At 38.2% G+C, this 129,798-nt stretch overlaps 5 protein-coding genes across 6 annotated transcripts in view; all 5 read left to right on the top strand.

The window, feature by feature from the left end:
• The first annotated feature begins 8,142 nt into the window (after positions 1-8,142).
• wdr47b (WD repeat domain 47b) lies at positions 8,143-31,471 on the top strand. Its single transcript, XM_079808275.1, has 14 exons — positions 8,143-8,379; positions 10,084-10,253; positions 10,725-10,808; positions 10,897-10,981; positions 12,435-13,228; positions 15,288-15,405; positions 20,013-20,182; positions 21,193-21,420; positions 21,501-21,668; positions 25,330-25,499; positions 27,117-27,287; positions 27,387-27,518; positions 28,534-28,752; positions 30,564-31,471. Exons 2-14 carry the CDS (start codon positions 10,096-10,098, stop codon positions 30,704-30,706), a joined length of 2,640 nt encoding a protein of 879 aa, XP_079664401.1. The 5' UTR covers positions 8,143-8,379; positions 10,084-10,095; the 3' UTR covers positions 30,707-31,471.
• Positions 31,472-38,405: 6,934 nt separating this feature from the next.
• LOC307120554 (chloride channel CLIC-like protein 1) lies at positions 38,406-54,246 on the top strand. The gene is made up of 9 exons (XM_079807654.1): positions 38,406-38,444; positions 38,652-38,824; positions 50,256-50,366; positions 50,453-50,677; positions 50,761-50,901; positions 51,027-51,126; positions 52,073-52,170; positions 53,277-53,423; positions 53,501-54,246. Exons 2-9 carry the CDS (start codon positions 38,660-38,662, stop codon positions 53,705-53,707), a joined length of 1,194 nt encoding a protein of 397 aa, XP_079663780.1. The 5' UTR covers positions 38,406-38,444; positions 38,652-38,659; the 3' UTR covers positions 53,708-54,246.
• A 3,744-nt stretch (positions 54,247-57,990) lies between these two features.
• On the top strand, positions 57,991-81,696 carry clcc1 (chloride channel CLIC-like 1). The gene is made up of 11 exons (XM_079808274.1): positions 57,991-58,119; positions 58,366-58,553; positions 63,327-63,443; positions 64,903-65,016; positions 65,107-65,331; positions 65,425-65,565; positions 69,050-69,149; positions 69,382-69,479; positions 71,373-71,519; positions 71,601-72,182; positions 79,325-81,696. Exons 1-11 carry the CDS (start codon positions 58,074-58,076, stop codon positions 79,400-79,402), a joined length of 1,836 nt encoding a protein of 611 aa, XP_079664400.1. The 5' UTR covers positions 57,991-58,073; the 3' UTR covers positions 79,403-81,696.
• Positions 81,697-83,846: 2,150 nt separating this feature from the next.
• On the top strand, positions 83,847-107,126 carry mcoln2 (mucolipin TRP cation channel 2). 2 transcript variants are annotated; one of them, XM_079808273.1, is made up of 14 exons: positions 83,847-84,021; positions 85,007-85,166; positions 86,707-86,880; positions 90,616-90,769; positions 90,854-90,932; positions 91,031-91,127; positions 93,615-93,714; positions 94,002-94,114; positions 94,263-94,412; positions 95,647-95,748; positions 95,910-96,032; positions 98,754-98,960; positions 100,373-100,515; positions 106,120-107,126. In XM_079808273.1, the coding sequence occupies exons 1-14, from the start codon at positions 83,972-83,974 to the stop codon at positions 106,154-106,156; spliced, it is 1,689 nt and encodes a 562-aa protein (XP_079664399.1). In that variant the 5' UTR covers positions 83,847-83,971; the 3' UTR covers positions 106,157-107,126. The 2 variants fall into 2 exon arrangements, with proteins under 2 accessions (XP_079664399.1, XP_079664398.1); XM_079808272.1 differs by having other exon boundaries at positions 106,131-106,372.
• Positions 107,127-115,081: 7,955 nt separating this feature from the next.
• Positions 115,082-129,798, top strand: part of lpar3 (lysophosphatidic acid receptor 3) — a 15,839-nt gene continuing 1,122 nt past the window's right edge. The window contains exons 1-2 of the mRNA XM_079808517.1: positions 115,082-115,194; positions 116,237-117,000. Of these exons, the coding sequence (XP_079664643.1) occupies positions 116,259-117,000 (742 nt within the window). The 5' untranslated portion in view covers positions 115,082-115,194; positions 116,237-116,258. The remainder of the gene's footprint in view (positions 115,195-116,236; positions 117,001-129,798) is intronic.

The raw sequence follows: 129,798 nt of genomic DNA, 5'->3' as shown, positions 1-129,798 counted from the left end.
AATCCTTAAGTTTGTTCAATTACTCCAAATAAATGTAAAATTGTTGTGAGCAAAGACTTATTTTCATGTTTCTATTGTCAGGTTACATTTCATGCGAAAGAGGTTCCTGTGGTACTGAAATGCATGTAATGTACCTGCGCTGCTGGGAAAGCACTGTGCAACCACATTGTGGCATTATTGTTTCAAAGTGCTCACTACAGTACCATGGGCTTCAAGACAGTGCCATTGCCACTGTCATGCACCAGCTCACTGCAGACCTGGCACCGGCCTAGGACACATGTAATACTTTAACATTCATTACATTTAATGATGACGTTGGACTAGAATTTTGTAATGACATTTGTCAATTAATAATTTATCATCAATATATTACAGGGAATTGCTCCTGAGGCAACAAATGACTTGGTAGTGTGTAAACCAGTACCAAAGACAAAGGATCATACCCGAACTGGAGTGAAATGTACACTGTACAGAGCATATGGTGGTAAGTCTGAATGAACACGTGTCCAAATATTTTAATGTATAATAGAACATTGATTAGTATCTTTTCCCTTTAAGCCTTCAGTTGATATCTTGTGCAAATTATGAACATTTCTTAATATGTAAGGGCTTGGGGCAGCTCAAAACATTTTTATGTGTATTTAGAGAGAGGTGATATGTGTTGGTGTCTGCTTAAATATGAAAGGTCAGGTGACAATGATATGTACATTTAACTTGACATATCTCATTTTTGTCAGGGCCTCTTCCAGATCCTCACATCATTGCCAGTGCTGAGAAACTTAAAGGCAAACGCCCACAACCGGGCATTTGCAAACTGCTGCACGGGCTCGAGGCCCTTAATTTTGTGGACTCTAAATTTGGCCCTGTGCCATTTGGGTCTTTGCTCTCTTACCAGTGCCCTCCCGAGATAAGTAGAGACATTATTAAACAAAATGGTGCCCCTGGATTTCCCCAGTTGCCTTTAGAAGGTTACAATTTTAAATTGAATTTCCAATTTGAGCCCAACTACAAGCAACAATGCCACTTAGAGAGCCTTAAGGTGTCAAGGGAGATGTCTGCTGCAATTGAGGAAGAAACACGACTGCAATCAGAATGCCAGCTGTGGACCCAGATACGCAAACCCCGACTTACAGCCAGCAGATTTGGTGAAATATGCCATGTACGTGGAGAGTCTACTGCAAAATCCTTAGCTGCTCGCATTCTGAGAGGAACTCCTCAGACAGCTGCTATGAAAAGAGGGCTGGACCTGGAGCCTGACATACTGAGGCAATATTCAGAGTTTTGTGATGTCTCTGTGACGCAGTGTGGGGTCATCATCCACCCTGATGCACCTCACCTTGCAGCCAGCCCTGATGCTAAAGTCTTCAACCCCAGAGAAACACCGCCATTTGGGTTGGCAGAGGTAAAGTGTTGTGATGTTGAAGATGTTGCTCAAGTTAAACACCTGATCACAGTTCGAGGCCAGGCCTGCCTCAAGAAAAAACACAAATATTATCATCAGGTTCAAGGCCAGCTGGCATTAAGCGGACTTCAGTGGTGTGATTTTATAACAGATACCCACACTGACTTCACAGTTGAAAGAGTATTTAGGGATGAGGAGATCATCAACTCAATGCGACAGAAGCTGGATTATTTTTATCACAACATCTACATGGATGCATTATTACGTTGAGGCAGAATTTTCAAATGTAAATAGTTAATAGTTGTAAATAGTGTTATATGTACATCTGTGATGCATGTAATTCCTGTTGTAAATACTTTTTCAATTTACAACTTCAGTAAATGTTGCATTGTATGTAATTATATATGGGCTTTATTGCCTGTCATTGTTCACTTTTTTGCTTATGTTCCATGGTTGCAAGGAACTGCTTCCAATCTTGTTTGTAGCTTTGAACTGCTAGTTTTATAATAATTAATCTGCTAATAATTAAGTTTTAAAAATAGTGTTGTTCTTTTAATGGTTAAGGTGTAAAATGCTTCACAACATTGTTTATTAATAACATCTACAAATCCCTATGATCATAGAAAATATAGTAAATGTAACAAATTAAAAAATAGATTACAAAGCACTTGTATTTACAGTATATCTACACAGTGTCAAACAGCTAAAAGAACTGAAGAATTAGTCTCACCCAAGAAAGGAAACACTTCAGACGGGTTTGTCCCCTTTGATATCAAGAGGTCCCTGATAGTTTGAGAGTAGGCAACAGATGGCCCACAGCTGATTGACTGAACCTGCCATAGAAAGAGGAACAAGCCCATCCCAAATGTGGTACTCCTTCACCCTGCGTATCGCCCTCTCAACTAAAATTCTCAGACGGGCAATAGCTTGTGTTTTCTGGGTGTCCTCTGTGCTGAGCTGATTTGATGTTTTCAGTGGAGGGATGATGAGGGTTGCCCCCACCTGTGACAGCATCTTCTCAATTTGGAACCCCTTGTCAGCCATTACTCCATCTTCTGGTTGAAGTAACTGCAAGATCTGTGATTGCCGAGTTGTTTCTATATCGGAGATGGAGCCTGTGTACAGTTTAGATACAAATGTGATAACCCCACATGGGGCAATGCCAATTAGACCTTTAAAGGTGGTGTGGTTTTTATAGTTGGAAAATGTTTCCGACTGTAGTGAGAGATGCTGCTGTTTCACAACGGATCTCGGTGCAGTCTATTATCACTCTCACCTGAGGGCAGTAGAGCTTGAACTTGTCAGGCATTGTGGCCTGCACTTGCTCTCTTGTCATCCACAATGGTAGCGAGCCAAGAACCTGGTAACGGTAGCTTGTCCATGTTAAAATGATGCGACTAACCGTAGACAAGCTGACCTCGAAGATGGATGACAAGGTTTTCTCCTGAAGCCCAGCTGCAACACGACAAAGAAACATGAACAATTCATCAATGAGCGGAAGTTTTCGCTGAGGGCTCGGTGTCTCTTGTGCTGTTCGCTGTGCCTTGGACCAGTACAAAAGCCTTGAAGCAGAAGGGTAAACTGACTCCCAAAACACAGTGAAGACCTCCTTTGAGCTGAACCTAGTGTAATAACGAAAGTCCTCATCTGTAACACAGAACTTGAAAATCAGAGGCTGCTGCTGCTTAACTGTCAGTTGCTGGATTTCACATTCTAGTGACAAAACCTGAAGCTCCAACTCTTGAATTTTCCTTGTGGCAGCATCCAGTTTACCTTTAAAGCAAGAAAAAGCATACACCTTAATGTTCATCATTGAGTCCTATACTAGTTTTCACTTCGTCTTCATTATTGGATGTTATTTGTTAGTGAGCTTGAAAGTAATTCTTGGCTCTTATGAAATCAAGAGACTACAATAACTAAGATTACAATGTAATTTCTGTAATGGTTTTCAATCATCCAAATCATTATCATATTGTGTGGTATTATTCAGAATAATTGAGCTTCCTGTAAAAGCATTTTACAGTAAGCACAGCTGCTCTGCGACGAACCCTATAGTTACAAAGTAATTTATTGCCACATAATCCTGTTAATCTGTTTTTGAATTACTAACCAGGAGAAGGATGGTAGGCATAGTCATGATCTTCTGCTACTCCACCCGCAGACAGTGCCTCCTCTGTGATGTCTCCTACAGGCATCTCCTGAGATTCATCTAGGACTGCAGCCCTAAAATGCTTCCTTGCTCTCTGGTAAACCGGCTGTCGAGCTTGTGAGGCTCTTCCTAGAGATGTGAAATAGATACACATAAATGTCAATATGGATATTTAGTAATCATTTCTCAGAACCCAAAAAGTATGTATAATACAACCACAAATGCAATTATAACAAATGGCAATTTAAATGCAATTTAAATGCCAACAGGATCATTTTATTATACTTTTTTATATGGACCAATTAGCTGTATAAAATAAATGTACACTATTTTTTTTCTTCGTTTATTTCATACAAGCATAATTGTATGCAAAATGTAAATAATGTAATTTAATAAATTATGATTTATTGTTATTTTAAAGTACTACCAGACTTAATAGTGTCCTACCTTTACCCCAGTCATTCCAGGGAAATCTAGACGGCGTTGCTCCTTTCTTAATCCTGGTTCATCCACTGGCTGATGTACTTATATCCTCTGGGGTAAAGTGCTGACTACACACGTAGGTGCTCCCACGGAGGATTTTAAAACTCGGTCCCTCGTCTCTTTTGATCGCCCTAACCCAACGGGCACGTATTTCAGCGTCCACTGGAAAATCGTGGAAACTTAAATAGGAAAATTTATGTTTGTTGTTTGAACAACAAGGAACACTACAATAGCATCTACAAGATGACTGTGCCATGCTTATTGGATGGGAAACTGTTGAAAAATGAAAACAGGAAGAAATAAATGATAAATCACATCAGCATATGGAAATGGTTTGACATTTAGCTTTGATAAAGATTGAACACTTGTGGCAACACAGGCTGACCGCGATTTATCTTGTTGCTAGCTAGTCTAACTTTCCCCTCCACGACAGTTACACGTTAAAGAATGATATAAGTTACTGGAAATTATCATTAACGTTATCAAAATATGCTAAATATAAGAACCAATAACGCTAAATACATAAACATTATTATTTTAAACTTTACCTTTTGTGTTGTTAGTTATCACCTTTTGTATTCTCCTGAAGTAACATTAACCAGCGCGCGCAAGTTAAAACGGAAGTACGTATACCCTGCTTTGCGGAAAAGCGGAAGTTTTCTGACGTCATTGTGAAAAGGGCCTATGTGCGCTCTATTCGCCGCCACAGCGGATTGAAGAACATGCTGATTAATAGACGGGACGAAGGCGAAGCCTCCCGCAAGTTTCATATGTTATAAAGGTTAATCACACATTTTTTAGGGGGGCTTTGCAGAAGTTTAGAGGGGTTGAAGCCCCCCTAAAAAGGGCCTAGTGATGCCCATGAATGTCTCTAATATGATAAAATAGCGTTGCGTTACCCCACATACGCATGGGCGGAAGAAGCTCCGCGAAATATCAAGCTATGGGTGTTTCTCAAACGGAAGGCTGCATCCTGCGAAGGCTGCATATCTCCGCTGCCACGTCATCAAACGTCGCCGAAGGCCATCTCAATTTGAAGGATCCTTTGAAGGCAGCCTTCATTTCGCGTCCTTCATTCAGCCTGTTTTGAAGGACGCATCGGATGTATCCTTCGCGGCCTTAAATCACCCACAATCCTTTGCACACATTCCAATTGAAGAAAATAAACTGACAGAAAATTAGTCGGTACTGAGCTTGTCTGAGTTTATTATGAAATGTAAGACAAAAATAATGTTTTCAGGCATGAAAGCATAGATGTTATCTTTGGATTTGCTGCAAATTAATCTTCACTAAACTGACAATAAGGTAAGCCACTGGGAGACCACATACGGCTGTCATTCACTGCATTGCATTAATAGAAAGCCAGTTATTATAAAGATTTGTAATACAAAGTATTTTTCCAAAATTAAGTTTTAATAGTATTTTCGTGCCGTGACCATGGGGGCGGGAACATGTGTGACGTAGCCATGCACACTTACTAGACTGTATCATTCTAGTGTTTAATTGCTGAGGAGGACACTAGCCTTCAAGCTGCTTCCAGTTCGTTTTTATTATGCCCTTCACTTGCTAACTTCCCTCTGTCTCGTTCACTCTCACTTACGTTGCGTGAGTGCCCACTACTGGCGGAGCCTTTGCAGAAGACTGAACTGGAACGTCCTGAGCCCTTGATCACTTGGAATCCACTATGGAGTTGATTTATTATTTATTTTTTTCCTTGACAAAATTGTTCAATGCAGTATTATTTATGTATATGTATAGGTGTGTTTGGGTTGTTTTAAAGGTTTTAAAAAAATAATTAAAATATCATAGAGTTGTTTGTGGTGGGGTAAATTAAACGCGATATGCGGTGACGTCACATTCATGTTGCATTGGGGTATAAGCTGCCTGAAGTGTACACATAAGTACACTCTAAAAAAAGGTTCAATATGGCACCAAAAATTGTTCTTGGCTCGTAATCATATAGGGAAACCTTTTTAAGTGCTATATAACACCAATTTTGGTGCTTCAGTGGTTTTTCAGTGGTTCTTCAGTGGTACTTCAGCGGTTCTTTCAAGGTTCTTCACAAGTTATTTGACTAAGGTGCTATATAGCACTGCTACCATATAAAGAACATGTTAAGATATGGTGCTATATAGCACCAAAAGTGGTTCCTCTATGATTACGACGAAGAACTATTTTTGGTGCCATATAGAACCTTTTTTTTTAGAGTGTACTCGCTCCCTCTGTCAAAATCGAGGGAGCGAGGGTCTGTCCATATAAACTTCCCTCGTCCACTTAACGAAGTGGAACGCGCTTCAAAATGGTGGCAGGGATTCAACCGAGGGGAAATGCTTAGGGAAGTTTGCAAGTGCGTGTCTAAAAGTGGAGTGGAACGCAGCATTGGAAGGACGCAGCCTTCCGTTTGAGAAACAACCTATGCCTTTGTTTTGATTTAGTGACATCTAGCGCCAAACATTACATATTGTGGCTTTAATTCATGAGATTATTGGCAAAAAGGTGTATTTTGTACATTTGCAACTATTTTTATCTTTTAATTAAGCACCACAATCACTCAATTGTGCCATCTGTTACATAGAACAAACTACACTCTAAAAAAAAGGTTCTATATGGCACCAAAAATGGTTCTTGGCTCGTAATCATAGGGGAACCTTTTGTAGGGCTAGGCTATATAGCACCAATTTTGGTGCTACAGTGGTTATTCAGTGGTTCTTCAGAGGTTCTTCACCGGTTCTTTGACTAAGGTGTTATATAGCACCTCTGAAGAACCACTGAAGCACCAAAATTGGTGCTATATAGCACTAAAAAAGGTTCCCCTATGATTACGAGCCAAGAACCATTTTTGGTGCCATATAGAACCTTTTTTTTTTTTAGAGTGTACTGAACAGACGTGGAAGTTTATTTTAAAATGCAAAGTATTGAAAATCAAAATAAAGCTCTGTAAACGCTTGCATGTAGTGTTGGGGGTAACGCATTACAACTTGAGTTACGTAATAATATTACCTTTTCAAGTAACTAGTAAAGTAACTCATTACTTTTGAAAAAAGTAACTCAAGTTACATTTTCACATTTATTTGACTGACAGCTCTCCTGCCCCCATGTTGAGAAAAATTGAGAGTAAGTGTAGAGGCGTTGTGTGTAAATGTGTTATGGTAGTTCTAGACTAAATGTGAGCATTTATTCATCTCACTTGCACAATAAAGATTCAGTACTCCTCAAAATGAATAAAATCAGTCAAATGCAAAATCAGAATACTATGCAAACCTCAAATATATAAATGTTAAATAAAACAAATATTTTTATGCATTTAATCTACCTTTATTGACCAATGTCTTGCTACTTACCTTCGATGATTCAGTTAAACCATGAGCAAATATTACTAGATTTTTTGTTTTTATTGGTAAAACTTTTTTGCACCTGCGTTTTACTCTTCCATTATCCAGAATGGCAGCACATCTTTACCTCAGCCTGAGGCTTATTTTTTTAATTTTGGTATGAAGAGGTCTTTACATTTGCACAAAAATATAAAATTTTTTTGCTATTAAAAAACAAAACAAAAAAACAAGCCCAGCCCAGGTGAGAAAAAGTAACGCAAAAGTAACGTAACGCATTACTTTTCTTAAAAAGTAACTAAGTAACTCCATTAGTTACCTTTTAAGGGAGTAACGCAATATTGTAATGCATTACTTTTCAAAGTAACTTTCCCCAACACTGCTTGCATGTTTGCAACACTATCCACCGGTTAATCAAATATTGTACACCCACTTGAACACCTCGGCCAAATATACAGGAAATAAGTCACTAATGGTCAAGTGCAAAGACCGCAAGTGTGGGTATTTGGACAGGCCATATTTTGGATCTGTGGTCTTGTGATGGCATAGTGCCATCAGGTGTTCATATAGGCTATAACACAAACAGGCGTGTCTGCTTTCTAGCAATAAATATTAAAAATTAAATGTTGGCTATTTATATTAAAAATAACATTAAACAATGCTATTTATTGGGTGTCACAATTTCATGTTAAATATTTATGTTTTTGTCCATTGTATTTGCATTTGAATATCCGCATCATGTCATAATTACGATTCCCAAACTCACAATTCACCTAAACGGACAAGTGAAGAGCAATGAAGCGTTCCGCGGGTGTGACCGGAGCAGCGCGTCTCTCCGCCGGTAACCGGCGCTGCTGCTGATGGAGAGTGAGACAGGCGGAAGGTGGGTGGGGACATCCGAGCCATTGTCGGGATAAACGCACCTCACGCTCGGGCGACGGCTTATCCGCGGTGGAAGGAACGTGCAGGAGAAGACTTGACTAAACAATTCGGGTTTGTACGAGGCTTGAAATTAGGTAAGATTTTGGGAATGCTGCACGGATGTTTTAGCGGTGTCTTGCAAGCACGCAGAGAGTTAAAGCTTCACTGCGTTGCATTGGGGGCCAGACAGGGCATGCATACTGTTTATATATGTAAATGTTAGCGAAAATGACAGATTCGAGGTTGCATTCAATTAAATGGGTCAGTGAATAAAAAGGTGAGATCAATACTGTCTCCATTGCACTAGTGCAAACACATCCACATGCAAGCTTCTCTTTGCTGACAGTACTGCATATGGCACAAGTTGTCGCAGTAGGCAACCTGCATGCAACTATTTGCATGTATAATAAATCCAGACTTTAATTTTCTCTGGTTCACATGGTTTATTTAACTGATGGATTTATGTATGTAGGCCTAATATATGCTTTATTTACGGAATAATTTAGCATAGGGAGACATACCAATACCATAGACTTCTATGTTTATTACCGTGTATAGCCTAGTTGATCATAATCACTGCAGACTAACTGTAAACTCTTTTTTATTTTTTATTTATTTAGTAATATAATGAGCCAATCTTAGCCTTTTTTATTCCATAAACCTACATTTATTTAGCTTAAATGCATTTTTTTTAGAAATAATGATGCTTCCTTAAACCTAACCCTCACTGTATTTTTTTGTAATATTAAAATAAATGTATTTATTAAATGTAATCATTTATTATTATTATTTTTAATATAATGAGATAATTATGTTTTCTATCCCTCAAACCCAAATATCACCTTTTTAATTTATTATATTATTTTATTATTTTATTGGTTTAATATTTTGATATTGAAACCTAATCCTGGCATTTATTTATTTGTTTATGTGGTCTGTATTTTCTGAGCTAATGATATATTCTTTCACTTAAACCTAACCACAGAATTGTATTTATTTATTTATAAATGTATTTATTTATAATAATTTTGTCTATATATTCTGAGCTAATGATATATTCTTTCACTTCCACCAAACCACCACAGAATCGTATTTATTTATTATTATTTTATTTATGTATTTTGTCTGTATATTCTGAGATAAATCAGAAGTTTATTTATGTATTAATTATATTATATATATTATATATATATATATATATATATATATATATATATATATATATATATATATATATATATATATATATATATATATATATATATATATATATATATATATATATATAAATAATTATTATTAATTTATTTTATTTATTTATTTATTTATTTTCTGAGCTAATGATATATTACTTCTAACCACCACATAATTGTATTTATTTCAAAATGTATTTATATTTTTTATTTATTTTTTATTTTGGCTGTATATTTTTAGCTAATGATATATTCTTTCCCTTAAACCTAACCACCACAGAAAGTTTTATTTTTTATTAATTTGTTTGTTAGAATTTTGGACATTTTTGTGGGGGCTGTTGTCTGGTCCCACGCTGTAGAGGATTTACTATCCTTGTAGGGATAGTTGGTCAAAGAAACACACACACACACACACACACACACACACACACACACACACACACACACACACACACACACACACACACACACACACACACACACACACACACACACACACACACACACACACACACACACACACACACACACACACACACACACACACACACACACACACACACACTGTCCTTACTCACAGATAACCTTCTCCCTCTGTCCCTTCAGGAATCTGACACCATGACTGCAGAGGAGATTATAAACATTAAAGAAGCAGAGATAATCAAGCTGATCCTGGACTTTCTGAACTCCAGAAAGCTGCACATCAGTATGCTGGCGCTGGAAAAGGAGAGCGGCATCATTAATGGACTCTATTCAGATGATATGCTCTTCCTGAGGTGGGTAGTAAGCTGGCACATCCAGAGTATTTGAAAACCTAAACAACAAATGAATGCTTAGTGATCTAATACACTACTGTTCAAAAGTATGGAATCAGTAAGGCATTTATAGGTATCTCTGAGACAAATTAATGATCAACAAATATATTCTTATAACAAATACTTAAAAAAAAAGTTATATTGTTATATAAATTATTTATTGTAAAAAAAAAAAAAAAAATTATTACAAAAAATCTAGTTTTTTGTTGTTAAATTTCTACCTACCCAGTCATTTTAGCAGCCATTCCCTCCAGTCTATTAAGAAAACACTGTGTCATCATTAAGAAATGGTTGTGCTGCTTAATGAAGTGTGGAATTAGCAAAACAGTGTCTTTTTCAGTTGCTGAAGTATTGCGTTGCATTTTTTTGCTGTGGTATCACTCCTTTAACGTCACTTCTTTAACTGGGTCACCTTTTTCTATATTTACTAAGGCAACTTGTTTTAGACGGGCAATGGGAGGAAGTTTTGCAGTTCATTCAGCCTTTGGAGGGCCTGGATAAATTTGACAGGAAGAGGTGAGCGACGCCGGTTTGGAATCTTTTGCCGACACCCCGAGCATGTGTTGCTTGTTTCAGTGTTTGGGATTTGTTTTTATTCTTTTAGGTTTCGATATATCATCCTAAAACAGAAATTTCTGGAAGCTCTGTGCGTAAACAATGCCATATCTGCGTCAGATGACCCTGAGAATGTGAGTCTTTATGTGTGTGGACAAAATGCCATACTGTTGTTCTAAAAAAAAGATCCACTTTGCTTGTCTTTTGTGTAAAATGGAAGATGTTTAATTCTATATTGTATTAATACTACTACTACTACTGCTACTACTACTAATAATAATATTTTTGTTGTTGCTAGAAATAGCCTTCAATACAAATAATGATTTTGTTGGAAACACTTTACAATAAGGTTCATTTGTTAACATTAGTTAACTGCATTAGTTAACATGAACTAATAATGAACTGCACTTATAAAGCATTTATTTATCTTTGTTAATGTTCATTTCAACATGTACTAGTGCATTATTCAAATCTTGCTAACATTAGTTAATGCACTGTGAACTAACATGAACAATTATTATTATTATTATTATATAAAAGTAAACGTATTCCATTTTGCATCAGTAATAATAATAATAATAATGTGTCCCATGTAAATAGCCTTTAATATTGATAAATAAACAATGCTCAACTTTTATTCAAAATTATACAGAAGTTTATTGTATATTATTATTATTATAGTCATTTTTTGTACCATGAATAATAATAATATACAATTAAACCCTGTTTTGCATAAAAGACAAGCATTATTTAATTAATTTATTAGTGAATTTAGTCATTTATTCATCATTATTATTAATAATTATCATTATTATTATTGGTACCATGATAATCACCTTTAAAATAAATAAATAGTGCTTGTCTTTTGTGCAAAATGGAATAATTTTATTTGTTTATTATTATTAGTGCTGTCAAACGATTAATCGCGATTAATCACATCCAAAATAAAGGTTTGTGTTTACATAATATATATGTGTGTGTGTGTGTAAAAATATAAACATAATAATTATTATATAAATACACACACATGCATGTATATATTTAAGAAAAATGTGTTATATTTATATGTAAAATATTTATTTTATATACAATATAAATAAATATTATGTAAACACAAACTTTTATTTTGGATACAATAAATCGTTTGATAGTCCTGTTAGTGTTATTATTATTGGTACTATAAAAATAGCCTTTAACATAAATAAATAATGCTTGTCTTTTATGCAAAATGTAAGAATTTTAATTGTTTATATTATTATTTTGGTGGTAGTATTAGTAGTACCATGAAATTAGTCTGTAATATTGATACATACATTTTATATATATATGTCTTTTATGCACAATGGATGGAGTTTAATTGGATTTACTATTATTTGTAAATTTAAGGTAGCATTTTATTCTTGTAGATTAATAGAAAAGCAAATTATGCTTGTCTTTTATGCAAAATAGAATAATTTTTCAGTGTTTATTATTATTATTTGTACCATGTACAATTAAATATAATTTTATTATAAAATAATATTGTGCCCAAAAGAAGGTTCTATTCAGGAAGCATCTCATGATGACCTCTCTCTTTCCCACCTCCAGTTGGAGATGACTATGCAGGATGCAGTAAAGTCCCTTCATTCCCTGGAAGAGTTCTGCCCGACCAAAGAAGACTACAGCAAACTCTGTCTGCTCCTCACTCTCCCGCGCCTCACAAACCATGCCGAATTCAAGGACTGGAACCCCAGTACGGCCCGCGTCCACTGCTTCGAGGAAGCCTGCTCCATGGTGGCCGAATTCATCCCTGCTGACCGCAAACTGAGCGAAGTCGGATTCAAAGCCAGCGGAGACCGTCTGTTCCAGCTCCTCATCAAAGGAATACTGTACGAATGTTGCGTTGAATTCTGCCAGAGCAAAGCGACTGGAGAGGAGATCAGCGAGGAGGAAGTTCTCCTAGCTGTCGACGTTCTGTGCGGGAACGGTTGCGAGGAACTGGACTTGAGTTTGCTTTCCTGGCTGCAAAACCTCTCTCCATCGGTCTTCGCTTGCGCGTTTGAGCAGAAGACCCTCAGCATCCACGTGGACCGGCTCATCAAACCGGCCCGGACGGGTCACGCGGACCTTCTCACACCTCTGCTCACTAAACTCTCGCCCTGCCCGGCATCGCCACTACGCCGACCCCAATCGGCGGATACTTACATGTCGCGCTCTCTCAATCCTGTCCTGGACGGTCTGTCGCACGGTTTGGTGGGAAGGGAAAAGAAAAGCACTGAAGGCGATGGAAAAGCAGCGGCCATGTCACAGTCTTTCGCCAACTTTGGGTATCCTTCAGGGGGAAATGGAAGCAAAAACGCACTGGAGACAACGTACAACATCTTCAGTGAATCGCCAGACAGGTGGGCTTGTGTTCTCACCGAAAGAGATAGTTCATGCAAAAATGGCACTTCTGGACTTAGATTCGCCCTCATGTCATTCCAAACCTGTATGACTTTCTGTAGAACACACAAGAAGATTTAATCGTCTTATTATATCTACACAATGAAAGTCAATGGGGTCCATTGTTGGACTACTTTGGACCCCATTGACTTTCATTGTATGGACAAAAACAAAAGTATAAATGATCAAAATCTAGATGTGTGGATACTATGTGTAGGCAGTGTGGATACTCTAGTCAGGCATTACTGTGAGTGGTGAAATTCAACATATGGTATTAGAGCTTAACACTAATCCGGTTAAACCCACGGAAATAGACCTGGGAAGCTTTACTAGTTAAGTCCAAAACAAACTTCTATGTCAGTCAATATACTTAAAGGTGCACTATGTAACATTTTTGCAGTAAAATATCCAAAAACCACTAGGCCAGTGTTATATATTTTGTTCAGTTGAGTACTTACAATATCACAAATGTTTCTAACTATTTGTAAATCGTGACAAAATTTCTATTTTAACCAAGGAACCGGGACATGTGAGGGAGTCGCCTGTCAATTGCGTCATATCTTCATTACCCTCGGTTTCCGGTTTTATTTTGCAGAAATGCTTTACTCTCACTGCAGTGTGCAACAAATGTCATAGCAGCCGCCGAGTAACGTCATAACATAATTTACAACACACTCAAATGTATCTACTATAATAAACAGAGCTGCGTTACTCATACTCATGACCGGAAAAGCGGATATGGCGGCGGCTACTGTGGCATAATAAAAGTCCCGTTGCTCGCGAGGCGTGTGTTGCGTTCATCTTATTAACAATCGCTCCAGCGGCCTTGCTCAGCTCCCACAACATTCGGACCTGCTCTGCTTCATACTACAGTAACGTTAATAATCGCATTCATGAACATGATTTCTGCCGAGTCCTATCCCGATTCTTTTCCACCGGCTGTGAGGTGAAGACCACGTGTCCCAAGATTCTTCGCTCAAACTTGGCGTCATCAAGCTACGCCTTTTGTTTTGAATATGTGACCTCTAGCGGACGGAAAAGTTACATAGTGCACCTTTTAAGAGAAATTTGTTGTAGGCCTATACTAGATAAGAAACCATAGTGTCACAGTGTTTAGCAAAATATATTAATATTGATTTTGTAATTAATCTACAGTACTGTTCAAACGTTTGGGGTCAGAAAGATTGAGAAAAGAGATAATTAATACTTTTATTCAGCAAGGAAGAATTAAATTGATCAAAAGTGATCAAAAGATTTCTATTTCAAATAAATGTTGTTCTATTGAACTATCTGAGAAAAAAACTATTACAGATTCCACAAAAATATTAAACAGCACAGCTGTTTTCAACATTGATAATAATCATAAATGTTTCTTGAGCAGCAAATCAGCATATTATAATGATTTCTGAAGGATCATGTGACACTGAAGGCTGGAGTAATTATGCTGAAAATTCAGCTTTTCCATCACAGAAATAAATTATATTTTAATATAAATTCAAATAGAAAACAGCTATTTTAAATAGTAATAATATCTAACAATATTACAGTTTTTGTTATATTTTTTTATCAAATAAATGTAGTCTTGGTGAACATAAGAGACTAAATAAATAAAACATATTACAGATCTCAAACATTTTATATTATATATTTATTTGTTCATGCTTATTTCCTCCATTTTTACATTTGGATTATTTGCCATCATCTAATGCTACTTTAAAGATCATCTTTTAAAATACTAATAACACACTATTATTAAATGAAATCTGTCAATGAAAATACATTTTTCATACTGTACATTATAATGGTGTGATGCCTAAATTAATTTGTAGTGTTTCAAATGGTTTTAGTTTTTAGTGTTTTATTTTCAATGTGTTTCGAGAGAACGGTGTATAATTTTAATATTGTGATTGGTCATAGCATAAAATTAATTATCAATTTTAATTTAATTATGAGCTTGAATTTAAAATGTGTGCATACATGGATATTAAGATGTTGACTGGCATTATCCTGTTCCTCCAGAGCACAAGCACAAGCACAAGCCGAGAGGATCAATGGCTCCAGAGAAACAAACTCACTGCGTTCTCCACTGACTCCTGGAAGGGATGGTGGAGCCATGGGTTCAGGTGAAATACCAGAGGTAATGTATTCATTTCCTTTTAAACCAGCAGCATAATTACATTATATGCCCAGATTCAGGGCCTAAAACTAACATTTTGCCACACCTACAATTGGCCAGTGACTTAAATGGTAACTCAACCCCTGGTCAGAGCCTAACTCCACCCACTGGTAATATTTGAAAAATGCTGGTAAAGTGGGCAGAGCCCAGCGGAGACAGAGAGGACGAACCGAGGGCGGGGGGGCTGAGCGGGGGGCGTGCACCTGAGACCCGCAGTGATGGATTGATCGACAGCTGTCAGACTCGCAAAGATGGAGAGTGACTGGAGTGACGCCAGTAGCTTTGCAACAGAGGGGCCATTTGAAGTAGAGGACTTTTCTCCCCCACCTTCACCTGAAGTGGAGGAGGGTGAATCGTCTGTGGACACATGGCCAGAGCCTTATCAATTCGAGGCGCTGGCTCAAACTGCGGTCTTTACTCCTGGTGTCGACGATGCTAGCGAAGAATGGGATCATTGACCTAATCTATGAACAGTCAAATCCTTATACTGAATTCCAGTAAAAATGGATCAGATACATGCGATGTATTTTTTTCAAATGAACTCAATCAATAGGCAGCGCAGGACCAATAAGTTCAAACCTAATTATGAACAAATTTCCTCAAATAAAAGTTAGACTATATACGCCAGCACGTTACGGTATTGTTATTCGTTACCACGGAAACCACTTGCGTGTCAGGCATTGAAAGCGCGTCTCCTGCATGAAAACTATCTGTACACATGACAGGCGACAAAAATATCGCAAGAAAAGCCTGACGTGTACTGACAACTGCATTATTTAACCGTATTTTCTTCATTAGAATGGTAATAGCAAGTGTCAAGTAAGTTTAATTCATAATGTTTCTACTTCATGTAACATGAGAGTTCATACTGGAGTGAAGCCGTTCTCATGGGATCAATGCGGGAAAAAAATTCTTAGGGAGTGGTGAGATTGTGCCAGGGGCGTGGGTAGTGAGCCGTTGGAAGAGCCAACATGCGTCACAATGGCAAAAAAGGTCCAATAGCCTGCAGTAGCCACCGTTCAACCTTAAGAGGGCAACACTCAGACGTTTTTACACCATATATTGTAGAATTAAAAGACTTTATACCCAAATGTCAAAACATTTACTCGATTCAATGAACAGCACTAACAAATAATCAAATTACAAGCAATAGCACAAAGAAATACAATAAAACAAAGACACAAATGAAATAAACAGTGCTTTTTTGGTAAGTTTATAGGTACAGAAATTTAATAAGGTAATCAAATGTAAAATAATCACAACATAGTCTTCACTACATAAATTAAACAAATCCTTATTAAAGGAACAAAAGTTGTTCAGACAAGAGCAGTGAATGATTTTCTCTTTATCCTTGGTTGTTTGATTAACATTAAAACAGACAGCAGCAGGGTTTATTAGGCTGCTGTCACTTGTCCAATATACTGAGCTATTGAGCTTATGCACTGATCCAATATACTGATACTGTAAACACGCGTTTTCTTTTTCAACTGTTTACATTCACTTTTAACATAACTGACAATTTTTTTTAGTGTTAGAATTTGTTGGTTTAAGCGCAAGACTTGAAAGAGAACTCAACTCGGTATTCGTATCTTCATTCGCGACTTCTTGCGCTTAAATATTCAAATATTCAAATATTCACTTTCGTGGCGATGTAGTACTTGCCCGTTAACTCTCCAGAGTTTTGTTCATGGTTGTGTTCATGTTCTCACAACATTGCATTGTTAGGATTCAGAAATTTGTTACTGCCCAACTGGCAATTCACGTTTCATATACTTGCTAACACTCGCATTTGGCGCTAGGCGAGTGTTAAAGGGGTCATGAACTGCGTTTAAAAAAAAATTTTTTTATGATGTTTCCTGGGTTGCACTTATAATGTTAGAATGCTTTTTACATCAAAAATTTTCATAATTTATAAATAAAAGGCATTTTTCCTACCCTGATTTTAGCCTTCTGCCTCCATTTTAAGGGGCATGTCCACTGTGAGACTTCAGTGTAAACACCGACTGCTGTGATTGGCTAATGTCTTTCCATTTTAAATTGTAACTTTCTTTGATCGCTTTCTTTATAGAATGTAATCACCGTTAAATAACAGATTATTTTCATCCTACTAAGAGAAACAACGTAAGTTGATGTTTAGTCACTGGTCTGATTTACTGACACCCAGACAAAGAACATCTGACTACATGAATCATCACATTTCAGATCAGGCATTAGAATGAACACTACTTACATGTTGCATTACAGTTGAACCCAGTCACTGCTAGGGATGGGCGATATGGATTTAAAAATGTATCCCGATATTTTCTAGTATTTATTGCGATATATATATTCAGAAATGGAAAAGTTGCAGATATAATTGTCTTCTGTAAAAGTGCAGGTAATGTTTAAATAGTGCAACTGTGCTAAAAACATCACACAATACAAACAATAATAATTTTGAAATCAATGACAAGTTTTACATGTAAACCGATTCTGTATTTATTCATACATGGTGCAAACAGTGGTAAAAATAGCAGAGACAGTAAAAGTAATTATCCCAAAAATTTCTTCAGATTACAAAAAAGTTTAAAATAATGATTTAATGATAGAACTTCAGTAATTTGAGTTAAGATAATAATACCACAAATTCTTCTACTAATACAAATAAACTGCACTAAGGAATAATGAGCTTCTGGGTTCATGAATATTAATCACGTTGTCAGCGCTCATTCAAACTGATTTGTTGAAATCAAAACACAGTAATAGGTGCACGCCAGCCAATGAGATTCCCGTTTGTGCATTCGTTTCTTCCTGTTCATGAAAGACTGAATAATTCCAAATAAACGCCATTATTTTACAGGAAAATACAACAAAGGATATTGTTTACATGTAGCACGTCAATTATGTGTGGTATAAGACTCTCTCCCTCTCTCTTTGAGTGTGTGTGAAACACTGAGCACTCTCAGTCGCGCGCCTCACACTAGTGTTTAATGTGCGTCAAATGCACTGCGCATTCATTGAGATGAACTCAAATAGTGTGCTTTACCGATCGATTGAGACAGAGCGAATCTCTTAAGCGCTCAGTCCGAGTGCTCAGCGAGTGAAAATACCTCTCCTGTTCAGCTATACAAATTGACAAATGCAGCCACTGCGGCCATCATAAAGTAATAACGGCCAGCGGCGGCACGGTGCGGATGGGTCGCGCCATCAACTAGGCTTTATCGTTATTATCGCGGGAAGACAAATTCTTATCGTGGGGATAATTTTTACCGGTATATCGCAAACGATAAAATATCGCCCATCCCTAGTCACTGCACAATATTTTGTAATCCTCAACGGCATGTTTATTGCTTTGTAGCTCGATGATTTAGCCCCGCCCACCGATTCGCGCATGTACATAACAGGCCTAGTTATGTACATGCAGGAATCGGTGGGCGGGGCTAAATTCTGGAACATATTCTGAAATCGATCGTTTGCTGGGCCTGGTGTCAATAAAAGCTTTTCTTTGACTAACAAGGAAGTTTTCAGCTCTGAAACTTACAGGATATTCTTATATTACCATGACCTTTTATATATCAAAGGCTCTAGGTAAAGTTGATTTCTCAATTCATCACCCCTTTAAAATTAGGCCCTGGTCAGTTCACCCAAAAAAGAAAATTCTGTCATTAATTAATTGCCCTCATGTCATTCCAAACCCATGAGACTTTCATTCATATATATACATATTTCATTCAGCACAAATTAAGATATTTTTATTGAAATCTGAGAGGTTTGAGTACATTCACCCAAAACTCTGACGAAATCGTAAAATAAGTCCATATGAATCAAGCAGTTTAATCCACGATCGCTTTATATGATGAACAGATTTAATTCAGGCTTTTATAAACGTATAAACATTGATCAGCGGATGTATACACAGAGCACTCAAATATGGCAATCAAACCATGAACCAATGAAGTTTTTTCTTGTGCATCAAGCAAGTAAAGCTTCTGTTTACCATATTTGATATGCATATTTGATATCCGCTTGGCACAATGGCATTTTTAACACCGAACCTAAAGGCATAGGGTATGTTCACACACTGATTGGTCGACTTTTATGACATAGCCTATATTTCGAGACGGAAACTACTAAACATCCAAAACAATGCTGTGTTCTGGGCTAAATGTGTAGTCTGCATATGATGGTATTTTGACCATCTGAGAACTCGTGAAGAGCTTATAAAATGTGTAAAGGAGTCAAAACAGCAGCAGGAATTGCTCCGTCACACACAAACGAAGATTTAACAAAACGCGGTGCCTGTTCTGATGCCTGTACCGAACTGTGATGGGCAACGTCGCAACTATGAGAAAAAACATGAATGCTTGAGCATTCTGTCCTATTTAGGGTCTCATGTTCCTGTTTTTGGTTCCCATCTTTTCAGGGGTCTCGGTTTGGTGCGCATCAGGGTTTGGATGGCAACGTTCACACTTATTCCACAGAGCAATTGCACCAGAGTTTGTTTTAATTGAAACGAACATGCCAAGTGTGAACACACCTTGGCAGAATTAGCATTTTTGGTGAACTAGCCCTGTGTATTGTCTGTGTAGGAGCAGCTGCAGGAGTTCCAGCGTCAGCGGCTGCGAGTGCAGCAGCATCTTGAGCAGAAGCAGCAGCAGAGGCAGCTGTACCATCAGATGCTGCTGGAAGGTGGAGTTCATCCTCCAGACCAGCCCACAGACACAGCACAGCACAATCTCACACAGAAGTTCCTCAACAGGTCAGATCCAGGTGCCTGTGTACCTCTAATGTGGCCCATAGGCATTGAGATGTGCTGGAACTGCAGTGTTGTTGATTGATTATGTGGCTTCTATTGGTCAAGAAGATGAATTTGCTACAGAATCTCATTTGTTTCACTTATTGTATTGATGTGCCATTACTTTCAGGCAGGGATAATATAAATAGCTTGGGCTTTATTATATTATATTATATTATATTATATTATATTATATTATATTATATTATATTATATTATATTATATTATATTATATTATATTATATTATATTATATTATATTAATTATATTATATTATATTATATTATATTATATTATATCATTAATTATATTATTAATTATATTATATTATATTATATTATATTATATTATATTATATTATATTATATTAATTATATTATATTATAATTAATTATATAAGCCTATATTATTATTATTATTATTATTATTATTATTATTATTAGTCATATTCCTAGTGATAGACTTCTAAATCTATATTGGAGAAATCAAATTATCTGTCTGTCTGTCTGTCTGTCATCTATCTAATCTGGTCATATTTGTCAATTTGGAGATATATATATATATATATATAATCTCCAAATATTACCAGATTACCATCTTTTTTTTATTGTTTATGAAATCATAAAATCATAATATTTATTTATATTATTATAAAATCATATATTTTTCTTTTCAGAATTCTTTGGTGATCATTTTTTTTTCTTTCAAAATGATGTATATTTTGCAATTTATTAAATTTATTTATGTTGTAAAAATGTATATATATATTTTTGATTAAATTATTAAATATTTTATTCAATTATATTTTATAAATAAATTAAATAAATAATTACACATTTTTTCACTTTATTAAAATTGTGAATCTCAGTTTTCACAGTTGCTTTTCTGTTATTAAATTATATAAATATCAACAATCGCCACCCTGCTCTCTTGATATCACCATCAGCTATTGTTGTCTTGATCATTTGTGTAGGTCCATTCAGAAACTGGAGGAACTGAATGTGGGTATGGAAGATCTGGGAGAAGACGTCCAGGCTTTGGCCCAGCAGTGTAACGGTACGGCAGCGAGCGGAGCTGGTAAACAGACCCCAGAGAGCGGCTCCGGCCTGAACAAGACGGTGGTGATCAGCAGCACCCCTCAGAAAGGAGGAGGCCGGGGGGTGCCGTCTCTGGATGAGTCCCCAGTGCTGGTCAACCAGAGGTTTCTCAAAGCTTTCAACTCTACCAAGCTGATATAACTCTGCTTTATGAGCTTGTTTTAATGCTGATGTATCATGACAGTGTGTTTCAGGATGAGAAACCCAAATCCCCATTCATTGCAGTAGAGACGCTGGAGGACACTCAGGCTGTGCGTGCGGTCGCCTTCCACCCGTCTGGGACTCTCTATGCAATCGGCTCCAACTCCAAAGCACTGCGTGTCTGCACTTACCCACAGTCCCTCAAAAACATGTATGTCCTCAGTATTTAACACTCTTTTAGGGCTGCATGATATTGGAAAAAACTGACATGCATCTGATAATACATTGCAATATGAAAAATTCAGAATTCTGCTTGGCAGAAACCAAACCATAAAGTGAACCGTTTTAAAGAGGCCATATTAAGTCTTGATTTTCCGCCCTGGTCTACTAGAACATGTTTTCATGCTTTAAGGTAAAAAAAAAACAACCTTTTTTCACATATTTGACATTGTTGCAGCACCTCTTGTCCCAGTCTGTCAGTATTGCTCTGTTTCGTTCCTGTCTCTATGAAGCCCCTCCTTCTGAAAAGCGTAATGTGCTCTGATTGGTCGGCTGGACCATTGTGCTGTGATAGGTTAACAGCTTTGAGTGTGTTTGGGAAATGTCATGCCCCTTACCATAAACTGAGGTTCAACACACTACTAACTAAGCCCTTTTCGATTGTACCGCAGTGCCCCCTCAAACGCGTTTTCTAATTTCTGTTGGAGGCGATTTAACCATTACCCCCCCCCACACACCCCACCTTCCATGTCACCCAAAAATGAAAACAATCCCATAATTTACTCACAATCAAGCCATCATAGGTGTACATGACTTTCTTCTTTCAGACAAATGCAATCAGAGTTATGTTAGAAAATATCTTGGCTCTTCCAAGCTTTATAATGGGAGATTTTGAAGCCCCAAAAAAGTGCATCCATCATAAAAGCAATCCATACGACACCAGGGGGTTAATAAAGGCCTTTTGAAGTGAAGTGATGTGTTTTTGTAAGAAAAATATCCATATTTATAACTTTATAAACTATAATTACTGACTTCCGGCAACAGCCGTGCGGCCGGAAGAGTGATATCTGACCCGATGCATGACACATTGACGAATGTGGAAGTGCAGAGGATAGTGCAAAAAACAAAACACGGTCACATATTAGTCGAAGGCCGCTTTTACACTTGATGATTTTACACTTGGTCTTGATGCACAATTCCGATTTAGTGACTATATCCGATTTTTTTTTTATGACCAGCTTGCATCATCTTCTAAAAGCGACCCGTATCCGATATTTGCATTTACACTATACACTGGCGAAACAGCCCAAGAAGTTCTGACCGGAAAAGGAAGTAAAACGGCACAATATGCGATGGATGCAGATGAGATGATTATTCAATGTTTGATTCAATCTTTAAAGGTCAGCAAAACATTGCTCTCATAAGGCGGAGAAAAAAGAGTTGAATCCTTGATCGCAATTCGTATACACCTGAGTTGACGGAATTCGCCTCCGTCCCTTTTTCAATGACGTACGACTCGCATTTACTGGGGAATATCCGATTTGACCGCTTACATGGCAGACGCAAATGCACGTATCCGAGTCATATCGGATTTATTACCACATATGAGTGATGCCTGAATCCGATCGGAGGATATCGGAATTCATGCGTTTTTTTCCTGCTTGCACGTTCACATGTCATATCCGATCTGTGCCACATGAGAGGGAAAAATCGGAATTGGGTCACTTGAACCATGCAGTGTAAATGGGGCCTAAAAGAGAATTTTTTTTAAGCGAAATTTCAGAGGATTTGGATGTAAGTGAAGAGCAGCTTGAGTTTGTTGCCCAGTCCTATTTGTTTGAACCGTGAGAGGCATCTACTCTCACCTAAGCTTACGCTACTCCAACATCCTACGTCATGAGTCGGGTCAGAGGTCAATCTTCCGCTGGAACTCGACAAAAACGCAACGCTTTGCTACAGAAGGCCTTTATAAACACCCTAGAGGGGTTTCTTTTATGATGGATAGATGTGCTTTTTGGACTTCTAAATCTAAGATACCATTCACTCCCATTATAAAGTTTGGAAGAGCCAGGATATTTTTAATATAACTTAATCTTTAAGATTGTGTTCGGCTGAAAGAAGAAAGTCATATCAGGGCTCCAGACTAACTTTTTTCACTAGGAGCACAGTGGCCCCCAACAGAAAATTTTAGGGGCACAACCAGAAATTTTAGGGGCGCACACATCGTAAATCAACATGCTAACCAAATCTACTAATTTCCACTGTATTACTAATAGGGATCGGTATCGTTAAGGTTTTAATGGTATTACTACTCTTAGCGATACTGCTTATCGATCCGGTACTTTAACAGTATTCTTACTGGTTCTTTTTATTATACTTTTTTTTTTTTATATATATATATAAAAAAAAAACATAATTAAGAACATAATTAACATGGCTTTATAATCTGAAAAGTAAAATATCTATAGCAAAAGAAACCGCAAAGTTTGAACAAAAATATAAAACATCTATTTGTAAATGGACCAGTGTGCTGGCATTCGGAAGGTCTGCTAACATTTATATTACAGTAAAGAACAAACCTACAAAGAAATCTAATAAAGTAATGAAATGTAAAATAACACTGCATAGTTTTCACTGTATAAATTGATAGATTAATGCTTATAAAAGCTAAAGTTATTAATTCAAGAGATGTGAATATTTTCTATTTGCCTTTTGTTCAATTCGAATTAATGGCTCAATCGTCAGCAGGTTTATTAGACGCTGCCCCTTTAAGATGGATCAAAAGTAGAACTAATAATATCATATTCTCCTATTTCTCCAAACTATTTACGCCCATTTAAGATATGAACTGTTAAAATAACTACTCTCCAATCCGGTCATTTTGACACCGGCTATTTGATGTTTATTTGATGGTTTAGACGCGCACACGAAGCCTAAAATATTAAGTGCAAGTCGGTCCATTTCGCAGCACACACACATAAGCCGCCTTGAAGGTGGAAACAGCGTCCCTTGCGCGGATTATTGTGCATTTAATAGCTCTTTATTATCAAACACATCCCGCAGTTTAGCAACAGTAGAGACTGCAGTTTACAACAATCATTGAATCTGACGTTTAGTTTAGGTTTAAGGAGAAATGACAGCGCAAGGCTGTGAAGGGAAGGATGTCGCGCTCGACTGAACACGGCTATAGGAATAGTTTTACCTCATACCATCTTTTTATAATTCTTGGTGGAAGCCAAAATCGAAAATAAAATTAGATTAATATCACAGCACATCCCTAAAGTTTAAGCAGACTAAACTTTTGTTTAGTTCTTGGCCATCGTCACTCATTAAAGCTGACTGTGGTGTTGTGTTCGCTGGAGCTCCACGTGAGAGCTCGCTCGCTTTCTCTCTTCTGGATTGCGAATGGCAAAAATGCATCACGGACAAATGGTTTAATATTCTCTCTCATATAGAAACGGCTGGCAAAGATAGAATTTGCCAGACATAACGTCTATCAATTATAATTAGTAAGTGTATTTTCTTAATTTCTCCAGTACCGACAGCAGGCAAATTTACTGGTCGCACATGTGCGATTGGATGTAAAATTCAGTCACACACTCTCAAATTTTAGTCGCAAAATGCGACCATTTAGTCGCACTCTGGAGCCCTGCATATACACCTAGGATGACTTGAGGGTGAGTAGATAATGGGATAATAATCATTTTTGGGTGAACTATCCCTTTAAATAACAGCCAGCACGATTTGACTATCGCACTTGGCCATATCATGATATCAATTTAAATTTCACTATATCATGCAGCCCTACATGCTTTCATCATCAATCCAGGCCTGAGGAATTGTAACGCCCTCTGTCTGTTCTTCCTGTGTAGCACTGAAGCTCCAGTAAAGCAGCCTGACATCTGCTTCAAGCGTATTAAACACCATAAAGGCTCTATTTACTGTGTGGCCTGGAGTCCCTGCGGGCAGCTTCTTGCCACGGGCTCCAATGACAAGTATGTCAAGGTTCTTCCGTTCAACGCAGAAACCTGCAACGCCACAGGTAATGTCAGATCAAATACATCTTTGGTAGTGTAAATACTACACAATGTTTTCCTACGAAATCGTAAAGTGCACTGAAAGTAATTGTAGTAATTGACTGTACATTATTCTTTATTTCACAACTACTTGTACTAAACTAAATGCACATGAAATATGCTGCAATAGTATTTTATTGTGTGAGAACAGATTATATTTCTGTAGCAATAATAAACTACCATTCAAAAGTTTGGGGTTGTTAAGATTTGATAATGTTTTCGAAAGATTTTTTTAATGTTTTAAAAGTCTCTTATGTTCACCAAGGCTGCATGTATTTGATAAAAAACAAGAAATAATATTTTTACAATTTAAAAGAATCATTACTCCAGTCTTCAGTGTCACATGATCCTTCAGAAATCATTCTAATATGATGATTTGCTGCTCAAGAAACATTTATGATTATCAAATAAGAAATATTACATTTTATCACACATTTTCAGGACATTTTTAGGATTCATTGATTAATAGAAAGCTCAAAAGAACAGCATTTATTTGAAATCCTCTGCAACATTATAAACGTCTTTACTGTCATTTTAATTAGTTTAATGCGTCCTAGCTGAGTAAATATTATATTTAAAAAATTTATATAAATACAATATAAAAAACCCAAACATTTTAATATATTAAATTAATATACAGTAAATAAAATCATAAATATTTATACATTTTATTTAGAAAGTTTGTGACTTTTTATCTTACATTGTGAATTTATTATTATTATTATTGAATATCTTATCTCATACTTGCCTTTTATATCCTTTTATTTATTACACTTAATGTACAACAGAGATTTATTGCACTTATTGACGACAACAACAAATGTACAATATATAAAAATGTATAATAATAATAATAATATAGAAAAAAATATATAATGTAATGAGGAATATATAGAAATGTATTAAAGGTGCAGCGTGTAAATTTTAGCGGCATCTAGTGGTGAGGTTGTGAATTGCAATCACTCACCGTTCACCCCTCCCTTTCGAAGCACATAGAGAAGCTACGGTGGCCGACACAGGACAAAGATGTGGTAGTCCGGGACAGCAGAGAGTGACTAGCGCTCTGTAGAGCAGTTTGTCCATTTAGGGCTACTGTAGAAAAAGTGCGCTGCAAAATGGTGACGTCACTGTAAGGGGTGGTTTTATGGGGTATATGTAGATAGAAATGGCTCATTCTAAGGTAATCAAAAAATAACGGTTCATTATGTAAGGTCTTTATACTCCACTTTCTCCACTTTTCAATTTCTGTCAATAGATCCTTATAAATATTACACACTGCACCTTTAAGTATATCACACACACACACACACACACACACACACACACACACACACACACACACACACACACACACACACACACACACACACACACACACACACATATATATATATATATATTTAAAATATGTATTCATATATAAATGTGTATTATTCACAGTATATTAATTTATTTTGTGAATTTATATATATATAATTTATATTAAACGGTTACCTTTTTTATATATATATATTTTTTATAAATGCTCTTGGAATGGAATGTGTAAATATTAACAGGTTAGTGTGTGTGCATGTGGACTGCAGGGCCGGATCTAGAGTTCAGCATGCATGACGGCACCATCAGAGACCTGGCGTTTATGGAGGGTCCTGAGAGCGGAGGTGCCATCCTCATCAGCGCTGGGGCTGGAGACTGTAACATATACACCACTGACTGCCAGAGAGGACAGGGCCTGCACGCACTCAGCGGCCACACAGGTGTTCTCACACACTTACACACTTACACACTAACCGTACTCTTTATTTACGTCCTCAGTATCCATAACAGGATGTTATATTGTGTTACACAATACGCAGGGCACATTCTATCTCTGTACACATGGGGCGGGTGGATGATTGCCTCCGGCTCCCAGGATAAGACGGTGAGGTTTTGGGACCTGCGTGTGCCCAGCTGTGTGAAGGTGGTTGGGACGGCTGTGCATGGAACAGGTGCGTTTCCTCTCAGCTCCTTTACAAGCCTTTATTTAAATAATATATACTAAAAAATAGCATTACTAAACAAAATATTTAAAATGGTGACAGCAACCAACACAAAAAAACATGTAATATTAAAATAACAATAATAATACTACCACTACTACTACTACTACTAACAATAATAATTATTATTATTATGAAAACAATATTAAAATTCAAAGCCAAATCAGTGGCAAATGACAACCAATGCAAATAATAATCATCATCATCATCATCATCATCCTCATCATAATAATAAAAAATATTATATGAGGATGATAATAATAATGCTAAACTACTGCTAAATTATTAGTATTTCTGTAATTATTAGTATCAGTAATATTCAACATAATACTACTACTACTACTACTACTACTACTACTACTACTACTAATAATAATAATAATAATAATAATAATAATAATAATAATAACTACAGCAACAAAACCAATAACAAGAACAGCAATAATAATAACATAATGCATTATATGAAAATAACCATAATAATTAATTTAATAATATTATTATTATTATTATTAATAATAATAGTATTAATAGGTATTATTATTATTATTATTAATAATAATAAATACAATATAAAAATTCTAAACTAATTCAGTGGCAATCAATGCAAAAAATATTAAACACAATATTATAATAATAATAATAATAATAGTAACAACAACATAAAACACAACATATGAAAATAAAAATAATAATGAACAATAATAATTTTAATTATTCATTATATTATAATCATTATTATTGAATGCAAGATTAAAATTCAAAACTAATTAATTGGCAACCAATGCAATAAAAAGTCTTCATAATAAAATATATGATAATGATGATGATAGTAATGCTAACTAAACTAACACAAAATTATTAGTATCAGTATCAGTATCTCAGTAATTAATAGTATTAGTATCAATATCAGTATTTCAGTGACAACCAACACAAATATCTGTATTGTTGTATCATGTGACAGGAAGTGCTGTGGCCTCAGTGGCAGTGGATCCCAGTGGGCGGCTCATGGCCACCGGATTGGAGGACTGTCGCTGCATGCTCTATGACATCAGAGGCGGTCGCAGCGTTCAGGCGTATCGCCCGCACACCAGCGACGTTCGTTCTGTGCGCTTTTCTCCTGGTGCACACTATCTGCTCACCGGCTCCTATGACAACAAAGTCATGATCACTGATCTTCAAGGTAGGTTGTGACACAAATTATGTAAATATCATCACATCATCATTTGTGATGCCACCTGTCACTTCTTGATCTAATCAATTTTCACCAAATTAATATTTTCACTCAAAATTACAGTGAATGTCACATTACAGTAATATGGCTTTCGGAGCGACCTTTCATATAAGTTTAATATTAGCATTAATATTTAGTATTAGCATTTCATAACAGTATAATTTTATTATTACTAGTATTTTTAACTAAATAAAAAAAAACGCCATTAAATTACTAATTTGAGTTATTTTCGCCGAATTAGCTTTGAATTTTAACACTGTTTAATCCTAATCATAATAATGTTTATTAATAATAATAATAATAATAATAATAAATTATATTCCATTGTATTTTTGCCACATTGCAGAAGGCATGTGATGTGAATGCCATTTCATGTTTCTCAATTAATTGATTTTGATTATTATTATTATTATTTACTATATTAAACTTCAAAACCAAGTCAATAAATACATAATGTCAGTTATTTTCACTGAATTAGCTTCTTGGGCTGTTATTTTTGTATTAATAATAATAATATTTATTATTATATTATAATAATATTTTAATCATACAAATGTTTTATTATTATATTTTTTATAGTTGTTTAATGAAATGGTTTTGAATTTTAATATTGTTATTTATTATTATTATTATTATTATTACAATTAATACAATTAAATTACATTGTTTTTTACATAAGTATATTGCATAAGTAATATGGCTTGTGAATGCCATTTCACTTGGTTTTTTTTCTTCCATGTATTCTTTTATTATTATTATTACTGGTATTATTATTAATTACTATATTTTTTACTATTATTTTTTTACTGAATTATCTTTGGATTTAGTAGTAATAATATTATTATAATTATTAATAATAATAAAAATATAGTAGAAAAATTTTTAGTTGAATTTTAATATTGTTACTATTATTTTTAATTGTGTTATTACTATTAATAAAATGAAATTCCACTGTTCCTTTGTCGTATAAGAGAAGAAACGCTTGGCTTGTGAATGTCATTTCTATCTATCTATCTATCTATCTATCTATCTATCTATCTATCTATCTATCTATCTATCTATCTATCTATCTATCTATCTATCTATCTATCTATCTATCTATCTATCTATCTATCTATCTATCTATCTATCTATCTATCTATCTATCTATCTATCTATCTATCTATCTATCTATCTATCTATCTAGTATCTATCTATCTAGTATCTATCTATCTATCTATCTATCTTCTATCTTCTATCTTCTATCTTCTATCTTCTATCTTCTATCTTCTATCTTCTATCTTCTATCTTCTATCTTCTATCTTCTATCTTCTATCTTCTATCTTCTATCTTCTATCTTCTATCTTCTATCTTCTATCTTCTATCTTCTATCTTCCTATCTATCTATCTATCTATCTATCCTAATGTCAAAATAAAAGTTTGTGTTTACATAATATATATGTGTGTACTGTGTATAATTTATATATATATATATATATATATATATATATATATATATATATATATATATATATATATATATATATATATATATATATATATATATATATATATATATATATATATATATATATATATATATATATATATATATATATATATATATATATATATATATATATATATATATATATATTACACACACACAATTAATATGGCAATTAATCATTTGACAGCACTAAAAATCCCACTGTACTTTGTCACTTTATGGAAGTGAAATTGCCATTTTATGGAATTGAATTTTCCCTGCTCTTCTCCAGGCGATCTCACCAAAACCCTGCCGGTTACTGTGGTCGCTGAACACGGTGATAAAGTGATCCAGTGCCGATGGCACACCAGAGACCTTTCCTTCCTGTCCTCTTCAGCTGATAAGACTGTCACATTGTGGGCATATCAGCCTTGATCCACAGCCGCCACAGAAACACTGATCGTCCTGCATTTAGAAGGACAGTTCTAAGTGTGTCAGTGCGTGTTTGTGTGTATCTCTTTGTAACTTCCTCCAAACTGACTGTTCGTTCTCAGTCCTAGTCATGTCTACATTTGGAAGTGCACATTTACTGGAAGAAACAGCTTTATTGTCAAATGTATTGCAATTCAGAAAAAAAAACGAACACAGCGTTTTTTCACTTACAAACACGAAAAATGCCACACGGAGCATTGCTTCTGTGGCCTATTTTGCTATTTCGAGTGAATGAAACGGTCCTGAAAATGTGAGCTGAATTGTGCCTTGATGATGTCTGTAGTTACACTTATTCAACTGAATGTCTTGTAAATATGAGCTTTTGTATAGGCTAATCAAGGCATAAAACCATTGTTTAGCACATTGCACTATGAACGTCATAACACAGTTTATGCAGCATGAATATTCATCTCTTCATTTAAATAAATGTAAATAAATCAACAGCCCGTAAATACTGAGGATAAATGTTTTGTGAAAATCATCCTCCTCAGTGTTGTTGAAACGGTTTCGTGCATTTTAGGAATGCTTTTATTTTGGATTGTCATTTTCCTAATGCATATATTTATATGCATCACTTTTGCACATCCATTCAGCACCTTTTTCTATTGAAGCAGAGGACAATTATAGGACTCGCTCAATCATTTGTTGTATAAAGTATGTATTGGTAATTTATTTGAACATGGAAATAAACACAATTTTCGACTATGAGATTTAGCCTAATGAATGATTCACTGATTCTTCTACAAATCTACTTGCTATTCATTTTTTTAAAAGGCAACATTTTCATTTTTAAATTATCTGAGATTGATTATGTTCTGTAGACAAATTAATTCAAATTCAATTCAAATTTATTTGTATAGCGCTTTTCACAATACACATTGTTTCAAAGCAGCTTCACAGAAAGTGCATTTCATAAATGTACATTGAAAAATGTTAGAAAGAGAATGTTAAAGAAAAATGTTAGGATAAGTTAATCAATCATGTATTATTTTAGGCCATAACAACGCTGGCGTTGAGTCGTCTCTTCACAGGCGTCGAGTCGTCTCATCACAGGTGTCAGGGCATCTGAAGTCTCCATCAGAGGCTGGATACAAACTGGAGCTGACGAACTAGTTACCTCGGGACTAGTGTCCCGAGATAACAACAGAAAAGCAGATGGGAAATAATTAGCATAGCTGCTGTTCAGAATATTAATGCTGTTGGTGCGATTTAACTGTAGTATAAAACTTATTTATAATGTGAATGCTTGGCTAAAGAGATGCGTCTTTAATCTAGTTTTAAACTGGGACAGCGAGTCTGAACCTCGAACAATATCCGGAAGACTATTCCAGAGTTTAGGAGCTAAATGTGAAAATGCCCTCCCTCCTTTAGTGGACTTAGATATCCTAGGAATGACCAGAAGCCTCGAGTTTAGTGATCTTAAAGAGCGCGATGGATTGTAGGGCGATAAAAGATCAGTTAAATACACTGGAGCTAAACCATTTAGGGCTTTATAGGTCAGTAGCAATACTTTGTAATTGATACGGAACTTAATAGGTAACCAGTGTAGAGATGATAAAATTGGTGTTATATGATCATATTTTCTTGACCTAGTAAGAACTCTAGCAGCTGCGTTTTGGACTAACTGTAGCTTGTTTATTGATGATGCAGGACAACCAGCTAATAAAGCATTACAGTAATCTAGTCTCGAGGTCATGACTGCATGAACTAACTTTTCTGCATCAGAAATAGATAGCATGTTACGTAGCTTGGCAATGTTTCTAAGGTGGAAAAATGCCGTTCTTGTAACATATGAAATATGATTTTTCGAAAGACAAGTTGCGGTCTAATAAAACACCCAGGTCTCTTACTGTAGTGGATAAAGCGACAGGACATCCTTCCAAGTTAAAGTTGTATTGTGAGAGGTTTTGTGGGCAGTTTTTTGGACCAATGAGTAATACCTCCGTTTTATCTGAATTTAATAGCAGAAAATTACATGTCATCCAGTGTTTAATATCATCAACACACGCTGTCAGTTTAGATAATTTAGCGTTTTCATCTGGTCGTGATGAAATATATAATTGAGTGTCATCAGCATAACAGTGGAAATTAATTCCATGTTTTCTTATAATATTACCAAGTGGCAGCATATATATAGAAAATAGCAGAGGGCCTAGCACGGATCCTTGCGGCACCCCATAGTCTACTGATGTTATCTTTGATTTTTCCCCATTTAGACAGACAAAATGGTAGCGGTCTGATAAATACGATCTAAACCAGTTTAATGCCTGTCCCTGAACACCAATGTTAAATTACAAATATAATGTTCTATTCTGTGCATTATTTCCTAAATAGAATATATGTATTGCTGTCAAATTGTTTAATCTTGATCACATCTAACATAAAAAAGTTTGTAAGTATCTATAATATACAGTATGTCTGTTTGTATGTATACACTATATTTTTGGGGGCCTGCCTTTACATGCACATGAAACTTTAATGACATCCCATTCTTAATCTGTTGGATTTAATATGGAGTTTGCCCACCCATTGCAGCTATAACAGCTTCAACTCTTCTGGGAAGGCTTTCCACAAGGTTTAGGAGTGTGTTTATGGGAATTTTTGACCATTTCAACTTTTTTTTTTCTTCTAGAAACGGGTTTGTGAGGTCAGGCACTGATGTTGGACGAGAAGACCTGGCTCACCGTCTCTGCTCTAATTCATCCCAAAGGTGTTCTATTGGGCAGAGGTGCAGGCCTGTCAAATTCCTCCACACCAAACTCGCTCATCCATGTCTTTAGGGACCTTGCTTTATGCACTGGTGCGCAGTCATGTTGGAACAGGAAACGGCCATCCCCAAACTGTTCCCACAAAGTTGGGAGCATGAAATTGTCCAAAATGTCTAGGTATGCTGAAGCATTAAGAGTTCCTTTCACTGGAACTAAGGGGCCAAGCCCAACCCCTGAAAAACATCCCCACACCATAATCCCCCCTCCACCAAACTTTACACTTGGCACAATGCAGTCAGGCAAGTAGGCCTACCGTTCTCCAGGCAACCGACAAACCCAGACTCGTCCATCAGATTGCCAGACAAAGAAGCGTGATTTGTCACTCCAGAGAAAACATCTCCACTGCTCTAGAATCCAGTGGTGGCGTGCTTTACATCACTGCATCCGACACTTTGCATTGCACTTGGTGATGTAAGGCTTGGATGCAGCTGCTTGGCCATGGAAACCCATTCCATGAAGCTATCTACACACTGTTCTTGAGCTAATCTGAAGGCCACAAGAAGTTTGGAGGTCTGTAGCTATTTACTCTGCAGAAAGTTGGTGACTGCGCACTTCAGCATACGCTGACCCCGCTCTGTGATTTTATGTGGCCTACCACTTTGTGGCTGAGTTTCTGTTGTTCCCAATTACTTCCACTTTGTTATAATACCACTAACAGTTGGCCATGGAATATTTAGTTGTGAGGAAATTTCACGAATGGACTCATTGCACAGGTGGCAACATATCACGGTACCAAGCTTGAATTCACTGAGCTCCTGAGAGCGACCCATTCTTTCACAAATGTTTGTAGAAGCAGTCTGCATGCCTAGGTGCTTGATTTTATATACACCTGTGGCCGGGGAAGTGATTGGAACACCTGAATTCAATGATTTGGAGGGGTGCCCCAATATATATATAATATAATATAATATAATATATATATATAAATATATATATATATATATATATATATATATATATATATATATATATATATATATATATATATATATATATATATATATATATACCGTAAAATAACAGTAATCTACTGGCAGCAGGGTTGCCAGCAATGTACTGTTAATTTAAAGCCATCTACCGTAAATTGACAGCTCTCTTTTTTACAGTATATTTCCGTAATACTACCATGGAAATTAATTAATTTCATTTGGAAAACGATTGCTTCAAACAGTTTTCAAAACGAGTTTAGAAACTAGTATTTATATGGTGTTAGCACTGCTTATTTCATTTAAGTCCGCTGAAAAGGTGTATTTCTTAATATGAAACTGCAAACACTTAATGTGTAATAGTGAAATAATCAAAACATGACTTTCTTTGCCGTTTGTAGGAATACACATATAAGCAAAAAGCTCATCACTGCATCAGCAACTACAAAGTTATTGCCTTTAAAGAATGCAACATGCAGCATAACATCAATGTTTCTCTGCTCATCCTTGACTGAAGCACAGGCTCTACTCTCCAGCACAATGGTAACCCTCAAAACTAATTAATTCAACTAACAGATCTCTCTTATATCATCTTGTGCAAAAACACATAAAAACACTTCAGTTTTAAGATTTACTCTCCTTATCAGTTATTGACTTCACATAACATTTTTTTTAACTTACACTAATATTTCAGTGAAATTAACTTCCTTGATTTTACAGTAATATAGCAGCATGATTGGTAGTAAATTGCTGTTTTTCTACAGTTTGTTGCCGTGAAAGAATTTACAGTGGAATACTGTTAAATTGTTTCTCTCTGTTTTTTTTAATCTTACACCTTGCTTTAACCCTTTTTACCCCACAACAAAATCTTCAGTTTTAAATGAACACGTGTCCACACTACTGAGTATTAGAGTAACACTGAAGCAGTGTTGAAGTTAAGTGATTCATTAAGTGATAATTGAGAATTAGTGATGAACACCTGCTGTTAACAAATCAGAATCACTGAAGGAAAGAGAAACACAAGAACTACAACTACCACAGCCTTCAGCCACAGATGAATTCAACTAAAAAAGACATTAAATCTCTCAAGATCTCAGCAGAGGAGGATTACACAACTCCACAAACCGCATTAGTAGCTTCCCTTATTATTAACCAGATTGACTTTATTTCTGTCACGTCTACAGAAGTTCTTATGAGAATTAACAGAGGTTTAATGTTGTTTTATTGTTTCGTTTGGTGTTACCATTATGGTTATCAGTGTTTGCTTTAGCTGAACTCTTGACTCTTGACTTCATGGGCGTCAGATCCTTTGTATGTGGTTGGGACAGGACCCACCCACTTTTTAAGACAAATGATATTGGACCCACTCACTTTTGCCATCTCTAATTCAGTTCATCTCTGTTCACCTACCCTTAACTGAGGAACACTTTATTATTAACGCTTTATTTCCACTTTTCAAACATTTCCTTATTTTTTATTGAAAATAATTGCCTTTCCGATCTGATATGTGATGGAAAAAGGGAGTAGAGTGAGTTCAGCAAAAGGTGGATTTGAATCTCGTGTAGATTTGCATCAAAATTTTCTACCATGTGCCACATATCCAAATCAACTGCAGGCGGTCGATCCTTTTCCTATTTAGCTCCGAAACTCTGGAACAGTCTTCCTAACATTGTTCGGGAAGCAGACACACTCTGTCAGTTTAAATCTAGACTAAAAACACATCTCTTTACTGTGGCATACACATAAAACACTTTTTCAATGGAATGATTGTTAGGCTGCATTAACTAGGTCAGCCGGAACCGGGAACACTTCCCATAACACCTGATGTACTCGTTACATCATCAGAAGAATGGCATCTACGGTAATGATAGTCTCTCTGTTTTATCCCGAGGTTTACTGCAGTCAGCCGGATCCGGGCCGTATCCAGATCAGATGGTGGACCTGCGCTCAGAGAAGACCAACACAGGACCCCGAAGTTTCTGCAGAGACCGTGATTAGACTCCCCCTGCAACTGCCTCATCGACACGGCATCTCAATAAACCCGTCTCCGGCGTGTTGACTCAGATTGTTCGAATATTACAATTAAATAATACTTAAATCGATATGTCATCCTCAATAAACCCGTCTCCTGCGTGTTGCCTCAGATCATTCGAATATTGCACTTTAATAATTATTTAATCAACATCATCCTCAATAAACCCGTCTCCAGCATGTTGCCTCCGGTCCCTCGAATATTCCGATCTATTATGACCTCTGACCTGTAAAGCTGCCAGAATAATAATAATAATAATAATACGCTGTTTGTGAATTGGCCAGAGGAGAACTGGCACCCCGACTGAGCCTGGTTTCTCCCAAGGTTTATTTTTCTACATTAGGTCACCTAATGGGGTTTTGGTTTCCTTGCCACTGTTGCCTCTGACTTGGCGTGCTCAGTTGGGGACACTAAATTTTTCAACTAAACATCGAAATAAATCTAATTAATAAACTAAATTAACCATATAAACTAAATTACTGATCTAATTATTGATCTAAAGCCCACACTGTCACTGTATGATAATTGAAATTAACTGATGACATCAGCGTTTTCTCCAGAATGGCTATACAGCTGAATAAAATTATGCTGCATTATTTTCCTGTTTAACACTGTAAAGCTGCTTTGAAACAATCTACATTGTTAATGCGCTATATAAATAAAGTTGACTTGACTTGACATACAGATCCTTTGTATGTGGTTGGGACAAGTTGTGACTATTAATAAAAAGCCAACATCATCTGATCACATTTTCTAATGTTCTTTTTTTCCCCTTAATGTGTTAAATTGATAAAAAGTGATAGGTGTTAGATATAACAGTGCAGTGGGGTGCACAGACCTCCTCAGGGGCAGGGGCAGAAGGACCAAAAAGGGCACAAAAAAATAACAAGAATCTAATGTATTTTTTTACATAATTTAAATTAATTTATTTATGACATAAATCACCTGTATTAAAAGCAGTACGCATCTGTCTGTTGTGTTTTTAAATATTTTAACAAAAAAAAAGGGGGGGGGGGTACATTTTGTTCCCCACTGGCTTTCAATATATAGTTAAAACCATTCTTTAAAATATTCCATATTTCCTTGGCATTCTATGAAAAGATATTGATTCAAATACAATGCATAACACATCTAACAAAAACAGGGAAATTATGATAATATTACTAAATATATATATATATATATATATATATATATATATATATATATATATATATATATATATATATATATATATATATATATATATATATATATATATATAATTATTTACTTTGCTAAACTAAACAGTGAGAATCAAGCAGGTAATTATGAGGAATTCATGTTCAGTTTTTGTTGATGTTGTAAGCCTGCATTATAAGTATGAAAGTATTAGCTATCATGAAATAGGTAACATTTTACAATACAATTTCATTAGTTAACTACATTTGTTAACATGAACTAATAATAAACTGACCTTCTACAGCATTTATTAATCTTATATTAATTGAGTTTATATTAATTTCAACATTTACTAATACATTATTAAAATCAAAAGTTGTATGTTAGTTAATGCACTGTGTCAAGTAACATGAACAAACAATGAACAGCTGTATTTTTATTATTTAACATTAACATTTAGATTAAAATATTAATATGCAATAACAAAGAAGACCCCCCCCCCCCCCCCCCTTGTGCACGCAACTGTATCAGTATGTGCAATATATATCAGTGCAAAAAAGTTCATGTCAAATACATATATTACACACACACACACACACAAACACACACACACACACACTTTTTTGCTCACCTGCCACTGTGGCTAGTAGTTTTCCAAAGTTACTGGCAAAATGAATACCAAAATTATATTTGCAGCCATCTCCTGGACGACTTCCGCTATTGAGAAGAACTCCAGAAATGCGAAAAGGGTTTCGGTTTCTATGTGGCAGTATCTGACAGCTCTTTTCTAACATGTAAGGAATGTTTGGTGCGATCGATTTTTCTACATTTTAATCTATTTTTTTAGCCATTAATTTGTATATTTTTAACGCGACCGAGAGATGCATAAATACATTTGAGTAGGCTAGTGTTAAAAAGGTGATCTAGATTAATAGTGTCCAAGAAAGCTGAATCTGAACTTTAGATACATCGTTCATGAGTTTTCTCGTTGTCTGTTCCAGTGAGGATTATGAAGGTGCTAAGCTGTTCTTTTGGATTTTGGAGTTTCTTTATTTCTTGTAGTCTGTTTGTTTGTGCAAATGCAAATATCCACAAGGACCAGAAAGATGATGCTGATCCATTTGACGTGATCAACTACGACCCAACGACAAAGCGCATGAGAAAACCCACTGAGGTAAATTTAAAATGTAAAACATGGGTAAGTTAGCATGCTTCGTGAGGCACTAAAGGTGAAGGACAGTGTGAAATGTGTTATCACATCTCGTCAGAAGGGAAATAATAATTTACTACCAAGAAATTTGCTATCAGAATTTGCTACCAGATAACCATCCTATTCATGTCGTTTGATAGGCTTCTTACTTGTGTTGAAAGCACATAAATAACCTGTACGAGCGGTTCAACAACTCTAACCCCTTACTGTACACGGCTACGGTGACACCCTCGCGCTCGGGTGGCACTGGAAAAAAAGGTCCATTGTTAGGTAAGGTGACCAGATTTCTGAAATGGAAACAGAGGAGATTTCCTATTTGAGTGGTCAAAATATCACTGAAATCTTATTTGTTATGGTCTATTAATTAAAAAAAATGGGAAAAAGTTTTTTCATATAATAGAATCATTATTAGGATTTAGTTTGATTATTAGGATTTTTGGTCTGGATTTAATAGCTAGGCCTAATTCACTGCACCGCAAAAAAAAAAAAAAAAACAACATCATAATGAAAACAGTTAATAGTAACAAATTGTAATTAGCAAGCAGTTAACAACGATATTATAACAAAATAATGACTTTACAAAAACTACAAGAATAAAATATTTTAACATTTTATAATTGTATTTAATATTTTCACAATATGTTTATACTGTATTCAGAAATTACAACTTTTTTTAACTTCAAATGTTTTGTTACATTTGTGCTCGAAAATGAGTCTTACCATCCTTAAGTGGGTTTGTTATTGTGCATTTTAGACTTATTTTTAGCAGAAAGTATGTGTATTCTGCAAAGGTATTTGTTGCAAGTGTAATTGTTTAGTTTTTTTATAGTTAAGGTGGAAAGTACTGCGTTGTGACTGCAGAACTTTTGGGGACATTTAAAATAGTGCAAAACAATCCTGCAACCTGTTGTGGGCCCTGTTATAAAGCACAGGGCTATTACTTTAATTTAACATGAATAGTTAGTAAGTTACTACCTTTAAAGTGATAACATTGTTTCTTTTGACGATAATGGCGCTCTGGTCTCGTCCAGTTTACGTTTTTTAATGAAGTAGTAGCGGAGCGTGACCAAGTTAAGAGGCTGCATCCAACAAACAAAGTGCACATTTCGAAGGCTGATTGTGTCACTGCGGCGCAACGAAGGCTGTCCCAATTTGAAGGTTTCTTCAAATGTGGCCTCCAGATGCGTTCTTCGTTTCCCGTGAAATGAAGAATACAACAGATTGTTGATCTCTCGAATGTGATCAGAATCTCACCGCTCAAAATGCCAGAGTTTTTGGGTTATTCAGTGCTGAGTTAATGCTGGCTCGCAAAACCTCTCATTAACAAACAAAGTCAAGACACAATGTAAGTAAGAGATTTATTGTTGACAACTTCATTTTTATAATGGAACTTTGTGAGATCGCGATGAACTGACAAAGCAACCGCTTTTTAGTGATCGTAGCAATCTTGGCACGCTTTCTAGGCTACAGTCTATAACATTCATTGAATGAAACTATTGTTGCTAAGATGACCGACGGCCAACTGTATGCTGCAAAGTTTCGGAAGTGACATCTAAATATAAATGCCACTCTGCATGAGACAGAAATATCCTCTTGAGAATAGAGGTTTTGCCTCTGTAGAGGACATTATATTTTCTCTGACAACATACTCAGTTTTAAGTCTGGATATTCTTATGAAATATAAGACATTCTTATGAAAATATCTTTTTACATTACATATTGTCCCAAAACACATTAATATGCAAATTAGATACAGTGTATAGATGCCTGGGAATGGCATTTATGGCCATATTTACACACATATTGAATAAATTGAAAAAATATCAAAATATTCTGTATCTTTCATAACATTGAGAATCATCTTCATACAAAGTTTGGATAAAAAAACTTGAAGCTTAAAAATTGGGAAAAATGGGAAAAAATCCCATTGTTTGTCTTTTCATTTATTTTCATTTAGTGTCCTCTACAGAGCAGAGGATATAGCATATAACATAGGAATAAAAAAAATAAAAAAAATCAATTTGTTTTTTATGCTCCAAACAGTATTTGTAACAATGTTTTTTGTAAAAAAAAAAAATCTTAATTCACAACAGACAAGGCCATGGCGGAGGATCGCGATTCGCAACAGAGCCTAAGCATCTGATGTCTTTCCTTAGAATACAGGCTCAACACCGCCGGTCCCTAAAGTATGTGTGATCGCAAATTTTAATGGATAATAAAACGCGAGCTCCCTGATGCGTGCAAATTAGTCTACATAGCCTGTCTTCCAATATCAAAAAATTCGCAAAAAACAAGGTGGCTTAATTACTGCGCCACCATGTGTGTCACATGGTGTCTTGGTGTTGGTTCATGTTCATTGTTCTTGGTTCATGTTTTAGTTTATCATGTTCTTGCTTTGTTTTAGTGTCTTGTTCACAGTCTTGTCATGCACTTCCTGGTTTTGTCATGTTTCAGTGTCATGTGAATCCCATGCCCTCATGTGATCTTGTGTCTTGTCCTGTCATTGGTTCATTGTCTCATCACTGTTCACAGGTGTCACTTGTCTTGTCATTAGTCTGTGTGTGTATTTAAGCCCTCATGTTTGCCATGTGTCTTTGTCTGTTATTAACGTTGTAACCCGTTGGTGGTGAGTCTGTTTATCTGTTCTAGTTTAGGTCATGCCAAGTCAAGTCAAGTTTAGTTAAGTTAGCCAAGCCAAGTTTTTTGTTTATGGTTTTTATGTTTTGATATATTGAATAAAACTGCACTTGGGTTCTGCAACTCGCCTCCAGTGGATCTATGTTACAGAATAACAGACCTACAAAATGGACCCAGCAGTTGTATCCTTGCTTCGTCTACGCCAGGGAAACCAAGCCATAGAGAACTATGTGGAGGAGTTTTGTGGACTTTGCTACCAGGTGAACTTTAATGATGTTGCCCTCAAGGGTATTTTCTTAAATGGACTTAATGACCTTTTAAGGTATTTGATGCCAGAGAGCAATTCTCCAGGAACTCTAGCTGGATATATTGACTATGCACTTCAGTTGAGTGGCTCATCTTTTACTGTGGGAACGGTGGATGAGGAGCTCCACGTTCCCACAGTACTCTCCACCCCAGTGAGCCCAGCCCACGTCCATGCTCCAGCCCACGTCCATGCTCCAGCCCACGTCCATGCTCCAGCCCACGTCCATGCTCCAGCCCACGTCCATGCTCCAGCCCACGTCCATGCTCCAGCCCACGTCCATGCTCCAGCCCACGTCCAGGCTCCAGCCCACGTCCAGGCTCCAGCCCACGTCCAGGCTCCAGCCCACGTCCAGGCTCCAGCCCACGTCCAGGCTCCAGCCCACGTCCAGGCTCCAGCCCACGTCCAGGCTCCAGCCCACGTCCCCGTCCAGGCTCCAGCCCACGTCCCCGTCCAGGCTCCAGCCCACGTCCCCGTCCAGGCTCCAGCCCACGTCCCCGTCCAGGCTCCAGCCCACGTCCCCGTCCAGGCTCCAGCCCACGTCCCCGTCCAGGCTCCAGCCCACGGCCCCGTCCAGGCTCCAGCCCACGGCCCCGTCCAGGCTCCAGCCCACGGCCCCGTCCAGGCTCCAGCCCACGGCCCCGTCCAGGCTCCAGCCCACGGCCCCGTCCAGGCTCCAGCCCACGGCCCCGTCCAGGCTCCAGCCCACGGCCCCGTCCAGGCTCCAGCCCACGGCCCCGTCCAGGCTCCAGCCCACGGCCCCGTCCAGGCTCCAGCCCACGGCCCCGTCCAGGCTCCAGCCCACGGCCCCGTCCAGGCTCCAGCCCACGGCCCCGTCCAGGCTCCAGCCCACGGCCCCGCTGTCCCACCCAAGAAAATTTTGGGGGGGGGCAGGGGGTACATGGAGGCCATGAAGGCCACGCCTCTGTGGGCCCCTGAACCGCCATTACTGCCATGGCCTGTAGAACTGCCGTTGCCGCCATGGCCGCCCACGCCACAGGGTCCAGGTCCGCCCACGCCACAGGGTCCAGGTCCGCCCACGCCACAGGGTCCAGGTCCGCCTACGCCACAGGGTCCAGGTCCGCCCACGCCACAGGGTCCAGGTCCGCCCACGCCACAGGGTCCAGGTCCGCCCACGCCACAGGGTCCAGGTCCGCCCACGCCACAGGGTCCAGGTCCGCCCACGCCACAGGGTCCAGGTCCGCCCACGCCACAGGGTCCAGGTCCGCCCACGCCACAGGGTCCAGGTCCGCCCACGCCACAGGGTCCAGGTCCGCCCACGCTCCCAGGCCCGGCCGTGTCATGTCTGGGTCCGATGCCCCTGCACGGGCCTGGCCCACCATCCCTCCCCCAAGACCGCCCCCCAAGACTTTTTGTTAAGACTCTTTGTTAGGTTATTGATGTGTTGGTGTTGTTTGGGCGTCAGGGGCCGCCCATAGAGGGGGGGATCTGTCACATGGTGTCTTGGTGTTGGTTCATGTTCATTGTTCTTGGTTCATGTTTTAGTTTATCATGTTCTTGCTTTGTTTTAGTGTCTTGTTCACAGTCTTGTCATGCACTTCCTGGTTTTGTCATGTTTCAGTGTCATGTGAATCCCATGCCCTCATGTGATCTTGTGTCTTGTCCTGTCATTGGTTCATTGTCTCATCACTGTTCACAGGTGTCACTTGTCTTGTCATTAGTCTGTGTGTGTATTTAAGCCCTCATGTTTGCCATGTGTCTTTGTCTGTTATTAACGTTGTAACCCGTTGGTGGTGAGTCTGTTTATCTGTTCTAGTTTAGGTCATGCCAAGTCAAGTCAAGTTTAGTTAAGTTAGCCAAGCCAAGTTTTTTGTTTATGGTTTTTATGTTTTGATATATTGAATAAAACTGCACTTGGGTTCTGCAACTCGCCTCCAGTGGATCTATGTTACAATGTGACTGTTCAACAAATTCATTACACTTTATTTCACACAACACATGACTGTAGCCTACTCGTTCTCAAAATGGTAAACCATTCGGATCACACATCATTAAATGTAACATAATTACGAACTGCTGGCCGCAAAATTAAAAAGTCATAAATTCCTTTATGACTAATGGAAATCAAATACGTAGGGTGACTTCAAGTTGAATGGGACACTTTTTCCCAGTCATCTCAATGGCAAAAAGTGTCCCAATCAGTGGCGGCTGGTCAATAGGGGCGCCGCCCCCATCAAAATTCCAGAAATATACATGTATACAAAAATGATATAAAAATGAAATAAAAATAAAATAGTTTACTCATGCGACGTGCTAGCTGTTAGTAAGAGCCTCAGCATTTAATAAAAACTGGCTTTGATCGGTTAACTAATAATGTTCTTCAATATGTTTCATGCGGTTTCATGGGCGAGGGACGCCGGACAAATGGATGTCTACCTGAGTCCAAAAATCTACGGGCAGCATGTGACCTGAAGCTGGTCTCTAATTGGTTTTTAAAGATCCTCCTCCGGATCGCTGCATCCCTGGCGAATCAGAATTGGATGTGTGTTATTTTATCCAATCTGATTGGTTCTCGTCACCTGTCATTCAACTTTCCTTTACTTTAAAGCGAAAGTGCGCAGGCGACACCGTCACTCCGACTCCGCCAAAACCTTGTTATGAAGATCACTTTCGTAGAGATGGCAGCAGTTAAACCAAATTATTTCACAAGGGGTTCGTTGGAAGATCCCGAACCGGACCAACGCGATTTACAAATCCAGCAGCAGGCCAGTGACAGGACGCAGCTGCACTCGGAGCTTCACGTGCTTTTTATGAGAAACGTAGGTGGCTGGCTGGATGTGTTGTTAGCAATGCCCTTTATTGCTTTCCCTGTCTCTTATTTCAAAGTGTCGGTACTGAAGTTTTGTGGACAACATCAGGGGTAAGAGACCTCAAATATCTATCTGAACAATGCAAACGTCATTACACTACTGAGATGACTGACTTGAATAAGAGTCATTGAGAAATTTGCTGGCCAGAAAGAAAGGAGAGCAAAATGTATGTACAAATAGTCAACATGCTAGTCTGTTGTTGATGTTTTGTTTTTTTTTCCTTTCCTTTCCTTATTCAATTATATGTGGGAAATGAATGTGTAAAAAGATAAAAGTGAAGACACTGTCTCCCCCCCCCAAAAAAAAAATTATAAATCACCCTAATGACTTGGTTCAATGATTCAGAGGAAAAATCCTTTTGTTTCTGGCCCTTGTGGTTCAAAGGTTATTAACATACAAATACATGCTAATCAGTGTCTAACTAGGGCCTTGTAAGACACTGATTAGCTGGTTCAGGTGTGTTTATTTGGGTTGGAGCTAAACTCTGCAGGACAGCGGACCTCCAGGACCGAGTTTGGAGACCCATGCTCTAACACATAAAACTAATATCTAACACAAACACACACACTCACACGTGTTGCAGAAAGGAAGAAAGTGAGGAAAGAATGAGTATAAAGAGAGAGAAATTATGAAATCCCAAGTTGCTAGCAATATATGCATTTATGACACATGATATGAATGAACCACTGATCATTAATTTAACCCTCCTATCGTTTCTTAGGTGGGGTTATTAAATTTGATCTCAATGCTAGCCTGGGAAAACCCAGACAACTTCCGGCAAATTTAGATTTGCTCTGCAAGTAGTCTGGCAAAGAGCCCATTCAAACCCATTTCTAATCCCTCGAAATCGAGGCACCATTCAGAAACGTTGGAGCGGGCTTTACACGATGACGACAGCGCAGCGACGGTGAATCAGATTCTGTACACTACAAAGATGGATGCAGCCGTGGAACATCACTTGTTCGAAATCAGCTATCGCGGCTGTTTTAAGCGATTTAAACTTTTCCTTTCCGTTAAAACCCGAGCAAAGAACAAAACTCAAAGCCTTCATATCTAAAAAATATGTTATCGCCGTCTTATCGACTGGATTCGGCAAAAGTCTGATATACCAGCTTGCTTGTCTTAGCGAGAGCCCTCTGGTAGTGTTAATGTTTCACAAAATATAGTTTTAAGTCCTTTTCAGGTGAGAATGTAGTTGTTTAAAGCTCAAATCTGTGGTTTATTTATAAAGAGAGCGCCTTTTTGAAAATTTTATCTGCCGTTTTCGGAGTTGTGAGCTAGTGGATCAGCGGCGCTCAATTGCTCAACCCCACCGAGAGGCGCCTTTCCTCGGCCAGTCCTTCTGCCGCCTGCCGCTGGCTCTGATGTGAAGATATCATTCTTGTGTATATCTAACGGCTAATCTTTGCTCTCATTAATCTATAATTTGTTCCCTGATAGATCGTTTTGTCTGAGGGCAAAGTGAAGTTTCATAACTTTATATTTGTAAGCTATTAAACTTTACCGTTGTAGTCTCCTAGCGATGACTTTCTTTGACTGAATTGCTTTATGTATTGTATAGCTTCTTATACCTTTTACTTATACATTTATAATGGATATTGATCACGCATTAAACCAACATTTAACAAAAAGAGACTGGGTTTTGTTTTATGTCATATCTCATTTTATTACAGTGATAATAATAGCCTATATTATGCACACATATTACATGTTTTTATTTTTTAATGTAAACGAAAAGAGGCTGGGTTTTTTTAATATTTTGTTTTGTTATATACATGCATTGAAGATAATATGCATTGCCTGCACTACATTTGTGTGGCTATAATATGTTTAATATTTAAAATATCATTATTTTGTTTTATTGTAGCCTAAAATATACAAATATATACTGAGCGATACCGTCAAGAACGCTGCTTGTCCATTAGCAGAGTACCGGACTAGTGTCGTCCCGTCCTCGGGAGTTCGTTCTCCGGAGTCAAACTTGGCAAATCACGGACGCAAGTCAGAAGTTCGCGTATGAAATATGTCATAAAACACCACTGCCTCATTTCATAAAAAAAACTTAAACATATTAGTCACACAAATGTGGTTCAGGCAACGCGTAGTTAGGCCTACATTGATTATCTTATATATTTATAATAAAACGAAGTATAAAACACCCTGCCTCTTTTCGTTTACATTTTAAAAAATAATTAAACATGAATATGTGGTTTAGCAAGGTGACCAGATTTCTGAAATGGAAACCGGGGACATTTCCTATTTGAGAACACAAGTACAGACAAGAACGCATATTGAGAGACGGACAGAGTCTCATGCTGTGTCCCAATTCGCATACTATCCGTACTAAATAGTATTCGAAAAAATAATTAGTATGTCCCAAATCGTAGTATGTTGAAAAGAGTATTCCAAAGATTCCCGGATGGTCTACTATTTCCGGTCAGAATTCGAAGTGCAGATCGATGCGCACTGTAACGGCTGATATTGCCCACAACCCATTGCGAGAACTACAAACGCAGATAAAAAGTGTTAAAAAACTACAAACATGACAAATACGCGAGTCTGACGGCTAAGTAGAGAGGATTAGATAAAGGGGCTTGAGTGAGCAATTATCAGTATTTAACCTGACGAAAAGATATTTATTCAATGTTAGCCACATTATATTTCACCTGCAGCAGCATTGTGAACTTTTGTAATGATACGTTTGGCCATTAACTTTGCAAACACATGAGAGGAGTCTTTGCATTAAAGACCCACGAATGGCAGACCAACGTGCTACTATATTTCTCTCCGATACGGTAGGAAATTAAATTGAATGTGGAGGATTTGAACTGTGACGATGATTGACAGGGTAGTTTACGGTGACGGGACTCACGTAACTAAGCAACAGAGTCCGTTAAAGATGACGAAGTAGTATGTCCCAAAGCTTGCATACTTTTCTGCTACACACTCAAAAGTATGTACTTTTTCTTCACAAAAAGAGTACATACTTTTAGGACGTAGTATAAGTAGGTGAATTGGGACGCAGCATCAGATGTTTCTCTGTCGCTCTGCATACGTCAGCTCCTTCATCGCTCTGATTGGTTTTAGGTCTATCCTATTGCGCCCAGAGGCATTTGAGCGACACCCGTTGGTGACGCCCCTTTGGAAATGATTTGTCTATGAAGCTTTGCCAGACCATAACTCAGTTACTACTGAGAATGGTCTGGTTGTAACCAGGCTATCTCAATGCACCAGTTCAGCTTAGAATCTGGAGGTTACTTGTGTTTGTGTCTTGTGTCGTCTTTTGAATGGGGGGAATTCCCTTTTCATTGGTCCTGGCTGCGGGAGTTTCCCCGGTTCTGTGATTCGCTGACGGTCTTGTAATGTCCTTGATCGACGTCTTGGGAAGCCAATCACGTGTTGTGTTGGCAGCTGGATGGAAAGTCTTGTGGGTGCTGTTTGAAGTTGAAGCGCGCTGTGCTGTAGGATCGTTGAACGAAGCTTTGCAGCGAAACTTAACTTAGAACCCAGATTCAACGGAAAGAAAATAATCTTAAGTCAAAGAAGGGAAAGTGAGAGGAGTATTCAGATGGCTTGAAAGGAAATCGTTAACCCATTTTCAGACCTTGGTCTGCCTCGATCGTCTTTGTCCGACCATCTATTCGTCACGTTGTTTCTTGCATCTTGACTCTCTTGAAGGGAGGCTCAGAACTAGGAGTGTCTGTTGAAAGGGTACCTTTCTCCTTTTCTGAATAGGAGGAGATTGCAATTTGGCGCTTCTCCATTCCAGTGTCGTGATTGGCTGCTGGCATCAGAGGGGGCACACAGTGTGGCCCACCCTTCTTTCCCCTGTGGAACTCAATTGCATATTGTGCACAGTTAGAAGTCTTTAAAGTGTCTTTAAAGTTTACCAATGCGTTTCTCACTTTCCAAACCACCATCAGAATACCCTTGGCAAATATTCTAAACAAATAGACACCAAACATGATAGAAAAAGATTGAAACATCATGCATTCATTCATTTGTTCATTAACAGCTGAATCTGTGTAAGATGTTGCATAACAAATAGCTGTCACTGAGAATACTTATTTCTCTCAATAAGTATGAAATGGATGCGTGTAGTTTACATCAGTCTTAAGGTATTCAAACATAGTTATGAATGGATTTGGATGGATCAATTTGGTCTTTCTTTGTTTTACCCACTAGTGCAGAGGTCCTGAGGACTTTTTATGGCAGTCAAAGACTATGGCAGTCTCTAGAGGGGTGCGGGCCGAAACTGCAAGTGGACCAATGAGAAGTCCTGTCCTTCCTGGGCTTGGTACCACAGGTGGTCTTCTTGGCCTCTTAAGAGGTGTCTGGCTGTTGTCTTAGCATCTTTATCTGATGGTGTTAGACAGTTTGTTTGTGTTAGTCCACCAAGATCCAATCAAAATGTAGCAAACCTTTGTCCACTGTTATGGGCAGAGAGGGGCCCGGCCATAAACTGGGCCCTGGAATGTTGAGTTGGGTTTTGTGTGGAATTATGTTTGAACGAATCATCTGGAAGATTCATTTGTGTCTGCGCCCACAATTCCTACAGTGCATATCAGAGCACAAACCAAGCCATAAAGTCCAAGGAATTGTCTGTAGACCTCCGAGACAGGATTGTATCAAGGCACAGATCTGGGGAAGGGTACGGAAAAATGTCTGCAGCATTGAAGGTCCTAATGAGCACAGTGGCCTCCATCAGGAGAGAGGAGAACCTTCCAGAAGAACAGCCATTTCTGCAGCACTCCACCAATCAGGCCTGTATGGTAGAGTGGCCAGACGGAAGCCACTCCTCAGTAATAGGCACATGACAAAAGGCACCTGAAGGACTCTCAGACCATGAGAAACAAAATCCTCTGGTCTGATGAAACAAAGATTTAACTCTTTGGCCTGAATGGCAAGCGTCATGTCTGGAGGAAACCAGGCACCGCTCATCACCTGGCCAATACCATCCCTACAGTGAAGTATGGTGGTGGCAGCATCATGCTGTGGGGATGTTTTTCAGCGGCAGGAACTGAGACACTATTCAGTTTCGAGGGAAAGATGAATGCAGCAATGTACAGAAACATCCTTGATGAAAACTTGCTGGACCTCAGACTGGGGCGAAGGTTCATCTTCCAACAGGACAACGACCCTAAGCACACAGCCAAGATAACAAAGGAATGGCTATGGGACAACTCTATGAATGTCCTTGAGTGGCCCAGCCAGAGCCCAGACTTGAATCCGATAGAATATCTCTGTAGAGATCTGAAAATGTCTATGCACCGACGCTCCTCATCCAACCTGATGGAGCTTGAGAGGTCCTGCAAAGAAGAATGGGAGAAACTGCCCAAAAATAGGTGTGCCAAGCTTGTAGCATTATACTCAAAAAAAACTTGAGGCTGTAATTGGTGCCAAAGGTGGTTCGTTAAAATAAAATAAAAAATACAATTTACAAAGATTTCAAACAAACTTCTTTCAGGTTGTCATTATGGGATATTGTTTGTAGAATTTTGAGGAAAATAATTAGTTTAGGCTTTAACATAACAAAATGTGAAAAAAGTGAAGTGCTGTGAATACTTTCCGGATGCACTGTAAAAAATAATATTATTATTTCTCACTGCTACCTCTGTTTTAGTTTGGTGAACACAAAAAGAAGGAGACCGCCACCTCTTCAAATCCAGTATGTCTTCCAGTATTCAAGCGATTCCTTTCCAAGCTCATTAAAGAAACTTCAAAACTTGGTCTGGTATGTGACCGTGTTTTCTCTAAGTAATTGAATCAGCATTACTCTGCACGGCAGTTTCACAACTTTTGCTTTTTTAACATCTTCAGCCTGATGATGGAAAAACAGTCATGCACTATGATGCTGAGGTGAAGCTGTCCAAGCAATCGCTGGCAGAGATTCAGAAGCTTTTGAATGGAGAGAATGACTGGACCACTGGAGCCATGGACGAGGCGCTCAGTCAAATTCTGGTCAAATTCAAATCCCACAACCATGAAGCCTGGAAGTGGCGTTTCGAAGACACATTTCATGTGGATGCTGATACGGTCCTGAAGGTCAGTTTTTGTATAAGCCTTTTCCGAGATTGAATAATTCAATAATTTTCATAAATAAAAGTGTGCTGTATTTTTTCCTACAGGTTTCTTTGATTGTTCTGATTATCGTAGCCGTTATCTGCACTGAACTCTGGTTTGTGGTGTCCTGGTTTGTCCAGTTCAGGAGAATGTTTGCTGTTTGCTTTTTTATTAGCTTGATCTGGAACTGGTCCCATCTTTATATGGTAATCATTTTTGTGTAAAATACTGTTGACTGTACATCACATTTTTTTGCTAAACCGGTCTTGAACAGATGACAGTGATGAGAATAAAACATAAATATGGGTGTTCAACGTTTCTGCTTGGCTAGGTTGCCTTTGCAGAACACAAAAAGAACATTATGGAAATGGAGAACTTCAATGCCAAATGCACTGGGCTGAAAGAAGTGACCTGGAAGGATAGTTTATTAGGTGAGGTGCTCGTGTTACTCAAAAGTTTTAATTATTTAAAGGGATAGTTAACTTTTAAAAAATGTTTGTCTTCGATTACTCACCCTCATGTCGTTCCAAACCATTACTTTTTCATCTTCGGAACACAAATGAAGATATTTTTTATGAAATCTGAGAGATCTGAGTTTATTCACCCAAAACCTGCCGCTGCAAAATGTTCATATAGAGATCCTTATGAATCGAGCAGTTTAATCCAAGTATTCTGAAGAGACATGATTGCTTTATATAATTAACAGATATAATTTAGGCTTTTATTCATAAACATTGGTCAGTGATCATATATAGAGTGTATACTTGCTTGAAGCTCAAGAACAAACCTTTTTGTGGTTCTTATGCTTGAGCTTCCTTGACCATATTTTATGTGCTTTATGTATGTTCACTGATTTAATGTTTATGAAAAAAAAAAGCCTAAATCAAATGTGTTCATCATAAAGCGATGAGTGATCATATCCCTTCCGAAGACTTGGATTAAACTGCTCGATTCATACTGTATGGATTTATTTTCTATAAAAATTCTTGAACTGTCAGAGTTTCAATGGCATGACAGAAATCACTCAGGTTTCATTAAAAATATCTTAATTTGTGTTGCAAAGAAAATCAAAAGTCTCATGTGTTTGGAATGACATGATGGTGAGTAAATGATGACAGAATTTTCATTTGGATTAACTATTCCTTTAATTATTTATTCAATTTCATTCCAAAAACATTTGATGTGGAATGAATAGAAGAAACTTCACATAGATCTTTTCAAGCTCCAAAAAAAAGCACTAAGTATGCTAAAAGATTATTTAAAACTCTGCTCTTGTGTTCTGCTGAAAAGCCTACAGATTTTAAATGACATAAAGTTGAATAAAAAATGACAAATAATGATTTGGGGATTAATTGTTGTAACCACTTTTTTATTCAGAGTGGTGGAGACAGACATTGATTCTTCAAGATGATCCTTGCAAAAAATATTACGAGATCATGTTTGTGAACCCCATTTTGCTTGTACCTCCAACAAAGGTTTGTATCTTTTAGTTTCCAATTATAGAAACTTGAATTTGATAAGAAACTAGAGGTTGACTGATAATGAATATTGGTGATGCTTTTATTATTATGGTCCATTTCTGATTAATCAGATGATGATTTCTGAAATCAGTATATTGAATTAAAATATTCAACAAGAATGCAATAAATGTATCAAAAGTGTCAGTAAAGATATTTCTAATATTACAAATGTATTATATTTCAAATTACTGCTGTTCTTTTGAATTTTGTATTCATTACGGTTTCCACAAAAATATTAAGCAGCAGAAGTGTTTTCAACAGTGCTAATAATAAGAAATGTTTTTGAGCACCAAATCAACACTCCACTTTTTTGAAAATAGGCCCATTTTCCAACTCACCAAGAGTTAAACAGTTGAGTTTTACCATTCTCGAATCCATTCAGCCGATCTCTGGGTCTGGCGGTTGCACTTTTAGCATAGCTTAGCATAGATCATTGAATCTGATTAGACCGTTAGCATCTCGCTCAAAAAATGACCAGAGTTTCGATATTTTTCCTATTTAAAACTTGACTCTTCTGTAGTTACATCGTGTATTAAGACCGACGGAAAATTAAAAGTTACGATTTTCTAGGCCGATATAGCAAGGAACTATACTGAAAATAGTCCCCAGCACACTTGCAAGCAGGTTGTCACGGTGCTAAGCTATGCTAAAAGTGCTACCGCCAGACCCAGAGATCGGCTGAATGGATTCTAAAACGGTAAAACTCAACTGTTTAACTCTAGGGGAGTTGGAAAATGAAAAAAAAAAGTGGAGTGTTCCTTTAAATACACAGAGCTAGACGATTAACGTAACAGGGACAGGTGTAAACTAATCAGTAACCATGACAACTAATGACGAACTCGAACACAGGCAAAACAATGACAGCAAACCATGACTAGAACCTAAACAAGACAATGAAACTATAAATGATAACAACAATTTATAATTATTTTTTTTATCATTTTTTTTTTTATATTAATTATTTTTGCAGATATCTGATTGTTCCAAAAGTTGGTATCAGAGCTGTAATAAGAGATACAATGAAATGCATTATTAAGAATTTTGTGGGGCTTTTATTCCAGGCTCTCACAGTCACCATAACCAGCTTCATCACAGATCCCTTGAAGCAAATTGGAGAGGGCTTAAATGAGTTCCTCAGAGCGCTGCTGAAGGATCTACCAATCACTCTTCAGATACCTGTGCTGTTTATCCTTGCAGTAGCTGTCATTGTAAGAGCTGGGAACAGCAAATATATTATAGGATCTCTTTTTTGCTAACATACTAAGTCATCTTTGCTCCTCTCCAGGTGCTTGTGTATGGAGGTGTTCGGGCAGCTATACATGAAGGAGGACACTTGCTCTGGCTCGGCTGGGGACAGGGCCCGCCGCCTCCTGCGGTAGGACAGAACCAAGCTCCTCAAATAGTGGCACATGAGGACGTCTGGGAAGGGGGCGATGCTCCACAGCCACTACAAATACAGCAGAACAATGACAACAATCAAGCAGGAAACTGAGGTGACCAGGGCCTCATTGCAGGAGATGCTTATGCCGCACAAAATAGACATAAGACAGAAGAAGCACGATAAAGCTGAAAATCGGCCCGACCCAAAAAAGAGTCGCACAAGTCAGAATTTGGCTCGAAATCGGACGAAAATCGCACAGTGTATGCCCAGCTTTATGCATAAATCCGTAGTCTTATCAGGAAACAAAGGTTTGCAAAGACTTTCCCAGGGCCTGAACTCAGCCTAGACCCTAAGCAGTGACACCTCGCCTCCCCCTGGACACCCTCTGTAGCCCCTCTGTAAAAACCCAACATAGATTTCAAAGAATTCACTCATGGTTTTAACAAACAACGGTCTCAAAATCGCTGCCAATAATATAAATTAATCACCACTAGGTGCCTGACATATATCTAAGGGATAATGTATATCTTATATAACCTGTGGTGTTCTTTCTGTGTGTCAAGCATTTATTACAGCCGATTTGTATGTTTGTCCACCTCAAGTATAGGAAGCAATCACCAGAAGTTGCTCTAAAATATATCTCAATGTATCATGTGTGCTTCTTTTTGTATGTTAGACATTTATCACAGCTAAACTCTTATTAACTTCTACATCATTTATGGGAAATATATGTTATTTGGTATCTGTTTGATGGGTAAATGATTTCCAGTATTTTGATACAAAGTAGATTTGAGTTGGATGCACCATATTTACACAGGAGAACTGGGCGTAGGACCCGCCCCAGACAATGATTATCATTGTTTGAAATACCTTCAAGGACGGACCAGATGGACATACTTATAACCGAATGACAAGCGGTTTGGCTTTGCTTTTTGCAGTGACCTTTGCTCTTGCTTCGTGCTGACCTACCATCATCCTGCCTGCACGTTTAACTGCTCTTCGAGCCACCAAGAGCTTTTTCCAAAACTCATCAACTCTCCCATCTGAGCCGTTTGAACCTTGCCGAAGAAAACTTCTCAAAGTCTGTGCATCCAGCAGCTCACCGAGACGCAGAGAAAACAACGTTGCCTATCAATGTGCTATCCAGGATCCGTCAAGCGAGGCTCCAACCCTGCAAAGCCAACCATCCATTTAACAACCAATTGTTGTCCCTCCGAATGTGACATCAACTGACCGCCAGCCAATCAGCGCAGCAGAGACCCCTTCAGCAACCTCGTCACGAAAGGGATCCCGCGCTTACAGGAGCATCCAAACGCAAGTAGGCCTAGACAATCTCCTCTTTCTTGCTGAACTGGTGCATGTCTTATTAAAGGGTTAGTTTACCCAAATATGAAAATTCTGTCATTCATTACTTACCCTCATGTCGTTCGACACCCGTAAGACCTCCGTTGATCTTCGGAACACAAATGAAGATATTTTAGTTGAAATCTGATGGCTCTGAAAGGCCTCCATTGGCACAACGCACTTTACACTCTCAAGACCCTTAAAAGGTACTAAAGACGTCGTTACAAAGTCCATCTCACTACAGTGGTTCTACAATAACTTTATGAATCGGCGAGAATAGTTTTTGTGCGCAAAAAAACCCCTAAATAACGACTTATATTGTGATGATGATTTCAAAACACGGAATCATGAAGCTTCGAAGCGTTATGAATCAGTGAGTCGAATCAGCGGTTTGGATCGCCAAATTTCAGCAGTTTGGCGGTTTGACACGCGATCCGAATCATGATTCGACTCACTGATTCATAACGCTTCGAAGATTCATGAGGCCGTGTTTTGAAATCGTCATCACTATATAAGTCGTTATTTAGGGTTTTTTTGCGCACAAAAACTATTCTCGCCGATTTATAAAGTTATTGTAGAACCACTGTAGTGAGATGGACTTTGTAACGACGTCTTTAGTACCTTTTAAGGGTCTTGAGAGTGAACCGTGCATTGTGCCAATGGAGGCCTTTCAGAGCCATCAGATTTCAACTAAAATATCTTAATTTGTGTTCCGAAGATGAACGGAGGTCTTACGGGTGTCGAACGACATGAGGGTAAGTAATTAATGACAGAATTTTCATTTTTGGGTGAACTAACCCTTTAAGGTTACTAATGAATTGCTAGTATATTGATTCTCTCAGGTTGCGGTCAAGAAATAGTGTCTAACGCTAGACATTTGGGCCTCCATTCCTCCTCTTTTAACAATATCACATTTCCCTGTCACTGTATGAATGTGTGTGTTTCCGTCAGGTTACTTTGTGTGTATTAGAATAGTTCAATAAAGTCTTGTTTGATTTTTCACATATACAAGTGTCTTGTGCTGTGTGCTTACAAGTTACTGCCTTAAACTGTTTGATTTTGTTACTCATTGTTCCAGCATTCCAGAGTTCCAGCATTTCGCCGACCCTGCCTTCTTCCTTTCCCACCCCACATCTGAACCTCTCTACACTGGTGCCAAAAACCCGGGAGAGGAAGCAGGCAGGGTCGGCGGAATGCTGGAACTCGTGGGATTTATTTACAACTCAGTTATAAACATAAACTGGCGCCTTGCGCACTCATATCAATCACTCAAAACTTGTATCCTCCTCCGGTTAACAACAGCTTTCTCTCAGAACACAGTCCCAGCGTCTCTCCCACGAGTCCTCAGCGTGGTAATCAAGTAATCTGTAAAGTAACTAAGTTACTTTTTCAAAGTTACTGTGGCAACACTGCCCTCAAGTCATCCTAGGTGTATATAACATTCTTCTTTCAGACTAATAACATTTGAGATATATTACAAAAGTCCAGGCTAATCCAAGCATTAGAATTGGATTCATAGTTGCTCTGTTTTTGATGTCCATAAAAAGTGCATCTGCCCATCAAATAACGTGCTCCACGCGATTCTGGGGTGTTAATAAAGGCCTTCTGCGGTGAAGACCCATGAGGAGCGAAGAATACGAAGACCCAGTCTGTGAGGCCAATGGTGGAATCGCATGGAAGGAGGAACCCTGCAGAGCCAGAGCGGTGGAGGGTCGAGGCGCAGCTGGAAAGTCAGAAGCAGAGCCAGAGGGATGATAGACCAAGGTGGAGCCAGAGGTACAACGGAGCCCAGCTGCGGCGAAGACCACTTGGGACTGGGCTGACCCAGCAGTGGCGAAGACTACTTGGGAAGGGGCTGAACAAGTGGCAAGGATGACAATTTGGGACTAGATGGGATTAACAGAGACTGGAAATCTTGCAGTTACCGGCTCACACACCTGATAAGACTCTGATGGGCTTGGGGTATGGGTTGAAATTACGTTCTGGCAAACGCCACTTATTACATAACAACAACAACAATACTATAATAGTAATAATAATTATTATATTTATTAGATATTATATTGTATAACTGTATAAACGTCTTCTAATTTATTTGTACTATTTATCTAGAAATCTAGACGCACCCTAGCGGCAGAAAATTTATTTTGCCGCGAGTGTAGTCTAGCAACTCTCGGTAGACCTGAGAGCTGGAAAAAACAAACTCTGGTCAGACCAATCACAGCATGTGTAGAGTCGGTGGGCGGGTTTAACATAATGACGGCACGTCACGGCAGAGTTGCAGAGGTTCTGCATGCTACTTGTAAACAAAGAAGCTGGCGAACAGCGGTCTTTTGAATCGGCTTTGGTTGCGACTCTGGAAGACTTGGAGTTAAGCTTTTATTTGAGAAAAGAACAGAACGGCACTGAAGTCATTCTTAAGAAAAGAAGATATGTTCGAAGTTTTGCCGACCGGATACGGCGAAAGTCTATCAACTAACGTTAGCTCGGCTTCACCTTCTTCTTCGCTCTGGTTGGTTGTGGCACTCATTGCACTATCCAATTGAATGCAGAGGGAATTTGAAAGACAACCGTTTATCCCGCCCCTCGGATTGAGCCCTGTCAATGGTGAGTTCCCAGACCCAACATCTTGATGTGGGTCTGGCTTGTCAGGCTACTATTTTCTACGTTTTAAAATAATATTGAAGTCATTTAAACTACATAAAATATTATATATACAGACAAAATTATATATATATAAACACACAAAACATAAAAAAAAAAAAAAAAAAACGTTTATTGAATTTTCACTTTCACTTTTTCACTTTACTGTTATAGAAACACTATTAAGTCCCGACCAAAGAAAAATGCTAAATGTAAACAGTAAATTAATATAGTTAGACATATTGCATATAACATAGATCTTATTAAACTATACGGTGTGTTTTAGTATTTATCTCTTACTGTTCTGTGTTGTCCATTATGTTTCAATAGACATGAATGAATGTTAGATATAAGGCTGTCCACCTGGGGGCGATGAGTGGCACTTCAGCTCTTAGCGTTTCACTAAAGAAGAAACTTATTCAAGACTGCACATAGAAATGACTATTTAGAACTCGTATTTGGTAGTTTGAACAATTCCGGTTATGACTCTATGCGTGTTTTCTATGTGGCAGTATATGACAGCTCTCTTCCAACATGTAAGGAAATGTTTGCTCCCTGGTGCGATCGAGTTTTCTTCATTTAATCTATATTTTTTTTATTTAGCCCTCAGTGTGTAACTTTTAGGCGACCGATAGATGTATTGAGTACATTGAGGATAATGTAGGTTAAAAAGGTGATCTGGTTAACAGACAGTAAACAAATGTCCAAGAAAGCTGAATCTGAGCTTTAATTTATAAGAATCGATCAGTAGTTTTGAGTTTTCTCATTGTTGTATGTTCCAGTGGGGATTATGAAGGTGTCCAGCTTTTCGTCGTTTGGATTCTGCTTCTTTATTTGTTGTAATTTGTTAGTGCAAGTGTTGTTTGTTAGTGGAAATGCAAATATCCACCAGGAAGATGATGCATGGATCGACCCATATGACATGCTCAACTACGACCCGACGACAAAGCGCATGAGAAAATCCACAGAGGTAAACACGAAGAGTTTATTAATGTATTGGTGTTTGCAGGACATTTATGGACATGTTTTTTTCCTACTCAGTAAAATAGACTCCATTCAGACATTGAATTGTTAATATCACTTGTTGTACGCGGTGCTACATTTTACGAACTTTATAGTTTATTTAAAATTAGCAACAAAGTCTGGGCCGAGTCAAGTGTTAATTTTGGAACTGTTTTTTTTTTTCACACTCTTGTGTCACAGCATTATTCTGAACTCTGGCTGGAGTCGGGCTAACCAAACGAAACAAAAAGCAAATTGTATCTGTTTGGCTGAGCCCTGGCTTGAGTTCGGTCTGTCAGAATAAGAAAATATTTGGCTAAGATCTGTTTGGGTTTTGGGTATGTGCTGTACAGCTGTGAAGATATGGTGTTAATTGGGTTATATTTTATACATCATTATAAGTTTTTCCCCCCAAAAAGAATACAATTAAATGTAAGCTAACATTAGTTCTCCCCAAAATGAAATTCCTGTCATTATTTACCTAGCTAACAAAATATGTTCATATAGAACGTTTTAACTTTCTAACATTCGCTTTATAAAAACGTTTTTATGAATGTTCGAAACGTCAGTGTCTCTTTCCATTGTATTATTTTGCAAACATTATGGGAATGTTTTGAATGTTCTGAAACAAGTAACATTTAAAAATCCTAAGGCGAACATTCCCCAAACGTTAGCATAAAAACATTAGTTATACATTAATGTATAATGTTTCTATTCTAACGTTTGGGGACCTTATTAAAGACAAGAGTGGATTCTATTAACGTTACAGAACGTTTGATAACTTTGAGAGAACCTTGCCAAAACGTTTGCTGAAGTTCTGAGAACGTTAACTGGCTGTTATCTGGGTACTCACCTTGGTTTTGTTCTAATGCAGTACCTTTCTTTTTCTGACCACAATATATATATATATATATATATATATATATATATATATATATATATATATATATATATATATATATATATATATATATATATATATACACTCACCTAAAGGATTATTAGGAACACCATACTAATACTGTGTTTGACCCCCTTTCGCCTTCAGAACTGCCTTAATTCTACGTGGCATTGATTCAACAAGGTGCTGAAAGCATTCTTTAGAAATGTTGGCCCATATTGATAGGATACATCTTGCAGTTGATGGAGATTTGTGGGATGCACATCCAGGGCACGAAGCTCCCGTTCCACCACATCCCAAAGATGCTCTATTGGGTTGAAATCTGGTGACTGTGGGGGCCATTTTAGTACAGTGAACTCATTGTCATGTTCAAGAAACCAATTTGAAATGATTCGAGCTTTGTGACATTATCCTGTGCATTATCCTGTGCATTATCCTGGGTCCATTATCCTGCTGGAAGTAGCCATCAGAGGATGGGTACTTGGTGGTCATAAAGGGATGGACATGGTCAGAAACAATGCTCAGGTAGGCCGTGGCATTTAAACGATGCCCAATTGGCACTAAGGGGCCTAAAGTGTGCCAAGAAAACATTCCCCACACCATTACACCACCACCACCAGCCTGCACAGTGGTAACAAGGCATAATGGATCCATGTCCTCATTCTGTTTACGCCAAATTCTGACTCTACCATCTGAATGTCTCAACAGAAATCGAGACTCATCAGACCAGGCAACATTTTTCCAGTCTTCAACTGTCCAGTTTTGTTGAGCTTGTGCAAATTGTAGCCTCTTTTTTCTATTTGTAGTGGAGATGAGTGGTACCCGGTGGGGTCTTCTGCTGTTGTAGCCCATCCGCTTCAAGGTTGTGCGTGTTGTGGCTTCACAAATGCTTTGCTGCATACCTCGGTTGTAACGAGTGGTTATTTCAGTCAAAGTTGCTCTTCTATCAGCTTGAATCAGTCGGCCCATTCTCCTCTGACCTCTAGCATCAACAAGGCATTATCGCCCACAGGACTGCCGCATACTGGATGTTTTTCCCTTTTCACACCATTCTTTGTAAACCCTAGAAATGGTTGTGCGTGAAAATCCCAGTAACTGAGCAGATTGTGAAATACTCAGACCGGCCCTTCTGGCACCAACAACCATGCCACGTTCAGAATCGCTTAAAGGTCCCGTTTTTCCTGTTTTTTTGAAGCTTTGATTTTGTTTACAGTGTGCAATATAACATGTGTTCATGCTTTGCGTGTAAAAAAAACAGTATTTTTCACACAATTTACTTATCTGTATACCGCTGTTTTCACTGTCCTAAAAACGGCTTGAGGATTTCCTTGTTCTGTGAAGTCCCTCCTTCAGAAATACGTAACAAGTTCTGATTGTGCCAGCGGTTCCCGTGTTGTGATTCGACAGCAGCTTAGCACACGTTGCCCGGAAAGGTCACGCCTCTTACCATAACGGGGAGATGCATGCGCTCAAAGTACAGCTTCCCTGAAGGCCAAACAAAGGTGATTTGACTCCAGGATGAAAATAACAGCGCCTCGACGACATGGCGACAAACACACTCTACGAACGCAACACTTCCTCTTCTCCACGTGCGAGAGCAACAAGACCACGCCCCCTTTTTTGCGTATTCTTGTGGGCGGAGGTTAGTCAACAAACTGTTCTACTGACGTCATTAAAGCAGGGAGTACAGGGATGTAGTCCAAACCGGCCGTTCGCTGTAGGCTTTGAAAGGGAACTTTGAACTTTGAGCTTTAGAATTTTACAGGTATTATTTATGCTCTAACAGCAACATTACACACTAACTAAAGTTTGAAAAATGGGATCACAAAGAACAGGACCTTTTAAATCACCTTTCTTTCCCATTCTGACATTCAGTTTGGAGTTCAGGAGATTGTCTTGACCAGGACCACACCCCTAAATGCATTGAAGCAACTGCCATGTGATTGGTTGATTAGATAATTGCATTAATGAGAAATTGAACAGGTGTTCCTAATAATCCTTTAGGTGAGTGTGTATATATATATATATATATATATATATATATATATATATATTACACACACACACACACACACACACACACACACTGCACAGTTTACTTTCTGTGAAAAAAACCTCGTTCTGTATGATTTATAAGCATTTTGAAAAGTGAGGACATGGGTAACGTCCTCATATTTCACCCTCTTTTTGTAATACCTATGTCATACCCATGTCATTATATACATTTGTGTCCTGATATTTCACAAAAAACATGCCCACACACACACACACACACGTATGTATGTTTGTTTGTTTGTTTGTTTGTTTGTTTATTAATAAAAATGCCATGCTCACGCTCAAAATAATAATGGCAGTGAATAGGGACCAGCTTAAAGGGATAGTTCACCCAACAACAAAAGGATTCTGTCATCATTTACTCACCCTCAAGTTGTTCCAAACCTGGTTCCAATGGTTGCTCTTTCTGCTTTGTTACAAACATTCTTCAAAATTCTTCTTTTGTCTTCAGCAGAACAAAGAAACTCATACAGGTTTGGAACAACTTGCGGGTGAGTAAATGATGACAGAATTGTCATTTTTGGGTGAACTATCCCTTTAAGTTTTTTTTTTTTAATCCAAAACTATCACATTAAGATCCCTTGCCGTATTTTCCAAATTTTAGGATTTGGTCAAAAAATAAACCGCGAAATCGCCACATTGGAATTATAAGGTTCTATCTGCATTCCGAGCAGTTTTGAGATATTGAGCTTTAAAGTTTATGCAATCCATATAGCAAAAATTATATTGGAAAGTCTCTTTCATACACGAAATTGACAGAGACCCTTAATATATTCTAAATGTACAATATTAAAATCCTCTCAAATAAAATGTAAATGGGGATTTTTGGAATAGGTCAAACGCAGACAGAACCTTCTAACTCTAAAAAAAAATCACTGCTTGGAATTATCAGATTTATCTGCAAAACATCAATTGAAGCAATAATTTTCAAGAAACAAAAACAGTTTACTTTGTTTAAAACATAAAATTAGTGTTGTAACAATGTGTGGACATGTATGATAATGTTAAATGTAATGCTTTCTATGACATTTATTTCATATTTTAGGATAAATAATTATTTTCTTGTTCAAGTTAAGCATAAAAGGTAGTACTAAATATTTTCTCCATATCATGTTCGTATTAGGTAGGAATATGGTGTGTAAGTAACACATTATTGCAGGAACCGTTGGTTTTGGCAGAAAGCAGCTACTGTAATATTTGTATTAACTTTATTCCACAAAAGGTGGGACAGGTAAAATGGGCTTCTCGTCCAACATCAGTGTCTGACCTCACAAATACACATCAAAAGTTCTCATAAACACACTGCTAAACCTTGTGGAAAGCCTTCCCAGAAGAGTTGGAGCTGTTATAGCTGTAAAGGGTGGGCCAACTTCATATTAAACCCTACGGATTAAGAATAGGAAGTCATTAAAGTTCATGTGCATGTAAAAGCAGGCGTCCCAAAACTTTTGGATATATATATATATATATATTATATATATATATATATATATATATATATATATATATATATATATATATATATATATATATATATATATATATATATATATATATATATATATATATATAAACATATGTGACTGCACCTTGGTTACTCGATTAAACCATTTCTTATAGACCAATTTTAATTTGCAGTGAGCTGTGGCTGAACAACTGAACAGTGTCGACAAAGTGTAATTCATATAAGATCTTGCAAGCACTGTCATTTTGTGCAGGAAATTCAAATAGACATCCCATTCTAACCATTTCTATGAATCTAACTTTTTTGATTATGTTTTACAGTCTGCCAGTTACCAAAATGTGCCAACCAAGAGAAGGGGATTCAGCTCAGAGTCCTGTGATGTGCCACAGACTGATGCATCTGAGTGCATCAATAAACTAGAGATTTTGCAAAAAGAGGTGACAAATATTGAAATACACCTGTGTTTGGTAGACCTCACTAACAAAATAGTCCTGCCATGTTGTTTGGACATGGTACACACTGGTTTTATCATGGTATTTTTGAAGTAATGAAGACTAGTACTGGTTAGGGCTGCTCGATTATGGAAAAAATCATAATCACGATTATTTTGGTCAATATTGAAATCACGATTATGTAACACGATTATTTCACATGACTTTGGGAATGTGTTGTATTTATTAAAAATACACCTTTCAACAATTCAATTGAAATTGTAACATTTGTTGTACTTTTTGAACTATTAAAATAAATAATATAACATATATTCAAATCAAAGTATAAAAGTATTCACGTAAAAATGATAATCACAAATAAATAAGATAAACAATATGGTTCGGCTAGATATGCTTTTCAGGTACGTCTAACATTAGTTTTCAGGTACAGAAATGTCTCAAATGTAAAATAACATTGCATATTTAAGTGCATAAATTAAAGATTAATCCTATTAAACTTACAAAAGCTATTCAATCCGGATCGGATATGCGTCGTCTTTCTCGACTGTATAAAGTTCACTTAAGGCATATACAGACTATGTCTGCTAAGATACTCATCAAGATGGACATGTTGACATACGTTTTGTGTGAGTTTGTCCGTTCAAGAGCAAGACTTGAAAGAGAACTCAATATTTGCGCGCTGAGAGACGTGTGCGCGCTCTCGGATGATACATTATCAGATAGATACATTTTCTCACAGCGCGCGGCTTCTCATTCGCGTCTTCTGGCACTAAACCCGGGTGACGACGGTGAAAACGACTGGTCATATTCAAACATACGGAAGCACTCGCAATCTCGCATGCATTGAACAAAGTTTACAAAGAGAGAATTATTTGAAAAATATGAGGGGGAAAAAGGACGTTTACACGGCACCCCTGCTCTCGTCAGTTTTTGTTTCTTTATTAGATTGTCATAGGTCACTCTGTTTAATTTTCAAGTGGTTAAACAAATTCGTGGTGTTCTCTTGCGTTGCAGACACTACTTGTAGCAAATCTTGCACGTAACATGTTTTTGCTCGTCGTCTGATTCCTCGAAGCCAAACTGTTCCCAGACAACGGAGTTGGTTTTGCATTTTTTGCTCACCAAACGCTGCTGTAACTGCCCTCCTTCTGCCATCTTTACTCGCGCCGAGTTTTTAAATTCCAGCGGATGATATGCACACGAGACTCCCGATCTGAGAGAGATTGTGGCTTCGGGAGGGGCGGATGAGCGCATGCGCGTTTCATTCAGAACGCAAGGCAAAATAATCGTTTTTTCTCGATTGTACTATTTTGGTGATCGTTGGGAGGCAAAATCGAAATCGAAATTCGATTAATTGCACAGCCCTAGTACTGGTACTAATTGTCATTCAGCACTTTTTTGGATGACTGTAAAATGTTATGTCTTGCTGCTACCTCTGTTATAGTTTGATGAACACAAAAAGAAGGGGACCGCCACCACCTCTTCAAAGCCAGTATGTCTTCCAGTATTCAAGCGATTCCTTTCCAAGCTCATTAAAGAAACTTCAAAACTTGGCCTGGTATGTGACCGTGTTTTCTCCAAGTCATTGAATCAGCATTACTCTGCACTGTTAAAGGTTTCACAACTTTTGCTTTTTTAACATCTTCAGCCTGATGATGGAAAAACAGTCATGCACTATGACGCTAAGGTGAAGCTCTCCAAGCAGTCGCTGGCAGAGATCCAGAAGCTTTTGAATGAAGAGAACGACTGGACGACTGGAGCCATGGACGAGGCGCTCAGTCAAATTCTGGTCAAATTCAAATCCCACAACCATGAAGCCTGGAAGTGGCGTTTCGAAGACACATTTTATGTGGAGGCTGATACGGTCCTGAAGGTCAGTTTTTGTAAAAGGCTTTTAGAGATGAACAATGAAATACTTTTATTAATAATATTAATAAATTAATATGTGCTGTATTTTTTCCTACAGGTTTCTTTGATTGTTCTGATTATCGTAGCCGTTATCTGCACTGAACTCTGGTCTGTGGTGTCCTGGTTTGTCCAGTTCAGGAGAATGTTTGCTGTTTGCTTTTTTATTAGCTTGATCTGGAACTGGTTCCATCTTTATATGGTAATCATTTTTGTGCAAAATACTGTTTTTGCTAAACCGGTATTGAACAGATGACAATAGCTATGTTTCCATCCACCTATTTTTATGCGCATTTCGGTATATGGCATTAAAAAAAACGCTGGGTAAAAACCCCAAGATGCGCATCAATTCTAAAGATGCACATAAAAAACATATCCGCTAGATTTGTCAAAAGTACCAACTGTCCCTGACTGGCCATTGTGTTCACACGCTCAATATGTATGTCTCTGACTGGCCATTGTGTTCACACGCTCAATATGTATGTCTCTGACTGGCCATTGTGTTCACACGCTCAACACGTATGTCTCTGACTGGCCATTGTGTTCATACGCTCAACACGTATGTCTCTGATTGGCCATTGTGTTCACACGCTCAACACGTATGTCTCTGATTGGCCATTGTGTTCACACGCTCAACATGTATGTCTCTGATTGGCCATTGTGTTCACACGCTCAACACGTATGTCTCTGATTGGCAATTGTTTTCACACGCTCAACATGTATGTCTCTGACTGGCCATTGTGTTCACACGCTCAACATGTATGTCTCTGATTGGCCATTGTGTTCACATGCTCAACACGTATGTCTCTGACTGGCCATTGTGTTCATACGCTCAACACGTATGTCTCTGATTGGCCATTGTGTTCACACGCTCAACATGTATGTCTCTGATTGGCCATTGTGTTCACACGCTCAACACGTATGTCTCTGATTGGCAATTGTTTTCACACGCTCAACATGTATGTCTCTGACTGGCCATTGTGTTCACACGCTCAACATGTATGTCTCTGATTGGCCATTGTGTTCACACGCTCAACACGTATGTCTCTGATTGGCAATTGTTTTCACACGCTCAACATGTATGTCTCTGACTGGCCATTGTGTTCACATGCTCAACACGTATGTCTCTGATTGGCCATTGTGTTCACACGCTCAACATGTATGTCTCTGATTGGCCATTGTGTTCACACGCTCAACATGTATGTCTCTGATTGGTCATTGTGTTCACACGTTCGACACGTATGTCTCTGATTGGCCATTGTGTTCACACGCTCAACATATATGTCTGACTGTAATTGGCTACAATGATCAGTCCCTTCAAACTAGTCCCTTCAAAATAGCGCTTCCCACAGGATATTTTGAAAGCAGGCATCTTATCAGCGAATCCGTCTATCAGCAGATATATTAGGGATTTACTGATAGACGCCTGCTTTCAAACGCTCCCGTGTTTATCTGTGTAAGCGCTCGGTGAAAAGCTTCATAGATATCCATTTACAACATGTTTTTGAAGCGTTGGTCATTGTAGCCAATCACTGACATCAGGGCCGTGCAGAGATTTCTTCAGGGGCTCAAATGTAAAAAAGGGGCAATATATATATATATATATATATATCCTTATGCTCATCAAGCCTGCATTTATTTAATCAAAAATACAGAAAAAAACAGTAGCCTAATATTGTGAAATATTATTAGAACAATGTTCTTTTTAACTTTTTATTAATCAAAGAATCTTAAAAATAGTATCACAGTTTCCATCATCGACATTAAATCCTCATATTAGAATGATTTCTGAATGATCATGTGACACTGAAGAGTGGAGTAATGATGCTGAAAATCCAGCTGTGATCACAGGAATAAATTATATTTTAAATTATTTAAAAATAGAAAACCATTATTTTAATAATATTTCACAATATTGCTGTTTTTTATCAAATAAATGCAGGCTTGATGAACATAAGAGACTTCTTTCATAAATCATAATGCTGCACAATATTAAAAACTGGTAATATAATAAAGTCCTTTCACGTAACCATTTCACCAGCCTACACTTCACATAATAGGCCTGTAGATGCCGGTGGCACTTGGGTTTTGTTAACTTTTGATAGTTTCATGAAATAGTAAACAGTGTATCAATATACATAAATACAAGTTAATTTCACACTACTTACCATTAATGCGACTTTTGCTGCTGCTGCATGGTTTTGTGCATGTGCAGTGATTTGTTTGTTGTCAGTTAAAATCCATTTTGTCAGTGATGCAATTTATAAAATGAGACAAACCGCAGGAAATCGTTCCACAAACGTTAGTTCGTCTGTCCATGTAATTTTCAACCGATTTATGAATAAGAACAGAAAATTACCGCTCCACTTCACATCGCCCAATGGAAATTGAACTTGCTTTGCCAGATCACGATTGGTTGGTGTATATACATGACAAACGGGCATTGGTGAATTGTGTAATACTTTAAAATATATAATATATAGATTTGTAATTAAATCAACACATTAGCTCTGATTATGGATGAAAAAAATAAATAAATTGGTTTACTTTTTTCCCGTAAGGCCACACACTCTCTGAAAGGACCATATTTGGCTCGAGAGCCGTTTCCGAACAGTGGAAAATCAGCAGTCAATCTAAACGCACGCAACCCATCGCAACGCTTTTGAGCCGTTCGTTACTATTGTATACATTGTCATGTTATAATAATCACATTTATGTAGTTTTATTGACCACGATATTATTATTGATATTGGTCTGAGAGGGGCACTTTTGATTCATTTTGAAAAAGGGCAGGGGCTCGAGCACCCAAAGCCCCCCCCCTCTGCACGTGCCTGACTGACATATATGTTGAGCGCATGATCATAATGGCCAATCAAAGACATGCATGTTGATCGCGTGAACACAATGGCCAATCAGAAAATGTATATGATGAGCATGTGAATGCAATGGCCAATCAGAGATGTATATGTTGAGCTTGTGAACACGATGGCCAATCAGAGACATATATGTTGATCTTGTGAACACAATGGCCAATCATAGACGTATATGATGAGAGTGTGAACACAATGGCCAATCAGATACATGTATGTTGAGCTTGTGCACACGATGGCCAATCAGAGGTGTTTAAGAATCCGTTCAACAGTGCTCAAAATGCCAGAGGGAACTTTTGACTGTACTTTTGACAACCCTAATATGCGCTTTTGAGGCGTTTATACATTTTTTTATCCAATGAGAAGACATGGGCATGAACAGCGATGGAAACACATTTACAGAATAAATCCCTCGACGTGCAACAAAAAAAAAAAACTCTCTTGACTGTGCCTCAACAGTGGATGTGATTGGATAACTGGACCAATTTCATTGCACAGCATCTCAAATGTTGGTTTGGTCATTCTGAAATGCCTGAGCTGTCTGTCGTGATAGCGTTTATTGTGTTTCATCTGCACACTCTGTGGGGCAATTCACTGTTTCTTCCCCCGATTGCAACTTCCATTTCATTACAGAATTTTCTGGGAAGTGACGATTTTCTCTTGAACACATGGGATGGAAACTCTGCTTTATTCGCAAATGTTTTATGTTATATTCAAATGTGCAACTTTGGATGGAAACATAACTATTGAATTGAATAAAACATAAATATGTGTATATGTGTTCAGGAGCTAAAAAACATTTCCGTTTTTGTCTAGGTTGTCTTTGCGGAACACAAGAAGAACATTGTGGAAGTGGAGAGCTTCAATGGCAAATGCAATGGGGTGAGAGAACTGGATTGGAAGGACAGTTTATCAGGTGAGATGCTTACTGTTAAAGAAATTTGTTACCCCAAAATTAGAATGGTTTAGAATAATTATGTAATTCAACTTTGTCATTTCCAAATTCATTTAACGTTTCATTTAGAACATGGATCTTTTCAAGCTTCAAAAAGAACAAAAATGCGCCTACAGGTTTTAAATGACATGAAGTTGAGTAAATAATGACAAATAATGATTTTGGGATGAACTGATATAACTCCTTGATTCAGAGTGGTACAGACGGACATGGACTCTACAAGATGATCCTTGCAAAAAATATTACGAGGTCCTAGTGGTGAACCCCATTTTGCTTGTGCCTCCAACAAAGGTTCGTATCTTTTAGTTTCCAATGACAGACACTTAAATTTCGACTGATAATGGATATTGTTAATACCAAAAAATACTGTTATGGTTTATTTCTGACTAATCAGATGATCATTTTTGAAGTCAGAAAATATTCAGTGTTAAAGTGCCCCTATTCTATTTTAAAGGCTCATAATTTTGTTTTGGAGGTCTCCTACAACAGGTTTACATATATCAAAGGTCAAAAAACGTTTAATTTTCTCATAATATACATTGCATATAACCACAATGTTCAATGATTCTCAACGACGCGATGGATGAATCAGTGTCTCTAAATCCGTCCTTTCTGAGAGCTACTCTGCTCTGATTGGCCAGATGGCCCATTTTCGGAAGCTAAATGTCCATTACCATAACTGAACTTAACCTTAAGCTCAGCAATTGTACACACACTGTAAAGACTGTAACAATGACATCGATATTACCATATCAATCCGAGCACGAGTCCGATGATGAAACATCGGAAGAACTAGTTATTCAACCAGAACCTCCATCGCAAGGACGACTTATGCAGGATGTTGCTCAGTGATACGCTACTCATTTTGAGGTACATTATGAGATGTTTCAATTCCTCACCATCAGCATTAATAAGTGTATGTCCATCAACAAACTGATGTGTATATTTCTGAGTTATCGCAGTGCACATGCGGGAACTGTATCAATAACGATGTATACGTTAGCCCAGCACTAACGTGAATGACTGATATAACATAAACGTTTGTAAAACAAATCTTGCTCCATCCTTTATCTTTACTCAAAGTAGTAAGAACAACACACAATCTGCATTAATAGACTTTTAGGTAATACTGCAGCCCACAGCTGATTTGTAGAAGTATTTCAGTAATAACGTCAGTTAGCCGGAAACTTGCGCAATATAAAACACAAAATTACGTATTTTGAATACTCTGTAGAAAATATACACATCAATAATTATTCATATGCTTACAGGTTGTGATTCTGAGGAGCAAGCTGGTCCAAATAAACTGGGTACTGACCCATCTTTCAAGTGCAAGCGTTTTGCGAATCCCACGTTAAATTCTGAGATTTGAGAAGCAGTCGTCAATAAAATGACATGTTTGAGGGCTGGTCAAGTTGTTCGTGGGCAGAAAATGTAGGCGGGCAGGCGGGTATAGGCGGGCATTATGCAAATGTATTTTCTAGTGATGTATAACTGTCACACAGTGAGATTCGAAATGCAAACAACTCGTATAAGCGGTTCAAAGTCGATTCTTTCTTTTGAGAGACAATAACTTTATTTACCGTGCACTTTCGACTTTACAACTTTGCAGAACATTTACATTCACAAACAGCTGTATTACACACAGCATGAAAGGGAATATTTGAAAAAAACATAAACGGGGCACTTTAAATAACCTAGAAATCATTCAGATTACTAAAAAAAACTACAAGATACTTCCAAACTAAACCAAATAATAACTTCAAATATATGAATTCAAAATGAACACCAGGGAACTTTTGTATGTATGTGCAAAGTGTGGTGTTATTATTATTATTTTTTTTTTTTAATTGAGCAAAAATCCATTAAATTGATCAAGTGACAGTAAAGACATTTTAATATTACAAATGATTTATATTTCACATTAAAGTATTTCGTTCTTTTGAACTTTCTATTCATCAAACAATTCTTAAAAATGTATTATGGTTTCCGCAAAAATATTAAGCAGCACAATTGTTTTCAACATTGATAATAATAAAAAGTGTTTCTTGAGTAGCACATTTTATATTTATTATATTATTTATTTTTGCAGATATCTGTTTGTTCCAAAAGCAGTTATAAGAGCTGTAATAAAATATCAAAATAAAATGCATAATTACGACTTTTGTGGGGTTTTTATTCCAGGCTATCACAGTCACCATAACCAGCTTCATCACAGATCCCTTGAAGCAAATTGGGGAGGGCATCAGTGAGTTCCTCAGAGCGCTGCTGAAGGATCTACCAGTCACTCTCCAGATACCTGTGCTGCTTACCATTGCATTAGCCATCTTTGTAAGAGCTGGGAACAGCAAACTTTTTCAATCTTATTTGTTAAAAGTACTAAGCATACTAAGGCATCTTTGCTCTTCTCAGGTGTTTATGTATGGAAGTGCTCAGGCTGCTATACATCAAGCAGTACGCTTGCCCCGGCTTGGCTGGAGACAGGACCCGCCGCCTCCTGCAGTAGGACAGGGCCAAGCTCCTCAACTTAGGGAGCATGAGAATGTCTGGGAAGGGGGCGACACCCCACAGCCACTACAAATACGGCAGAACAATGGCAACAGGATGAATCAAGCGGGAAACCGAGGTGACCAGGGCATCATAGCTGGAGATGCTAATGCCGCACAAAATAGACAGGAGGACAGAAGCATGGAGCTCCGACAGGAATTCGTCGCCGGACCCAGCAGGATCCAGAGGGTCCGGGTAGAAACTGTGCATGCTGCGGGTAACATTAATGATGAGACTGATTTACAGCAGCGGACACAGGAGGTGGACCCTGGTACAGTGGAAAACGCAGAGCCTGAAGTGAAAGTTGAGGAAAAGGAGAAAGATGCATCCACCGTGGACAAAAAGGAGCAGAAAGACACACCGAGTCCAGATGGAAGTGAGCCTGTAACCAATGTGCCTTCTCCTCAGATAGATGTGAAAACACTTGGAGCCAATCAAGGGAATGAGGCAAGCATCAATTAATTTTTCAATCCTTACTTTAGATGGTTAGTTCACCCTAATTAATACATAAATAAATGAATGAACAATCACAATACCATTCAAAAGTTTGGGGTTGGACAAGATTTCTAATGTTATTGAAAGAAGTCTCTTATGCTCTTGTGCAATAGTTTACTTATTTGGTCATTGATTTACTCATTTATTTAATTTTTAACTTTGTTTTATTATCACGGTAAAGGTGAATCTTTGTTAAAGATGGAGTTGGTAATAAAGAAAAATCACGCCACTTAAATGTTTCACCCAAAAGGCCAGCCCTACGATAATATCACGCATGCAATTTACAAACTGCACAAGAGTTATGCCGGTGAAGGAATCTCAAACTATATCTATAAAGTATAATTACTCCCTGAAAGAGAGAGTGAAAGAAAGACTGACCAAGCTTTGGCATCTTGACACACGACATTGATTCTCTCAGACACGATGAGAGATGAATTTACATCAGTGCTGATAATGGTATATTAACTATCTTAATTTATTGGCTTAATATTTCTCTTGTGGACCATACATTAATGATCAATTCTTGTTAAACAAGTTTTCTTTGTTTTTCAAATCAGTGTTTGAAGATGCTTTTGATTGTCATCAATGACTCATTATTGCGTTGTGTTCGGACCTAAAGACTGTTATCAGGACTATATCATTTTAGTAATTTTCTTATTATTATTAATTTGTAGGGCTCGGTAAAAAAAAATTTGATTTCTCGATTTTAATTGATTCTCATTTTTATGAAACGATATCGATTCTTAAATCCCAAGAATCGATTAGTCATCCTGTTTTCAGATGAATGAAGGAACAAAGTGTTGTAGCGCACCATAAATCACAATAATCTTTGTGCTTTAATTGTTACTATTGATATGAAACAAAGTCTTAGATTTCAAATTACGTCCATTTTATTACGGAATTCAAAAACATACTGTTTTGGCGCTGTGACGTGAGATTGCTCTGGCGCAGCTCAGCTCGAGAGAAGAGGCAGCGCACAGCGCATATGAACTTATCTTGTCTTTCACCTTAATACCAGTTACAGCGCGAAATAAACATTAAACAAGAAACGAATATGAGTAGAAATATGATTATGTAATTGTAAAGTTAATATAATAACAATATTATTATAAAAAAACGTATTGATTGTAATTTGTTTGTATACAGATCAGTTTATTTTTACCTTCAATATTATAGTAGGCTAATGTATTCTAGTATGCTACAACTGACTCCCATAGTTTACAGCATTAGTTAAGAGATTTGTTTTCCTTGAGAAAATTGTGTTGCACCTGATATACATCCAAAATAATCGATATTGAATCGAATCGAATCGCAAGCTTGTGAATCGAAATCGAACTGAATTGTGAAATTTGTGTCAATACCCAGCTGTATTCATTTGTAATTGTATTGATATTAGTGTTACAAGTGTCATTAAAATGTTTTGTTAATGTGCTATGCTGACGAACAAAGCATAAACAACTGTATACTTTAGATTAATTTAATGTGCCCTTGCTAAATAAAATATTAATTATGTATTTATATTAAAAAAAAACATCTTACTGACCCCAAACTTGTGAACAATAGTCTATAATACATACACTATATGGACAAAAGTTTTGGGACACAACTCTTAATTATTGAATTCGGGACCCATTGCTACAGATGTATAAAATCAAGCACCTAGCCAAACATTTGTGAAAAAAATGGTCGTTCTGAAGAGCTCAGTGAATTCAAGCGTGGTATTGTGATAGGATGCCACCTTTAAAGGAACACTCCACTTCTTTTGAAAATAGGCTCATTTTACAAGTCCCCTAGAGTTAAATAGTTGAGTTTTACCATTTTTGAATCCATTCAGCCGATCTTTGTATCTGGCGGTAGCACTTTTAGCATAGCTTAGCATACATAATTGATTCTGATCAGTCCATAAGCATCTCATTCAAAAAATGACCAAAGACACTTTCAATATTTTTCCTATTTAAAACTCTTCTACAGTTACATCGTGTGCTAAGACCAACTGAAAATGAAAAGTTGCGATTTTCTACACCTATATGGCTAGGAACTACTTTCTCATTCCTGCGAAATAGTCGCGGATCTTCGCGGCCGTACCATGGCTGCAGCGGCGCAATGATTCGTTGGTATTCTGTGACTTACTATCACAGCCCTTTACAACACACACAGAACCATGGCTAATCACAAAGGTAAATCCACAACACAATTTGTCGGCTGCAAGCTTGAAACTTTCTCTGCAACTACACGAACTTAGTGCCGGTCACATTGAAAGTTACCTAGCTGGGGTCTACTTTCAGGCGCTGTGTAATATTATTGCGCTGCTGCAGCCATGGTACGGCCGCGAAGATCCACGACTATTACGCAGGAATGAGAAAGTAGTTCCTAGCCATATAGGTGTAGAAAATCGCAACTTTTAATTTTCAGTTGGTCTTAGCACACGATGTAACTGTAGAAGAGTCAAGTTTTAAATAGGAAAAATATTGAAAGTGTCTTTTTTCATTTTTTGAATGAGATGCTAATGGACTGCGCAGAATCAATGATGTATGCTAAGCTAAGCTAAAAGTGCTACCGCCAGATACAAAGATCGGCTGAATGGATTCAAAAACGGTAAAGCTCAACTATTTAACTCTAGGGGACTTTTCAAAAAAAGTGGAGTGTTCCTTTAATAAGTCTGTCTGTGAAATTTCATCCCTGCTATATATTCCATGGTCAATTGTAAGAGGAATTATTGGGAAGTGAAAATGTTTAGAAACAGCAACAACTCAACCATGGCACTGAGGATCATCGAGTGCTGATGCATAAAAGTTGCCAACGCTCTGCTGATTCCGTGGCGGAAGAGTTCCAAACTTCCACTGGCATTAATATCAGCACAAAAAGCTGTGTGGCGGGAGCTTCATGGAGTGAGTCTCTCATCACCGAGTACAATGCGAAGTGTTGGATGCAGTGGTGTAAAGCACGCCGCCACTGGACTCTGGAGCAGTGGAAACATGTTCTGTGGAGTGACGAATCGCACTTCTCTGTTTGGCAACCTGATGGGTGACTCTCGGTTGGGCAAATGCCTGGAGAATGTTACCTGCCTGACTGCATTGTGACAACTGTACAACTGCGATATGGACAACTGTACAACTGCGATATGGACTTAAAAATTTATCCCGATATTTTCTAGTATTTATTGCGATAACGATATCAATGACGATAAATGTAGTATCATTCTCCATGTTTTTGGATACCAGTGAGAGCTGCATGCATTCTGCATGCAGACTCAGAAAAACAAACAATGATCTTAAGTAAAACGTTCCTGTCATCAAATAGGCTCCTATATAATATACACTTTTTTTTTAATGTAAAATTCCACACCAGCCTTTTCAGAAATGGGAAAGTTGCAGATATAACTGTCTTCTGTAAAAGTGCAGGTAATGTTTAAATAACTTGTGTGAAAAACATCACACAATACAAACAATGATAATTCAAATCAATGACAAGTTTTACAATTAAACCGATTCTGTATTTATTCTTACACTCATGGTGCAAACAGTGGTAAAAATAGCAGAAACAGCAAAAGTAATTATCCCAACCATGTCTTCAGATTACAAAAAAGTTACAAATAAGGATTTAATGATAGAACTTCAGTAATTTGAGTTGATAAAATAAGACCACGAATTCTTCAACTAATAAAAATAAACTGCACTAAGGAATAATGAGCTTCTGAGTTCATGAATATTAATCACGTTGTCAGCGCTCTTTCGAACTGATTTGCTGAAATCATAACACAGTAATAGGTGCACGCCAGCCAATGAGATTCCCGTTTGTGCATTTCTTCCTGTTCACGAAAGGCTGAATAATTCCAAATAAACACCATTATTTTACAGGAAAATACAACAAAGGATATTGTTTACATGTAGCACGTCAATTCTGTGTTGTGTAAGACTCTCTCGCTCTCTTTGAGTGTGTGTGAAACACTGAGCGCTCTCAGTCGCGCGCCTCACACTAGTGTTTATTGTGCGTCAAATACACTGCGCATTCATTGAGATGAACTGAAATAGTATGCTTTACCGATCGATTGAGACAGCGCGAATCTCTTAAGCGGTCAGTCCAAGTGCTCAGCGAGTTAAAATACATCTGTATGTACAGGTTCAGATTGCCCTCAGGTAGCCCCTCGTTTAGCTATGAACTCTTCCGCAGCTCTGCACGTGAGATGCGGATTCAGTGCCGCCGGCCGCTCCCATCACGCGCTGCGCGTAGGGCACCACAAGAAAAGTTCAGCTATATAAAGTGACGAACGCAGCCACCACGGCCATCATAAAGTAACAACGCTTAGGGCATCAAGACGGCCAGCGGCGGCACTGTGCGGATGGGTCGCGCCATCAACTAGGCTTTATCGTTATTATCGCGGGAAGAAAAATTCTTATCGTGGGGAGAATTTTTACCGGTATATCGCAAACGATAAGATATCGCCAACGATAAGATATCGCCCATCCCTACTGTACATTTTGGTGGAGGAGGGATAATGGTACGGCATTGGGCTGTTTTTCAATGGTTGGGCTTGGCCTCTTATTTCTAGTGAAGGGAAATCTTAAAGGGTCATGAAACCCTAAACCGAATTTTCTGAGATTTTAACAGAGGTATGTGTGTTGAACATCACTGAACACAATGTTAGCATCTGTTAGATTTAATTGAAGGGTGAAACTGGTTCATTTTTTAGCTTTTTCCCCCCTATATTTGTATTCCGGGTTTAAAAACTAAATCGTGTCCACGTCACAGGTTGTGACGCGCCAGCGCACTACAGTACTTTGATGATCCGTCTGTGTCTCATTATAATATAATGAGACTGAGTTTTCTTATCCTATGAGAAGAAACGTCTCTTAATTATTCATGACAGCACGTGGTTCTTTCCAATGACAGAAGTGTCAGTCCGTGAGTTGGATAGTAGATGAGAGAGGCGTTCATGGTCATGGGTCGTAAGTGTTTGTTTTCTTGGTGTAAAAGTTCTGGTGTGTTGCATGGCTTTCCCCACGATGCTGCCAGGGCTAGGCTCTGGCTGCGGGCGTTTGGTTGGCCATCAACTACCGACACATCGAAGCTGTTTGTGTGTAGCAAGCATTTTTCTAGAGAGAACTGGAGACAGGTGGACCCTCGGCCTTGTTCATCAACGCATTTTGCGTCTTGAAGGTGATGCTGTACAAGTCCAGAGGACTTTTCTATCCCTTTTAAACGCGGTATGTGTGTCAAATTTAACCCTAACAATTTGACTTGCCTTTTGCTAAATAAGGCTAATGGTTTAAATAGATAGGGCAGAGGACCTGCACTGCTATCCAATGTCTTCATTTAACGTTAGCCCTGGGGATTCAGGAGGAGAGAAGTCCTCCACTTCAGCAGAGCCCTGCGTAGTGCTAACAAACTTCACTGTCACTGTCCATCTTTATAGACCCTTTTCACATTTCTGGGTTTCTCAGAGCAGAAGTCGTCATAGTTGGGTTAACTATTATAGTTGTGAATGAGAGAATACATTAAATATTTTTGTTTTTGTGTCCCCATTTGCTTAAATAGCAAAATAAAAAACGCCACAATAGTGATATCACAGCTTTCAAAAAGAGGGAAAAAATAGAGTGAGATTGATAACGGCAGTCAAAAGAGAGAAATGCCATAATTTCTTTCTTTTTTTTTTACCATCACTGCCAGACGCTGTATTAGAAGCACCCTCACAGCAGCGGTAACTTGTTTTTTTTGTAATTTGATGCAAAAGTAATGAAATACAAAGTATTAGTGTTATAAATGTACATACATAAAAAAAAAAAATGAAAATACAAAAAACGTTGCAGGATTTACGATATTGATGACCGTTAAACCGCGTCATCACATGCAGTCTTTGTATATATATATGCATATATTTTCAAATATATGCATTTATAGTGTGTATATAAACATAATTTTATATTTACAATGACAATAATAATTGTGTATATGCATTTCTATATTTTAAACAGAATTACGATTGATCTAATATATGTAGCAGGGCATTCAGTTACTTTTAAAAGGGCAAACAGATGGTTGTCAGTGTATTTTATTGGACTTTAATTTTGCCAGCTTTAAAAATCCTGCATTTCTTTTACGTTTTACCCCTTATTTTAAGTGAGAGTTGGCATGGGCCACTGACAGATGACAGTTGCTCGCCCCCCTCTTTCTCCCCTGCCTTGCTCTGCCACACCCACTCCCCTCCCCTCTTCTCATGGCCATCCACGCCCATTTAAGTTGCATTTTTCTAAAAGATTGTGAGGTGGACTTGAGCTGAAATAGGGGGGTTTCATGACCCTTTAAAGGCTTCAGTATACCAAGGCATTTTGGATGATGCTTTTCTTCCAAATTTGTTTGGGGAAGGCTCTTATTTAATCCAGCATGACTGTGTGTACCCCAGTGCACAAAGCAAGGTTGGATGAGTTTGATGTGAAAGAACTTGACCGGCCCACACAGACTTCAACCCCATCGAAAACACTTTTGGGATGAACTGGAGCGGAGATTACGAGTCAGGCCTTCTCATCCAACATCAGTACCTGACCTGGAAACAAAAATTCCCACTGTGTATTTAGAATGCAATGTCATTAGGGTCCCATGTCGGTGTAATTGGTCAGGTGTTCCTTAACTTTCTCCATATATTGTATATGTAATATATAATACACACACAAATGTTATACACATTTCTTATATTATTTTTGTGTTCCTTTTAATTCAAACATTGCAGCACTTTATGTGCACTAAAAGGATATGGGCTGCTCGAAATGACCTCAAGCTGCAGGTTACGTTTCGCAAGTTGATCATCGTACGTCTGTCATTACAGCTGAAATATGATTGTTATATTGTGTTATATTGAATGGCATGTGATTCTGTTGTATTTGTGTGTTTCTGTTCTTCTATGATAGATCAATAGTGCATGTGCAGTATTACATTGCGCTTGTATATCCCATCAAACCTGAAGCAATTCAGGATACGCAACTTATCAAATACGTAATGTGCCATATCTTACTACTAAGCACTCATACGCTCCCCTATATATGTAATGTCTTATGTTTTTCCTGCATAATTTTGACCAGAAATCTGTTTGGTTTGTGCAGGAGGCATCAGCAGATGTTGCAGCTGAAGAGGAAGGTTATTCAAGCTTTAGGAAACCAGTCCAAGAATCAGGGCAATAAAATGGTCTCAGAACGTTTTTTTTTTATTTTTTTAAATCAACATAGTTGTTTCTTTGTGTCATTTGACTTTTAAAAAATAAATTCTGGGAAAATACCTTTATATGTGTTTAGATTTATTTGAATGAAATAAATCTCCTCAACTTTCCTTAAATAATAAAGAGCCTATTAAAGGTGCAGGGTTTTTGCCAACATGCTGCCACTTATTTTGGTCCCAATTGTATCACTGGTTTTGGATCTTATACTGACATCTACTGGCCAGGATGTATGGAATCTATCTGCTGCCACTTCAAACTAAAAACTGTTTATATATATTTTTTCTTGTATCGTTTTTACTGTTTTTCTCCATCTCACCCATCACACACATTCATAATGTACAGTCTTGGATTAAGTCTCAATGATGGCTTGTTATACAGTGAGGAAAATAAGTATTTGAACACCCTGCTATTTTGCAAGTTCTCCCACTTAGAAATCATGGAGGGGTCTGAAATTGTCATCGTAGGTGCATGTCCACTGTGAGAGACATAATAACTATTTATTTGTATGATACAGCTGCAAATAAGTATTTGAACACCTGAGAAAATCAATGTTAATATTTGGTACAGTAGCCTTTGTTTGCAATTACAGAGGTCAAACGTTTCCTGTAGTTTTTCACCAGGTTTGCACTAGGGATGTTAACCGATGACCGTTTGACCGATGGTTGACCATATCAACGTTAACCAATCAAAGTTGTCGGTTGTCGGTTAAAAAAAATAGTGATCTCTAAATTAGGCTATTATAGACAGTGGACTAAACGCTACTACAGTTAGCCATCTCATTCCAAAATATTTTTGTGTGAAGTGAACAAATCCCTCACACTCAATTTTCATAACTCGCCTGTTTGTACTTACCAATAAACCAATAAAAACATTTGGCGCGAGGTCACAGCGTTTGGGTTTGCGCGCTCACAAGGTTTGCAAAAAGTAAACAGGCTAAAACACTCGAGGTTAGAGCCAGGGCAGACGACAGTATGAAGCGTGCAAAGAAAAGTAGTGTGTGGGACCATTTCACCAAAAAGAACGACACAGATGTAAGTTGCAACTTGTGTGATACAGTGCTTAATTAGAAGGCACACAGTGAGTTAGACCTGCCTTGGCCAGTGCGTCTTTTACGCATTCTGAAGGTGCCTGTTTTATCCATTGATTTTATCGTGTTGTTTCAAATAGCGCAGCATATTTTAAACTAATCGGTTAAGGCTCGGTGGTCGGTCAAGAAAATGTTTAGTTTTCGCCATCCCTAGTTTGCACACACTGCAGGAGGGATTTTGGCCCACTCCTCCACACAGATCTTCTCTAGATCAGTCAGGTTTCTGGCCTGTGGCTGAGAAACACGGAGTTTGAGCTCCCTCCAAAGATTCTCTATTGGGTTTAGGTCTGGAGACTGGCTAGGCCACGCCAGAACCTTGATATGCTTCTTACAGAGCCACTCCTTGATTATCCTGGCTGTGTGCTTTGGGTCATTGTCATGTTGGAAGACCCAGCCTCGACCCATCTTCAATGCTCTAACTGAGGGAAGGATGTTGTTCCCCAAAATCTTGCAATACATGGCCCCGGTCATCCTCTCCTTAATACAGTGCAGTCGCCCTGTCCCATGTGCAGAAAAACACCCCCAAAGCATGATGCTACCACCCTCATGCTTTACAGTAGGGATGGTGTTCTTGGGATAGTACTCATCATTCTTCTTCCTCCAAACGCGTTTAGTGGAATTATGACCAAAAAGTTCTATTTTGGTCTCATCTGGCCACATGACTTTCTCCCATGACTCCTCTGGATCATCCAAATGGTCATTGGCAAACTTAAGACGGGCCTGGACATGTGCTGGTTTAAGCAGGGGAACCTTCCATGCCATGCATGATTTCAAACCATGACGTCTTAGTGTATTACCAACAGTAACCTTGGAAACGGTGCTCCCAGCTCTTTTCAGGTCATTGACCAGCTCCTCCTGTGTAGTTCTGGGCTGATTTCTCACCTTTCTTAGGATCATTGAGACCCCACGAGGTGAGATCTTGCATGGAGCCCCAGTCCGAGGGAGATTGACAGTTATGTTTAGCTTCTTCCATTTTCTAATGATTGCTCCAAAAGTGGACCTTTTTTCACCAAGCTGCTTGGCAATTTCCCCGTAGCCCTTTCCAGCCTTGTGGAGGTGTACAATTTTGTCTCTAGTGTCTTTGGACAGCTCTTTGGTCTTGGCCATGTTAGTTGTATTCTTACTGATTGTATGGGGTGGGCAGGTGTCTTTATGCAGCTAACGACCTCAAACAGGTGCATCTAATTTAGGATAATAAATGGAGTGGAGGTGGACATTTTAAAGGCAGACTAACAGGTCTTTGAGGGTCAGAATTCTAGCTGATAGACAGGTGTTAAAATACTTATTTGCAGCTGTATCATACAAATAAATAGTTAAAAAATCCTACATTGTGATTTCTGGATTTTTTTTTTAGATTATGTCTCTCACAGTGGACATGCATCTACGATGACAATTTCAGACCCCTCCATGATTTCTAAGTGGGAGAACTTGCAAAATAGCAGGGTGTTCAAATACTTATTTTCCTCACTGTAGGTGATTTGAGCTGTTTGGATTTCTTCCATCTCCCCCAGCAGTCAATAGATCTTTACACTCATTAATGTTGACTCAGGCTTCATTGCTGTGTCAGTAATGTATTGGTTTGTTTACCTGTACTTTTATGATTATGTTTTGTAAAGTGCCTTGAGCACTGGCTTGAAGCACTGTATAAAGTAAACATTATTAGTATTATCATTATTGTCATCATCATTAACTAGGTAAACTTTTTCTCGACGACTAGCATGTCTGGATTTGTCGTCAACTGTGGGTGTTATATTTATCAAAAGTGTTGTTTATTTCTTTGTGGGGGGGAAACTTTATTTTAACTGAGTGCACATTGACCTCAGGAATAAGGTGAACAAGGTGACCTCAGAAATAAGCTCCAGCTTGGAAGCATAGGTAAAAAGGACATATTTTTTACCTTACCTGGTTCAATTAAATCATTAAAAGCTAATTTTCTGTATTAAAAACAGTGTATGGTGTGTGTTTTAAAATAGTCCTTTAAAAAAAAAAAAAAAAAATTATTATTATTAGCTGGCAACTTTCTGCAGAGTCAATAGCTACAGACCTCCAAACTGTGTGGCCTTCAGATTAGATCAAGAACAGTGCGTAGAGAGCTTCATGGAATGGGTTTCCATGGCCGAGCAGCTGCATCCAAGCCTTACATCACCAAGTGCAATGCAAAGCATCGGATGCAGTGGTGTAAAGCACGCCGCCACTGGACTCTAGAGCAGTGGAGATGTGTTCTCTGGAGTGACAAATCACGCTTCTCTGTCTGGCAATCTGATGGACGAGTCTGGGTTTGGCGGTACTTGCCTGACTGCATTGTGCCAAGTGTAAAGTTTGGTGGAGGGGGGATTATGGTGTGGGGTTGTTTTTCAGAGGGTTGGGCTTTGCCTCTTAGTTCCAGTGAAAGGAACTTTCACCAAGATACCAAGATATTTTAGACAATTTTGGGGATGGCCCCTTCCTGTTCCAACAAGACGCCTGTTCCACCAGTGCACAAAGCAAGGTCCATAAAAACATGGATGAGCAAGTTTGGTGTGGAGGAACTTGACTTGCACAGTCCTGACCTCAACCCGATAGAACACCTTTGGGATGAATTAGAGTGGAGACTGCGAGCCAGGCCTGCTCGTCCAACATCAGTTCTTGACCTCACAAATGCGCTTCTAGAAGAATAGTCAAAAATTCCCAAATGTTTGTGGAAAGCCTTCCCAGAAGGGTTGAAGCTGTTATAGCTGCAAAGGGTGGGCCAACTCCATATTAAACCCTATGGATTAAGAATGGGATGTCATTAAAGTTCATGTTCATGTAAAGGCAGGCGTCCCAAAACTTTTGGCAATATAGTGTACATAATACAAAAATTATTTAATTTAAATATAACATTTGTTTTCCTTCTAATGCAATTTCTACATCCACCCAAATAAAATAGATTATTTTAATTTACATCTAAATTAAACCTCTCTAGCACTTTTAGCTGGATATATACCATGTAAAACTTTAAATGTAACCTCTTTTACTTTATTATTTAAACAGTATGCATTACAAATACACCAAGCTTTATTCCATTTCTAAATGCACTGGTCCACAATAAGCTAGCTATAATATTCCTAATATGTTTATTAGTACAGCTTTGTTTCAGAATATCAATGTCTCCTAAACACATGCTGTCTTTAACATATATTGCCTCGAAGAATCACTTTCACAAGCTCCTACAGAATGTATAACTTGTTGAGGTATGGCTTGAGACTCTGAGGTCCGTACTAGTTCCTCAATCGAACCTTTGTGACGTTTCTCAAGTCAGTGAACGAGCAAGTCACGCCCACCGGGAAACCTCCTCGCTCCTGATTGGTCGATGGGCGCTGTTCAACGTGTAGCAGCTGTGACGTTTAACGCAAGGTTATTTAGTAATTTAGCGATCAAGGACCGCTTGCGGCTGGGAAACGCGTTTTGTTTTAGATAACAGGTGTCATGGAAATGTCTGATAGTTACTGCCAGGGCGTCAGGGTTGACATGTCAAGGTAAGTTTGACAAAAGGTTTATTGAAATACTTATCTATAATCATTTTGCATGGGAACTAAACAACTATAATTTCCAAAGTTACACTGTAATCCGAATTTGAACGTTCTAACTGTGTTTTTGCAAAGACATTTTTTAAAAGTGAACTTTATTGTGTTTTACTCTTAAAGTCAGTATGTTAGTAGCTGCACTGTCAACTGCTGTTGAGCTGACAAACAGAGCCTTGGACTTAAACCTTTGCATTGGTAGTGTAAATGTAGTGCAAGTTTGAGCAATTATTTATAAAGGCTCAGTTAAAATTTAAGAAACGTGTATGCACAGCCCCCCCCCCCCCCCTTCCGTTTTTGTTCATTGACCCCTTCTATCTTCCTCATCCTAAACAGAACTCTGTCACATGGGTAATGTGTCACAAAGTTGATTTATCATCTGCTTGTGCTCTAATACATTTTTGTAACGTGTCACAAAACACACTTATCAAACCGTATGTTCAGTAGGATATGCAATATCCACACATCTGAATAAGAAGTGTATATAATGTTTATTAAAAGTTCTATAATGATAGCACATCTCAGAGATGTCTATTTGAGTGTTTGCTTATCTGCAAATATGTCTCTAGGACGTTTCCTGTCAGATGTTAAATAGACGTTTAGAAAATGTCTTTAAGATGTTTATGATTTAGAATGTATGTACAACCGACATCTTAAAGACGTTTCTCAGATGTTTGTACACAGCAGATGCTCTCCAGATGCTTTCCAGACATCTTGCAGATGTATGTGTGCTGTCTAATAATATTGTATAACAGTTTTTGGACACGTCTCATTTTTTATTTACTATTTTACAATTTAGAATAATGAAGTAGGCCTTATTAAAACTGCTTAACTTGTTTTAGCTACTTTTCCTTAACCTACTTATCTATTTCATAAATTTGAAAAAAGTTTTCTGCAGAATTTTGCTTCATTCAGATATATATTGTATATTTTAATATAGCGTCTCTACATCCATGTCCACTGATCCCGTGACAGAAGAGATACTGAGAGATGACCTGAGGTTTTACTTCATGAGCCCTTGTGAGAAGTACAGAACTCGGCGACAGTTACCATGGAAACTAGCAGTGCAAATTTTGAAAATATTCATGATTACACTCCAGGTATTTATAGTCTTATTACCTGCTTGCTTTTAAGCTGAAATGTGTAATTGTGTGTTCTTTTTAAACAAAAAATTTTTGTATCCCAGCTGTTGAGACAAACCAATTTCAAATCAAAACCAAACAAAAAATAGTTTGTGGGCAAATCACAACAAGGGGTTCGTTATGTTTTTACAAACAAAAATCAATGAAACTTGTTGCGACCATAGTTAGTTAACGATGCTTTTACGAAACGCACCCAAGCAATAGTGGTTCAACCAATAGTGTCAATTGGGGGTGTGGCTATCTGTTTGTTCAACCAATGGAAGGCAGGGGGGTGTGGTCAGGAACCTGTTTGAACACAGTCACTTGCTAAGTGCCAATTCACATACAATCCATACAAATTATATTTTCGAATACTATTTAGTATGTCCCAAATTGTAGTATGTTGAAAAGAGTATTCCAAAGATACCCGGATGGTCTTCTATTTCCGTTCAGAATTCGAAGTGCAGATCGACGCACACTGGCCATGTCCCAAATGGCACCCTAAACCCTTGCGGTCTTCCTACGAGTCCGCACTTTCATGACATAACGACATTTTGACTGTCGGAAAGAAGTCCGCTGCGGAACCCGCACTACTACGGAAGAAGGGCGCATATTGACACAAAGGGGGCGCTCGCGAGCACCCTTCTGAGAGAAATTACAAATACGGTCTCGTGGACCATTGTAAGTCCACTAGACCGAAAGTGCATTTGAAGTGTGCCATTTGGGACAGGGCCACTTTAACGGCTGATACTGCCCACAACCCATTGCGAGTTGGACGAGCATTCGGTTAGAACTACAAATGCGGATAAAAAGTGTTTAAAAACTACAAACATGAAAGATGTGTTAGTCCTACAGTTAAGTAGAGCGGTTTAGATAAAGGGGTTTGAGTGATCAATTATGAGTATTTAACCTGACGAAAAGATATTTATTCAATGTTATCCACATTATATTTCACCTGCAGCAGCATTGTGAACTTTTGTAATGATACGTTTGGCCATTAACTTTTAAATGCATCATTATATTCAAACTGCAAACACATGAGGGGAGTCTCTGCATTTAGACCCACAAGTGGCAGATCAATGTGCGACTACATTTCTCTCCGATATGGTAGGAAATTAAATTGAATGTGGAGGATTTTAACTGTGAAGATGTGACTGGGTGCATGTAACTAAGCGAGTCCGTTAAAGATGACGAAGTAGTATGTCCCAAAGCTTGCCTACTCTTCTGCTACACACTCAAAAGTATGTACTTTTGCTTCACAAAAAGAGTACATACTTTTAGGTCGTAGTACAAGTAGGTGAATTGGGACGCAGCAACTATTTTTCATTTGGTCTAGAAATTATACACTTCAGCTTTCAATGTGAACATTCTCTGACTTTTTGAAGGATTTTTCATTATGTGACTAAACATGGTAGTTTTGTCTTTTGTAAATGAGCATTTAAAATAATTTCCTTAAAGTTACATACAAATCTGTAATGTTCCACCAGCCAGAATGAAAACACCTCTGTTTATTTCAAAGCTCATACTGTTTGGACTGAATAACCAGCTTGTGGTGTCCTACAAGGAGGAGAACCTGATGGCCTTTAAGAATTTGTTTCTTATGGGCTACAGTGGTGTGGATGAGGATGACTACAGTATTGCTGTCTACACCAAACAGAATGTGTATGATAGTTTATACTATGTCATAGATAAGGTTTGTATTTGCTTTTTGTACATCTTGCTTTTCCTCAACGTTTGTTTAACCTTCCATTACATTATTAGCATTAATTATGTTAAATGCAATTTTGTTTGTGCACCGGTCAGTTTTCTTTTTCAAAGGGATAGTTCACCCAAAAATTCTGTCATTTACTAACCCTCAAGTTTTCAACCTGCCAAACGCGGGTGTATTTCAGCAGTAGTATGTAACTCAGTCACTCCTAGTAGCCAATTTGGCGGGCTGAATTTTATATGTAATATATACTGCATAAAGCCACTGCACTGCACTGCACTGCACTGCAGTGGCTTTATGAGAGGTGGTTTTATGTGCACGCACTTACGCACAATTTTACTCTTTCCTGCAGATTTTGTGCTCACACCCAAAGTGCATGCACATAAAGCCGCCTCTCAGTACTAAATTGAGTACACCTAGAATCGCTTCTTATTGCGCTAACAGTCAAATACACACAAAATAATGTCAAAATGTCGGCTTTGGCAAATATTAATGTAAACACAGTCAGTTATGTTTTAACTTAAGGTAAACAGTTGAGAAAGAAAGTGCATGTGTAACAGTATAATGGATCCGTGCGTCAGGTCTTAAAGTGACAGCATCCTAATATACCTGCTGTCAAATTATAATATAATATTACAAATATCTATATGATAGTTTTTCCCCATGGTATCGATGTCAAAATTGTGGCCAGTGAAAATACTGAGTGGCTAGTAATTTTTGAAAACGGCTAACCACAGTGGCTGGGGAGCAAAAAAGTTAAAGGCACAATATGTAAGATTTTTTGATTAAAATATCCAAAAACCACTACAGTAATGTTATATATATATTTTTTTATTGTGTACTTGCTTTATTCCAAATGTTTCCAAGAATGTTTAAATCCAGAGAAATAAGCCATTTATCCAGGACACGAACCGTGTCCGTGCGTCGTCTATCAATGACATCATACCTGCCACGTTACCCTCAAGTTCCGTTTTATTTTGTAGAAACCATGGAAACACCAAAGCCACTTCAATATATTATGTGTTTTATTAGACAGGTGAGCGACTGTTTGTATACATTCATTGACAGAAAACGAATCATTGTTATATAGTTCAACACTATATAACTATTAGGGCTGCGCAATATATCGAAATATCGCAAATGTACACAAGGGCACGCAATATCTGAAGGATTTTAATGGGCTACTTCAACATTGTGAAAAGTGTACGTTTTAGGTTGATGCATATAGCAGAGAATAGACTGAGCACATGACTGTTACTAATGTGACTTGCTTGACATTAAAAAGAGTTATTAAATGCAATAACTTGCGAAAAACAACTCCTTGCTGTCTCGCGCTGTCTGCTGTCTGACACACACACCGAAACGTGCGCACAAGCCGTTCTTTTTTTCGTGTCTTGTTACACACTCGAACTGTCAATTACACACACAGTTATGTCAAAATGGCTGTCTTGATGAGTATTCATGTAAACACAGTCAGTTATGCTTTAAGTGAAAGATATCAGTTGGGGAAAGAAATAGATTAGACACACTTAAAGCAATATGGTATCGCATATCGAATATCGCATTATTTAAAAAGGATATCGCATATCACATTTTTCTTCAATATCGCACAGCCCTTATAACTATCTTGGTACTCGAGGTAAAATCAAGAAAACATGTTTTACCACGCCTAATATCGATCTAGCTTACTGCAGTGTGCAACAAGTGTCTAATAGTAGCCGCCAAGCGAACGTACTGAGTAACATTACAACATAACTTTCAACAGACTCAAATAATGTTTCTAATATGATCAAACAGCGCTGTGTATGCATGACCAGAAAAAGTGTAATCGTCGTCTGCGGCATAATAAAAGCTGTGCGAAATCCAGGCGTCATCAAGCTAGGCCTTTATTTTGAATAAGCGACCTGTAGCGGCGAAAAATTAAATATTGTGGCTTTAATATCAACCACCTGACCACTGCAGATTCATTTTGTTGATAGGGTTGCCATAGAAACGCTTAATACCAAGTCTAATGCTGCGTACACACCAAACGTCTGAAGCGAGTGATTTCAATGTTAATTCAATGTAAAGACGCGTTGATGTGCGTCTGTAGGTCCCGTGGCGCGATAGGCGCATTTTGGGACTTTCACACAGGATGCAGAATGCGCTGCGCTGGCCACTGGGTTCAGCGAAGTCCTTCATATGCAAAGCGATTTGCTGCCCAGAGCAAAGTAGGCGGAGTTTTAAAAACTGTTCATCCATTATGCTTTCCGTGCTTGTTTCGATGCACCATTTCTATTGGCTGCGCGGGTAATCGTCACAGAGCACTGTGGCAAAAGTTGAAATATTTTTAACTTTGACCGCGGCATGCTCGCAAGCTCGTCAATGGTGCGCTACGCTGCGCGTGCGCTTTGGTCGACGCAGCAACAAACTGTCCTTGCGCGGCGCAAGCCATTGAAATGAATGGATTTCTTAGCGCAGCGGTGCCGTTGCCGCGTTCTGTGTGAAAGGCCAATTTTGCCCGGTACGATGGACGCGATTCCGCCTCGTTCGTGTGTCCAATTCGCGCAAATTTGCTGCGAATTGAGCGCCTTGCGCGATACGCGCGTTACACGCGAGTGGTGCTTTTTGTGCATTTACACGTGTGAAGCGAATTCGCGTCTGACGCCCGAGTTGAAGAATCTGAACTTTGGCGTCAATTTGTGCTGCGTTAACCAATCAGGAGCCTGCTTGCTGCTGTCACATGGTAAAGTGACGTGATGAGAAACACTGCATAATTTAAAAATACTACTGTTATTGTGTCACAAAATTGAGTTTTAAGCCTTTTTCAGGTGAGAATGTAGTTGTTTAAAGCTCAAATCTGTGGTTTATTTATAAAGAGAGTGCCTATTTAAAAAAAATTATCTTGCGTTTTTGGAGTTGTGAGATCCAGGCAATCACCTGGCGCTCAGTGCTCATTAACCCCGGCGAGAGCAGCCTTTCCTCGGCTAGTCCTTCTGACGTTTGCCTCTGGCTCGAACGTCTCTGCTGTGGTTAAACATGAGATATAATTTGTCTTGTGTAGATCTAACGGTTAATCGTTGGTGTCTTGAATCTATATAAATATCTTTAGGATATTTAAATAAACATGCAGTGAAGATAATGTAGAGCATTGCCTGGACCACATTTGTGTACCTATTAATGTTTATATATTTTTTTTATGAAAATGAAAAAAGAGGCAGAGTGGTGTTTTATGACACATTTCTCCTGCAGCGCCTTGAACGTGCATCTATTTCGCTTCAAACACCCGATTTATTCATTCGCGCGAATGGATTCAAAATGTTCAAGCGTCCAACTAGACGCAGCAGATGCGATTTTGACGCTCTATTAGCGTTTGGTGTGAACGCGGCGTGAACGATTATGTGAATGCAGTACACCTAGTGGTTTGGATGAAGCATCACATGAAAGCAAAAGGTTTTATTCGTCTTTGTTAAAAAGAATCAGACCAGTCCGCCATGAGAGAAATTGAATAATTTTCGATCATCAGACACTTTAAGTAAATGGTATTTAGTTCGTCATGTGATTTCAAAATGTCTGTCCCCATGAGGCGACCCTCTCCATGTACAAATAAAATGGCTTTTATTAGTCTCCTCATGTCATGTAAGTGTACGCAATTTTAAACATATTTATCAAAAGTGCTGTATGTGAGGCAATTTAAAGTTAAAACTTACTCAATGTAACATTTATCCATGTCTTCAACAGTATTCCCAGTTACGAAACCTGTCTGTAGGACCCATTAGTTATGCTGAGGAGAATGAAAAGTTTCTGCCCATGATTATCTGTAAGAAGAGCTACATGAGAGGCAGCGTGGAACCGCCTGAGGACTCCTATGATATTGACGCCCAGCTTGAAACAGGTTACACATTTTACAAAAAATGTAAATATTGTAGCCTATAAATCATATTTTTGTGCCTAAACTGTACATTCTTGTCTTTTCCAGTTTGCTTGACTCTAGATATCCAGTCTGCTGCAACATGGAGAATGAACAACGCTTCATTTTTTGAGTTGGACTTCTATAGGTAAGTAAACCTAAATTATATAATTAAAACATTTAAAAAATAGTCAAATTTATCCAGAAAAATGTTTTCAATGCCTTATGGTTTTGTTTGAAATACAGGCTTGTTGAGATTGAGATCACTTTTGCGCTCAAAGGAATCAATTTGCAAACTGTCCGTTCGCATGAGCTCCCTGACTGTTACACATTTTTTGTGAAGGTAAGGTCCATTTTGGTATCTTAAAAAGGATTTATTATGCTTTTTTACATTTTCAGCTTTCTTTAGTGTGAAATGTTGCTGTTTGAGGACAAAAAAAAGGTCTGGAAAGTTACAAAGCTCAGTTACTCAAAAGGGAGTTATTGTTTATATTCAATTCAATTCAAATTTATTTGTATAGCGCTTTTCACAATACACATTGTTTCAAAGCAGCTTTACAGAAAGTGCATTTCATAAATGTACATTGAAAAATGTTAGAAAGAGAATGTTAAAGAAAAATGTTAGAATAAGTTAATCAATCATGTATTAATTTAGGCCATAACAACGCTGGCGTTGAGTCGTCTCTTCACAGGCGTCGAGCCGTCTCTTCACAGGTTTATATCAGTAAACCAGGTTTACTGATATAAACCTGGTTTACTGGTTAACCTGGTATACTGATACAACCATATATATCAGGTTTATATCAGTGCACAATGTTTTTGAACTCCCTCAAACATCTCGATGGTAGTCTTGAGTTTTCTTCCGGGAACAAACACATCACAATATTCGTCATTTTAAATAATTCCTGCCTAAGGCATTCACAAAAAAGCTGATGAGGCCTGGTTAGTTAGTAGTGTGTTGAAACTCATGGTTATGGTAAGGAAGCTGGAAGAGACCAAAAACAGCCCAGTAGTCCAGCCAACCAATCAGAGCACACTGCGGTTTTCAGAAGGAGGGGCTTCATAGAGACCGGAACTAAACAGAGCATTATGGAAAAAAGGGTGCTGCAACAGTCAAATATGTGGAAAAATTGTTTTTTGAACATTTAAAGAATGAAAACCTATTCTAGTAGAACCCAAAAACTAAATCAAGACTTTGTAAAATGGCGTAATAGGTCATCTTTAACCCTCTGGTGCTCTTTGGTCATTTCTGACTGGAAAATTTTCTGTTTTGAAATGTTAAAAATCACTGCTTCATCATGATATGAAACTTGGTGACTTTTCTAGCATTAGGTATGTAAACACACAAAAAATTGGGGTCATGATTCGAGCATGCTAATTGGTCGTACAAAAAAAGTAGCGTTCATTGTCTTCGGTCATAAATTACCGACCATAGGAAATGAATGGGAAATCGGCAAAAACACAAAAATTCACTGAATATTTGTGTGTACAATCTACAAATCGGCCACAAGCTGAAAAAAGTACACAGCAGTAAAGGGGTGACACTCTAAAACATCAAGAGTGTGATATTGACACATCCACTCATACACACATGCACACACACACACTTATACACACACACACACCTATGAAAAACTGAGCCTATTAACCACATTTTAAATTTTTTTAAAGCACATCTTCATCGGAAAAATATGAAACTTAGTGACTTTTCTAGCATTAGGTATGTTAACACACACAAAAAAAATTGAGGGCATGATTCGAGCATGCTAAGTGGTCGTATAAAAAATACCCCCACTTGTGCTCTTCGGTCAAAAAGGACCCCCATAGGAAATGAATGGGAAATTGGCAAAAACACAAAAATTCACAGAATTTGTGTGTGTACAATCTACAAATCAGCCACAATGCTGAAAAAAGTACACCGCAGTAAAGGGGTGACACTCTAGTCTAAAACATCAAGAGTGTGATATTGACACATTCACTCACACACACACACACACACCTATGAAAAACTGAACCTATGAACCACATTTGGAATTTTTTAAAATCACAGCTTCATCGGAATGATATGAAACTTGGTGACTTTTCTGGCATTAGGTATGTTAACACAAAAAAAAATTGAGGGCATGATTCGAGCATGCTAAGTTTGCTCTTCGGTCAAAAATGACACCATAGGAAATGAATGGGAAATCAGCAAAAACACAAATTCACAGAAAAAAATCTATTTCTAACAAAAAAAAGAAAAAAATCTAAAACTTTATAATAAATAGTCTGAGATTTTTTTAAATATATATTCAAATCCATAAAAAAAAAATCATTAAATGTTTTCAAAACCGAACTAGAGAATTCTCCATAGAGACCTCTAGTGATTACACCCATGGTTGCATGATTTCTTAAATAATTCCAAAAGAGGGCGCTAATCTGCCTTCAAAAAAAATATTTTTAAAAAATATTTTTAAAAAAAATATTTTGAAGGCCTAGTCTCTATTTTGACCTGAAATACTGCAATAATTAAAAAAAAAAAAAAAAAAATTACAATATTTTTTATTTTTTATAATTTTCAATGGCAAAAATAGACCATAATTATTGCATAAATATTAAAAAATACCATCAAATCATCTCAAAATACAAAATTAAAAAGAAAAAATATTATTGAAGAAAAATAAATTGCGTTGGTTTTACTGGGGTGGAGGAAGTTTAATTTTTAGGTGTCCAGTCACTTATGACCGGGAAGACAACCAACGCAACCCCTAAACGAAGAGCACCAGAGGGTTAAAAAATATTATCCATTTTAGTTTGTATTACTTAATAAATCCCTTTTGATTATTTGCAGATTGTCTTTGATAACAGTTGCCATAGTGGGAAGATGAAACTGACTCTTGATTTTGATGATGTTAGTAGCGTGTGCAAAAACTGGAATATTTCAGGAACTGGTATGTGAAAAATCATCAACTATTGAATGCTTAAAGGGATAGTTCACCCTAAAATGAAAATTACCACGATTGACTCACCCTCAAGTCATCCTAGGTGTATATGACATTCTTCTTTCAGACAAATACAATCGGAGCACATACGACAGTTAGCGGAAGTTAGAGATTAAAGTTTGTTAAGTTCTAAATATGGATATTTTGGGTGAACTATCCCTTTAAGGTCAGTGATTAATTGTAAGAAGTTTTTAAAGTTATGTGGACTTCAGATGGTTTGCTATTGTCTTTTTCAGCTCAGAAGAACACACACTACCTCCTGATCTTTGATGGCTTTGTTATTGTTATCTGTCTGACATCTGCAGTGCTCTGCACACGCTCCATTATACTTGCTGTGAAGTTACTTCGGGTAAACCAGCCTGCAAATCTGTATATTACTGAATGCTGATACATCAACATTATAGTTATTTTTGATGTTCTGTTAAAGTGACTCAATGTGAACTCATGGCGTTCTGATATTTTTGTGCCCTGTCATGTGTCACTTCCTTCCTCTCTAGCGGTTTTCTAGCTTCTGCCTTGAGAATTATGATCATAAAGTGTGCGAAGATGACCAGGGGGAGTTCTTAAACGGCTGGTACATCTTGGTGATCGTCAGTGATGTTATGGCCATCATTGGATCGATACTAAAAATGGAAATACAGGCTAAGGTGCTTTTCTTTTTCCGATGTGTTTGATCACCACATAATCTAAAATGTTGCAGAGAATATTGTAGTTCCCCAAATTCAGAAAATGCTGACAGTAATTGTTGTTATTGTGTCTATGAGTGAATTTACCACCCAACCTCCAGAATCAAATGAAATTGTCATTACTTGTACTTACAGTACTTACTTTTATTTAAATCAACATATTATATTAAAGTCCTGTATTAAACACTTTATACAATTAAATATTTTATTTATTTATTGTTTGTTTGTAAAGCAATTTAAATTTGAAGGGGAAATGTTTTGGGGTGAATTATTAGTATGTTTTTATAAATTAATTAATTGATTTTAAATGGTTTATTTAATTAGATTTTTTGGGAAGTTAATTTAAATTTGGAGGGTAAATGTGCTTAATTTTCATGAAAATATATATTTTTTTATATTTAAGAGTTCTGTTAGTTTGGAAATAAAAAAAAACCTTTGTGGTGAACCTTTCGGGGTGAAATATTAGTATATTTATTATTTTATTAGTTTATATTTTGAGAGCAAATGTGCTTATTGATCATGAAAATTAGATTTTTGTGCTGAAATATTAGTATTTTTATTTATTTATTTTGTTTGCTTGTTTGTTTATTTATTTATTTTAAATTCGCAAAGTACATTTAAAAGGGGAAATGTGCTTATTTTTCATAAAAAAAATTATTTGATTTTTGTGCAGAAATATTAGTATTTTTATTTATTTTATTTACTCGTTTGTTTGTTTAAAATTATGTTGTTGTTTTTTTGGAGGGGTATATTATTTTATATAATATTTTTTATTACTTATTTTTATTGTATTATTTTTAGTTTTTTCATTATTTATTTAAAAATATTTTTTTAGAGGGGAAAGCAAGTACATTTAGAGGAATCAAAACGTATTTGCTTATTTATTTTGTAAGGAAATTAATTTTCCTTACAATTTTAATAATCAAATTCATTTGATTTGTGTTTCTTTTTTAGTTGGAAACTTAAAATAAATACAAAAAATCATGTTGCTCTAAACAGCTGCACAGAGTTTGCAGTTCTGAGTTTCTTGAGAGACACGCACTTAGTAGTCTGTGGACTTTGGGTCTGGGTTGGAGGATAATTTATTTTGAATAACTATTTTTATGTAATGTTTACTTTGTTCTTGCATGGAATGGCAAGTTTGGCCTACGTTTACAATGCTAATAAAGTCATCCCTGTTCATTTTTCCTTCCAGAGTCTGACCAACTATGATGTGTGCAGCATCTTTCTGGGAACATCAACTCTAATGGTCTGGGTGGGCGTCATAAGATATCTGGGATACTTCGAAAAATATAATGTAAGTCAAACTGCATAAAAATCACATTAGGAACACCAATATAAATGTAATGGCAAGCTTGCCAAGGTTAAGTACATGTGTACATTTATTTGCTGATTATGCAAGACCAATAATTTACTATGGCCCTAAAATGTTTTTTTTTTATTATTATGATAACACAGGTGCTTATCCTCACTATGCGAGCTGCCTTTCCAAAGGTCTTGCGCTTCTGCTGCTGTGCAGGAATGATCTACCTAGGCTACACCTTCTGTGGATGGATTGTTCTAGGGCCCTACCATGAGAAGGTACCAACAGAAAGTGAATACATTAATAAAACAAATAATTAAAAATACCCAATCTGTAATTGTTTGTAGCCTGTATTGTATACTTTGTGACGTACAAATATACTGTGCCTTGATTTGAGATATGTAGTCTTTCTTTTGAACAGTAGATGGCAGTACATACCTGCTTATTTTTAAAGAGCCATCTATTTAGTTAATACATCAATGTATTAATATTATATATTTAATAAATAATTCAATATAATAGAAGTATTAAACAGTTTATATATTATATTATTTATGTTATATATAACTTATCATAATACTTAATATATTTATAATTAATGAATTCAATTAAATTCATTTTCCTTGATTTGAGATTTAAGTCTTACTTATGAACAATAAATGACAGTACATGTTAGCATGTATATATTTAAAGATCCATCTATTTAATGAATTGTTTCCTTGATTGTCTTTAATTAATAAATCAAATTGTTTCCTTGGTCTGAAATGTTTAGTCTCTCTTATCATTATATGGTAGTATATGCTAACTTGTATATAAAGTTAGCATATACTGCCATATACTGATAAGAGAGATTAAAAAAAAGGAAACAATTTATATATATATATATATATATATATATATATATATAAATTGTTTCCTTTTTTTTTTAATCTCTCTTATATATACAACATTGGTGTAACATTATGATGTAATATTCCTAAAATTGTGTTGGCCCCCCTTTTGCTGCCAAAACAGCCCTGACCCCTTGAGACATGGACTCCACTAGACCGCTGAAGGTGTGCTGTGGTATCTGGCACCAGGATTTTAGCAACAGATCCTTTAAGTCCTATAAGTTGCGAGGTGGGGCCTCCATGGATCGAACTTGTTTGTTCAGCACATCCCACAGATGCTCGATTGGATTGAGATCTGGAGAACTTGGAGGCCAAGTCAACACCTCAAACTCGTGCTCCTCAAACTATTCATGAACCATTTTTGCTCTGTGCCAGGGTCCATTATCCTGCTGAAAGAGGACCCAGCCACTAGGGAATACTGTTTCCATGAAAGGGTGTGCATGGTCTGCAACAATGCTTAGGTAGGTGGTACGTGTCAAAGTAACATCCACATGGATGGCAGGACCCAAAGTTTACCTGCAGAACATTGCCCAAAGCATCACACTGCCTCCGCCGGCTTGCCTTCTTCCCATAGTCCAGGTAAGCAACGCACACGCATCCAACCATCCACGTGATGTAGAAGAAAACGTGATTCATCAGACCAGGCCACCTTCTTTCATTGCTCCATGGTCCAGTTCTGATGCTCATGTGCCCACTGTTGGCGCTTTCGGCAGTGGACAGGGGTCAGCACGAACATCCTGACTGGTCTGCGGCTATGCAGCCCCATATGCAACAAACTGTGATGCACTGTGTATTCGGACACCTTTCTATCAGAACCAGCATTAACTTCTTGAGCAATTTGAGCTACAGTAGCTCGTCACTCCATTATTATCTTGGCTGTATGCTTAGGGTCGTTGTCCTGCTGGAAGATGAACCTTCGCCCCAGTCTGATGTCCAGAGCGCTCTGGAGCAGATTTTCATCAAGGATGTCTCTGTACATTGCTGCATTCATCTTTCCATCGATCCTGACTAGTGTCCCAGTTCCTGCTGCTGAAAAACATCCCCACAGCATGATGCTGCCACCACCATGCTTCACTGTAGGGATGTTCCTCCAGACATAACGCTTGCCATTCAGGCCAAAGAGTTCAATCTTTGCTTCATCAGACCAGAGAATTTTGTTTCTCAGGGTCTGAGAGTCCTTCAGATGCTTTTTTTGGCAAACTGCAGGCGGGCTGTCATGTGCCTTTTACAGAGGAGTAGCTTCAGTCTGGCCACTCTACCATACAGGCCTGATTGGTGGAGTGCTGCTGAGATGGTTGTTCTTCTAGAAGGTTCTCCTCTCTTCACAGAGAAATGCTGGAGCTCTGTCAGAGTGACCATCGGGCTCTTGGTCACCTCCCTGACTAAGGCCCTTCTCCCCCGATCGCTCAGTTTGGCCAGGCGGCCAGCTCTAGGAAGAGCCCTGGTGGTTCCAAACTTCTTCCATTTATGGATGATGAAGGCCACTGTGCTCATTGGGACCTTCAATGCTGCAGAATTTTTTATGTACCCTTCCCCAGATCTGTGCCTCGATACAATCCTGTCTCAGAGGTCTAAAGACAATTCCTTGGACTTCATGGCTTGGTTTGTGCTCTGACATGCACTGTTAACTTTGGGACCGTATATAGACAGGTGTGTGCCTTCCCAAATCATGTCCAATCAACTGAATTTACCACAGGTGGACTCCAATCAAGTTGTAGAAGCATCTCAAGGATGATCAGTGGAAAAAGGATGCACCCGAGCTCAATTTTGAGTGTCATGGCAAAAACTGTGAATACTTATGTGTACATGTGATTGATTTAAAACAATAAATACATTTGCAAAGAATTCAAACTAACTACTTTCGCGTTGTCATTATGGGGTATTGTTTGTAGAATTGAGGGAAAAATAATGAATTGAATCCATTTTGGAATAAGGCTGAAACATAACAAAATGTGAAGTGAAGCACTGTGAATACTCTCTGGATGCTCTATGTTTGTATGTATTTTTTTTTCTCTAATACCACCTGTCAGTATTTTGCACTGATCTCATGCACACTTACTCCAAATGTCTTCTCCCTTTCTCCTCCCATCTCTCTTATATGTGGGTCAGTTTGAAGGTCTGAGTCGTGTGGCAGAGTGTCTCTTCTCCCTAGTCAACGGGGACGACATGTTCCCTACGTTTGCTGAGTTTGGACAAAAGAACACAATGGTGTGGCTGTTCAGCCGAGCATATCTCTACTCGTTTATCTCCCTCTTCATCTACATGGTGCTCAGCCTCTTCATCGCCCTCATCACAGATGCTTACGAGACCATCAAGGTACCATCAACTTGATAAAAGTTTTTTTTTTATAGATACTGTGACTAATTTCTAGGATTTCGCATGGTTTAGTGTTTAGCTCACATGCTTTAACACATTGTGAATTTGAATCAAGCTTGCAACATTTCCTAATCTTGTTCCCCCCCTCTTCATCCTATTATTTCCTAGCCCTTTTCTACTATCCAAATTTCATTCAAATCAATAATCACAAAAATATAAAAAAAGACTAATAATTATGATTACAACGAATACATTTAAAGCTGCAGTCCGTAACTTTGCGCTCCAGCGGTTAATAAACAGAACTGCATGCGTCTTGCGGAAGAACATTGCAGCCGGAGCTACTTAATACTCTCTGTTTATGTCTATGGCGAGTCACGCAGGGACTGCTCCTCCACAGCGGTTCCTACCAGTCTGGTCTGAAATAGTCCCAATATAAGCACTTATTATAAGTGTACCATAATGATTCATGGTAAGACAAAAACACGGTTTGGAAAATCGATTCATGTTGTACATTCTCATTATATAATTTTTGTAAATCTTGAACACAAAAAAGTTATGGACAGCAGCTTTAAGATGTAGTATCAATAGTGCAAGTAGTGTGTTCACACTGAAAATTTCATACAGAAGAAGTGCACTTTAAAAACCCTGATGATGCACTTAATTAACCGAAAAGGCAAATTAAGTTGTTGATTTTTTTTTTGTTTGTTTTGCTTTGCTTTTTGTTTTGCATTGGTTTTTTTGTTTGGTTTTGCTTTTTTTGTTTTGTTGCTTTTTTGCTTTGCGTTTTGTTTTGCACTGCTTTTTGTTTGGTTTTGCTTTGCGTTTTGTTTTGCACTGCTTTTTGTTTGGTTTTGTGTTGCTTTTTTGTTTTGCTTTGCGTTTTGCACTGCTTTTTGTTTGGTTTTTGTTTGTTTTTTTTGTTTTGTTTTGCTTTGCTTTTGTGTTGTGTTTTGTTTTGCACTGCATTTTGTTTGGCTTTGCTTTTTTTGCTTAACTTTTTTTTGATTTTGCTATGCTTTGCTTTGCACTGCTTTTTGTTTGTTTTTGGTTATTTTGTTTGTTTGTTTTTTTGCGTTGCTTTTTTGTTTTGCTTTGCGTCTTTTTTGTTTTTGTCCGTTTTTTGTTTTGTTTTTGCACTGCTTTTTGGTTTGGTTTGGTTTGGTTTTGCTTTGCTTTATTTTTTATACCACCAGAATTTGTAGTTTTAGTCTTTCGCCAAAAAATAAGTTTGAACAACATTAAAGTTAGTAAATGGTGACATTTACATTTCTATATGATCCTTCCTTTAATTGAATATTATATTATTTATATTCAAGTTCTTCCGTACTGCATTACACTTAGTAAAATTCAACAAAGCAAGCCATGCTATACTTGTTTGTAGCGCTTCATATCAATTTCTTCATTTTGCCTAGGGTTACCAAACGACAGGCTTCCCCATGACAGAGCTCCAGCGGTTTCTGATGGGGCAGAAGGAGGGCTTCCCCCTCCAGGGGCAGCAGGAGTGCGGTGAAGACGAGAACGTCCACCCTTCTGTTATGCTGTGTTGCTGCAAAAGGTACAGTATATAATCCCAGACATCAGCTGCAGGGCAGCAGTGTTTCCTCCAGAGCTGAGGTCAGCCCACTATGGCATGAGAAATGGAATTAGTGGTGGGAGAGAAAGACGGACACACCCAGCAAAGTGCTGATTACAGAGAAATGTTCTCTGTGGGGGAAAAAAAATCGAGTAGGCTTCCCCTTGCCTTGCAGAAACGATAAACAAATGAGAGTTTAGAAACTCTTCATGATGCCCATTATTGTTCTGCGCTTCTTTTCCTCTGGCAGATTTTGCTAGAGCTTTTTGTCTTGTTAGTCTCTAGCTGTTTTGCAATGCGAGAACGCGAAACTGTCTCCACAAAGAGCATTCATTGTTTGCTTGAGTGTCAGATGTGAGGGGAAGCCCGGCTATAATTTGATGCTGTGTCTAAATATCAGGTTAAAAAACACTTATGCTGGATTTTAGTATGGACATTACAGTACATTGGGACTGAATTGTTTTTTAGATTAGAACAACTGGTGTTCCTGCTCTACAAGTGGACCAGAATTTCCATATCTTTTCATCTCGGAAATTAGAAAACTTGTCGTTTTCGGTTGTCTAAGAGATTCAGACTACATTGGCTTCTTTTATCACCCCTTTTATACATGTCATATTTAAATTGGCCACATTTGTTTTATTTTTAATGCTGACCAAGGTTACATTTAATACAATTAGAAATACAGTAAAACCTCCTAAAAGGTAGTAGCTGTTTTCTATTTTAATATATTTTAAAATGTAATTTATTCCTGTGATGCAAACTGGAATTTTTTGCATTATTACTGTTCATTGTCAAATTATCCTTCAGAAATCATTCAATGTTGAAAAACGTTGTGCTGCTTAATATTTTTGTGGAAACCGTGATGCATATTTTTCAGAATCTTTGATGAGTAGAAAGCTATAAAGAACAGCCTTTATTTGATATTCTTGATCAATTGAATGTGTTCTTGCTGAATACAAATATTAACAAACTAACTTTAAGTCCTACAGGGACTTTACCTAAAGAATTTACCTAATTTAACATGAAACTTACCTGCAAAGTTCTCTTCGCGTTTCTTCAGGAATCTTTTCTTTCACTTCCTATGGAAACTGCAACCAAACACATTCAGATAAAGGCTGTAGGCTGTGCAACCAAAATCTGCACTGAAAAACTATTACAACTAAAATCTGTACTTTTAAGTTGGTTTAAAGATGACAGCAACTGTTTCAAAGACCGTTTCAGAATATCTACCTGCGAATATATGGAGCCGTTTCCTGGATAAGAAAATCCATATTATAAAATAAACAACTCAAATATTACAAAATGTGACATTGAAAAAGTGTATACTCATTTTTCTAAAATGAGCCCATTGACTTTTAACAGAACCCCTAAAGTGTGCGGTGGGTTTGGTGGGGGGTAATTGAGAATGAATGAATGGGGAAAAATCATGTGAGAGGAGGCAATGCATCCGTCTCGTTATGATTGGTTCACATGATAAATCCCTCCTCTTGTTCCCTTTCGAAAGGGAACTCTCGCTGCGTCTAGCTGACGCTATGGGGAACGCCCTCAGCGTGACTGGTGTCTGAAGCTACTATCGAATCACGGCAAAGTCTTTGACCGACGTCAGCCCATGACGTCATCACCATGCGACCCGGAAGTATATAAGGGCGCTGTGCCAACACAGATACAACTTTTTCGTCTTCAGGGACTGTTTGTTTGAAGCGGTATCTGCGGATCTGGTAAGATATTACAAAGAGGAAGATGAAACGCACAGAGAAGAAGCAAAGCTTTAGGAAGTGTGCCGACCCGTGTCAGAGGTTTCTGACACCAGGAGACACACACACTCTGTGCGTTTATTGCTTGGGTGAAGAGCATGCACAGGCAGTTCTCGAGGGAGCTGCCTGTGCAAACTGTGAGCAGTTCCCCGTGAGAACGCTCCGTTCTCGTCTGGCCCTTTTCTCGAGGGAAGAGGGCACAACATCTGGGGCTGCCGATGTGAGTCACGCTCGCGCTGAGGCGGAGCGGCGGCGCACATCGTGGGAGATGGCAGGAGATGGCTGAGGAGGATGGTAATAGCGACCAGGACCAGCCTGGACCCTCTCAGCCACCCTGTCCCGCGTATGGCGAGCTGCTGGATGCTATGGAGCGCGCTACGGACAGGCTGAGGCTGCCCTGGCGGCGCGCTGGGGGAGAAGTCGCTCGTGGACGGCTCGACGATCGATTTCTCCCCGGTCATAGACCAGCACCTCAGATGAGCACCTGCACCAGCACCTGCATACTGAGGTCCAGGCGGCATGGAAGAACCCGTTCTCTGCCCGCATTCACCGACATCAGCGGGCAAGCTTCGCTGATGTCGAGGGAATGGGTAAGCACGGGTATGTGTCGATGCCTCCCATAGACGAGACGTTTGCGAACTATCTCGTCTCTGGGCAGGCGTCGACGCTGAGAGCTCCATCTCTGCCATCCAAACCGCTGAAAACTACCTCGCGGTTGAATGGCAGGGCGTACGCGGCAGCAGGTCAGGCTGGTGCGACCCTGCACACGATGGCGGTGTTGCAGGCGTACCAGGCGTACCTGCTGGCTGATATCGGGGAGAAAGAGAAGGGCTTTCTCCTCGATTCGCCGGTTTCGCCTACTGAACTTTTCGGCACCTCCGTTGAGGCGGTGGTTGGAAAGTTCAGGGAGGCGAAGGCGCGCTCAGCGGCATTTAAGACATGTCTACCGCTGAGATCTGCGCCCCCACCCAGGCAGAGCGGGACCTGGTCTTTCACGGTCTGAGGACCGTAGGGAGGACCAGAGGGCTAGCGTCTCCTCTCGTGCCCCCCCTCCATGGAGGACCCCAGGTTCCTGTATAGAGTTGGGTATTCATCAGAGAGAACTGTTTTTCCCCTGTTTGTTGGCTTAGCACAGCGCCAGACTCTGGGCTGTGTAGGTGAGCGTGTGTTTGGCTTTCCCTGGTTGGTCAAGATGGCGCCAGGTTGGCCACCGCGCATGGTTATCAGAAAATGGGCCTCCTCTCATTGAGAGTAGTGTTTAGGTTGGCGCTCTTTTCTTTGAAATGTTTGCGGATTACTAGGCGGTAGCGCATTTTTCTGATAGAATGGAGTGTTTGTCTACCGCTTAGGGTTAATATGTGTCTTCGGTTCCCTAAGCCACTGCAGGTTGGATTAGTTTGTCTCCGTTACGACTGAGCGCTGCGGCGTCAGTTGGGATGTGGATGAAGGAGGCGCGTTGCTGAGGCACCGTCACCTTTGATTGTGCACCACTTGGATCGGAGGCCTCCTCTCATTGAGAGTCGTTGGTTTAAGTAGCAGCCAGTTTGTTTGTCTGGCAGTTATTTCTCGTCTTTGCGAAACTCGTACAGCTTGTAGGCTTTACAAGCCTCCCTGGAACGGGTCCCCATAGCAATGGGTAGCTATCATGTGTTAGGCCTCAGCAGGCCTCCATGAAGACGAGCCGTAGGGTCTAATATTACTACAACCCACATTTTGCAATATGTTTGTTCCCAGTTAGCAGGCCTCTAAAGTTAGGCCTCGCTGGAGGATTGCACCGATTCAAGAGTACGGTGACAGTGGTAGGCCTTATCAGGCCTCCAGTAAGGCAGGTGCCGATGCTGAGGCATCAAGGTACTACTAGCCTAGCTGGCTATCAGGTTAAAAAGGGGCAATTACGCTCTCCTGAAGGTCGGCTGTCAATTGTAGGCCTCAGTAGGCCTCTTGAACAAGGCGCATTTTCAGTTGGAAGGCCTCGACCAGGCCTCACTGGAGGTATGTACCGATGTGCGCATCGGGACAGCTAGCCTGCCGGGTATCAGGTTGTAGGCCTCATCAGGCCTCCCTGAAGGCCTGCTGTTAGTTGTAAGGCCTTATTAGGCCTCCCTGAGGGTGAGCTCTCAGGTTGTAATCACTACCAGAGGCAGGTTGTAGGCCTCATCAGGCCTCCCTGAAGGCCTGCTGTTAACTCTAAGGCCTTACTAGGCCTCCCTGAGGTGAGCTCCCAGATTGTGGTCACTCCCTGTTAGATCAGTCCTTAGGCCCTTTCGGCCTCTCTACTGCTTTGAAACACAAGCACCTGGTAGATCCTTGATTTGAGCAGGCAGACTCCCCTCGCTAGCAAGGGTTCTAAAGCGCTACGCTGAGTATTGCTCTCTTGGATAACCCGTCTCTGAGTTCCGGGCTAAGTAGGACTGCCAGTTTTTCAGTCCCTTAGTTTGGATGCCCCCTGGGCACCTTCCAGAGGTTCTGTTTTTGAACAGACAGGGTTGACCAAACCGAAGTGTCCATAACACTTAGGGCACCAGGTCAGGCCTCCCTGGTGGCACTCAGGAGAACTGGTTTCCCGAGTAGTGACTGGCTGGGGTTCCTTCGGGTCCCCTAGCCACATTCCCTTAAAGGGACCCCTTCTGTGGAAGTAGTGGTCCCGGGCCTTCGAGCTGTCTGGATGGGACCCCACGCAGTGCGTTAGGGTTCCGTTTAGTTTCATAGCTTGGGCTATGACCGTAGGGAGTGCTGTCACTGTCAGCCCAGTGACCTGAGGGGGAGTCGCTCAGGTTTTTCTATGAATTACTTGTGTTGACAGTTGTCACTGCCAATGGGCAGACACTCCCCTCAGCATGGCGGCGTTGGTATATCGTTCCCCATAGCGTCAGCTAGACGCAGCGAGAGTTCCCTTTCGAAAGGGAACGTCTAAGGTTACATATGTAACCTCTGTTCCCTGAGAACAGGGAACGAGCGCTGCGTCGCGTTGCCATGCTTCAGGGCCTATCTCCCATACAGTCCCTTCAGACAAAAGAGATGTATCTGTGTTGGCACAGCACCCTTATATACTTCCGGGTCGCATGGTGATGACGTCATGGACTGACGTCGGTCAAAGACTTTGCCGTGATTCGATAGTAGCTTCAGACACCAGTCACGCTGAGGGCGTTCCCCATAGCGTCAGCTAGACGCAGCGCTCGTTCCCTTTTCTCAGGGAACAGAGGTTACATACGTAACCTTAGACGTTTTCGTGAGCGTTTGCAAATCAGTGTGAATTAACAAAATTATGCTGTCAATGAGGAGGCTAATGAAAAAGTAAATCGCTCAGCCACTTAAATATAACCGCTTTGTCACGTCAAAATTACTTAAATTACTTGGTTAATAAAGGCCTTCTGAAGTGAAGTGTTTGTGTAAGAAAAATATCCATATTATTATAAAGTGAAATATCCGCCAGACCGCCTTCCATATTCAAATTACGAAGAAAGCCTAACTGCCGTGACGATGACGTCAGACGTAGCATAAGCGTTTTGACCTGCGAGAGGCGTTACACTTTCTTCGTAAGTTGAATACGGAAGGCAGTCTGCCAGAAGCTAGATATTTTACTTTATATTTTACTTTTAACTTTTTACACAAATGTATCGCTACACTTCAGAAGGCCTTTATTAACTCCCCGGAGCCGTGTGGATTACTTTTATAATGGATGGATGCATTTTTTGGGGCTTCAAATTTGGGGCTGCCATTCACTGCTATTATAAAGCTTGGATTAGCCAGGACATTTTTTTATTATAACTCCGATGGTATTTTATATTTATACAACTCACGACGATATACCTTAATTTGTGCCCTTTTGCAGGATTCCCAAAGACGACACCATCATTCTCATCAGCTGATCGCTGCAAATGATTCCGCGTTGAATCTACTGAAAACTGCAATGGATTTGCAGCTTAATCAGGGAAAGATTGTTTGACAATGTTTACCGCTCATGGTTCATGTACTACACAGGAAGCCAGAGCTTGCCAATTTCATTAGAAACCAGTAAGGCCTGCATTAGAAAACGGGTAAATGCCGAATCATATCTTAAGTGCACTACAATGCAATTAAGAGCAAAAAAAGAGGGTCAAATGGCAAGCACAGAAGATGTTTTGATGCATATTGATGTGCAATCTGTAAAATTATCCGTGTTTAATGTTGTAAACTAGAGGAAATATTTTTAATGGTATTATTTATGCGTCATCTGGATTGTCTGCCCATGTTTTACATTAGAGAATCACTTCAAATTACACATTCGTGTTTGAATTTTATATCCGCCCTTTGGCATGTTTCCTCAAAGGCATTTAGAACATTTGCAGCTAAATAGTTTGAAGATAAAGCCTCTTATTATTGTGCTTCAAGGAGTGTGTAAGGAGTTATTGCGACGTGTACAGTATGTGCAACACTGGACTGCTGAGAATGCTTTGTTCACTCATAGCTGAGGTAACTTTTGTCTTGGTGGAAATGGGTTTACTTTATGAAGCGAATCACATCTCATTATGCCTATCATCCCACAATTAAGGCAGACGAGTTCCTACGTGACTTGCTTGGTAAGCATGTTGCTCACCGGGAGAAGGGCCTGGGGTGAGGGAATGAAAGATAATAAAAGAACTTTTTGTATTTGCAAACTAAAAGATGTCCTTTATGTGTGTGCAGTTTTCTTGTTTGGGTTTCATTGTTGGTTTAGTAAAAGTAGATATTACATCATGTTAAAATGCAACCTAGAAACATGGTGACATGCTTTTTTGGGGTTGTTAAAAGAGAGAGTTTTGCCCTAGGTGCTTTTTTGACCTAAACAAAACAATTAAATCAGAAGCGCTTGGTTTCTAGGATGATGGCTCCACTTCTTCATTTTTATAAGAAATGAAACTCAATTCCTAACCACACATGAAATCTGTAATTTACCTGGTCTGTGTGCCCAGATACTGATTTATTTTTTTTATTTAACTTTATTTAATTTTCATAAGCAAAATACATTAGAAAAGGCATCTTTTCTTGATTAAATATTAAATGTTGAGTAACAGTGTTGAGTAAATGGCAACACTTTATTGTACAGTGTCTGTTATAGGTTACATAGGAATAATTATGCATACTTGCATGCAACTAACCCTAAACCAAACTCTATGTAATCAGATTACTTTTTTCAAGTAACTAGTAAAGCAACTGATATTTTGTTGGACATTTTTAAAGTAATCTGTTACTTTTTTCAAACCCAAGTTGCTTTGTTTCTCATATACTCTATTGTCTGACAGCTCTTCTGTCCCCACACTGTAAATGCATACTCCTGATTTCTCTCATCTCACTTGAACAAAAATGGATTCAGTATTCCTTAAAATGAATAGAACCAGTGAAATGGAAATTACCCAATTCAAACCATTCATATAAACATCACATTTGCGTTTCATTTTATTGTTTTTACTGCTGAAGTAAGAGTGTTGAACGTTCTTTCGCAGCAATCCAGAATAGCAGAAATGTTTGTTTACTCTACTATTCAGGCGTAGCCTGACAAGCCAGACCCACATCAAGATGTTGGGTCTGGGAACTCACCATTGGCAGGGCTCAATCCGAGGGGCGGGATTAACGTTTGTCTTTCAAATTCCCTCTGCACACAATAGGATAGTGCTACAACCAACCAGAGCAACGAAGAAGGTGATGCGGAGCTAGTTGATAGATTAAACTTTTGCCGTATCCGGTAGGCAAAACTCCGACATCATCTTCCTTTTCTAAGAAATGACTTCAATGCCGTTCTTTTCTCAAAGAAAAGCTTAACTCCAGCTTCTTTGTTTACAAGTAGCACGCGGAACTGCCTCAACTCTATGTTAAGCCCGCCAACCGACTCTATACATGATGTGATTGGCCTGACTAGAGTTTGGTTTTTCCAGCTCGCAAACGAACGGAGAGTTGCTAGATGCCCTGGCTGCAAATTATATCTGCTGCCGCTAGGGTGCATCTAGATAAGATTTCTAGGCTAATACAGGCATGAATTTATATGTCCTTCAGCTTGATGGTGCGTTCACACCGGACGTGAATGACGCGAATAAATCATGCTATTCGCGCGTAGTTGGACACTTGAACATTTTGAGTTTACTCGCTTCGCTTGCGCGGGACATTCGCTGCTTCGTTCGCGCGTGACATTCGCTGCTTCACTCGCGCTGGACATTCGCTTCATTCGCGTCTGACATTTAATTCACAACAGACGTGAATTCGCATCATGGAAGGGGCTTCTGCCAGGCTTGTCTCGTTGAAAAATGGCTAACATGGGCTGTGTTCACACTTAATGTCTTTTTTGTTAAAATACTACTGTTAATGTGTGATTAAACGTAGTTTTAAGACTTTTTCAGGCGATAATGTAGTTGTTTAAAGCTCAAATCTGTGGTTTATATATAAAATAGTGCCTATTTGAACATTTTATCTGGCGTTTTCGGAGTTGTGAGATCCGGGCGATCAGCGGCGCTCCGCGCTCATTAACCCCGCTAGAGCAGCCTTTCCTCGGCTAGTCCTTCAGACATTTGCCGCTGGCTCTGATGTCTCTGTGGTGTCTTGAGCTATAATTCGTCTATATGTAACGGGCGATCTTTGGTCTCCTGGATCTATCATTTGTTCCCTGGCAAATCGTTTAGGCTGAGGGCAGAGTGAAGTTTAATTTCTATTATTTCATTTTAGGCTATTTAACTTTACGTTACCGTTGTAGCCTACTAGCACTGACTTTGAATGTTTGACTGAATTGTTTGCTTTATTTCATGTATAGCTTCTTATACCTTTTACTTATACTTTTGTATTATTGATCATACGTAAACTTGCATTTAACAGCGACTGGGTTGCGTTTCATGTCATTTAATTTTATTACAGTGATAATTATATATGAAACCATATGATTTTCATATGATTTTCTCCTCATTGTTGTCACTACTAGAGCAAGCTCCTGGTTGGCTAACATGTAAATCACTCGTGCGAAACGCTTCATTCGTGTCTGGTGTGAACGCAGGCCTTATTCATTTCACTTTTGTTTTGAAAGGGCCTTTACATTTGCCAATAGAACTTGTTTGTTGTTATTTAAAAAAAAACTAACAAGCCCAGCCCAGGTGAGATGTAGGAGATGTAACACGTTACTTTTCATAACACAAGTAACTAAGTAATGCAATTAGTTACCTTTTCTAGAGAGTAACCCTATATTGTGCCACATTACTTTTATTATAGTTTCCCCAACTCTGACAGTAAGCACATGTAGTTAATTAATATTACTATATTAGTTTAAATGTATAATTACACCGTAACAAGGGCACCCTAAAATAAAGGGTTTCCTTGTTAAAGTGTAATTATACATTTAAGTACTGAGTAATATTAATTCGCTGCATGTACCTACTATAGGGTTATGGTTAGAATTTGGGTTTGGTTTAGGGTTATTTGAATGTAATCATGCATAATTATAGTTATTACTACAGGAACTACATGTTACACGTGTATCAAGGACACTGTAAAATAATGTGTTACCAAACATAGTGTAACTGTTAAATTAATAGTCTATAGAAATGTTTTAATGGTTTAAAGAGATTTATAGAAGTTATAGTGTTGTAGGCTCTGCCCTCAGAAGGAGCTTTTTTTTTTTTTTTTTTTTTTTTTTTTTACCTCAAAAACTAATTAAATCAGAAGCACTTGGTCTCTAGGATGATGGCTTCACTTCTTCTTTCTATAAAGAAATGAAACTCAATCCCAAACCAGACATAAAATCTGTAGTGTACCTGGTCTATCTACCCAGATACAAAGAATTGAAGGGTCTATAATTTTTTATGGCAGGGTTATTGTAACATATAGAGACAGAATATCTCAAGGCAGTTGGGACCACAGTCACCAAACAAACCATTGGTAACACACTACGCCACAATGGATTGAAATCCTGCAGCGCCTGCAATTTCCACCTGCTCAAGAAGGCACATGTGGCCCATTTGAAGTTTGCTAATGGACATCTAAATGATTCAGAGAAGGCCTGGGAGAAAGTGTTGTGGTAAGATGAAACCAAAACTGAGCTCTTTGGGTCATTGATGGGCATGACAATGACCCGAAACATACCGCCAAGGCAACAAGGGAGTGGCTCAAGATGATGCACATTAAGGTTATAGAGTGGCCTAGCCAGTCTCCAGCTGAAACTTCGAGTTGACAAGTGACAGCCATGAAACAGCAAGGATTTAGAGAGGATCTGTAAAGAGGAGTGGAACAAAATCCCTCCTGAGATGTGTGCAAACCAACTGCAAGAAATCTTACCTCTGTGCTTGCCAACAAGGGTTTCTCCACCAAGTAAAGCCCTATTCGGACAGGATTAGTTTAACATGGGGAGGTGGGGGTAAAGTAATTATTACCAGAGGTTCTCTGTGATTTTAGTCCCGTCCGAATGTGCCATCTCGGTAATCATTACGGACAATGTCAGTAAAGATTACAGAGACTTTTACCTTCTTTAAAAAGGTCTGGAAAATTGACCTCGGGTAATACTAATCCTGTTCGAATAGACCCGCTATAAAAAATGTACGGTAAAATTCCGTCATTTACTTTTTAAAAGTAGTTTTTGGCGCGCTTTGCAAGCATGGAGGCGCTTGAAACAGCACTCGGTTGCGTTGTAGGTGGTGGGACAACTCTGTGGCAAACCTCCAGTATTTTCCGCATACCATTTAAAGCAAAAAGAAGATTGAAAGCACTTCTAAGAGGCACAACACTTCTTTTAGCATTACATCAGAATATTTTGTAATATTCATATAATATAAAAATGTTATTTAAGATTTTTTTAATATTCCGAGATTAAACACAGCGTTTCCTCCCTGCTCCAGTTTCGCGTTTTTCTTGTTGGCTTGTTTGCTCACGTGATAACAGGAAGCAACGTCATACGACAAGGAGGTTACTGTGGTGCGTAAAGCGAGTTACCCCTCCCACTTCTGCTAGTTTTACTGAGATGTCTTATCCCGTGCGAATTGGCCATTAATATTACAGACGTCCTGAGGTAAAATTACTTTACCCCCACCTCCCATTGTTAAACTAATCACGTCCGAATAGGGCTTAAGTCATATTTTGCTTGGGGATCAAATACTTATTTCCCTTACTGAAATGCAAATCAATTTAAAACCTTTTATATAATGTTTTCTGTTTCTATCCATTAAAAAAAACCTACCATAAAAAGTATACACCCTTCAGTATTTTTGTAAGTGCAAACTTGTAAAATCAGTAGTATGTATGTATATGTATGTGTGTATATATATATATATATATATATATATATATACACATACATATACACATACATACATACATACATACATACATACATACATACATACATACATACATACATACATACATGTATGTATATATGTGTATATATATATTACAGTGAGGAAAATATGTATTTGAACACCCTGCTATTTTGCAAGTTCTCCCACTTAGAAATCATGGAGGGGTCTGAAATTGTCATCGTAGATGCATGTCCACTGTGAGAGACAAAATCTAAAAAAAAAAATCCAGAAATCACAATGTATGATTTTTTTAACTATTTATTTGTATGATACAGCTGCAAATAAGTATTTGAACACCTGAGAAAATCAATGTTAATATTTGGTACAGTAGCCTTTGTTTGCAATTACAGATCAGTCAGGTTTCTGGCCTGCCGCTGAGAAACACAGAGTTTGAGCTCCCTCCAAAGATTCTCTATTGGGTTTAGGTCTGGAGACTGGCTAGGCCACGCCAGAATCTTGATATGCTTCTTACAGAGTCACTCCTTGGTTATCCTGGCTGTGTGCTTTGGGTCATTGTCATGTTGGAAGACCCAGCCTTGACCCATCATCAATGCTCTAACTGAGGGAAGGAGGTTGTTCCCCAAAATCTCTCAATACATGGCCCCGGTCATCCTCTCCTTAATACAGTTCAGTCGCCATGTCCTGTGTGCAGAAAAACACCCCCAAAGCATGATGCTACCACCCCCATGCTTCACAGTAGGGATGGTGTTCTTGGGATAGTACTCATCATTCTTCTTCCTCTAAACACGTTTAGTGGAATTATGACCAAAAAGTTCTATTTTGGTCTCCTCTGACCACATGACTTTCTCCCATGACTCCTCTGGATCATCCAAATGGTCATTGGCAAACTTAAGACGGGCCTGGACATGTGCTGGTTTAAGCAGGGGAACCTTCCGTGACATGCATGCTTTCAAACCCTGACGTCTTAGTGTATTACCAACAGTAACCTTGGAAACGGTGCTCCCAGCTCTTTTCAGGTCATTGACCAGCTCCTCCTGTGTAGTTCTGGGCTGATTTCTCACCTTTCTTAGGATCATTGAGACCCCACGAGGTGAGATCTTGCATGGAGCCCCAGTCCGAGGGAGATTGACAGTCAGGTTTAGCTTCTTCCATTTTCTAATGATTGCTCCAACAGTGGACCTTTTTTCACCAAGCTGCTTGGCAATTTCCCCGTAGCCCTTTCCAGCCTTGTAGAGGTGTACAATTTTGTCTCTAGTGTCTTTGGACAGCTCTTTGGTCTTGGCCATGTTAGTAGTTGGATTCGTACTGATTGTATGGGGTGGACAGGTGTCTTTTACGCAGCTAACGACCTCAAACAGGTGCATCTAATTTAGGATAATAAATGGAGTGGAGGTGGACATTTTAAAGGCAGACTAACAGGTCTTTGAGGGTCAGAATTCTAACTGATTGACAGGTGTTCAAATACTTATTTGCAGCTGTTTCATACAAATAAATAGTAAAAAAAAATCATACATTGTGATTTCTGGATTATGTCTCACAGTGGACATACATCTACGATGACAATTTCAGACCCCTCCATGATTTCTAAGTGGGAGAACTTGCAAAATAGCAGGGTGTTCAAATACTTATTTTCCTCACTGTGTGTGTGTGTGTGTGTGTGTGTGTGTGTGTGTGTGTGTGTGTGTGTGTGTGTGTGTGTGTGTGTGTGTGTGTGTGTGTGTGTGTGTGTGTGTGTGTGTGTGTGTGTGTGTGTGTGTGTGTGTGTGTGTGTGTGTGTGTGTGTGTGTGTGTGTGTGTGTATATATGAATAATTCAGATGTAAAAGCCACTTCGGTCAAACATGAGAGAACGATACTGAGTGAATGCTCTCCGGATACGTTCATAAAATACTTTCACTTCAAACCCATTAAATCCCAGCCTCAGCCCATTCAGAAGTACCCATACTTAGGAAGAAACCTATACATAGAAGCCTGACAAAAATGCTTATTTTAAAGAAAAACGTCAGACGGACTTAGAGGCTTTTGCATCTGAAATCTTCATATGTATATATATATATATATATATATATATATATATATATATATATATATATATATATATATATATATATATATATATATATATATATATATATATATATATATATATATATATATATACACTGTGTGTGTGTATGTGTGTATATATATATATATATATATATATATATATATATATATATTATATATATATACTGTGTGTGTGTGTATGTGTGTATATATATATATATATATATATATATATATATATATATATATATATATATATATATATATATATATATATATACTAGACAGGTGTTCAAATACTTATTTGCAGCTGTATCATACAAATAAATAGTAAAAAAAATCATACATTGTGATTTCTGGATTATATCTCACAGTGGACATGCATCTACGATGAAAATTTCAGACCCCTCCATGATTTCTAAGTGGGAGAACTTGCAAAATAGCAGGGTGTTCAAATACTTATTTTCCTGTGTGTGTGTGTGTGTGTGTGTGTGTGTGTGTGTGTGTGTGTGTGTGTGTGTGTGTGTGTGTGTGTGTGTGTGTGTGTGTGTGTGTGTGTGTGTGTGTGTGTGTGTGTGTGTGTGTGTGTGTGTGTGTGTGTGTGTATATGAATAATTCAGATGCAAAAGGCTCTAAAAGCCACTTCGGTCAAACATGAGATAACGATACTGAGTGAATGCTCTCCGGATACGTTCATAAAATACTTTCACTTCAAACCCACTAAATCCCAGCCTCAGCCCATTCAGAAGTACCCGTACTTAGGAAGAAACCTATACATAGAAGCCTGACAAAAAAAAAAAAAAAAAGATTATATATATATATATATATATATATTTTTTTTTTTTTTGCAGAACATGATTTTACATTTACAATTGCAATGAAGTGTAAAGTTGCAACATGCTGAACAGTGGCACCAAAATGTTAAATAAATAAATACTAGTTGACTATAGATAATAGATAATTTATTTGATAAATGTTCATGTACATCAGAAAAAAAGCTTCATTGTCACTGTGATTAAATATTAAATGTTCAAGAATTAAGTCCATGAGTATCAGAATAAATTATGTCTTTATCACTGTCTTAAAGACTGAAAGACATTTTTTATCAATTTACAGATGTTAAGTTGTGTTGTTAAGTGTTACGCAATTTCACTCAGGTGTGTGAGGTAAAGGAACCGTCCTGAGTTTAGTTTACCTCCTACACCTGAGTAAAATTGCGTAACGTTACGCAATAGACGCTGACACAGAACGACCGACTCATAAACGCGTCATTTATCTACACACTTAAAAAACGATTACACTTTTTCTCTTCAAACACGAACAATGTCTATATATAGTTCTTCGGCTCATGATAGGATGACATGCAAATTTCGCTTAATGTTGGCTATTTACAAGCAGCAGCATAGTTTCAGCCAGTGTGCGCTTACCACGCCCACAGTGACAATCTATGACTCCCGCTCTCCCACTCTCCTCCCTAAAACTCTCGAGATCAAACTTCAGCAGATACTTCACCAAGAGTCGCCTAGTGTTTGTGGAGTCACGCCGGATTCGAGCGAAACTTCGGACTAGCCTACTAATGGAGAGTGAACTGAGAACCTGACGAGTCTATAACTGGTAAGAGAGATATATTATTGTACGAGTTTCATACATTTAGTCATGCTTTTAAGGATATAGTACTGCTAAAACTTGATTTCACGTGAAATTTTCATTGATTTGATTTTGGTAGTGTCCTGAGCATTTCACGAGCTTATTCTAATCGAGAGACTACATGACGATTTAAAACAAACTTGTGAAAACAAAATGTGATTAAAATGGCGATAAAATAATGGACCTTAGATAGCCTAAACTGCAGAAAAATGCTTAAAACATACAAATGCCACAGTAAAAACTCAGGGTGAATTCAGGGTGATTGGCATCTCAGTGGAAAAAAGTGTCTCAATCACCTTGAATTCACCCTATATGAACTTAAAGGTTAAACATTAAACCTAAACTAGTTTATAGGCTATTTAATAATACAATACAGATACTTTTATGGTAATATATATATATATATATATATATATATATATATATATATATATATATATATATATATATATATATATATATATATATATATATATATATATTATAATTTTTTTTACACTGACTTATTTCTGTTGAAAGGAACTGAAGCTTTTTTTCCCCATGGAATACGAAAGGTAGGCTAACTGTGAAATATCTTCCAATTCAGACTTTTTCTCTCTCACACTTCTAAGGAAAAAAAAGTCAGAATTGCAAGATATAAACTCAGAATGTGAGAGATACACGCAATTCAAGAAAAGTCCAATTGTGCGAAGTTTCATTTGCCATTTTTTATTGTTTTATTCCACGGTGGAATCAAGCTTCCATAGAAAGCGTAATCTGATTTATTTAGATTTTATTGAAAAAGATAGTCTATTGGTTATCAGTTATGTACATTTGAGTGTTTATGTTGCATTTTATGTTTAGTATTGCATTTTTTATTATTTAGTATTGCATTTGTTGTCTGTTACCCCGATGGCGTTTTGTCTTTGAATTATGGGTTTTCCTGTAAATGACTCATATGAAAAACAATCTGAAATAATTGAGCCATTATAGTCCCAGACAATACACTTATTTGTTGTTTTCCTTCCAGTCATAGTGTTTTTTGTCTAAAGATGGCAAGGTATAACACTTGCTACCATGATAAGCCTATGGGCTTTTTCTACAACAACAGCAACATAACCTCAGATGAATGGGACCGAACGCAGCTCATCCTGGTTCAATGCTTTGGATCCATCTGCTGTTGCTTCATCCTGGTGGCCAACGCCATGATCATTGCAGCGGTGGTGACGAACAGAAGGTTTCACTACCCCTTCTACTATCTCCTCGCCAATCTCGCCGCCTCAGACTTTCTCGCCGGGATCGCTTACGTGTATCTCATGTTCCATACAGGGAAAATATCTCGTGATCTAACCGTTCAAGGCTACTTCTTTCGGCAGGGTTTGCTGGACGCGAGTCTCTCAGCATCCCTTACAAACCTCCTGGTGATCGCCCTCGAGCGCTACATCTCCATCATGAGTTGGAAGGTCCACAGTAACCTCACCAAACGGCGAGTGACCCTGTTGATTGCCCTTGTGTGGGGTATATCGATATTCATGGGGGCCGTGCCTAGTTTGGGCTGGAACTGTATCTGTAGTCTGGACCTGTGCTCCAAACTGGCTCCCATCTTTAGCCGGAGCTACCTGATCTTCTGGTCCATGTCCAACCTGGTGCTCTTCCTCATTATGGTGGGTGTATACTTGAGGATATACTTCTATGTTATGAAAAAGTCTGTCGTCATGAAGGCGCACACTTCTGGATCTATAAATCGTAAGAGGACGCCAGTCAAACTCATCAAAACTGTGATGACCGTACTAGGTAAGTTCTAGAGATGTTCCTTTAGATTTGGGGATAGTTTATCAAAAAATGAAAATTCGCTAACACTTTATTTTAAGGTATCCATGTTACAGTGTAATTATACATTTAAGTACAGCGTAATAATAATTAACCAAATGTTGGGTTTGGTTTAGGGTTAGTTACATGTAATTATGCATCATTTACTGTTATTACTACAGTAAAGTACATGTAACATAACAAGGACACTGTAAAATAAATTGAAAAAAATTCAAATTTCCAAAATTCTCAATTTGTACCAAACCAAACAAGACTTCTTCTGTGGAACACAATTGTTTTTTTGTGTGTTTTTGTGTGTTTTTTTGTGTGTTTGAAAAGACTTTCATCCTTTTCATTTTTATTTCATTTTTCACAGTTAAAACATTCATCAAAACATCTTCTTTTGCATCTTTCTTTATACCGTTTGTATTGATGCACTGAAATTTCAGCAACCGAAGATATTTCGGCCATTTTCGGGAATTGTTGCTTTTGGCCTTAATAGTTTTGGAAGACCGACTGATTCTCTGATGGCTCATTTTGTGCACACAACATGGATAGGCTACAACAGGTAAAAATGTCTAATGTGGACACAATTTACCGTGAGCAATGTGTAAAACTTGTTCAGCTAAAATATCGAGAGGCGACATTTTGTAAATGTTGTGTTCCACAGAAGAAAAACTCATACAGGTTTGGTACGACATGAGAATTTTTGGAAATTTTGTTTTTTTACAGTGTCCTTGTTACATATGTTACATGTCCTTACTGTAGTAATAACAGTGCATAATTGCACATAATTACATGCAACTAAGACCTATACTACAACTGGATTTATTATACACCCTGAGCAGCATAAAGAGTTAAAGTACCAAATTGTAATTTCCCAAACCTAATTTTTTAGTTAATTCTAGAGATGTTCCTTTATATTTGTTCTTGTGAAACAAATACTTCTAGCCTGGTCCTACCAGACTCATACATTTAATTTGTACAGAGAGTCTGGCCACTCTCCATTGACAAGCGTTTACTTCCTTGAAGGCGGTACTCTGTTGAAATTTGAAACTATTGGATCTAGGGATGCACCGAAATGAAAATTCTTGGCCGAAGCCGAATAATAATAAAACACTTGGCCGAAGCCGAATACCGAACGCGTTTTTTCCATTTTTTTCCCATTTATTTTGCCGATTTTTTTCACCAGTGCATAAATTTGTTTTTTACTATTTTGTCTTGCTTTTAAAACAAATTCCTTTTTTTTTATTTCTATTTTTTTTTTTTACAAAACTACAATTTAAAAATATTTAACACTGAACATTTTTAGCATTCCAGCAGACATTATACAAACAAAGCACAATATAACTTAAAAAAACAAACAACATTTTTTTATTTGGCCATCTTATCTTTGGCCTATTATGCCTACAGGTATCATAATAAAATTTTGTTTTTGTTCATGAGAGGTTTTACAAGCCTGTATAACTCAGCACTGAATTAAAACTCTGCAGTGAGTGGAGTCTGACTAACTAAAAACATATTGGCCATTGCGTACAAGAGATCAACAACTATGTCACGGCTGCAGAACACGTTGTAAATGGACACATTTGACGTTCTACAGACACAAATATGCACTGGAGCATTGCCAATATTTTATTACAGTATCAACTGAGGGTGCTCTTGCTTGAGGGTGCTTAGACAATTCAGCAGAACAGTGTCTGCAAACGGTCTTTCTCGGACACTTTAAAGCCTTCTTTAAACCTTGTTTATCCGGTTGTTAAGCCTGACGTCACGCGGCAACGCTTCCGGGTCCAAGCACTCTATCTCATACCACAAGAAAAACAACAAACGGTGCTAATATACACACACAATGTGGTGTAATACTACAAAAAATAAATAATCATAACCTTTATCTCCATACCAAAATTCCAGATGGCCAGAGCACAGAGACTGTTGTGTAGACTGTAAGTATTTAAAATGTTTAACTTTTTAAAATGTTTGATGTTTAATATGAATAAATAGCGCTCATAAACGGCCATCGATGGCATTCTCAAGTAATACGAGTTGAGGCTTGGACCCAGAAACGTCGTTCCTTACGTCACGTCTGAACAACGGATACTCGATGCGTCCGCACCAGATCGGGTGTGTGCGGCAAAAATTACATCATCGTAGAGTTCCAAACGGACGAGGAATGCGTGCAGTCAGCAACGGAGGCTCGCGCTGCGGAGCAAGACGAAAGTATAAACAAGGCTTACTGCTTCCACACTTCCGACATGTGCTGCATTTAGAAGCGTGTGCGCCTCTCCCACTCGCGCTGGTTGCTATATTTGATCGCGTCATCAAAAACCTCATTGTTCGGTAAAATTTTCGGCCGAATAATTTTGGTTGCCGAACAATCGGTGCATCCCTAATTGGATCTCCCCAGAGCGACTCTGGATCTGCCAAAACCAATCTCTAACGTTTGGTCGTGACGTATGTCATCTCAAACTAGCGTGTCATCAACGCCATCGTTCTCAGCCACTCCCTCTCTTCGCTGATTGGACCGGTTAAAATTTGACCGGAGAAAACCAGAGAATACCGCAATCCAAGACGGAGCACTGAAGGGAAATGAAAATTGAGCGGATGTACGTAGGAGGGCGGAGCCAGGCTAAAATACTTCACCGATGAAATTAAAATTCTCATGTCGTACCAAACCTATATGACTGACTTTCTTCTGTTGAACACAAAAGAATACATTTTGAAAGTCATGTAGTTTTGGATCCCGTTGACTTAAATTTTTTGGTCAAAAACAGTTGAAATTGAAACGTTTATCAAATATGGCACAAAGCAAGTATAAACTACAGTAGATGAGCATGTCAGCATTGTGAACACAAATTATGGTAGATTAGCAATATGTCAAATTTGTTCGGCTGAAATATCTAGAGACAAATAACCTGTTGAACTACCCAACTGCCAAAATTTAATTGGCCAAACTTTACTTTTAGTTTTCATATGAATTGAAATTTTGGTTTCGTTTTTTCAGGAAAAATACTAATTTCGGTGGATCCTACTGGTTTGGAACGACATGACGTTGAGGAATTGAATTTTCATTGGTTAACTATCCATTAGTATAACAAATCTGCATTAATACAAGCAGCCCGACTGAATGGGAAGTGGATTCAGTGCAGCATGTTGATTCACCACATGCATTCCAGACTGTGATATGTATCAGTCAGAATGTATCGTCACTCCTCAGTCACTCAAAGTTCAATGGCAATTACAGTATATGCTGGTTTATAGTTTTCCCACAAGCCTTCATAGCTCTGATGAGCTGTCCAAAGTCCCCGCCTTTGGTCTGTAAGCATGATAAACGCTCCCAGACTGCTGAATATGTTAATTTAGCTCACAACAGAGAACTGCGTGGTCTGAAACATTTCTAGACAAACTCATAACCCACCCTAGTTTGGGTGATGTGGGACGGGGTGGGTAAATATTTTTGTGAATTTTTACTGCCATGGCAAATATTTAGATTGGAAGGATGTGATCTCATATCCTGTTAACCACGAGCAGACATGTAGTATACATATACATCTTTTTTGAGAACTTGATTGAGGAGATGTAGATGAGAAACTGGATTGTTGACGTACAATGAGGCGCAAGTGTTAACAATGAGACACAAAAGACGAAGCCTCCCGCCCATGAATTAGCTGATTGCCATCAGAAGTTCAGAGGTTGGGTTTCTTTTCCTTTTGTTTTTCTTTGTCTTTCGTTATGAATCGACAAATTGTTCAAACAATCAACCAGACGTTTTGTCTTCAAACAGGCTAGTGATTAAGAAGAGTGTACTTGATAAAGAGAGACAAAAATAATGAATAATTAATGTCAATTATTTTTTAGAAATGTGCTCTTTGTGTACATGTAAAAACTGATAACATGTCTTTTCTTACATTCTGAATGTAGGAGATTGTACACATCTTAATCATTAATTTAAAGGTTTAAATTACAATCAACAATCAACTATCAGGTAACATGAATTACCTGTAGCAGATCTAAACAGGTGGAGCTGGGGAAGTTTCTGAAAGCATGCTGCAACTGCTACAGCAAATGCTGACGAGTATTTGAAGGTTAAGCAGCGAGCTCATTGGCTAACTGATACAGCAGGAACCAATCAGCTGTTACCTATAAAGATTGATGTCATTTCAAGCAGGTTAAGGTCCTGTGCCATCTAGAGTTTCATGACAGAACTTTTTATTTTATTCTAATATTATAATCATCGTCTTTGTAGAGATGCACCTCATGACATTTTACATCCTGAACTTGAATTTGATTTGAAACAGTCGAATAATATATTAAAAGGTTTTACCAAACATGCTTAATTTTTAAATAGGGTAAAAAAAAAAAAAATCTGAATAGATATCATCATACTTCCCCAATTGATTGATTGATTACATTAAGAATTGCAAGGTTTTTTTGTATAACAAGTTTTCTGAAATGTTATGTTTAAGTATGCAAATGAATAATGCATTATCTAATTAAATATGCACTAATTTGCAGACATTTCTTGAACAAAATTCAGGGGCCGTATTCACAAACCATTCTTGCGTACCGCTGACTGCCGGAAGCTAGTTATTTTAGTCTATAACGTTTTAAATATGGATATTTTTCTTACACAAACGCGCCACTTCGCTTCAGAAGGCCTTTATTAACCCCACGGAGCCGTGTGGAGTTATATGACGGATAGATGCACTTTTATGGACTTCAAAAACGACCCATGAAGTCAATGCCATTATAAAGCTTGGAAGAGCCAGGACTTTTTTTATGTAATTCCGATTGTATTCGTCTGAAAGAAGAATGTCATATAAACCTAGGATGACTTGAGGGTGAGTAAATCATGGGGTAATTTAAATTTTTGGGTGAACTAACCCTTTAAGATGTTTTGTGAATACGGCCCCTGAACATTGGATAAAGCCAGGTTAAAGTTTTTGACATAGAGTCAAAGGTTTTTACAGAGGGAATTTGGATATCTCTTTTTATCACTCCATAAATCAGCCAGAAAAAAAGATTCACAATTCTTTTAAGGAATAAAATGTATAAAATCAGGCAAATCATATATTAACAAACCCCTCTGTAAAAAAAACCTTCAGAATATAGATATGAATAAAACTGTAAAGTTTGGTGTATGTATTTCTGACTCGGTGCAGGAGGAATAATTCATTTTGCGAAAACGGCCTTTAAAGATCTATACTGTAATTGAAATCTACAGACACAAATAGATAAAGTGCATTTCTTTCCAAGTCAAAAAGCCCAAAATCTCAAAATTGACAGATGCACGCCTGTAGTGTCTCGTCTTAAAAGAGTAGTTCACTTTAAAATGAAAATTGCCCTATGATTTACTCGCCCTCAAGCCATCCTATAGGTGTAAAGGACTTTCTTCTTTCTGATGAACACAATCAGAGTTATATGAATAAATATCCTGGCTCTTCTAAGATTTATAATGGCAGTGACGGGGTCCATTGAGTTTGAAGCTCAAAAAAGTACATCTATCCATCATAAAAGTAATCCACACAGCTCCGGTGGGTTAATAAAGGCCGTCTGAAGTGAATCGATTGGGTTTTGTAAGAAACGTATCCATATTTAAAACTATTTATAAAGTAAAATATCTAGCTTCCACCAGACCGTCTTCCGTATTCAACTTATGCTATACTTATGCTTTCAAAACTCTTATGCTATGTTCTAGTGATACGTCGCGACAGTTACGCTAAGTTGAATACAGAAGGCAGTCTGTCGGAAGCTAGATATTTTACTTTATGAAGTTTAAAATATGATTTTTTTTCTTACAAAACCCAATCGAATCGCTTCAGAAGGCCTTTATTAACCCCCAGAGCCGTGTGGAGTACGTTTATGATGGATGGATGTGCTTTTTTTTTTTTAGCTTTCAACTCAATGGACCCCATTACTGCCATTATAAAGCTTGGAAACGTCAGGATATTTATTAATATAACTCTGACTGTGTCATCAGAAAGAAGAAAGTCATATACACCTAGGATGGCTTGAAGGTGAACTACTCCTTTAATGCATTATTTACTTTGATACCTCCCCACCCACCACCCCAAAAGATTCAAGTCATTTATTTAAATAATAGATATGGACAAAAAAAAAAAAGCACCATGTAATTGACCCAAACATATTTGTTTCAGAATTACTGTTTATAGACCCTGTTTAAAATCACCAGCTAGAACCATAAAGTTGTTTTATTTATGCTGGTATAAACTAAAATTTATGTTAGACCAAGGCATGTTGCAAAGAAGAAATGCTGGTTTTAGACAGGTTTTAGGAGTATCTCTTACTGCTTCAAGTTGCAGATAGGGCCAAAGTGGAGGAGTCGTCTCTTCCCAGCACAACGGGCTTCCTCCAGGCCTGTATAATTATCTTGCACAAGGTCGCTCTTTACACTGCCTGGCATCTGAACCAAACCACCAGCACGAGTGGCCTGTGGCCTTGGAGAGAAAGAACATGAACCTCATAGTAGATGCGTGTCTCTCTTTCAAACCAATTGCTCACATGTGTGAAACCACGTTTTTGGTCTGACGAGTTTGCTTCAAAGACATAGTAAATGTGTCTGGGAGACTTTGTATAACGAAGATGCGTGAAGATCCACAGCCCAGCACTCCGTTATTTTCCTGAACGAACAGCAGATAAAAGCAGACGTCTGCATTTTAGAGGCACGCTACATTCTTGCTTTTGTTGTTTTGTGTTATCTTTTGGAGTTAAAGGATACATTAATCTGTTGCGCAACTCCTCTTTTGAAAAGGGAGAAATTCTTTGTTTAAAAATAAATAAAACGTAAGTACACCAGTGAAACAATCTTTCTTTCTTGTAAATATTAACTTCATCATAGCTATATATGCTTACATTCTCTGCAAATGTTGACAAATTGAGATGTTTTGTTCTTTGGTTTGTATAGAGATCAAAATTACAAGCATTACAGGATAATTTCATGAAAAAACAAACCGATTTTAAAATCTGTGCACACTGAACGTGAAACTGCTGTGTAATGTGACTGTTACCGCCAATTAGAAAATATTGGATTTTTAATGTGTATGAGGAGCAGGATTCTTGACCAATGAGATTTCACAGTAGGCGGGGTAACCCAGTGCAAAAAAAAACAAAAAAAAAACAAGAATGACTTGATGTGATTGTGGCTGGTTAGCACATAAACTCATTTGCAAACCCTTGGTTAACATTCTAATTAGCATAATTCTGAGATAAATACATGTAGCCATGTATTCTGTCTTCTGAAACAAAATTACATAAAGACAAAAAGTAGGTGATGGATTTTTTTTTTTGGGAGGAACACATTTTGATATTTCAATGCCTTGTGTGCCGTGTGTCCACCAAAGCGTTTTTTCACGCAGCATATTCAATTGTTTTCAATGGGAGCACCGCGTTTTTAGAACGCCATGAGCATAACGAGGCGCTGAGCGAGTATTTCACGCTTAAGCGCTGAGCGCTCTGCGTTTTTTACTGGTCGTCTAGAGTTGAAGAATGTTCAACTTTGAGTAAAACGCAGCGCTCATCACTGTCACTTTTCACCCAGCCGTCCAATCACAGTGGAGGAGGGGCGGGACAAATACAACACCGACCAACCGCAACATTCTGCTTGTACTCTACAACGTCAACAGATGACGACAAGCAGTATAATAACGGAACAAAATAATTCAAAACAAGAGCCAGAGCAAATACTATACATTGTATCCGCATTTTATATAGAATCACTACAGAAAAAAACGATCTGTGAAATGAGATACTAGTAACACTTCCGCGGATATTCCGCATCATAACAAGCAAAGAGTCTCAACTGAAAACGCTGCACTGCCAAAATGCTCTCAAGCGCCCACAGGGAGGCGTTTTCAGCTGGATAAAAACGCTTTGGTGGACACGCGACCTTAGAGCTCCCCCAAAAAACGTTTCATTCGCTCGCAAAACCTTTGTGTTCCCACAAGAATCTTTGCGTGCAACATTTCTCGGCAAAACTCAAACATTTTGCGAGAAAATGCAAAATTTCGAAGACGAACACATTTGCGAGAGAATGCAAAAGCATTGAAATATCCTCCCATCTCATATTTTTCCATCACCATGTCCCTTTAGGGGCTCTGTAGCTTCCCTCGGACGTTGCAACCAAACACAAAGACCGCATCCAAAATTTTGAGCCGCACTTTTTGAGTCGCTACTTCTTTTGAATATGTAATTACTTTGCGACCATTAAAAAAGAATGCTCTGCCAGATTGCCTCTTATTTAACAAAACAAACAAAATTATGCTCTGCTTGTTAACTGGAGATGTTTTGTTTGTATTCGGTAGGTTCATCCGTGCTGCGAGATGTTTCAAAAAGTGATGGGGACAATATCGACCCTGGCAAAAAGTGGTAGGGACATGTCCCACCTGCCAATTACACCTATGGTCATCCTACTGTTTTGTGAATACCGCGTATTCGCACAAACTACTTTCACAAACTGTTTTATAGTAGGGAAATATGTGATTTCAGATACAAGTGTGAAAGTATGCATGAATATTTAGCAAAGTTGATGAATATCGAATGAGGCGAGCAATTTTTCGTTTAGGATTGGTGTTTTGGTGCTGAACACTCTCCATAACATTCCGTAATGTTATGTAGCTGTGTGTTATCTCACTTTAGCTGTTTTAAAAATAAATTATTACACGGCTCTGTGGAATACTTGATTCTGATTGGCCAATAACAACTGGTAAAAACCAAGCCAAAACTTCTCGATCGCCCCCAGGTGGTTGGTCCCAGTGTAGGTCATAACCCCCGCCCCTCTGTGTATTCTAATGGATGAGAGACAAACCAAACAATCAAATTACACTTCATATAATGTTTTCCAAAAGTTGGTTTCTGTCATTTTAGGCAGTTTTTATCACGCTGATTTCATTTCAAGTGTTCGTTTTTTTTTAAATAAGTTTGGTTTTAGTTAGTTATCTGACGCTATAAAAACGGGGGGTGTGATGTCATGATTGACAGCTGAGATTGACGGCTTCTCTGAGTGAAGTCGTCACTGAAGCACCAACTGACTTTTTCCGGGATTCTTGGGAGGAGATTGGAGCTTTAGCTTTAATTTATACATTTCCATCATTTATAACTTATTTCACACCAACATAATGTTGCGTTGTCCATATTTTTTTTACGGTCTATGGTAAAAACTGATAACACAGGCTCATCCGTGTAACTGAAGTCTGCGTTTTACGCTTGATAGGAACTTTTTTTTTTTCTCGTTGAAGTTTTGCATTTGGTGAGCTAAAACATTAAAACTCGAATCAATATTTTGTGTACAGTTATTTAATTATGTCACCCGGTATCGCGGACTCACTGTCTCTTGTTTCATACAAACGCAGCTGCTGCCATTTTGCGGCGATTGTTTTGTACACAGTAATGGATTATAAGAAAACAAACAGGGACGATTTTAAAAGTTTCATCTCTAATCAATACGTCTTATCCCCTATAATTATGTATGTGCCAAAATGCAGTGTAATAAGTGGTATAACTGTACCATATCCCTTAAATGTCCATCTAGTTATGAACTTGTCACCTGCTTTCACCGCAGAAGATTTGTGTTTAAATAGCTAATAAAATATTTCGACTCAGATCAATATTTCATGTCTAATTATTTACTTATGTGACAAGTAGGCCTGTAATAAGTAGGATAATGTATATCCAGCCGGTTGTTATCGTAGAAAACCCCTTCGGGCTAATGCAAGACTTTGTGTCAGGGTTTATTCTTCGATAACAACTGGCTGCATGTACATTATCTCTTACTCATACAGTATTTATTTTTAATTGTTTATACCTGAATGGCGTTTCATCTGTAGCAGTGCTGCCATTATAGGGTTCTTCACACACTTCAAAAGTCTTCTTTTAAAATAGTTGTGGCCCCGCTGTACCCGGCCCTTTCACCACTGCTGTTTATTATGCTTGGAAAACATGCCCTATAATAAATGCATACATGCAAAGAGCGCTTATATCACTGTGCACATCTGCTGGAAACATGGCATGCCGTCCTCCTCCAGATGCCTTTTAATATGATTAAAGAGAAAGAGTGTTCCCTTGAATGGGTAACCTAAACCACAGAAGAACCCCCATTTGATGAGGTTTTGTCATAACCTCTGCATGTCCTTCTCTAGTAAGTGTTTCTGGGGCCAAATAAGCACATTTATCACACTTTCAACCGTACAAAATCTTTTAAACAGCATGCATGTCATGTTTTGAGGAGGTTTAGAATTTTTTCCTGAAAAAAACAAGTACATACTGATTTAGAAAAAGATTTTTCTGTAAAACAGGATAGGGGTTTTCAGGAGAAACTGCCATCTGAAAACAACCATCGCCTTTGTTCATTATAGTCTGCATGAGTGTTTTCTGATCTTGAAAGACGTGCCGCTACATGTTCTCCACCTGAGATCCGTCCTGTTTGTCTAAGCTTGTTTTGCGGTGCAGGCAGGATTTCATGTTAACTTGAAAGAATGATGTGGAACTGCGACTAAAGGCAGGTTTGTTGGTGTGAGTCACACTATCGAAGCCCGAAAAAGAGTTATTGAACATGTTGGGGCAGACACGCATTCTCTAAATGAAAACAAACAATGAGAAAAATCGCAGTGGTGCAAGATGCGATATATCTTAAGGGTGCAGCAAAGCCGTACTTTTTATGAGAAATTGTGGAACCTGCTTGCCACTGGGAACCAATGACAACTTTCTCTGTTTTCATTTCCTTAAAAAAAAAAAAAAATCAGTACCTTTTATTTTGAACAACACGAGGCTTGTAAGTTAACCTATAAAACTGGTAACCATATTATATTATGCCTAATTATAATAATAATCTTTATACATTATTAATTTGTATATTATTTTTAAGAATATATGTATATGTATGAGATGCCACTCCAGCCTCCCTTCACTCACTCGTTTAATTTGCTCTGGATGAATAGTGTTGGTGTTTCAGGGCTTGAATGTCGGTGTAGGACTGCTTGTATTGTGCATAATTTTACTCGATCCTGCAGATTTTGTGCTCACACATAAAGCCGCCTCTCAGTACAAATTAGAGTTATTTTTCGCTGCTTATTGCGCTTAAACAGTCAAATACACACAAAATAATGTCAAAATGCCAGTCTTGGCGAGTATTCAAGTAAACACAGTAGGCTTGCTGCAATAGTTGGTGTTACTGGTGTTACATTTATGCATTTAGCAGACGCTTTTATCCAAAGCGACTTACAACATGAAGCGATTGGTCATGAAGAGCTGAGTAAGCGCAACATGTGCCTGAAATACTGAGTCCGTGTACATTGCTCAGTGTAGCACAGGCTAGAGTAGGGAGGGGAAAAGGGAAGAAAGAGGAAAATAAAGTTTTTTTTGGGGGGGGTTGTCGTTTTTTTATTTTTATAGTAATAAAATCATTTAGTTCAGTTAGAGAACAGACAATTAAAATCGGAACGTGTCTGCTTAATACAGCAAGCCTAATGAGAGTCGCAGCACAGACCAATAGCAGGAGTCAGATATAATTTATCACGAGAGACTGACAAGATGACGGCGGAAGATTTGGTTTCAAAGCGAAATGTAAAAGCGCCCTATTTTTCATTAAGAATAATAGGCTAATGAACCCACCATTCTAAACCGAAAGTAAAATGCGCATGGCCGTACTGTCATTCATGGTGCGTGTCCATAGTTCATTCCTATGGAAGCTCATCTTCCATAGGAATTAATTGAAAACACTTGCACTTCTCTGCACCATTATGAATGCCCCGAGCAGTCGTGCGCATTTTACTTTCGGTTTAGAATTAGCGATTTAAAAGCCCCCGCCTGGGATACCGGTGTTGTCACACGTCGATTAACCGGTGGGAAATTTTCCTCACCGGCACATCCCTAAAACACTGTAAGTTATGTTTTAGGTGAAAGTAAACATTTGAGAAAGAAAACGCATGTGTAACAGTATAATGGATCCGTGCGTCATATCTTAAAGTGACAGCAGCCTAATATTCCTGCTGCCAAATTACGAGATCAAATTAAAAATATCTATATGGCAGTTTTTCCTAAATGTTTAAAATCTAAATGTTTTAAAAATATTCATAAATCATTTTATATAAAGTATAACATACTTAATAAATGTACTTACATTTATATAAGAATATAATAATTCTTTAAATATCTATATTATTATAATCATTATGCATATGTATTTTTTTTCGAAAAAGAAAAATGTAGAGGATCTTGCTAACTTTATCAATAAATCCTTCAAGGGAAGTAAAAAAAATTAAGTACCGGTATGCTAGTTTTCTGGATTTTATATATATTTTTTATTAATTTATATTACTTTTTACGGTATGCATATGTATACATTTTGTGTCTAATTGTTTATGATATACACAATTATACATGTAAATCTAGTTCAGTCATGAAACTCTAGAGGACGCAGGTCCTTTGCATGCAGTCTGCAACAATCATATCATCACCACATGGCACAAGCTGATTGGCCTCTGCTGATCCTGCAGCCAATGAGATTGCTTGCTTAACATTTAAATAATCTGGTTCAGTGTTTGCTGTTAGCTGGTCCTGTAGTGCACTATTAGAGTTCCTCTGAAACCCTCCACCTCCTCAGCTCCACCTGCCTAGATCTGCTACAGGATTTACTTACATGCTCAGTGTGTCTGTGTATCTATTAGCAGTAGCCATATTAGGAGATCTAGTCCACCAAGACCAATTACATTAACATGGCATATTCAATAAAATGCTAAAACTATTTTGAGAGTTGTCATGATTGAAATG

Source organism: Gobio gobio, assembly GCF_949357685.1.
Source record: "Gobio gobio genome assembly, chromosome: 24".
NCBI lineage: Eukaryota > Metazoa > Chordata > Actinopteri > Cypriniformes > Gobionidae > Gobio > Gobio gobio.
The sequence above is the reverse complement of the archived record's forward strand: the minus strand, read 5'-3'. Positions and strand labels throughout refer to the sequence as shown.

Excerpts from the sequence above, each read along its gene's own strand:
- wdr47b (XM_079808275.1), top strand. The coding sequence starts at position 10,096 with ATGACTGCAGAGGAGATTATAAACATTAAAGAAGCAGAGATAATCAAG. Across the intron at positions 27,288-27,386 it reads CGCACTCAGCGGCCACACAG|GGCACATTCTATCTCTGTAC; the intron begins GTGTTCTCACAC and ends CACAATACGCAG. Across the intron at positions 28,753-30,563 it reads CATGATCACTGATCTTCAAG|GCGATCTCACCAAAACCCTG; the intron begins GTAGGTTGTGAC and ends GCTCTTCTCCAG.
- LOC307120554 (XM_079807654.1), top strand. The coding sequence starts at position 38,660 with ATGAAGGTGCTAAGCTGTTCTTTTGGATTTTGGAGTTTCTTTATTTCT. Across the intron at positions 50,678-50,760 it reads ATGCTGATACGGTCCTGAAG|GTTTCTTTGATTGTTCTGAT; the intron begins GTCAGTTTTTGT and ends TTTTTCCTACAG. Across the intron at positions 50,902-51,026 it reads ACTGGTCCCATCTTTATATG|GTTGCCTTTGCAGAACACAA; the intron begins GTAATCATTTTT and ends CTGCTTGGCTAG.
- mcoln2 (XM_079808272.1), top strand. The coding sequence starts at position 83,972 with ATGGAAATGTCTGATAGTTACTGCCAGGGCGTCAGGGTTGACATGTCA. Across the intron at positions 86,881-90,615 it reads TATACTATGTCATAGATAAG|TATTCCCAGTTACGAAACCT; the intron begins GTTTGTATTTGC and ends TGTCTTCAACAG. Across the intron at positions 94,115-94,262 it reads TTGCTGTGAAGTTACTTCGG|CGGTTTTCTAGCTTCTGCCT; the intron begins GTAAACCAGCCT and ends CTTCCTCTCTAG.
- clcc1 (XM_079808274.1), top strand. The coding sequence starts at position 58,074 with ATGCGTGTTTTCTATGTGGCAGTATATGACAGCTCTCTTCCAACAT. Across the intron at positions 58,120-58,365 it reads TGACAGCTCTCTTCCAACAT|TGGGGATTATGAAGGTGTCC; the intron begins GTAAGGAAATGT and ends TGTATGTTCCAG. Across the intron at positions 65,017-65,106 it reads AAACTTCAAAACTTGGCCTG|CCTGATGATGGAAAAACAGT; the intron begins GTATGTGACCGT and ends TAACATCTTCAG.